The sequence below is a fragment of the Lotus japonicus genome, chromosome 3 (genome assembly GCF_012489685.1).
Source record: "Lotus japonicus ecotype B-129 chromosome 3, LjGifu_v1.2".
Classification (NCBI taxonomy): Eukaryota; Viridiplantae; Streptophyta; class Magnoliopsida; order Fabales; family Fabaceae; genus Lotus; species Lotus japonicus.
Window position 1 is genome coordinate 87,385,786 of NC_080043.1, and position 139,581 is coordinate 87,525,366.

Below are 139,581 nucleotides of genomic sequence, written 5' to 3' on the forward strand. Positions count from 1 at the left end.
TTTAGTTGCCAAAAATACAAAGAGACCTCATTTTAGTTTTGGAATTCTTTCGCCAAAACCTATCTTAGAATTCCCGGAGAATGACGCCGGAAAAATCAGATTCGCGAAACTTTCATTTTCCCGCGAATTTCCATCTTCTATATGTAGCAAACAAGTGAGAAAAAAACACAAAACTCCTCCATTTTCTCTCCTCAAGGCCGCGAGTTCATCCAAGGAAGAAGGAAGAAGAATTTTCTTCATTACTTGCTTGATCGTTGATCCGTTAGTTGCTGCTTCAAGGTTTCGAGGTATAGTCGCTAATCCTTACCTCTGATCGCTTTTTCCATAGCTTTTCTGTAGAGTTTTCTGAGCGGATAGTTTATGGGTTTTTGCAAAACTATTCTGAATCTTTCATTTCTAATTCTAAACCTCTTCCTTATGTGCCCAAGATCACTTCTGCCGGGTTAGATTTTCCGTTATGTCGCCGGAATTCCGCCGGAATCAATTTTAGCCTAAAATACCCATTTTTGGAGTTTTTGGAGTAAAGCTTCAACCTTTAGGCTGAAAACTATCGCCTTAGCTTAGTGCTGGTAGGATTAGTTGTCATAAACGCCGTTGGTGACGTCCCTGCAAAATTTGGTTTTTGGGATTTCAGTTTTGAAATTTCTAAGTTAAAAATCATGACCAAAATACCCCTGCGACAGTTTTTGATCCGATAATTTTTCCGAGTTCAGAATTCCCTTAGTTACGGCTAATGAAAGCATAGGAACCAAGTTTGATCGAAGAAAAATCGAGTCTCCTAATTACCTAAAGTGGCCGAACCTATTAAAGGGGGAGGAGGAAATTTCCTTTTCCGAAAACTTGTCTTTTCGCGCTAGATTATCGTACCTTAGAGTATAGATTACTTCGAGTAACCTTAGTAAGTATCGATAGCTTAGTTTTCGATAGATTCTGATAGTATTTCTGTGGTTTTGCTCTAAAGGTGATTTTGAGGAATTCCCAGAGGAGCAAGCCTTTGATTGTGAACAAGTGTTAGGAGATCGTCCTGGAGAATCTACAGGTGAGGGCTTCTCACTGAATCTCTAGTTAATGCCTAGGGTCGATGTTTCGACATTGTTTACTGTTTATGCACTGGATTGTGTGTGATTGGAAAATGTTTTCTGAGGCTTCGGCTGACAATGTAGATGATTCATCTACTGAATGTTTTTGAGATTGACTTACATGCTATGTGCTAAGTGGGTAATCTAGGATGTGTGGTGCATGCTTTATATGCTAAGTGCTAAGTGTTTATGATGAGATTCTTCGATATATGACATGTTGTTGATTGTGATGATTTAAATATGCTCTGCACTGGAATCTGAGATTCTGAATGGTGAGAATAGCGGGCAGGTCATGCCGATTTTATTTTGAGAGTTTTGAGAAAGTTTGATAGGACGAACGAGGTTCGGGCCTTAATTTTGTTTAGTGGATCGAGACATCCTCTGGAAGCGACTTGGGATTGGGAGATCCTGAAAATGTATAAGACTTGCGATAAGACAAAATGGAATCTATTTTATAAAGAAAACTCATAAGACCTTAAATAACCTCTAAATCTTTAAGTAATGGTATAAATCTCGAAAGGAGGCTTTCGATGCAAATCATAGTTTTGGAAAAACGAGGAGTGTCGTCGGATCCAAGTGTTGAGTTTGTCGTGGTTGTGCTGTTGGAGCAGCGTTTGTTGTCGTGCTGTTGGAGCAGCGTTTGTTGTTGTGATGTTGGAGCAGCGTTTGTTGTTGTGCTATTGGAGCAGCTATGTGTTGTTGTGAAGTGTGTCTTTTGTCGCAGAATCGACTTTACCTTAGGGTAAGCTTTTAGAGACATTAATTTAGCTAGAACACGTGGCGACGTGTCGAGTGAGATCGGAGACGTTGATTGACTAATCATCTTGCATTCATGCAACATTAATGAGGTATTAACACATGACGTACTCTGGACCTCGTCGGTTTCCAAAATGGTCATAAGACCCGGAATGCCGTGGAAGAGCGTTTGTAGACGTCTCTTGTAGCAGACCGAAATGGCAGACCTACGGGTTTACTGCTGATCTGGCTACCTTTGTGTGGTGTAAGAGGCACGCGGGCCGAAATGGTTCCACCGTGGCTGGTGTTAGGGCTGATCCGTTTGATGTCCATCCCTTTCCGGAATGCATGTGGTTAACTGGGTTAACCTGCATATCATTTCATGCAACATGCATACTGACTTAGTGATGAGTGTGTTTGATACTTGTTAATTCTATTTGAGGCATGTTAACTGTGATTTATCGTCGTTTATATTCATCATGAGATATGCAACCCTAGGATGTTATCCCTAGCTAAAAGCCTAAGTGGCTATCCTATTATCTGTATCTATCCTTGCTATTATTTACATAATTCTTTGGAGTTGACCCTCGCGTCTTCTGTGTGTGCTTTGGCGAACAAACGCCCTTTGTCAGATGTCTTTGGCGGACTAGTTCACGACGGTTCACCCTTCAGGGGAAACTAGAGTTGGGATGCTGGAACAGGAGCGCATCGCGATAGCGAGCGGAGGACGGAGGATGTACCTAGACTTAGTCGTTCTGGATTCAGATTCGGACGACGATCACGCTAGCATGTAGGATTGAGTGTTAGTGTGAGCTCCTCGAGATGGGATTAGTGTAGGAGTAGAGTCTTAGCTCTGAACATCATTTGTTTCATTCGGGACAGGGTAATTTCCCACCTATAGCTTTTTGTGTGGTTTCGTTACGGGAATCACAGAGAGTTGGTTGGACTTAGGAAGTCTTGTTTCAGGCCGATGGGCCAGCTTATTCTCATTTTGAGGGATAGTGTTGCGGACACTTAACCTTTTCTTTTGGTTTGTACTTTTGCCTACGGGCGCTACTCTTCTATTACCCGTCACTGGAGGTTCACTCGTGACGAGGTTGCTACTTACAGCGGGGGCTGTTTATATATTGTATATTAGTTTTATTACTTTTCGCACTTGGGTTTTATTTATTTCAGTCTTGTCTTAGTTATAATCGGAAAAAAAAAATATATTCACGTTTTTCCGCATTAAGTTTACTTTTGGTTACTAAAGTGACGCCACCGAAATCGGGCTGTTACATAGAGCATATTCTGGAAATTTTTCGTCAAGAAATGGAATATTCCACAAATTTATTCTATATATATTTTGTTCGCAATCAATTAGGATTATTCTCATGTGATTATTTTGTCAGTTTTATCTTGTTTTTATGTTTTGCAATATATTCATTTTCTCCTATTCACGTTTTCAACATTCTTTTTTCTCATAATATGAAGAAAAAAAATTCTCTTTCTCACTCATTTTTGCCTCATCAACATCCAATGATCAAATGTTTGTTCTTTCTATTCCTACATCTTGACAATTAAGATTTTAATTTCTTTTTTATTTCTACTGCGCAGTTCTGTATCTTATTTTGTTTCAACAATCTTCTTCAAAAATATCTTTAGTTCAAATGTTTTGTTATTTCTAATCATATACCACATGCAATGGTACAGTTAGGGTTGTTTTGTTATATTCATTGTCAATGTTTTTTTCTTTTACAATCGTATAATATGCCTATTTAAAAATTTCTATTGTATATCCAGACTCACTTTGCTAATGTGTTGTTATTTGTTTTTTTTTCTACGTGCAGATAAGACACAATTTATACCTCTCAAAATTTACGGGAAGTGTGTTGCTATGTTATGTTCTTCGACTTTGCTTTGTTTTTTCTTATTCAACGCTATCATGTGTGAATCACTAGATTTGACCATATCATTACCAATGATCTTATTTTGGGTTTATTTTTCCCTAATCTTTTTTGAATTCGAATTCAATTTAACCATTATTACTATTTAATGAAAAAATTAAAAATTAATTAAAATTCAATTTTGAATTCAATTTTTTCAACCTGTAATATCAACCATTATCTGTCATACCATTAATTCGAACTAATTAATTTCTTATTTTTTTTAATCAAAACCACTTATATCATCAGATTTAATTTTTTTAAATATCGCGTTTCCCCAATCAATATTAACCGTTATTTTTAACATTTTTGTTTATTGGGCAAGTACAAACATCATTGTTGATGAATAATTCAAGCTAGGTTGGTTCTGTCCCCCAATTGATCAGATGGATTTTAGTCATAAATTACACGGGTTTTCTCGGTCTCCAATCAACCTCTTGCCATTGATGATAGAACTTGGATATTCGCCTCCTCTTTACAGAATCATCTTCTTCCTTCTACAGATTGGGATTTGGATATAGACGCATTAGGTTACTCCTCCACAATCTCTTCTCTAATTGATTGGAAAAGCTCTTCCTCAAATTGGTATTGGGCTATGGGCGCAATTGTTACATCATCCATAATCTCTTCCCTATAAATTTAATCTTTTTAAAAGATCACTATTTTAAAAAAATGGAAATAGATTATTTAGAAAAACTACTTTAGAGTGTGTTTGTTTCAACTTATTTTTTAAAAAATCACTATTTAAAAATGTTAAGATGTTTGTTTCAGCTTTTTGAAATTTTAATTATTTGAAAAATACTCAAAACTAATTATTTGGAAAAGCTAATTTAATTAGTTTATCATGAAAATCTATTTTGATAGATAAGAGAGAAGATAAGAAAAATAAATTTTACTTGATATAGGCAAACAAAAATCAGATTACACAAAAACATCCAATAAGTAAGTCACCCAGAAGGTTTTTTTTTTTTGATAAGCAAGTCACCCAAAAGGTGTAAAATCTTTTATTTGGCTGGCATCTCGAGTTACTAGCCTAATGTAGTTTTGACAAACTACTATGATTCAAATTATACTAATTTATTTCTTAATAATTAGCAATCAATCAAAGTGATTTCTAACTTTTCTAAGGTTTTAACATAATGAATCATATTGGTTGGCTCTCAAATTGGGGGAGAGATTCTCAAATTTAAATTCCAATGCAAAACATATAATTTGGAACTAGAGAAATCTCAACAATCATGAATCTTCAATTTTATATGTGTTTTGAAATACAAATTCATTCCTTTTCAACACTGACTCATTATATAGATAAAGACTTTCACGTCCTTTTCTACTACACACACTTTTTTCTCCTCATCTTCTCATTTTCTATGGAAAAATAACACTCAATCCTTATCATTTTCTTTTTCAATTTCACTAGGTGCATTGTACACTTCTTTTAATCTCTTTACCCATGAGATAATGTATTATATCATCTAAAGTTATTTTTTTCCCCATGTCTTCTACTTCCCCAAAGAAAGCAAACATTTGTACAAGTGCTTTGTGTTATTCTTCTCTTCTCTTTTCCCTACTATAATTAATTGTGCTATCTTTGTCCCCGTAGGATAGTTCAAGTGGTAGGAGCTGATGGACATATGGGTTGGGTACGAAGAGGTCAAGGGATCGATTCCTTGCGGGTGCAATTTATCTTTCCGATGTACCAAAAAAATTTTGTGCTATCTTTTTTCCTTGATTTCATCTAATCTTCCCCTGATTTTTTTCCTCCAAGGATTCTAATTCTCCAGAGAAATTCATCATTTGCATAGGCATGTATGCACTTCTTCTCTTCACTTTTCCATGATATACCGTGTGCTATCTTTTTCTTCATGATTTCTTTTTCCCATCTTTCTTATATTTTTAACCAGCCATGCATGATTTTGTCAACAATAATTTCCATAAAATTGTGCATGATTTGCTAATTCTCTTCTACTTTATGTGGAATTCTTTTCTTCTATCTTCTATAATTTCACTTTGCTTTGGTATTTTCATCAGTCATTTGGGAGGCAAGGGAATGAGTATACGGGACACTACTCAGTCAAATGTTGCCAGATTTTGAGGACGGGCAGGTAGTGAGGCCAGTTCAAGGGAAGACATAAGGATGTCTTATTTCAATAAAGGAGCGATGAGTTAGGCAAATTACAAACATATGAAGGAAAAATATGCTTGAGAGTTCTAGAATAGAAAGACACATGCAAGATGAATATGAAACGTGATCAAAATTTGTGTGAATTAAAATAAATTTTGATTTTTTATTTTTCACATAAAGGTTTTGTTTTAAACCATAATTTTACATGCTTGAAAATCCTTTGAAAAATTTAATCATTTTCTTTTTACGAGAAAGAAGATGAAATAAGTCAGATAGTCATCTTCTTTGTTTGCTCAAAGTATTAACCTAGAGTTTTATTTTAAAGTAAAATATAATATATATATATATATATATATAGAGAAATGATTTTTTAAATTAAAAGTTGGAAACGAAATTACATAAGTACCATTCAATGAAAGTTGACTTTAATAAGAGAGTGTTAGGTTTTTTGTCCAACTAAAAAGGTGTTGGGTGCTAACTTACTCCTTCAGAAAATCAAGTAGGAGTACGTTAGCATTCTCTATATATACATATATAAAGTTGAGAAACAACCTCTCTCAACAAGGACACTGTAACCGACTTTGTCAACATAAAGCTGACAAAAACCAACAACTACAACAAAAACCTCCAAAAATCGAGAAGCAAAACCCCAAATGTGAAAAATGTCTTCTAAGTTTTATTTATGTTGTTTAATGTTTACTCTTTCAAATCACGAAATCTGCTTTAATGCACAATTTTGATTCTTCTCTTTTTATGCGGAATGTGTGAGATAATAACTTAATAAAAGTAAAATATGTAGCGGCGTTGCATTTAGAAGAAAAATTATTTTTAGATTATTCTTACATAATTTAATATCATTATTTCAATAATTTTATGGGTAAATATATTTAAAAATCTTAACGTGATACAATCATCTACTTAAATGAAATTTGAAGTTTTAAACATACTAATGATCTTAATATAAATATTAAATAAATTTTGTATAATTTGTTTGCCTCATTATATAAGAGTACTTCAAAACCATTGATGTCACATTTTTTATTATGATTTTTAATTGAAAAATCTTATGTTAAATTATCATCCAAAAGATTTTTCTCAATTGACATTAACATCTATTAATGGTTTAGAAAACATTAATATATAAAATTTATTCAATAATCAACTATATATATATATATTATAACAAGCACTTATATATTTATGTAATACAAAATTATACAAAATTGCATAAATATAATATTATACAAATTTTAGATATTACTATATAGTAAAGTTACCCGTGCATTGCACGGGTAATTCCGCTAGTATTGCTTGTAAAGTTGTGTTGGAAAAGGGACACAAGTGAGACTCTACTGATGGAATCTACACATGTTTACTAAAATATGGTATTCACGGAAAGAAGTCATTACAGACGATGACTTTGGCAAAATATGAAATAAAGACTTTGAAAAGAAGTCATTACGGGTGATGACTTCGGTTATGTGCCCACTTTGACTCTTTACTTGCTATATATTTGGTCAAGACCCTCCATCCAGGTATGGAGGCAATACTTACCTCAGAATGGAATACCAGAGTCTAATTGAATAGGCATTGTGAGGTGAGTCTGGTGCATACCATGCGAGAAGAAAATGAGCGCGCGAGCCACTTGGCAAAAGTGTGAGCGCGTCAATCTTCGAGTTTCCTTCTTGTTCAAGATCCCCTCTTGAATTGTCACCTTTGCTCTTAGAGAATGCGATAAGGACTAGTTTTGAGAAGGAAGGCTTGTTTTTTTTTTTTTCTATTCCAAAAAAAAAAAGGTTAAAAAGATATAGCTTCCATTTTCAAATGGGTGAATAGTCACTTTGGTCCCTAAAGTTACACCAGTCGGGCAAATTCGTCCCTATTCTTCCAAAATGGCTCCCATCGTCCCTGAAGTTTGAAAACGTCGGTCACGTTGGTCCCTACCTCAGCTACCGTTAATGAACGTTAACAGAGATGATGAGTTGGCACGTTAAGTGCTCTGATGGCCAAGTCAGTCCTCAATGTTTCTTACAACAGGCAATTCAGTCCATCAAATCTAAACAATGAATTGCATTATCAAATACCATTACACAACTAAATAAAACTAAACAATGCAAACAAGTAAACACATTACCTTCTGCATGTCTGATATGAAAGTCCAGTTATGCTCATTGTGGTCTCCCAAGTCCTTAGTTGTTAGAGCAGCAGCGTCGGACTCGGATGAATCCGCTAACAAGATTGCTCCTCTTCAGCTCGAGTCCCCGATTGGACAGTTCCTTTCTCAAATTTTGATCAATCACCCGCATCTCGTGCCTGCTGCGGTTGACCAACAGCTTCAACAGCTCCAAACTGACCGTGATTCTGAATCTGATCCCAATAAACAAAATCAAGATCCTTCTTCTTCCTCCACTGATTTAGTTTTGTACAGGTAGGTTTGTTGCATCTTTTCTCATTTCTCTCTAATTTCTAAATCTTATGCGCCCTGCCCTGCCCTGCAAATGCAATTTTGATTTTATTATCAAGTATAATAGAATTTGTTTGATTCATGTCAAGTATTTTTTATGTTTGAACTGGATATGTCTAGTGTAGTGCTTTCACGGTATATGAGAATTTCACTTTTTATGGTTTAACCCGAGGTGATATGCCATTGCTGATTGCTGTCTCTTCTCATGTGAAAAACTGATTAAATCAATGAATATGACTTCAATTCTCAGCAATCAAATCTGTTTGCTTCAAGGATATTAGCTGTGTGCCATTTCATGATGTGGATTTGACTGTGCTCAATTTCAATCCTGCTTAAAATACAAACTCAGTATGCATGAATAGCTTAATGTGCTAGGGAGATGGTTTGTAACGCTGACTTCTTAATCTTCTTTCTCTTTCTGCTTTTTTCTAAATCTGATAGTTTTATTGTCAAGCAAGTCAGTTGTTGACCATTGTGCTGGATTGCAAACTTTTTTAGGAGGATTGCTGAGGTGAAGGCTAATGAAAGGAGGAAAGCACTGGAAGAGATTTTGTATGCACTGGTGGTGCAAAAGTTCATGGCTGCTAACATTTCCCTCATACCCTCCATAACCCCAGACCCAACCGGTAGAGTTGATTCATGGCCAAATGATGATGAGAAGCTTAAGCAGCTTCACTCATACGAAGCATATGAGATGCAACACAAACAAAGAGGTTCAATCAATGACAGTGTCACAAAAATAGAAACCCTCATCAGCGATTACAATGTCACCATTTGCAACATACACAAACAATCTTAATCTTGAATCAATTAAGTGCAATTGTTTGCATTGTTTGCATTGTTTAGTTTTATTTAGTTGTATAATGGTATTTGATAATGCAATTCATTGTTTAGATTTGATGGACTGAATTGCCTGTTGTAAGAAACATTGAGGACTGACTTGGCCATCAGAGCACTTAACGTGCCAACTCATCATCTCTGTTAACGTTTATTAACGGTAGCTGAGGTAGGGACCAACGTGACCGACGTTTTCAAACTTCAGGGACGACGGGAGCCATTTTGGAAGAATAGGGACGAATTTACCCGACTGATGTAACTTTAGGGACCAAAGTGACTATTCACCCATTTTCAAATGGGTGAGAAATCACACCTTATTACACATCTACTACTACACAATATGTAGGTTAGTCCCTCCTAGTAGCTGCAGCTGAATTTGTTTATACTTCATCACACACTGCTTCTGCAATGCCAATTCCACTCTAAATCCAAGATTGAAACCCATAGCTATAGCCATGTCCACCACAACCCTACCCCTCTTATCTCCCAACCTCTCTTTCAAACCCTCATTTCATCTCCGGCGCCAACCATTCCCATCGACGACCAGAGTCCAATCCTTCAGTCCTCAATTCATACGCAGCCTCATTGGGTTTTCACCCAAAGCACCCAGATTCTCTTTGGTGAAGCGCTTCGCCACAAACGACGATGAGAGCGGAGCGGGTGCTGCCGTTGGGGTGGATGAAGCTGAGAAAGAGGCTCGAGGGCAGGGCACCATGCCGGAGCGGTTTCGGTACCTCACTAAAGAAGCTCCCGATCCTCCTGTTAGGTGGCCATGGCTTGTGGGTCAGTCAGTTCCTTCTTTCTTCTCTGTTTGTGCATTTGGTTATCCAGAAAGTAGGGGAAAAGTGGAAGTAAAACAATTTAAATAAAATGGAAAGGAAATTTTTTTAACTTGATTTATCTTTGTTTTTATGTGCCTTTGGTCCAATTTAGCTAGATGAGATTGTTTCCTCATGTTAAAATTCAGTTCCAAATTTTGATATTCTTGTTGGTGGTTTAAGTTTTGGTGGAATGTTGGTTCTGAACTCTTTAGACATGTTCATTTAGTTTAGTTAAAGAGCTTAATTAAGCATTTATATCAATGAACACTTACCACATAAGTGATTTTATATTTGAAAAGCTTATTGAAATGGTTTGAAAGAGTTTATTGGTAGGGATAAACTAATCTGCGAAGCTTATATCAAAAAACTTGTCAGAAGATGTTTTCATAAGTTTACCAAATACCTGCTCCAGTACTTATGTTTCAGATAAAATCAAATAAACTCTTCCGTTATTTTTTCCTGGGTATGTTTCATCTCCATTTGGTCATACAAGGACAAAGTTATCATTGTTGAGGCATGATTAATATGAAGAAATTCTTTGATTAGAATAGAGTAATTATGGTTGCTCCATAACCTTGTAGTCCTGATATCTGGGGATGGCTGAGTATTTAGGTTACTCCTTTGTCTATTATTGGTGCTGTGTGCAAAGATGAACTTAAAAATTATATGCCCCCAGTTCCCATTATAACTTTTTTGTGCAACTGTTCTATTTTCTTAATGACTTGACTCATGTAACGATTTGATTCTATTTCCATGTACAGTACTGGTTTTTCTCATCTATGCTTGGAGGGCTGTTCTATTTGAACTTTCAAATTGGAGGAATGCTGCCTTTGCAATTGTTCGTTTTATAGGATACGTCCTGAAATATGCTTTGGCAGTGGTCTATCGTTTCATAGGAAATCCAATCACTTTTTCAATTAGATCGTTTGAGGATTCACTTTACGCCATTCGCGCTTTTTACTCTTGGATAATCAACTGCGCCCCTGTACCAGACCTGACCATCATCATTGTTCTTGCATCACTTGTTTTAGCTATTGCTGAAGCTGTTGTACCAAACTGTATCAGCAACCAACCTTATGTTCTGACTGTATCCGGTCTCATCGGCTATGCTGCTGTTAGAGGCTATGTTTCTGAACCTTTGTTCTGGACCCTTCTGCTTGGGATATACGGTTTTTCAAAATTTATCAAGAGGAGAGATGATGTTTCATCCGCAATGCCTGCTGCAGCCGTCCTCGCTGCTGTTGGAGAGCCTTGGGTTAGAGTTTTGGTGATTATCTCGTTCACGGCCTTGGCTATTTTTCAGTATTCCAAAACCCTTTCAGAAGGGAAAGAAGTTGAAGAAGTTGGAACGCAGGAGAGGAGGCTTCCAATTCCACTTCTTCTTGTTGCTTTAGCTATTGGCTTACGAGTTGGTGCTAAATGGGCTGGGTATAGGCACTTGACATGGATGATCGTATGACCACAAAAACCTGATATATCTGAGTTTGAAGAAGAATGGAAGAATGGTGGTCTATAGAGTTGAGGTAGGTTTTGATATAGATAGAAAGGGTTGTTATTCTGTTCTCCTTGTTGCAATTGTTGTAGTGTTTTTTCAATGGTTTTAAAAGGGAGCAAAGGATCACAAGGCTGTGCTTGTGCATATAAGCTTGTAATTTGACTGTTCCAGTAAATGCATTTGCAATTTTGATTTATTAAAGGAAGCATAATTAAGTGCCTCTTAGGTTAACTGTTAGCAAATGGCTGCACAGATCCGAATGCGTAAAATGTGAAAGCAACAGGCCATAAGTCAACTAGATAGAGCTTGTTTGAGATGTGTAAACAAACAGGTCATAAGTCACCTAGATAGAGCTTGTTTGATTTATATCCACAGTTAAATCACCTACAGTCACTCTTTTCCTTATAAAAATTCTTCCTATCAGCTTCTACCAAAACCACTTTTCCCATCAAAGTCAGTTCCTCCCTCAGACTTTGTATGTTTAATTTTGTGCTATAAAAAAGTCATAAGACAATTTCTGTCATGTTGAACAGATATTGAAGTAAGTGCACAGTAAAATGCATGACAATTAGGAGGAAAGTGGACTAACTTTGAACAAGGATAAAACCTTTTTTTAGCTGGATGTGCATCATCAAGGTTTCCATTTGGTCTCAAGTGTTTGCTTATTGGACCGGTCTTGCCTTATCAGAGCGACTCGACCTCTATCCAGGGGACTTAGCGACCTTGGCGCGTCGACTCTGGAAAGCTTAGGCTGAAAACTAGCGAGTTGGGCTTGTAGCGAATAAAGGCCCACGATGCTTAGATGAAGCCCAAATGTAATAAATTTAGATTTAGGGTTTAACCCCACTATAAAAAGTTAGATCATTTGACCAATAAAAAAAGAAGCTAGATCCTTCATTGGATAAACAAATTCTCTTTTACTCTTAAAGTTGGGTGGTAAATCTAACCAATGGGGTTCCAAATCCAATCCCCTATTAAAAACCTACCCATATCATGTGGTTTAATCCATTCGGGTCGGGTAAACATTCCCCACTAAACAAACGATCAAGGCCCGGTCCACAAAGAAAATTACTAGGGTTTTGGCGTGCCTCTACCACTATTAGCCTATAAAACCTTCCTTCCCCTTCTCTCATTCTCACACTCACAGAGATTAGGGTTTAGCCTCCGCGATTCAAAACCTTCACCATTCTCTCAAAATCACTCTTCTGCATTCACCTTCCCTTCTTTCTTTTTCTTCAAATTCTCCGCACGTTGCACACCCCGGGCTTCTCCGAGATCTCAATGACGTGAAAGCCCCGATGCAGGTGCCAAATCGCCGCCGTTCGTGTTGCAGTTCAGCCCAATTTCCACGGCTGATCTGTGTCAAAGTAACGGCAAAATCTCAAAATTATTCTTCTACATTCATGTTCCCTTCAATTGTTTTCTATTGAATTTGCCTCGTTAAACCTTCAGTTTTTTATTCGAACACTGTGTGTTCTGTGAATTTCAAGCTAGTCCTAGAGGCACAAATTAAAACGCGGTCGTTTTCGATTTTGGATACTTGCATCTCTCGGCTTGTTCCTCCGGAAACAACCGTCACAAAATCAATTTTTATAAAATTTAATTGTTTGATTTTGTTGATTTGTTGGCTGTGATTACACGTTATCCGCGCTTCTGAGAATTTTCAATGAAGCACAATGGATTAATTATGGTTGAATTTCTTGATATGAGCCTACTGTAATCTTCATATTTTTTGTTTTATATGGAATGTTTTGATTATTTTGAATGTGTTTCAGTGTGATAGGTGGCCATGATGATTTCTAATCAGCTTTTATGCCAGTTCTGCTTCTGAAATATAATGATCGATAGAGCTGTTATATTCTCTGAGCCTCTTAATCATGTGTATGGAACTGTTTTTTTTTTTGTTGTTGTTGAGACTGTTTTTCACTCCAAATTGCTGTGTTTTTTAAATTGATTTGTTTGTTTTGTTCTTGTTCATAAGAGGTTGTCAATGATGATATAATCCATGTTGTTGAGGTGTAGTGGAACCAAGATCCTGTTTACAGGTGAACCTACTTGGTGAAGCTACATTCATATGATGTTATTGGATTTCACTGAGGTTATGCTATGTGAAACTCTGTTATAAATTTTTGCTCTTGTGCTTCTGATCTACTTTGTTTTAGTTGTGAGTTTTTCTGTTACAGTCCATGATTATCCTGTGTTTTAAATGTTATTGCTATTGCTTTTTGACCCTTCTTAGTGTTGCTATATTCCCATGTTAGTTTTGCTTGATTTGAGCTTCATATTTTAATGAGTTTCACTATACCCGGCTCCTTTATAGTGGTTCTGGGTCTGAATAGCTCAGAGATTTTTGTGTTGTCTATCAGCTTCATCTCTTGTAAAATCCACGAGAATGGAGTTAAATAACAGCACTAAATTTGTTTTTACAATTCATTTGTATTTTGTGCGATGGTGTCACTGTCTTTGTTCGAGTCAGCTTTCATCTGTAATTCAATATTGTACACTTCTTAGTTGTTTCAGTTGCAGGTTAAGATTCTGGTTTTAGGAAGCTGTTGTGCTCACTACTTGTTGAGTTGGAACAATCGTGACGTTGGTCTTGCTTGGATGATATAGTCTAGGGCTTCTTATGCTGAATTGTAAATTATCAAAGATGTAATTCTTATTTATTGTAGGTTATGTTTAATTATTAAGTTTGGTTTGGTTTTGAGGATGGTATGTATGTAGTATAATCCAGTTTAATTATTTGCATAGATGTGAATGTGATGGAGAAGTTGAGAAATAGAAGTTTGGTTTTTTCTCTTATACTTATTTTTTTTGTTAAGTATGATAATGTTCAAAATGAAATATTAATCTGATAACACTTGAGCAACGTTGCTTAACTTTGGGCTGTTAGCAACGCTACCTCAGCAAGCTCCAGTGGGGGAGAAAAATAAGGAACGCACCTTAACTTAAGGAACTAGGTTAAGCAACCCCATTGGAGTTGCTCTAATCACTGACCTTTATCTCTACGTTAAATTTTTTGTTGAACCTCTGTCTATTCAAAACATTAAAGAAACGTACAATTCTCGATCCGAAATAAAAGTTAATTAAAGCTGATCTCCTCCTATGTAACCATGGCAGGCAGGACAGGGAAAATGTAATGTTGTTTTCCATTCTTCGGAATTATGTTATGTTTTGACTCTTGTAATTAATGATATTAATTTTTAGCATATTGTTTCCTGAATTGTCGACAATCAAGGGTCTTTGGGCTGGATTCCTTAAGCTACTATTGTTTTTATCATGTAGGTCACTCCCCAGTATGCACAAGTAGGGTGCTGGTAACATTCGTCTCTCTATGAGATGAGGATTATACTCTGCTGAAGAACTTTGATAAGATAATAAAGAAAAAATGAAAATTATGAAAATTTAGTGTGGATTTAACATCAATTACATGTTTAAAAAAAAAACATCAATTACGAATTAGAATGAGAATTAACACAAATTATTCCTATACACTTTACAAATGGACAAAACATTGCTTCTCTTCTAAGGCTGTTTTTTTGTGTGTTGGCCAATAAAAGCCTTCAATCAGAGCCAAACGAATAGTAAGGGAAATGTCACTGATAGCCCTCCCCAAAGGGACTCCATCTTAATGAATAAGTCTTTTCTCTCTCAAACTATTTCCATCATGTCATGTAATATCATCAAAGGGTGACCACATCTTGTTGATAATCCTCTCCTAAGTGTATCTTTAAAATAATTTTTTTTTACTTTATCTATCAAATGGTTCCCTTTCCATTTAGATCATATTGGGACGAATGCATCTTATTGAAAGCTCTCTTCATTCCATCCAAGATAATCCTCTCCATCTAGAATCACATAACTAAATGCACCTAGATTATTACCAATCTCATATTTCTATCAGAGTACATCTACAAAACAAGTTCTTCAACTTTTATCAAAGTACATCTACGTAATATCAATCTCATATTGCTATCCACTTTCAAAAAAATATCTCATATTGCTATCAAACTAATTACTTACATGTTTGTTTTTAATAAACGTAATTGTCATAACAAGATATTATAATTAGGGACAAAGGAAATAGTATTGAATTTAAAAGTACACGCTTCTCTCCACTTTAATTGAATAAACAACTTCTAACTATTGCAACATAATTAAAAAAAGCTTAATTGCCTTTTCAGTCTCATCATCGATTCTTGGTTCCTCATTCATGGCAGCTTCTTCCTTCTTCAACAGAGTCTCCAAGGCTCTCAACTCTTCACCTTCCTCCTACAAACTCGTGCTTCTCTGCACTCTCACTCTCAGGTGCGTTCTTTTCTACTGTTGCATTCATGCGCTTTCTTTCACAATTCTCCTAAATCTCGCAATTAAATTGAACTGGATTCAATCATCTTGGATCTTGAAAATTGCAGTGGTGGAGGTGTGGTGGCATACTCAGAATCACAATCAGAACCTCACCGAAAAAAGAAAGTGGTTGTTCTTGGAACAGGATGGGCTGCTACCAGTTTCCTGAAGGATTTGGATGTTTCTATATACGATGTCCAGGTTGTTTCGCCTCGTAACTACTTTGCATTTACTCCCTTGTTACCCAGTGTCACTTGTGGGACAGTTGAAGCACGCAGCATCGTCGAGCCAGTCCGAAACATCATAAAAAAGGTGGAGGAACCAAAACTAGAATTCTAAGCATAGCAATTGTATGTAACTTTTTTAATTATGGTGTTTAGAAGAGCTTTTTTGAGTTTACCTTATAGCATAAGCACTTACCAGGTGTTTGGTTAAGCTTGTGAATATGACTTATTACCTGTCTTTTTTGGTGTATTTAATTACTTTCGCAATTTCGAGCCGGGTAGGATCACTATGGGCGACAAAGCTCTCCCTAGCTAGTATTTAAGTTCTTTTGAGCTTATTTCGATAAGCATTTTAAATAAGTTCATGAATAAACGTTTATGTGATAAGTGCTCAATGAAGCTGTGTATCCAAATGCACCCCTAAACGTGAAGTCAAGCATTCTTTGATGTTGTTACTGAGCTTATAAAACAGGATTTTTTAGAGGCATGGCTTTGTTTTGTGTCTTGAGGTTGTTGTTATCATCTTGTGGTTGCATTGTGGATTTTTTTCCCTTTTTTTTTTTTATTGTTTTTCAAGGTTATTTTTACCATTTAATTAATGAAGGAGTTCATTTTATTAATTACCCATTGCAGCGAAAAGGAGAAATAAAATTTTGGGAGGCAGAATGTGTCAAGATTGATGCTGCAAACAAAAAGGTTTCCTGTCGGTCCAATATTGACAACTTAGTGGGTAGTGGTGAATTTTCTCTCGACTATGACTTATTGGTCGTAGCCGTAGGAGCACAAGTAAATACTTTCAACACTCCTGGTGTCAAGGAGAACTGTCATTTTCTGAAGGTAACTTTATTTGTTTTGTGTAGTTTAATTTTGTTTGTTTGTTTATAGTTGTTAGTGTATCAGGAGATTTGTTAAATGTACTATATCATCACTCACAGGATGTTGAGGATGCTCAGAAGATCAGGCTGTCTGTGATAGATTGCTTTGAGAAGGCTGTTCTTCCTAGCCAATCTGAAGAGGACCAAAGGTCAAATCTTCACTTTGTAGTTGTTGGAGGAGGTCCAACTGGTGTTGAGTTTGCTGCAGAGCTGCATGATTATGTCCAAGAAGATTTAATCCAGTTATATCCCACCGTTAAAGATTTAGTGAAGATAACTTTGATCCAATCAGGAGATCACATTTTGAATATGTAAGGGACCTATTATCTGATTTTTCTCTCTAATTAATTTATTTATTCTTTTACATATGCTGGCTATAGAACTTGCATGTGGTATGGTCTCTGCTGCTAGAGCTCTTTTAACTGTAACAATCTTCAGCTATACATGTTATTTTACTATCATGAAATGAGCTCGTAGCGGACTGGCAACGTTGACAATGGTTAATGTTACCAGAAAAGACAAATTAGATTGCTAGCTTTTGAGTCATAAATATGGTGAGCTGTGAATATTGTAGATAAAATGTAATTTAATAAGGTGTGTCAGATTTGAAATCTATTAAATTAAGGGATTTTGCTTAGGATGTTATTCCTAACTACATGTAGAAAACTGGGGATTTCATAGCCTTCAAATCTCTAAGACTTGAAGGCAATAACTACCTCAATGAAGCATTCAAATCTCTTGATCATCTATTGAATCAGAGTTCAGATCTATTGCTCAAGGAGCATGTGAACTGCTATGGTTAAAAATTATTCTAGATGGTTTGAGAGTTATTCGAGATTATATTTGATGTATAACTGTAGGTCCTTACTTTTTCTTCCCAACAATTTAAGCCTTCTAACTTTTATGCATTCTGCCACGATCAGTTTTTTCTTGGGTTTCTGGTATAGCTAAGCTCATTAAAGAAAACCAGTCAATGAGCAAGTCTGACTAGCTTTTTAAATCTTCCACATTCTCAACTCTTCAATCTTACAGGTTTGATGAAAGAATAAGTTCATTTGCTGAGAAGAAGTTTACCAGAGATGGTATAGAAGTTCAAACAGGATGCCGAGTTGTCAATGTTAATGACAAGGAAATTACAATGAAGGTGAAATCAACAGGAGAGGTTTGCTCTGTGCCCCATGGATTGATTGTCTGGTCCACTGGCATTTCAACTATTCCGGTTATAAGAGACTTTATGGAAGAAATTGGTCAGGTGCTACTTAATTCCATAATTTCTGAAGCATAGTTTCCCCAACCTTTGGTCTTAGCTTTATGTGTGTGCGTGCATGTGGTGGGGAATATAATTCTGAATTTTTATTATAATATGTCGGAACTAATATGCACGTTAAGGGTTTGAATCCTAGAGTCAGCACTTCGGGGAGGGCTTTATCTAATCACTTCCCTCAGCCAGAACGGTTAATCCCTTAACTATGTTTATAGGGATTCCATGTCAAAGACCAATATATATATACGGGATCCACTTACTCTAGGAGTAATTCCGCAAGGGTTACTCTGCTTAATTGCTTTCTTATATGATGTGTTTAACAAATCTATCAATTGAATCATGTGATATTACCATGATGATTATGTTCATTTAAATCAGTAATTTATAGGTATGTAATCCTATAGTCGATATTTACTTGTATTTTAAGAAGTGTATTATCCATGAAGTTGAAGTTATCTGGTGAAGGATCTAAATATTTTAATATTTTATGAAATTTGTATACATGATCTATTCATTTAAAAGTTGTAGTTCAATGGTTTGATTTGCCAAATTCATACTTGATCCTCCTCATATTATATATACAAATCACAATTAACTCTTATATCTGAAAAAACTTCAATTACTGTGTTCAGACTAAAAGGCATGTGCTAGCAACTGATGAATGGTTGCGAGTGAAGGGATGCGAAGCTGTGTACGCCGTTGGTGATTGTTCTACAATAGTTCAACGTAAAATCATGGTATCTCTTAAGCCATTAACAGGCCTTTTTTAGGCTTATATACTCATTTAATATATCATTGTTCTGCATCCTAATTCAACTTAATATAGACTTGACCAACCTCGGCTGGCATCGGATATATTCTGTTAAATTCCACATAGCTATGAATGTACTCGATTGTTGTTATTTTCATCTTGAAGTGAAAATGGATGAAATTATGAGACCTTTAGACAGTTATGTTAATCAAGATTGAATTTATCTGTTACAATTAATTCATTACCTTTTTCTAGGATGATGTCTTGGCCATATTTGAGACTGCGGACAAAGATAACTCCGGTACCTTAACTGTTGAAGAATTCCAGGATGTTATGGATGACATTCTCTTAAGATACCCTCAAGTAGAACACTATCTAAAGAAGCAACATATATATGACTTTACCATGCTTTGGAAAGATTCACAAGGAAATGAAAGAAAAGAAATAGACATAGAAGGGTTTAAGCTGGCCCTTTCTCAAGCAGATTCACAGATGAAGACTCTGCCAGCAACTGCACAGGTATGCATCATTTCATCAGTAATTGAATGCTTTCTTATGCCGACTGTTTTGGCAGTCAAATATATTACATGCAGCAAGTTTTATGTGTACCACTATATCCTCTATCTAGGTTGCTGCCCAACAAGGTACATATCTAGCTAGATGTTTTAACAGCATGGATCATTGTGAACAACATCCTGAAGGTCCTCGACGCTTTACAGGATCTGGACATCATAGGTTTCTTCCTTTCCGGTAACACCTTGTACTTCAAAGTGATTACAAAGTTATGACTGTTTTCTGTATTGCCTGTCTTAGAAGTGGAAATTGCAAAGTAGTCTGCTGTATTCTAATATGATACCCCGGAAGTCCAGTATAAGTGTTAAATTGGTCTCTGATCCTATTATGTAGTGATTGCTTCAAATTTCAAAGCTGAAGTTGATAATAAGAACTTGGAAACACTAGTAGCACACACGTCAGTGTGTGAACAAAAAATGTTGAGAAGTCCCATATTGATTAGAAATATGGCCAAAATAGTCCTTACAAAAGGGTAGAACAACCTTCACCCCCTAAGCTAACTTTTGGGGTAGAGTTAGGCCTAACCCAAATTCTAATATGGTATCAGAACCTATCCTAGATCCCCCTTTATTGGAGAACACCCATATATGGGCTAATGTTCATTCCTGCAAATTCTACACTCCATATGTCCAGCCCGGGGCATGACGGGGGTGTTGAGAAGTCTCACAACATTAACTAGAGATAATGACCAATTTAGTCCTTATAAAGAGTAGAGCAACCCTTACCTTAAAGGCTTAAACTACCTTTTTGGTATGGAGTTAGGTTTTACTCAAATTCTAATAAAACTGTCCATTTAGGTGAAGTGTGCACTCTACGATTTAGGTCCACTATGGAATAAATGCTTTTCAAACCAAATCTTTAGTGGCTTCCATGGAAACTGATAACAAAGAATTGTTTCGGGTTGAAGGTTTTATATCTTATCATCCCTACGCAGGATATTTTTCAGTTCATGAGGTGAAGCATTTTATTTTAACTTGAAACCATGTTCCCATGGTGAGTTTTACTTTAAGATCTATCACATACCCGACCTATTATTAAAGCAGGATATGGCAAATGTGTTCTTATGTTCAACATCTATGAAAACTTGTAAGATTTAACCAATTCAGAGGTCATAAGTGGCATGCACCTTGGTTTTGTTTCATGAGGTATGAAGAGGGCATCTAACCAAAACATAGGACATACACATATTCACATAATGGATATGATTCAAAAATAAAAGCTGATTGGGTTTTGAGAACCCTTTTTGATTAGCTTTCTAAGTAATCAAAGATACAATGGGTAGTTTTGTTTTTTATGCGCTTTTCTTGCTTTATCCCTGACTTGTCAGTAAGAGGCTTGTTGCTTATTATCAAAAGGTACAAACATTTTGGGCAATTTGCTCCACTGGGTGGGGAGCAGGCAGCTGCAGAACTTCCTGGAGACTGGGTTTCCATTGGTCACAGTACTCAATGGCTTTGGTATTCTGTATATGCAAGGTAATTATCTATGATGCAAAGCACACTTGTTTGAAATATAGCACATAACTTGTCTTGCGTTGTAACTTCTCTGTTTCACATTCAGCAAGCAAGTGAGTTGGCGCACAAGGTATTTGGTCGTGTCTGATTGGGCGAGAAGATTCGTATTTGGGAGGGATTCAAGCCGAGTTTAATTTGTGAACTGGCGCACAATGTATGAATTATTTTGTTGCACATTCTTTCTCTCTGTTAATTCTTGGACCTGATGTACAGTGATATTTTTTTATGGAACATTTTGTTCCACCTTTGAGAACTGCCATCATCAATTGGATGGCAGTGTTTGTGTTTACAGCTTTCGTTTTGCATCAGTATTCTTGTGGTTGGTATACAAAAGCAAGTTTTTTAGTCGTTGCATAAATAATGGTAATTTTACTATGTTTCTATGACTTTAGCTCTTGTAACATGGAAAAATGATCATCAGAGAATCTAACACTGCATTGCTGTCATACTATGTTTGGAGTCAATTTGGAAAATGCCATACTCAAATTTTCTTTTTGACCTGTAAAACTCATAGCCCAGTTGAAAAGAGTGAATTTGATATACTGGATTTAAAAACTTTCACAATTCTACCAGATTTTAGTTAGTTTACACAATAAAAATCAAATTAATTTATGTTTTATAACTTTTCAAAAAGATGATTTAAGTTAAAAATAAAGTTAATCACTTATAATGTTATAACTATCTAAATGACATACGTTATAAAAATTAGGAAATTACTACCTTCACACCTAGTGAAAGATAGAAATAGAAGAGAGAAAAAAGAGAGAGAAAAGTGAGAGATATGATAGGAAAGTAAGTCTTATGAAAAGAAAATTGAGGTGAAAATGAGATGAAAAAAAAGAAAGTGATTGTGAATGTGTTAAAACTTAAAAACCCTAAGAATTCTTCATCAATTTTCGTAGTTGCACTCAGATTGAATTATTTTCTTTTTAATACAGTTTAATTAAAAAAAACTAAGCTTCTTCTATTGGACAAAGAATACTAATAAGGTGTTGGTTTAATTGTAAGCAAACTAGATCTCGTAAGGATGAGAACACAAGTTTAACTTTGAAAAGTCATTTGTTGAAGTGGAACCACTAAAGTTTTCCAAATGGGTAAAAACATCTCGGTTAAAAGAAAAAATACATTGGAAATATATTGAAATTAAAACACTAGGCAACTGTTAACGTTTCTTAACTGATGTTCATGATTCATTACATAATGATCCGAGAATTAAGTCCCTGATTTCTGTGGTCAGACATTAACCGCAGCACTAGCAAATTTATCCGTGACCCTATTGTTAGTGTTCTTCTTAAGCCAAATTTCCAACATCTTTTCTTTCTAGCCATGCATTTTTCAACTTGTTCAAACTCCGAATGCACTGCAGATCAAAAGGCAAGTGTAATATTTTTCTTGATTTAACAAGTCAATGTAAGAACACTATTCTAAACAAAGAAAGTGCATCACATACTACGTGGCTATAACAGCTTTGACCAAGCGTTGCAGAGTTTAAAACCTTAACTAAAAAAAATCTTTTACTCCTCTATTTTTGCATGCAAAGAAAGCAGAAAGAGTGAAAAAAGTGGGAAAAAGTAACATAAAAAAGCACTAAGGAAGATAAACTAGCTAGCTTGGGATTTCACAATGCGTTGGTCTTCCTTCTATAACACAACCTCAAGGATTTTTCATGAGTATCCATCATGGTCCAAGTCTGTTGTTATATGCACTGTCATCAGGTATTGACATATTCTCACACTTTACGTTCTTGCTGCAGTTGTTATGATAAATATTTGATGTTTTATTCATTTGAGAGGAGAAAGCACTACATTTGTGTTTGAATATCTGGCAAGTTTTCACGTTTGAGATAGAAATGATTTTGGATGAAGCTTACTCAGTGCATGTGAAAATCATTCTACAATTGAGTTTAAACCAAAATCAATTATGGGGAGAAACTTCTGTTAGTAGCTTTTGAATGTCATAATATTGATTATGAGAAAGAGCAGTTGACTGAGAACAGTAAAAGTGCATCTAAACATGCAAGTAACCCCTTTTCTCTGGAAATTGGAATTCAAATTTTTCTTCATATTATCTCTCTTTTTTGGGTTGCAGTGGTGGAGGTGTGGTGGCATATGCTGATGCCAAACCAGCACAAAGTGACAATGTTGGTCACAACCGGAAAAAGAAAGTGGTGGTTCTGGGAACTGGCTGGGCTGGAACCAGTTTTGTGAAAAACATGAAAAGCTCCTCCTATGATATTCATGTGGTTTCACCACGTAACTATTTTGCATTCACTCCTCTGCTACCAAGCGTCACTTGTGGCACAGTGGAGGCTCGCAGCGTTGTCGAACCGATTCGCAGCATCTCCCGGAAGGTATTCTCTTTCCCTTATATCATAGTCATTTTCAAATCTTCATCTTTACTTGTGCAATTTGAATAATTTGAGTATGCAATGTACATCTTATCATGCCATCAAACCTAAGTAACTCATCACTTAGAATGTTCTTCATGCCATGGCATTAAATTGGGGTAGCAGTTGTGTCGCAATCCTTGAAATTGAGAGTAAATGTGACCAGGGTTTCAAATTGTGGTTTGCAACTGCAATTGTGGTCGTAATGTAACGGGATTTTGGTGGAGTCCCTGCATCGCCACCTCGACCGCATTTGAATTCAAAGATATTAAGAAACATTATGTTTGATAAATTATGCATAGTGTTTCAGCTTCAAAGATGTTTGATTAAACTATATCATAGTATACTTATAAGTGAATTCGGTTCATGCCCTGCATCAGAGTGGTCTAGATATTCAATTCAGTGAAGCTGAATGCTACAAGATCGATCCCAAGAACAACAAAGTTTACTGCCGTTCTGGTCAAGACAAAAAGCTAGGTGGCCCTGAAGAATTTTCCCTTGATTATGATTACTTGGTAATAGCAATGGGAGCACGTTCTAATACCTTCAACACACCTGGTGTTCAGGAGCATGCTCACTTCTTGAAGGTACACATATATATATTTTCATTTCACTCTCTTAGGGAAAAAAACATCTCTGAGGAAAAAGAAACTTTTGTTTAGCTGAACTACTCTTGAATCTTTCTGAAGGAAGTGGAAGACGCTCAAAGAATCCGCCAAACAGTGATTAACCTTTTTGAAAGGGCAAGCCTCCCTTCTTTATCTGAGGAAGAGAAGAGAAAGCTTCTCAGTTTTGTAATTGTTGGTGGTGGTCCAACTGGGGTAGAGTTTGCTGCAGAGCTTCATGACTTTGTACATGAGGATCTATCTATATTGTACCCTTCTCTTAAAGACTATGTGAAGATTACTCTTCTGGAAGCAGGCGATCATATCTTAAACATGTAATATTTTTTTAATTCTATTCGGATATAAAGGCTATTGCTTAACTGAAGTAAAAAATGAGCATGTGAAAATTCACAATATTTGGATGTATAGTGTTTAAGAGTGAATTGTCAATTTGGTCCCGGAAAGATTTTGGCATTGGTAATTTAGCTGTTAGAAGAACGAAATGTGTTTGAAAGTTCCTAAATGTGTAAAACACCGGTCTAGTTAGCCCTTCAGGACATATTTGGTAAGCTAAAATGTCGGTCAAAGACTAACTTGACTGACAATTTACACGTTCAGGGACTTTCAATATATTTCAGCCTTCTCGAGACTAACTTGATAGCGACAAAATCTTTAAGGGATCAAGTTGACCATTCACTTAGTGTGTAAATAGGGTGCTAACTTGCACACTTTTCACTCTATTTCAGCATTCTCTTTTGCCATTTGCAACTTCAACTCTTTTTTTGTTTTCTTTCTATTTGATTTTTCAAATGTGCATTGGTGATATAGTTTATTGGTTTAATGCAGGTTTGACAAGAGAATTACGGAATTTGCTGAAGAAAAGTTTTCCAGAGATGGAACTGATGTAAGGTTGGGATCTATGGTTGTCAAAGTTAGTGCAAATGAAATCTCTGCCAAAGAAAGAAGCACTGGTGAAGTTGTTTCTATACCTCATGGAATGGTAGTTTGGTCAACTGGTATTGGTCCTCGCCCTGAAATACTTGAGTTCATGAAGCAGCTTGGCCAGGTTTGTTTCTTTTTGTTTCCTTCTCTCAATCTAAAGGCTCGGTTTGGAAGTAAGTCACACAATTTTTGCTTGCTTTGAATTCTCTGTGAGACAGATTAACAGACGTGCAATTGTTACTGATGAATGGCTAAGGGTAGAAGGATGTGACAACATCTATGCTCTAGGTGATTGCGCCACTATAAATCAGCGTAGAGTTATGGTATGTGACTCTGTGCAATCTATAAATTGGATATGTCTATCAGTCTACCCTCCTACTAGTCCTGAAATATTACTTTCTTTTTCATTCATGAGTTAAAAATAACTTGCAGCCTTTGAACATGTTTGGATCAGTTTGTTTTTCTTCTCACAATCAATTTTGGCATTCATAAGCTACTCATAAAAAGTTCTCTCCAGAATTGATTTTGGCTTTAAAATAAATTGGATAACATGTCTGTATCGACCTCTCTTACCTCCGAATCAATACTAACAATTAAAAACTACTAACATAAACTCCTCAGACTACTTTCTTTTTCATTCACGAGTGATTAATAACATGCAGCCTTTTAGCATGTTTGGATTAGTTATTTTCGTCAGAATCAATTTTGGCACTAACAAGCTACTCATACAAGCTTCTCTGCATAATTGCTTTTGGTTTTAGAATCAATTGTATATGTATGAATCAGCTTTTCTTATCTCATAATCAATTTTGACACCCTGATTCTTCTCCCAAAATTGTTTTTGCCTTTTAGAATCAATTGGAGAAGAATTTCCAAACAAGCAATTTATCTTTATGGATCTATATCAATCACCTTCTTTCTGTTGTAACCGATGATCTTTCATTTAGCCTATAATATGATTTTGGAATGAAAACAGTAGTAGCCACTCCACCCAATTATAGTTCCTGTTGATAAATGACATGTTATTTTTATAAGAAACCATTAGCATTTTAGCAACACAATTTGGGCAGCAATTCTCTGCTGAATTTCAGTATGACATTTTGAAGTTTTGAAGTGTTCTCCTTTTGTTTGCCATGGTTTTACCAGGAAGATATAGCTGTCATATTTAGCAAGGCAGACAAAGACAATTCTAGGACATTGGATATTAAAGAATTTCAAGACGTTGTTGGTGACATTATTGAGAGGTACCCACAAGTGGGGATTTATTTAAAGAAGAATCAAATGAAAGATATGGCTACCTTGCTAAACAAATCTCAGGAAAGCTCTCTTACAGTAGACATTGAGTACTTCAAAGAAGCACTTTCCAAAGTAGATTCCCAGATGAAAAATCTTCCTGCAACAGCTCAGGTACGTGCACATTATGTGCTATGTACTTTTCAATTATGCTTGATAAATTATCTACTTAGGAAATGTCCATTTTCATGTGACCTTGACATGGTTTTTCATATCGATCCCTGCACTTAAGAAATATGAATTGAAGTCTTAGAGCTATATTTGAGGGCTAGCGTGACTACAAAAAGATAGATTGAGGATTAAGTTGACTTAAAGAAGCTCAGGTGAGGACCTTTGTTCATGTTTTTTTCAGTGTAAGGGCTAATATAAAAAATCGTGTCATGGTCGGCCATGAAAATGACATGCACTCATTTACTATTATGGTGCATGTTTGGATAACAGTTTAATAACGTGAACTAACTTTCATTTCAATCCTAAGAAGAGTTTCATTCTTCTTTTTTTTTTTCCCTCGAAGTGAGTTCTAACTTCTTCAGTGACAACATATATCCAAACATAGCCTATAAAAGTTTGTCATATTACTTATGCTTTGGTGGTGGGTTCCAACTTTGAATCATTCTAGGTAGCTTCTCAACAAGGCATATATCTTGCTGACTGTTTCAATCGCATGGAGTTGTGTGAGAAGTATCCTGAAGGCCCTCTTAGGTTCAGGGGTACAGGACGCCATCGGTTTCATCCCTTTAGGTATGTGCAACTTGCAACTTCAACAAAAAGTGTCTCAAGATGTGTTAATTTCCTGTTTTCATACTTTCCAAAGCGTATTCAATCGAGCTCATAATAACATCCAATGATTCAAGTTTCTCATTGCCTAATGTTTTTTTAATTAATGAAAGGTACAAGCATTTTGGGCAATTTGCTCCTCTAGGAGGAGAACAAACTGCAGCTCAGCTTCCAGGAGATTGGATTTCAATTGGCCATAGTAGCCAATGGCTCTGGTATTCAGTATACACAAGGTATTATTCTATTTCATATAAACTGCATTTTAAGAGGTTTAATGGTAGTGTATTTTCATCCTCTAACTATTCCCAAACATACAACAGCAAGCAAGTCAGCTGGAGAACAAGAGCTTTGGTGGTATCTGACTGGACAAGGCGATTCATATTTGGCAGGGACTCAAGCCGAATCTGAAGATCCACTTCAAAGCTTGCACTACACTTTAAGGTCTACTTCATATAGAATTCTTGGCAAGACAAGACCTCAAAGGGCACACAAAAGGAAAAGGAAAAAGAATACTATGTTTAATTTTCTCATTCAAACGGATTTTCTGTTATATATTCATTTTAGAGATCATGTAATAATCTGATCAATTAAATACTTAGTACAAAGAGCTTTACAGCTCGTAGTAGTCTCATTCAACTCAAACATGATTGTCTTAGCGGAGAATACCATAATCTAAACCGAAGTAATTTTCCTCATCAGTAAATGAATGCTTAAATTTGATTTTGGTTGCTAAACACAAAAAAAGGCCATGCTTACAAGCTTGACATCATCTAGTTTGCAAAATTGCAATATTCAATTTGGACTTTACATGAGTTTCTTTGCTTCCAATCTCCCATATAAAATTCCATTCCATAATTTGAAATCATAAATGTCTGGTTACCATTAACAACTATTAAGCCCATTATAGGGGGTTTTCTGGACCAGGAAATTCAGATTTCAGACCAAATGCTGCCCAAGGAGAATGAAGAGATTGTCCTTTGGTTTTGTATGCTAGATTTTGGAATGAAAAGCATGCACAATTTACAAAAACAAACAAAATTTACTCTGTAAAATGGGAAATTTCATTTTCTTCTATACATCTTCAATTTACAGTTTACCATTTACAACAGCAACCTGAAACAGCATCATTCATTCTCTTCCCCCCAACACAAGTTACAAACACAAACTCAACTCAACAATGGTCAGAGTGAGCTAGACCTGACCCCAGCAGTTGAAGTACATAACTTTCCGGAGAGAATCATCAGCCTGGACATCACAGTTCTTCATCAGCTCCGGTGAGTCCCCGGCGGAGAACAACCTTGTCCGGTTGTGGCGTTTTGCGGCTGCCACGGTGGTGGCCATCCAAATGCGGATCAACATGTAACTCATATTTTTGTGTGAATAACAATACTGCTAAGGAAGGCTAATGCTGGTTTTCCAGGGTGGGGCCTTATCTTTATCAAAATATAAAATAAGTTATTGATTGGCTTAGAGCCAGACATTTATGGATAAGGATTAGAGTCAATTTAGATAAACTTTGTTTTTCCCTTTTCATAAAAAATACAAAATAACTGTGTTACTAAGTAGGCATCTTACTTTCAAAAAAAAAAGTAGGCATCTTAACACTTGGTATTTCGTTTAGGTATTGTAAAATGTAAAATCCTTCAAATTTTACCAAAGTTTTAGTGCACTTTTAGAAAACTGCTTACTTTTAAACTCAATAAATCCAATCCCTTTATGATGCTAATATATGTTGGCTCAGTTGGTAAGAATAAACTACTTCTCAACAAAAGATTGTGTGTTCGATTTTTGTCGTCGATATAAGGACGTGTTGATTGGTGATATTAAGTACTTTTATAAGCGATCTATAATCCTAGAGGTTTTCCCTGCACTGTGATGGTGACTAGAGCCGAACCCACCCAAACTTTTTATCAAAAAGAATCTATCCTAAAATTGATTATTGACAACCCAAAAAACGTTTCTCTTGTTTAAAGGATAATAAATTCTCTCTTAGGATAAATGAGAAACCGTTTAAAAGAGTGTTAAACCTTAAAAGTGAGTTTTGATATCATTTATCATTCTCTCTCTAGTTAATTGGGAGTAAGAAAGAAGTAACCAGGAGAAGAAGATTGCTTCTTTTGATTCCATTGTTGGCATAATGACTTTATGCCTGTTTTTTAAATAAAAAATGGATTTTTCTCAAATAAAGCATGCCACCCAAGGTGTTAACTGTTAAGTGACATGCATCTAGCACTAGAGCATGAGCAAAGAAAGTTCCCAACACATTCCTAGATGGAAGTTTAGTTTCTTGCTTCTATAGAAACATTTAAAAAATAATTAGAAGTGCTCTCTACACAACTGTGTGATGAAGAGGAAGGTGAACAAGATTAAAAAAAAAAGGCTACATCAGCTCTGAAGATTAATTTCATTTCAAACAGACAAGCTATGTATCAACAAGTTATAGAAGGTGATGGAAAGGTAAAACATCACCAATCACAGGGTTAATCCAATCACATCTAACACCACAAACATGCTAATGAAATTTAACAAAGGAATGCTTCCACAATATCTACTGAGAGCATTTTGCTAGGTCACTCAACCACATTTGACACAGCACTGGCCAAGGAATTCAATTTCTGAACATAAAATTAGAGAACATTAAGGACACTACCCAGAAAGAAACAAAATAGAAATAAAAGAAATACTTTACATTGATTCAACCCCTTCAACCTGCTGTTTGGCCAGGTACCTTTCTCTTCTCTCTTTCTACAAAGCAAACAAACAAAATAAAATAAACTAAGAATGTCAATGAGATAAAATAAAATAAGACCAGTTCATCTAGACCATATAAGGTGTACTAAAAATGGAAGAAAGATATGAAAAATGTGCCTGACCCATTCATCTATAACAAGTCCTTCCCCAGCTATTCTAGGACCTGTCTCCTCTCTAGGCTTCTTTCTTGCTTCCAGTGTAGCCTCAGACTCAGCCAGTTGCTGTTTAAGCTTATCCATGGCCTTTGAGAAACCATTTTTCATAATAAGATTAAGTATAACATTCCACACAAAATGGTACATGCTGTGAGTAGCTTCTAAGTGTCAATTGATTCTAAGAAAAAATAAACAGATTGAAACATGCTATTAGTCTTACAGGACTAGGGCGTTCAGGGTCCAGAAAAACCACACGCAAAATTTGCTCCACTGCTACTTGATCCCTTTGCTCATCAAACTGCATGAAGGATTATAGGACACAACTATGGTTGGTATTTGAATGCCTTATGGATGAAGAATGAAGATTACCATTTAAAAGACAATTTATACATTACCAGTTCTGGTACATAGTCCATTTCTCCTTTTACTTTTAAGCTCATGATTTTGAACTTAACCCTGCTTTTTTTATCAACTGGTTTCTCATTGTTATCCGGTGGCTCGACAAACTTAAACACTGCCAAATACATGGAACAATTAGTAGTAAAATTCACCAACTTATAAGCATTCAAGCACTTTTGCTCAAAAACTAATCTAGAAATGCAATGATAATTACCAGTTGCAATAATACTTTCACCAGGTGCAAGAATACCTCCTGGAGGGCGCATAAAACAACTCTTGGGCGCAGTTGTTTGAAACTAAAAAGAAAATATTACCATGAGTAGCAACATTGAGAGAGGGTAAATAGAATAAGCAACAACATTGACATAAATGCTTAGTAAAAGCACAACAATAGAAGTGCTCATAAATCATAATCCTAATCCTATAAAATATATGCAGTGAAACTCAAATCTGAAGATGGTCTTGTTCAACATACTACACTTCATATCATCATCTAGTTATAGAAAAAACTCTTAACATTATGAATCCATTTTAGAGAAAACCCCAATGTTGCAAAAATATCCGAATGTTCCACGAGGAGCAAGAATCAATATCCAATTTATATTGTGTTGCATGATAACATAGTTATGATGTGTCAAATAATACCATTTTCTGAAAAATAAGCAGTAGTAGCTATAAATACCAAACCTTGAAGGCCACATGAGACTTGCAAGTGTTTTTAATTGCGACGGCGCTTCGAACTTGCTTACCAGGTTCATCTTCAAAACAAAGTCACATTAAATCAGACAGGACCCAAAGCTAACATTCAATGAAAAATCCTAAACAATTCATGATTTTCTACTCTGCCCATTATAAGAAAACTTGCACAAATTGGACATGTTATTGATAACAAAAGCAGAACTCACAAATGGGTACATTAGTTATCATATTCATAACCATGAACAATCCATTCAATGGCAATTAAAGATTAAATCAAAACAAAACACAAAAACCACACTTTGAATTGGCTAATCTAACAAAAACTCAAACAGAAAATGATCAAAAAAATCCACAAAAAAAAGAGAGAACAAGATATTAAGAGGTATACAGGGAAAGTAGAGCTTGTTGGGAGGATCAAGGCGTAGCCGTTTCCATATAGGAAGAAGAGACTTGGCCAAGGAAGAAACAGTGCTTGAAGGTTGATGATTCGATCTATCAAGAGACTGAACAACTTGATTCTGCTGATGAACACTGTGCATAGAAGAACCTGTAGCAGAAGAAGAAGAAGCACGAGTTGTTTGCCAAAATGGCATGCTACAAAGGCTCCGAACTTTTACATCAGACCCTGTTTTTTCACCGACCACAGCCATTCTTGGCCGGAAAGTGGAAGTTCCGGCAAAAGGGTATCTGAATTGGTGAGAACTTTTTGTTTGTTTGTTTTGTGGTTGAAGATAGATTTGGCAGTGTATCAGATACCCTTGTTGTTGTTGGGTTGTCTCTGTTCTGTTCCTGAAAGCTCTTGAACGTAGTTTGCCTCCACAAAAACGAAAATGGAACGTGACCTTTCGTTGTGTTGTATGTATGTGATTTACAACTTTTTCATGTTTTGTCCAAAATGGTGGTTTGTAGTAGGAGTACCTTTATGATTGAGATTATTTGGTAGCATATGGAATTTGGAGTTAACTTTGATAGCTATCAAACATTGAAACACTAATTGGTTTTTTCTTCAAAGTAATAATGATCATAATCTGAGTGGAAAAGATATGGAATTTACTCCATGTCATCTAATCTTGTACTTTCAATTTAATAATGTCCGGTGAATACTTACTTTTTTTTTTCGTCGGAAAATGTGAATACTCACTTTGAGGATACGCTTAAATAAAAAAGATAGATGAAAAAGAAAATGAAAATCAATGTGATATATGATGCGATGGTAAAAGAGAAATAAAGAGGAAAATGAGGTTCATGAGATGTCCTTAACCGTCAATAAGTTGAGTTGTCTTCAATTTCATCACATTTGTACAAATTTTGGGAAAAAAGTTACAAAAAACTTGTTGATTTCACCGGCTTGAAAGTACTTTTAGACCATAATGTGGATTTGGTTTATAGTTCACATGTATTATGAGACTACTCAACTGAAAAACATATATTCCAATGGAATGAAAAGAAACACCTTACTTCCATTTGCTTAAATGTGTTTTTAAGCTGAATTCAAGTTGAATCCAAACACAACTTATCTCCTGTTTAATTCCATACCTCACCTTGATGAAACCAATGAGTGATGGGAGTTTTCTGTATTTTAATTTGTGTGTGAGGTCACTCTATTTGTGGGTACCTTTGCTTTTACTGTTGGTTTGATTCTATCCTCTCTGCATTCATTTGGTAACTTTTTAAGATTTGGCATCCCACCTTTTCATTTTATTAACTTATTTCTCAATTTGTATCCAAATTTTTGTCATTTGGAAAAAATACATTTTTGGTAAGTCAAGATAGGTAAAATATCTTCATAAATAGTAATATATGAATATTTCTTTTTACTGGATATTTGATAACAATATTTTACAATATGTTTGATCTTAAAATGCCTTTTCACACAATGACATGTTTAGTTTTCAGTTAAAAATTACATTCGGTGCTGATACACTGAAATTTAAGAATGCACATTATGACGTCTCATAACACACAAAATGTGAAAGAAATTTTAATCGGTTAGAGTATAGTTTAGTTCAACTTAAAACCAACCGTGCACGCAACTTCCACATTTTTGGTTTGTTTTATTACTTTCTGTTATATGCTTTGTTAATTGCACACTTAATTAGTGCATGTTTATAAATTCGTTTTAAAATCATGGTGAAATTAAAATTATGCAAACAAAACAAACAATGCATAATTTTAATTTCACTATAATTTTATCACGAGGTAACAAATAAAAAGTTGTTTGATTTACTGTTTGTCTTTACAAGCAAAACGCAATTTAGATAAGAACAAAAGTATCGACAATCGATTTTTGGCTTCGATTCTAAACTAGAAAAGGTGAAGAAATAAGGGAATCTCACTCTTCTTTTCTCATCCTTATATGTGATCGATTCCATTGTGCTTTGAAAAGAATATAGAGGAAAGGTTCTCTTTGCTTTGAGGGTATTTCAAAATGCCATAATAAGCTATGATGTTAGGACATTACAAGTTGGTGGTGTCATTAAGAATGACAATACGGGAAAACAAAACTGGTCCTCCGATGTGGCCCTCCTCCATCTTTATCTCTATTGTGGTAGATATAAAAATCATTAATAAATATGAATTATTTCATTCATGCTCAATCAATAATCTGCTAGGGATTAAAAAGTGGTTGAAGAAAATAAATTTCTCTTCCTAATATTGAACAAAATCTGACATAATAAACATGCACATATGCTTCAATGTTGGGCCGGCTACGTGAAAATATAAAATTATTATTAGGAATGATAAAGGGCTAATTAAATTCTTCACCAAGAAAAATTCACATTATTAGGAATGTAAATTAAAGAACTAAAGTTTCCACCTAAATCTAATAAGTGTCTCACCTATATTGTTTCAGTAACCGTCACAGCTGTCATTATTATCGCACTGAAAACTTATAATAAATCATTAACAAGTCGAAACTAATGGTGGTTAAGGTTGTCAAAAGATAAATTTTAGTTCACACTCTCAAATCATCAATGAAACTATGAAAGTCTGTTTTATAAGGGTTATGACTTATGATATACATCTAATTTTTTTTAATGTTTAGCCATAAACTTCATTAAGAGAAATGAAAAGAAGGTACTTAGAGCAAATAAGTGCAACAAGGCACATAAGATTAGAGTAATAGTTCATTCACACCTCACTTTATTTTTTATCTCATTTGCACTTTTTTTATTTCTTATTTTATCTCTTTGCATTTCCTAACATATATATCATCTATCATACTACTTTTTTTTTCTTCCTATTTGGTCAAGGTGAACGTGAAAATGTATAATTCCATGCAAGAGAGTCCCATGAAAAACGTGAAAAACTATTATTCAGATTCCCATGAAATAGTCTTAATTAATCCAGTAGCTAAAAGCTTCCATGCAAAAGAGTCTATGATAGGATCGGGGAAGCGGATTTCTATCAAGGAAAAACACTAACACTAAGAACTAAGTTAAAATAACCAAAGAAACAAATATAAAGAGGTCAGTGCCAACTTCCTGATTATTCACTCTATATAGGCTTTGGGGAAAATATAATTGCCCCATAAACCTGATGATGTTTTCTTAATTTATATTATGTTTATTTGAATTATTTGAGTTTTTATTTTCTTATTATTACCACTACTTATTTATATTTATATGTACGTGTTTATGTATTTTCCTCATCACACAAATTTTTTGGATTAATTCATGACTGCATGTGGCATCATCCTATTTAATGGATTTCGTTGGAACATGAATACTTAATTACAACTCTAGTAATAACTAGAATTAATAAACTTAATATAAAAGAACATAATATCTGGTCCAATATTATGAGCCCAGAAGAAGAAAAGCAAACTATGCTTCAATGCTGGATTGAATTATACAGCCCCTGCTAGGCTGCTACCAATCTACCACAACATTACACTGTACTTTATAAACCAAACTTAACTTGGTCTCATAATCCAGTTCAAGAATTGGATTAAGATTATGAGTTTGTTTCCTGAACTTATTGTAGTTATGTTAGTTTTCTGTTCATGTTTTGGTTCTAGTTGGGATTATGTTAGATTTCTGTTTATGTTTGGGTTTACCGATCTGATTTAAGGGAAGTTGATCATGTATATATAACGTATATTTATTGTGCTATGCTGTAAGTGGGAATAAAGAAACCAAAAATATGAATAGGAAAATGACCTATAGGGACCTGAATTAATGCAGAGGAACACAACGGAGGTTAGTGGATCAATTACATGATGGGCACCTCATTGCTAATAATTGGTTTGCCATCTCCTCCCTTATTATATTCCTGAAGACCATTCAAGTGGATGAAGAGACTTAATTGGTACCATTTGGCGTTAAATTTCAACATATCCTCATATATAGGCTTACCCTAAACCTTGATTAAATTGATCTTACTTCGATTTAGTACTAGCCTTTGGTTTTTAAAATTGATGAACATAAAATGAAAATAGGTGCTTTTGAAATCAAAGAAGTTTCCATTATATACAATTTGGCTCCAGAGATCTCATCCCTCACAACATTCCATTGAATTGAAAGGAATGGTACATGATCTAATTAATTGGGACCCCAGCAGTTAAGGTACATAACTGTCTTTAAGGACTCTTCTGGCTGCTTTGCCTCCTCATCTTTTAGCCTTCTGGAGATCATAGAAGAAGAAGAGGAAGAAAGCTGCATTGTCTGAGGGAAGGACCTGACATGATTTTTAAGATGCTGTTGAGCTGATTTAATTGCATAATTCCACCTGCATATGCCAAGCTGGTCCTTTAATGCCTCCACAACTCCAACACTGGCTGCAATACTCCAAGCTCTCATCCCTGATGAATTCATCTTCTAATTCTTCTTATACAGTACTGAAGATTGAAACAGCTGAATCTGATGATGGTTCTTTGCTTTAGAGGGATATATATATACTGAATAACTCGAGTGAAGTGGTTTGTAAGTGAAGTGAATGAGTAGATGGAAGGAAAGTGGTTTCTTATATATAGGAAAGTAGAATTGCAAAGGTTTGGGGAAAACCAGGGGAAGGAAGGTAGTGGTTTTAGGAAACACAATGGGCTGAGTCATGATGAAATTACATGTATCATCAACACGTGTGTATGTATTTGCTACCGAGATGTGTGCTTAGCTGTTGCTTGCTAAACAAAAGACAAAAACTTCCATCAATTTCTTGTTTGTTGTTATTTTTTAATAATTTATTCCCAAAAGTCGGCATATATGATTAGATTGGATGTACCTCTACAAGGCGCACGTAGTATGGGATGAGACCATGTTCTAGCTTTCCATTCACTTCAAGTTTTGCAATCCTTTCATTTTAATTTTTAACACATGTGTTTACATGTATCTTCAGAAGGTATGTAAAGTAGATTTTATAAGATGTGTTTTACTAGCATAACAGCAGATACACATTAGTTAACTTACACTCATCTCAGTCAACACTCTTCCAAGTGATTTATTAGTTAACTACACTCTTTTCACCCAAACACGTGTTTCATTCAATCAAAACACACCAATTGGTTATTTCACATATAACTTTAAAACTTGTGAATATGTCATCACCTCATTGATAATGAATTCTATATTTACAATTTCTTTTCGATGGTGTTTGATTTCTATTTATTTGGCCTTAGAATGCAAAATTGGATTCCTTAAAAGATTGATCCAATTTGAACTTTGCCTTTTGAAATTCTACATCATCTTGATTAAATTGATCTTACTCCGATTTAGTAGGAGCCTTTGGTTCTTAAAATTGCTGAACATAAAAAGGAAATAGTCTCCTTTATATATCTTCTGAAGTCAAAGAAGTCTAAGCTCCAAACTGAAGTACCTTAAGTTATAAAAGGTTCCAACTAATTCTGCTGTTATTGTATTACATAGGCTAGCCTTTTCATAGAGTCAGAGGAGCACAACACAGACATTAGTGGATCAATTACATGATGGTTTGAGGATATTCCTAATGCCTATACGTTTATGGAGAGAGGGATGATATTCGTTACAGGACAAATTCAACTAAATGCAAGAATGAAGAGTTTGTTTTCAATGAAGTTTTGAGTATACAAACTGATGTTTTTACCCTGAGAGGAAGCATTAGGAGTATGACTGTATGAGAGCAGAAAACAGGACTAAAGAACACAAACAAATTTTGGCAATGCTCAATTCTACCATTGATCAAAGTCTACATCAATATTTGTCACAATGGACTGGCAATCTTTCAATTATATACAATATGGCCCCAGAGATCTCAGACTCACATTCCATTGTGGCAAGGCTTGCCCTCTAATTAAAAGGGACAACATCTTTTGTTTTTGCTCTAATTATGCTACATCTAATTGGGACCCCAGCAGCTAAGGTACATGACTGTCCTTAAGGACTCTTCTGGCTGCTTTGCCTCCTCATCTTTTAGCTTTCTGGAGATCATAGAAGAGGAGGAGGAAGAAAGTTTCTTTGTCTGAGGAAAAGACCTCACATGATTTTTAAGATGCTGTTGAGCTGATTTGATAGCATAATTCCACCTGCATATGCCAAGCTGGTCCTTCAATGCCTCCACAACTCCAACACTAGCTGCCACACTCCAAGCTCTCATTCCTGATGAATTCATCTTGTAACAACTGAGGCTGATGATGGTTCTTTGCTTTAGAGAGATATTGAATTGAATCAACACAATTTGAGTAAATGGAAGGAAAGTGGTTTCTTATATATAGGATATCATTTCGGTAGAGATTATTAATGCTTTGGAAAAACCAGGGGCAGGAAGCAAGTGGTTTAACAAAGCCAGTGGGCTATGATTCAGAATCAAGTTACATGCATCATCATCAGTTAAAACAACACGTGTACTTGCTACGGATTGATGCATCCCCCTTTGTAGTAGGATCACATGTCTCTGTCACTTCACCAATGTGCCACCTAGTAGCATAGTAAGACGAATAGACTGTGGTTTCCCTCGAAGACAACACGGGGCACACGGTTTGCATCTCAATATCTCATATATATACGACAGTAAAACCAATAATTAGCATAGACTTCAACGCTAATTAGTGTGGGTTAGTGCCGGTTAAGCTTACTCAAATTGTCAAAATTTAAATTTATGTCACTTCATAGTACGTTCTTACTAACATTAATTAGAATCCGTTCATCATCCACAATTGACCATTTTTTAGTGACGGAGAAATCCGTGACAAAGTTCTAGTATACAATATAAAAGAAATTAGTGACGTAATGTTGAGAGCTAAGTTATCCGTCACAAACTTATTCCGTCGCTAAAGTTTAAAGTTCCGTCACCAATTTATTTTTCATTATTCACAAAGATTTTGTGACGGATAGTAACTTCGTCGCAAAGAATATCCTGTCGCTAGTTACTTTACGAGGGAAAATTTCTCTCTCCACAATCTGTCATTAATGCTTTTATAGGATTTTGTGACGGATTAATTCTGATGAATTGATGATATTGAGTCCACATGAATCATGATAATTCCTCCACTAATGGAGCCACAAACTCGTTTTTCATCACAATTGTAACCTTCTTTCACAGCTAGAAAAAAACATTCACTCACATGCAAACTATGACTTCAGTTGAAAATACAGGAAAAACACACACATAATTTCTGCATCTTACACTGTGAACACTTTAGAAAATATTCAACGAAGCGTGAGAGAAAAGCCTTTGATAGAATAGTAGTTGCCAAAATTTTAAGAAATCGAAGGTATGAGAAGAAGCCCATGGTTTTCTGGTGGGGAAAGCATATGAAACATTGATATCGTGTCCTCATGAACCACGATGAATCCCACATACTTCTTTTTCATCACAATTTCAATCTCCTTTCATAGCTGGAATACAACCCACCCATGCACAAACTCAGGCTTTAGTTTGAAAATGTAGACAAAACATGCACACATGATTTTCACATCTTACAACGTGAATAATCTGCTTTTTTTTTCCCTTAAATTCTTTCTAAGACATTAAAATATTCATTTATTTGCTTTTTAGGTATATACATTATACATATCCAAATCCTAAAAAAGTAATAATATTTGACGTTGATATTTGTGTGGAATGACCTATAACATAAAACCATCAATATTTTATTTAAAAAGGGATAAAAATAGCACTCTTTTTGGTATGAAATAAAACCATATGTTGATGCTTCCGATATGAAGAAAACGTGTTATACAAGGGTATTTTGGTCATTAAATTGAAGTGTCTTCATAAGTATAAGACTAGTATAAAAGGCACACTGGGGTGCTGCAAATAAATCAATCACACTTTACCATCTTTAAATTCCTTCAAAGCCTATATTTAGAATAATGTTTAGGTGACAAATCAATTCTACATTCATCTTATGAGATAAGGTAGAAATGAGAGCATTTAACATTCGCAGCCAACCATACTGTTGGGCACATTACCTACCTTTGTTCTTTCTTTTTCTGTCTTTGCAATGGATTTGTGAGATTTTCAAAAAGGAAACAAGTTCTTCTTTTGTTAAGGAGCTACTTAGTTATAAGATTCATCTCATGTACACTTCTTTTTAAAACTTTTGTCTTTTGGATTTTATTTTTGAATTAATTTTGTTCAATATAGCAACTTAATCGGTCGAGGTGTTGTGGAATTTGTGAAGAAGGTTTTCATGTACTAATTTTTATTTCACTACAAAACTCTTATATTAAGTTTTTGGATCTTATCAAATTCAGTCTTCACAAAATTCCACAACACCTCCGCAAATTAAATTGCATTGTTAAATAAGATTAATTCAGAAATCAAGTTTAAAAGCGAGAAGTTTTACAATGAAGTAAATGGAGACGAGTTTTGTAATTAACTAACTGTTTAACAAATCAAAATGTGTTTACTTTCTTTGAAACATCACAAAACCTTGCAAAGAAAAAACATGAAAAGAATGAAGATAGATAGATCATATGCCCAACAGTATATAAATAAATCTTTTCAGTAAAACAAGAACAATGTCAAAATCCAGGTGAGTTTGTTCTTGCTAAAATCTTTTCATATTTATCTTTTACTATACAAATTAATTTAGTTTCCAAGATGTTTTCAAATTTTTTGTTATACATGTGTAATCTTGTTCGAGTCAGAAACAAGACTCAAGCTCGAGACCAGGTTAGATGAAATCAAATATGTACAAATTAAACCAACCAGACTAATATTGTTAATATCTATTTATTTTTTTATTGATGTATAAGTCCAATTAATTATATATTTAAACTAATTAATCGATTAATAAGTTGAATATATCTATGTGTCATTATACCATTGGTTCCTTGAAAAAATCCACTAAAAGTTTCACTATCAAATTGGATAAGATTTTTGTTTTTCTTTCTTGTAATTCACAGACACCTTACCTTCACTTTCCTTTTCCTACACAATGGACACGCTATTCTGATTTCTGAAAGCAATGCACAAGATGCAACTCTGAACACTCTTCTTTTGCTATGCCGGAAAGTTTCTGATTCCGGCCACCACCCTCCGCCGCCGCTGTCTCATTCTCTCTTTCTTCCGATGGCTACTGTTACTTCTTCTTTCTCTTTCTCGGCACTCACTCAATCTTCGCAGAGGAAGCATACCCTCTCTTCTACTTGCGTCCTTGGTTCCAATTCAGATGGCATTCGATTCCGGAAGAGTTTCTTGTGCCAGCAAGTGGGTGTTCAAGCTTCCAATTCTGCTTCCAAATTGGTCGTTCGGTGCTCCTCTTCTGTGTCAGGTTTGTTCGGTTCTTGAGAAAGTGTGTGTGAAAAGAGGGGATAAGGGACAATTTTCTACGAGTTTAGGACTCGTTTCGATTTTCTGGGAACTGGGTAGTCCTTTGTTTTTTGTGAAGGTTTGATCCTTGTGGAAAGTTGATATTTTGATTTGAAGTGTGTTTGGATGTGAAAATTTTATGTCTGATTTTGAATTTTGGTTTGTGGGATTTGGAAATTTAGAGTAAAGGGGTTTGCTTTTAGTATGATTTAGTATTTAGTGTTGCAACTGACATATAGCTCTTTTATGAGAATAATGTGTTGATTACCTAGAGTTAGGCAATTGTAAGTTAAAGATAGAAATGAGAGAAAAAAGAGATTTGAGAAAAAAATCACATGCAAGAATCCACTATATTTGCATTTTAAAGGGAGTTGCTATTTATAGGGCTGGAACTCCTTCTGTTTGCTGCATTTTGACATTGTCAACTTGTGTCCTCGGGGTAAAGTTGTAAAAAAATGTATTGACCATAAATGCACCAGCATACCTCTATTGCAAGTGTGAATGCATAGCCTGTCTCTGTAGTAGCTTGAGCAACATTTGGTTTTGTAGCTGTATTGATCATTGCATGTTTAATGCTTCCAATCGCTAATGCATACAACACGAAGTGGGGTAAAGATTAGATTGTAGTCTTGCGTATTGTTTGAGATAGCCAAATCTTCCTTTCTTCTATATCGTGGTGAATTTGCATCCGTTAAATCTTGTTTACTGTCTGAAGCCCTTCATATCAATTTCTAAGGAATTGTCTAACAGTATCATCTTACATTTTTAGTTTAATATAACCAACTCCAAATTCTATGACATGATCATTTTCCATAAACATAAATCCTTTTGAGATAGGCTGATAAGTGCAAAAACCCAAATTTGGTGTGGGGTCATGTGTCAAGTTGCACTCGCTTCCATTGTCCTTACATCATTTAGTTGTATTCTGCCTTTAGGACCAATTTCTTCTTTGCTATACAAGATTTCCCGTCATTTGAGGTGTCTTGTAGAAGTGGCACATCCTTGAGAGGCTGTTCCATTAGTAGGCTTTTTTGTATTCTTGTGGTGCCGACAATCTTTCTTCAAGTGATCTTTTATACCACAGTGGTAGCATTCCGTTGATCTACCTCTTGTTATCAATAAAAGTTCTACTTGACTTGAAATTTCTGACCTATCTTCCTTATTATATCATCTAGTTTTGTTTTTTCAGATCAAAGGATAGTTGACGATATTATTATTTGTTATGTTGGTTATGAGTTTACCTATGAATTTGGTAAAGTTTAAAGTAGGAATGCAGAATGGGAGAAATTTCACAACCAATTCCACCTTGTGGTATCCCTGGAATTTTTTTGTGTAAATATTAATCTGAATTTCTTTGTAGCTCTTTCTTTCATTACTGAATGCGGTTGAAATATATCCAGCATGTGGTATGGTTTCAAAAATGAATGCCTTCTTAGAACTACATATTAAAGGATTCATTCTGTTAAAGCATCTCCTCTTATACATCTGGATACATGAGGCATGATCATAATGTGTCAAATGGTGTGAATATTTCCACATTAGGTTCCTTCATCATTCAAAGACACATACGCCAAAAAGGCAATAGATAAAAGCAGAGAATAAAACTTGTTATCATCAGTTAGTTATGTGTTGTCTGAATATTTGATTTGCAGACCCTCCACCTGTTTCTGAGACAAAGTTAAATTTTCTCAAGGAATATAAACGACCAATTCCTAGTATCTACAACACGGTTCTGCAGGAGCTCATAGTCCAGCAACATTTGATGAGATTCAAGAGGTCGTACCGCTATGACCCTGTATTTGCTCTTGGCTTCGTCACTGTATATGAGCAACTCATGGAAGGGTATCCTAGTGATGAGGACCGCGATGCCATCTTTCAAGCATACATCAAGGCATTGAAGGAAGACCCAGGGCAATACAGGTTAGAAGCATGAATGTGTGTGTGTGTTTTCCTTCTGTGTTTTCTATTCCAATACTTTCAACTCAATGACCGAAAAGTGAAAACTAATGGCTGTAGTGTGAGCCACCATAGACTGTGTTAAATCAGCTTACCATGAATCTAATGGTGTGTTTAGGACACATTTGGGATCCCGGACAAGATTTTGGCACTCGAAATCACATTCAAGCAGAAGCTACGAAATGTAGATTCTGCCTGCAGCATGATTTCGTGATTTGTGAGTCACATTTTGTTTGCTGTACTACCCAGTGGATACTCATATTAGTTGCATAAATTATTTCTGAAGAGAAGGATGGTATAATCGAATGACTCCCTGCATGAATAGTCAATTCTAATAGATATTCTTTTACATTTTGTGAATTTATTGTCAGGTATAGTATAACCGACCATCCAAGCATCTTTTATGTCCTTGATGATTGTTGTCACATTTTGTTTGCTGTACTACCCAGTGGATACTCATATTAGTTGCATAAATTATTTCTGAAGAGAAGGATGGTATAATCGAATGACTCCCTGCATGAATAGTCAATTCTAATAGATATTCTTTTACATTTTGTGAATTTATTGTCAGGTATAGTATAACCGACCATCCAAGCATCTTTTATGTCCTTGATGATTGTTGTTAATTAATAAAAAGTAGAAATTATTAATTTTAATCTGCATGTGTGTAAACTGTGGAGTGAATACTTAATTTAGTTGCATCTCAGGAATGCATTTGAAGGAAAATATCCTTTCACATCCACTGGATTTAAATAAATTGCACTTATGTATTCTTTATCTTACTTCAAATAATCTTTTATATTGCCTTCTACAGAGAAGATGCACAAAAGTTGGAAGAATGGGCCCGGACACAAAGCTCAACATCACTGATTGAATTTTCATCGAGAGAAGGAGAAGTTGAGGGGGCATTAAAGGATATTGCAGAAAGAGCAGGAGGAAAGGGGGATTTCAGTTATAGTCGTTTCTTCGCAATAGGCCTTTTTCGTCTTCTTGAACTGGGAAATGCAATGGAACCAGCAATTTTGGAAAAGGTTACCTAGTTCATTTAGTCATCATGATATATTGATTGCAACTTATCAAATGCTTTTTTTTTTTGAAAGACCAAATGCTTATTTGATTATATTTCTTTTTGCAATTTTATGTTTAAACTACCAAATCTGGTTCTCATTTATACCAGTTCTAGAAAACCGGACATTCAAGACAGACTCACTTATCTAGATGTTCTCCTGTGGCTTGCCGACCAGTTTGGATTAGCTGAAGTGAATTAAATGACCTTGACATCCTGATCTCTCTTCCACCTAGTTCTGGCCTCATTGGTGGCGTGAATCCCTTCATTTCCTTTATCTATATAGGAATAGATTTGCTTCTACTGAAATGATTTCATTGTTCTATGACTTATGAAGGAGAATGCCCCATTCTTTTGTAATAATGTTGACGACGTTAACATTACAGGCATCAAAATAACAGAGAAAACTAAAAATATTTAGCATCTGAGATTATATGACACTGGTATAGCGGAGGATGCTCCGAATGTCAAGTTGTAAACGTATCTATTTTCTACTACTAAATAACTTTTTGTTATGATTATTTATAAATTAATATCTGGTATCTATTCAACAGCTTTGTGCGGCTTTGAATGTCGACAAAAGAAGTGTGGATCGGGACTTGGACGTGTACCGTAATCTGCTTTCTAAGTTGGTTCAAGCTAAAGAGCTGCTAAAGGAATATGTTGACAGGTAAACATCAGACCTTACAATTTTTGAGTTGTTCTCACTTGTTCTGGGTTTTCCTCTATGATATAATCCGTGACTGTATTTTTTTTTTTCCATCCACTGCCTTTAGTCTGCAGTTGTAAATTATCTAGAAATTCTTTAGCTCATCAGGTTCTTTATTCTAAATGTCCATTTTGTGGAATAAAAATGAGATCACAAACTTCCTGATAACTTGCTAAAAACATTAACTTATAATTGAAATTGGAGGTAGATACATGGCCTGTGTACTATTTCTTCAGTTTTATGACAGATTCAACGTTATACTCTAAATATCCTTAAATATTTTCTAGTAGATGTTATGGTTATATTTTCTCCGCAAGGTTTTGATTTCTTTGAAAAATAACATTTTGCTTCAGGGAGAAGAAGAAGCAAGAAGAAAGGGCTGAGCCGCAAAAGGCTAATGAGGCCATTACAAAATGTTTGGGGCAAGAGCAATTTTCTGAATTGTAGGCATGTATTCTTTCTCAAATGCATGCCTGAAGTCATATATTCAGATAACTGAAGTTGTTAACATTTCAGTATATCTCACATTTTTCTGGGGTACATGTTCGGTTCCTATCTCAAAAATTTACCTTTTGCAGAAAGTTGTGCAATTTGCATCTATGAATTGGATATACTCATGTACAGAGTGTAGTTTAGCTTCTAAACTGAAATTATAGTGTGCAAATTATACATTTCAGAGTGGTCGATAAGACTTGAGTTCCTTCCAAAATCCAAATGACTGAATCTGTATCTGTTTACACTTGAACTAAAAATTATGGCGAACATGGCATCAGATAGTCATCTAACATATCATTATCACGACGTGCAGAAAGGTTTATTTGACTTTTGAAAGCCAATATTACAATGTAACAAATAAATACTAACGCTTAAGCTTTGGAGCCTATCACCCCTAAAGCAGAATGCAAAGGTCGTGGGAGTTACTTGAAATCTATGTATTTCAACGGCAAAATATGTTGAGGATGAATCAGTTATTGTATCTCAAAGGAGTTATCATATTTTCAGCCACAATGCTGCTAGTGCTAGAATTGAGCTAACTGGTTGTTACATCAATTGAAGTAATAACAAATTTTGGGAAGGGGTTAACTAGTTTAGTAATTGTCAACCACATAACACTGAAGAATGGCTTAATAGTGAAGGACCTAACTAAGTTGAGAAAGATCAACCTCATCTGGGATTTTAAATGTATCTGCTGCACCAAACTTCCGAAATTCCTCAGCTAAAGAATCTTCTTCATCTTCACTGTCATCTTCCTCATCATCATGATGTGGAGATGACGGGTCATACACACTTTTAGACTTGCAAATATGAGTGGCAAGCATGTTAACCTGGCCATGGTGAGAAATCTCTACCACAACAGTATCATCATCAACTGGAAGAGGTTGCTTCCATGGTTCTCCATCGATCCTCATGAATGTATGATCTGCCGCACCTTTGCGAAACTCAAACCGGATTCTGTGTGCCTAATGGATCAAGGGAAAATTAACAACTAAATCCTACTATATGTTTAGCTATTTTATAAAGATGATACAAACTTTTAAGCCATTTTTGCACAAATCTGCAGTCTGAGAATGACACCATCGAATCAAACGTGTGCCCAACATTTTATGCATACCTGAGCAAGACGAGTTCCATGACCATTTGGAGCAAGCATAACAAGCCCGTGCCACGCATTTCTAAAACCAACAATCTCTAGAAGCCCATCATCCACATATGGTGGTGTCAAATCTCTCTGTTTTCAATCAAGAAACCTTAGTTGTAGGGAAAAAAAAAGTAAAATAACTTGCAGAAAACTACTGGATGTTTGTTTACTAGTGGTCTAGTACTGAACCTCAAAAGTAACAAGAAAACATATTTTGTAAAATAAATAATTATTTCAGAATTAGCATATGAAATTTACGTCACGCTGCTTTTTCCTGTTCGGTGTGCCCCATGGATTTAATCCACCAGAAAAGCTGGGCAAGTTAAGACATACAATTGACCGGATGCTGTATATACAATAGAAGGAGTCATATTAGGTGTTATTCAAGAAGTAAACAAAGCAAGGAGACAGGAGAGTATCAGAATAAAAATGTAAGAGTTTAATAACTATGGACGGAGAGTGTAAAAAAGTTTGATACATACATCCAATCATATTTACTATTTTCCCATATCATAAATAAAATAAAATAAAAAAGAAACATGCCAAAATATGATTGAATTGAATGTCTATGTAAAACTCTTTACACGGTCAGTTCATCCAAATAGTAAATTGATTTGTAATTATATGGCTGTTTTTATAAATATCTATTCATAAGTTGCCACTGCGAAAGACATCAATAACTGAGTGGCCAACAAGAGTGACTCTTAAAATTCAGACTAGACCTAACTCTATCCAAAAAGCAATCTTAGGGATTGAGATTGTTGTACCCTTTATAAGAACTTTTTTAGTCATATATCTGGTCAATGTGATTATGTAAGACCTTCTTATCCCATGGCCAAGCATCTAGAGCGCGAAATTTGCAAGACTGAGTATTTGTGAGTGATCTAATAAACGGATCTATGAGGCTCTGATATAATCTTAGAACTAAACCTAACTCTACCAAAAAACTAGCTCAAGGATAAATACTGCTCTGCCCTTTAACTGAGAAAGCCATTAAAGCAATGTTCAGAGAAATAGTTCTCGCCTAATATGATCTTTGGCTAGTTTAAAATGCAGGACTTGTTCCACTAAAAATTCACTTTTGTATGTTTCGCAAAAGATATAGATAGTACATAAAATGATTTACCTGGGAGGAATGTCCAAGTCTTCCCATTGACCATGTCTTTTCATGAATTTTACTTTTGTAAGTTGTCCTGTGTTCCTGCATTAGAAAATCAAGTTATATTTATTCAAGCAGACAAATGACAAATTATGTTTTGTGTAGTAATGCATGCTTATCAATTCTAGCATCCAAATATACATAGCATTTCAAATTGCTAAGCCTGCCTCAGTTTCCTATACCAAGCAGGCAAGCACTGTTTACAACCCTTCATATTTTTTTAATTTTACAATTTATACAGAAAAGGAAAAAAGAACCCTAATTATTACTTCGGATGAAAATATGATTCCTGCATTGTTGTCCACATTCCATTTTGATCAATGGAATAAGTTAACCGAATATACTAGAAAATCATTTAGTTTTCCTTTTAATAATCTTATTGGCTATTACCAATTAAAGTTGGTCTTTTAAAATAATACAGAGAATAATCCTATCCTGATACAATCAATAATTGTAATGCTTCATTAGTTCTAATAACCGGCCAATGTGACCTGTGTAACCAAAGCCTATAACAAATAACTACGTTAAACAGGTTAGGAGGCTGCCTGGTATGTGGTCGGTAATACTTATAAATGAGCTCAATTTGAGCTGGAGACACCTTTTTCTTTTGGTTTTTCTTCCAGCATCATATGGGAAGTTGATATGAGGACTAAATTAGGGAGCCTATGTTTTTGAGATTGAATTTCTGCTATCTGTCAAGACTTTGAAATTTCCAAATGTTAATAACATTTTTCTCAGAAGTCATGAAAATAACTTGAATAAATCATATTTCATTTGATCATCTTAAATTGTCTAAGCAATTCATAACATGTTAAAAACAACAAAAACAATAACAACAAAGTCTTTTCTCACTAGGTTAGGTCAACTACATGGATCATTCACGCCATACTTCTCTATTATGTATCAAGTTGAAAGATAGACTATTTACCTCTAACTTGATCTAACTATTGAACTATTCTCCATCAAGTCAACCCTCTTTACCGATGCTTCTACATATCGCCTCTATGGCTCAAAGTCTCAAACCACTTAAGATACAAATAACCATCTTTTCTATCTATTAATCGCACTGATCAATGTCTTGTAAAACCACTCATCCATAGCAATATTCACAACTTTTCAATATTGAGTTTACTTCCATTTCATTTATCCTGTTTAGATCCTATGATTTACATCTGCCTCTATCTCCCCATCATTTTATATGATGGATCAGAGGTAATATGAGACTTATGGTAAAATTATATTTTCCAATTTTCACCTTTGATGTATGTCTCTTACTAACAATGCATAATTTTTCTCTCCTGCTAAATTGTCTAAGCAATGCACTAATAAATCATCAAATCATACTCATTTGGAAAGAGACTCAGTAACAGAGAAAACTAAGCTTACCCAAGATATACATGTTAACTTCATAAAAATTAAAATAAAATAATAAATCAAGATAGCCTAATATATAAAGTCAGAGTACCATTTGTATGGTGTCAAGTCAACTATAAGTAACTGGATTTCAAATATATAATTCTAGTAGTGAATGTCTCAGGTGTGAATTTGTATGCATTTAAATTTCATGAAAATTGAGGGGGTGAAAACAACCAAAAGATAAAGCACAATATGCAAGTCCATTTTCCATTCAATGAGAGATCTTAATGAACTGACCTGGAAGCAGGTTGGGATAGAGAAGCAAAAAACCATCCTTGAGTGCATCCAAGCTTAAGATAAGTACTCTAAAATGAAGATTGAAATCAGGAAATATTTGTTTTCTTTTAAAAATAAGAGAAAAAAGAGGATGAGAATGCAAAGTTATCTATGCTTTCCATTAAAGAGTTTCCGCCTTAGTATAATAAGTGAAGAAACAACTCATACCTGATTAGTCAACTGGTTTTTGAATTTTTCAGGATTCATCTTTCGTTCAGAATGAAATGCGTAAGACACTTGAGCATCCATTCCTGAGGTCAACCGTTAATTAAACAAATATTGGAGTAAGGTGGACAGAAAATAAAAAATCCCCTGATATAGTGTAAATATCCAAAACATTAATGAATTTCAAACTGATAAAGAGAAACAGTAATTGAAAATTGATTCTGATGAGAGAAAAGTTGACCCAAACATGCTATAAATCAATTAATCCTTAAGTGGAAAATTGATTTATATAGATATAATCTACATTCCACAACATAAAAGTTCAGGAACAAAAGAACCCAGGAAGAAGTGTTCTCACCCATGCTAAAGTAATTCCAAAATCCCCCACGAAAAGTGTGGCAGCCTTCCTGAGAAGCAGTTAGAAACAGAGAAAAGAGGAAGCATGTCAAACAGTAAAGAAAACAACCTTCTAATGATTCAAAATTAAAACAAAACATCTTAGAAAAGAACTTTTATCACCCCTTTAATTTCCGTAAATGCACTATGAAAACCAAGTAGAAAGTGCATAAAATCTGCAGAAAATTTGTTCTAGTTGTTTGCACTGTCCCATGATTAGGTAGGTAAGTAGGTTCATGTCATTGATAGTGAAAAACAAATATTCATCTGGTTAATCTTCAAAAAAGTTAACAACCAATTGATGCTATGCCAAAATATATATCGCCTATGAAACTGAAGGTATCATGGAAAAAAGATCCAGCAAAAGAAACTAAGTAGTCATGTTAATTGTGTCTTACCATGTTAAGCTCATCGGCTTCAGATACACGATGGAAGGCATGCAAAGAATGTGGGAGCTCAAGTGGTGGAATCGGATCACAGGTACCTTCTTTTGGAGCTCTCATCCTCATGAGAATATGCCAGCTTAAGGGTTAGAAAGACAAACAAAAATTATCAGCAAAACAGCCTTTTGTAGAAGAAATATATGCAGAAACTGAATACAGAACATGAACAGATAGCAGTTCTTAAAACCATTCATATATATTTTCTTTGGACTAAGGGGCATTAAGGACTGGAATTAGGAAGTATAAGGCGCAAATTCCAAACTTCAGAGTTCAAACAGTAAACAAAGCCCTGCAAGTAGCCCAAGAACCAAAGCTCAGGTGGCACTGAGTCCCCACTGAGTCCCTTTGGGGACTGCTTGATACTGTGATTGAATCCTACCAAGCCACTTTGCTTGCACTTTGGGTTACCATTTCCCTCCCCACACTAAGACCACCTTTTGTAACCCTAGGAAATAAAGTAGACAGTAAAATAATGCTGCCACTAAAGAAGCCCCATAAACAGAACAATGAACAAAAAAATTATTTGAACATGTCATAAAAGAAGATTTCTGTAGTGTCAACAAGATGGAAATAAAAAAGGAAATCATTAATTTTCATTTTGGATTTAAATGAAAAATCAACATGTCTACACTAACCGGTAATGCAGCTATCTGATAACAATACTGTTATTTAGCCTCTCCCCAAAATCAAATCAGGGCTAAAATCATGAACTAGTCAATTTTAGATTGATTTTACTCAATTATAAAGACACCAGAACTTCTTTCTCAAAGGTACAAAGCACAAGGCATCATAATAGACGAAATGTAAGTCATATTGGCAAAAAAATAAGAAAATAATCCCAATTATAAGATCAATGAATAGGCCCAAAACTCATTACTTGTCTATCTTCATTTCCTTAGCTTTCAAGACTTGACCTAAGAATGCTTCAACCGAGCTTCGATCTGTCCCTGGGTTCCTCTTACCCTGTAAAGCAGCAAAAATGTCCCTCACTCTTTAATCATTGTTTTCTTTTCTACTTTTCTGATATATTCTTTATCATCAAGTGCACAGGTTCAACCAAAAATTTCCACAGCTTCCAGTACAGGAACCACAAATCTTAGATATACAAGTTAAAGTAGGTGGTTATTTGCAATGTAGTAAATGGTAAACATGCAATAAGTTCAATAATAAACTAGCACAATTATATGTTCCCTCTTAAAGTGAATCCAGGCAAACAAGGAAAACTGTAGGTCATTAATCTTATACTACCAAGACAGTGGCTATTGAAATAAACTGCAATTCCTTACCCAACCAAACGCGAAAGGTAGGTTATTCCCCGTGCCCAATGGAACAGTAGCTATCGGTGGCGGATGAGATAATTTGAGATCACAAACAACTCCAAGCAGCCAACCTGCTGTTCCATCTCCTCCTGCAACCTAAAAGGCAAGGACAACAAGCTACACATCAGAAACTCAAAACAAAGACCATACCAACAACACAAACATGGAAACAAACACCAACCCATCAAAGATTTATATAACTCACAATTAACTTCAACCTCTCCATGATCTTTACAGCAAACTCATCGCCTCGGATCTTAAGTCTTTCCAAATTAGCATAGATTGTCCTCAGCACCTTATCAGGAGCATGTTCCCCCAAATCAAAAACCTGAAATTTTAAATGCTCCATTTAGCCCACTTTAACAAAATTTGATAAACCCACATTTCCAATAACTTCAGACAGTTCATGAACTTGAAGATTTTGAAAACTGAAACACCTCAAACATACGAGAATTATGAGTGTGCTACATACCTGTTTTTGATTAAGAACCGTACGGCATGTTTGTAAAAGGTCCCCTCCGAGCTGACCACCACTCTTGGAGTTGACAAAAACCAGCACCGGACATTGAGGTACATGTCCACCATCGTTGTCAACCTTGGACTCAGGTACAAAAATGTAATCAGGAATCTTAAAGTTGTTCAAGAAGTCAGAAGCCATTGCTGCAAAACTGATTAACAAATCCAAACAGGGATTAACAAATAATTACAAAACTAATTTTGCAGTAAAAAAAATAATGAAAATAATTAATTGTGTTTGGAAGTAAAATAAATTGAATAAATAAATGAATGTGTGGTTTTGAAAAATGTATGTGACAACTGAAATTTTTCTGGTTTTGGATTTAATTTTTTACTGAGGTCGTAAAATTAGTTTTGGAAAGTTAAAATCTGAGCTAAACGAGATTGGTTAATGTAATCCAGTTTTAGAAACTTGATGAATGTGAATTTGGATGCATAGGAAGAGAGGGTTGTGATTGAGAAATAGGGGAAAATGGTTGAAATTGGATTTGAAATGGAGATAGATGGATGAATGTACCTGGAGAGGTTGATGCAGAAACGATGTGGATTGAAGAAGATAAAGCGCACAAGTTGACTTTGGAATTTGGATCTGCAATTGATTAATTAAGGGGAGGTATCTTCTATTCGCTTTGGGATCTGTGTGGGGACCCAATGTGGAATAATGTTTGAGTGTGAATCTGTGATTGTGAATGCTGTGGGCCTAGGGATCAATTTTGATTATGGTGAAGTAGATTATAGTACTAATTTAGATGTTTCAAAGTTATTTAAGATAATTATAGCATACCAACATGTCTAGCACTTTCGGTAGATAGTTGGATTCTTTACGAATCTAGTCTACAGTTTGATTATAAGTTGTGCGTATGAAAAATGATTTATTAAAAATATTTATTTACTTAGTTTTATGATTGTCGAATATGATAATGCTTTTTTTTTTTTGGTCAATGGATTCTGTATTAAAACAAAGGAACAAAACTGTTACATGAGTAACCAAAACACAAGACTCATTAAGAGTCCAAAAAATGGGCGTAGAAGCCCAAAAACGAACACCCAATATAGCATAGCTCACATAGAATGTAACATAAAGCCAACGAGCTAGCTTGGGTGGTAATTCTAAACTGTAGAGGAATAGGGGGGCCTATACAAAACAAAAAAAAACACAAGCCAAAAGAAAGCAGTTTCAGTCCCAGCTCGCGTAGGACACCTGCCACCATCACAACGAAAAGGACTTCAAAACAATTAATGCAGTGGGTGAACAACAACTACCAAGCAGCTTAGCAATAATTGAGGGGTAGTTGTGACAAAAAAGCAAGATAGAGGAGGCTTTAGATCTAGCTCAGCCTCATATCCTTCTGTAGAGCATTGAAGATTGCAAGAGGGGGGGCACCAAGTTCAATTCCGATGGAGATTACCTTGAAGGCAGCTTTTGGCAGCAAGATGAGCAACAGAGTTACCTTCTCTCGGTGTCCAGGTGAAGGTGCAGGACTGGAATTGCTTTCTGATTTCCATAATGTCCTCAATGATTCCTTTTACTATTCCAATACAGGTTTCACCATTGCAGGCTTTAACCAGATCCTTGCAGTCCGATTCAATTATAACACTCGAATACCCTGTATTCGCCAAAAAAGAAATGGCTTCTCTGAAAGCAATTGGTTCACCCATGATCGCAGAGTTTGCATAAATTCGACTAGCTATGCCTGTGATGAGGAAGCCAGTGTCATCTCGGATGATTACGCCCGTGTCTCCATGTGGGGTAGAAGGGGAGAGAGCAGCATCGATGTTACATTTGACTAGAGCTGGGTATGCGGTTAGACCGCCCCGCGTAGGACCGCCCCGCATAGGCCCGCATTTAAACGGGCCTCTATTACGCTGGTCCGCCCCCGCCCCACGGATAAGCGGGCTGGCCCGCGGGCCATAAGCCAAATTAAAAAATAATAAAAATACAATTTAAAACTAAATTAAAAATATTTTTTTCATTAAAAACCTTATAAATGACTAAATTAAAAAATAAATGGATTTTTTTTCCAAAGTTGTCAAACTTTTTTTTTTTCTGTTGGGCCAGTTCTTCAATTCAAGACTTTTTTTTCTTTTGTAATGCGGTCCAGCCCGCAAAACCGCGGTTCAACCCGCCTGAACTCGCGGGTTGAGCGGGCCAGACCGCGTAGGCCCGCTTTTAAACGGGCAACCAATCACCGGGCCACAGCCCGCGCGGGCTGCGGGTTAAGCGGGCCGGCCCGCGGGCGCGGGCCAATTCGCCCAGCTCTACATTTGACCCAGTCCAGAGGAGGCTTCTTTCAGTGTTTGGGTTGTGTATTACCATGGTTCCTCGTCTCTCGTGGTCCTGCATGAGCAGCAGAGGTAGGCGAGGTACTATCGCACTTGGTAGTATCCGCAAGGAGGCGTAGAGTGTCCTCGATAACCCTTCTGGGGTCAGGGTATCGATTCTGGAAGCAAGCATTATTCCTTGCTTTCCATATTTGCCACAGGAGAATTTCAATTTGACTGATCTGCAGGAGTATTGCTTCCTGATCTGTTCCCTGAGCAATTATGAGCACAAGGTCTTGAAACCACCCTCCAAAGGCTGTGTTTGGATCAAGTGTTGGGATAATTTGTAAAGGAGACCCAAACCAAGTAGCCCGAGTCCAGCTACATTCAAGAAAGGCATGGGTGACCGTCTCCTCACCAAGTTTGCAAACTGGACACAAAGAGTCTTGTCCTAGATGACGCTTGAAGAGGTTGCCTTTTACCGCCACAGCATTATGCAGAAGTTTCCAGCAGAAGACTTTGATCTTTGAGGGTACATTAGTGCTCCAAAGTAGGTGCCAGGTTTTGGAGGTGATGGGATCTGAGGATGAGGGGATCTGATTGTTGTTTGTAGTAATGGAATGAGCTTGTTTATACCCTGACTTCACATTATAGCTGCCATTCTTAACCTTTGGCCAGATTAGAGAATCTCTATTTTTAGTCCACGAAATTGGAGTTTGCAGCACTTTAACAATCTTGTTTTGGGGGATAAGAGAGTGAACTTGGTCCATCTTCCAAGTCTTGGTGGTGTGGTCTATCAAGGAGCTAACTTCTCTATCTCCCCTGATTAGTAAATCCTCCATAGTGTCACTGCTGCTCAACCACCTATCTCTCCACACATTAATCTCATTGCCACTGCCCACAACCCACTGGCTGTTGCTGATAATGTGTTGTCTACCCTGTAGCATGCTTAGCCATGCCCATGAAGCATTCCTTCCTTTCTTGGCTTTGAGAATGCTCTAAAAAAAGTCAATTTGATCTAAAATTCCAAAATTTCATTTGTGATTGAGAATATTGTGTATTAAAACTAAAACAGCCCATGTCACTTAGCCCCTTAACTCATCCACGAGGGTCAAGGCAAAAAAAAGGCTCACACAAAAAAAGCTCATCGGGCTAAAAACCCACAAATGCCATGTAATTGAACATGTTGATCTATCTTACCCTATGGGTTAGCCCATCCTCGTGTGCTGGTTAGCCCACTTGACAAAACCCAAATATCACTCATTGAACCGCATAATTCATTAAAGTGACTTGGATAATACGGATAAGACATCATAGATAAATTCCAATTCATTTTAATAAATCTTCCTAGTCACATATGTCAATAATAGTGGTAAAAAATGGTTTTATTTAACGTAGTTTCACCTTCATCCTTACAAGTTTGATTGAGTCACTTTAATCGTATGGAATTTCCACTAGAATTTTACTCACACAAAAAATGAGATAAAATAAATGAGCAATATAATAAAGGGCATCCTCACAATAAGTGATGTAATAGCAAATACATAAAGAGATAAAATTCAAATATGAGCTTAGATTATCTATTCAATCAACAATTCTATTAAATTAAAATAATATTGTGAACGAGCTCTCATATATTCCCTTCTAAACTTCATAACTTATTGTACCCAGGGGCGGATGCAGAAATTTTATAAGGGGGTGACGAAGATTTAAAGAAATGTAATTTATGAGAAAATTTTAATTTTTCTCACAAAGCATGTGCAAAAAAATCATATATATCTAGCAATTTTTTATAAGCATGAGAAATATATAATTAGTTTGAGTACAAGAGATACTAACCAGCTCATAAGGATTTTGACAAGAACAAAAAATGAGACTTGACAAAAAGACATTAGTTGGGTATACCCTCTCAAAAGGTAGTAGAAAAAGTAGCCCACAGTAAGTTCATAGCAGAAAATCGCAGAGAAAGAAGCTATTTCAAAGAATATTTTTTTCTCATTATCATGTAGAAAGTCATAGTTCAGTTTTAGTATATTTAGCACCACATTACTTCAATTTCTTTTGAGTACATCAGAGTGGAGAAGGCACAAGCAGTACCTAAACACTAAAACACACCAATTAATCGATCACCACATTAACTGCAATTTATAAGTGTGACTAGCAAAAGTGATTGGACTATAAATTTAGAACTTATCAATCATGCATCAGCCATCAGGAATTTATGCCATGGAAAGGTATTCTCTACTTCACCTATTGGATAAACTGAGGGGTGCAAAAAAATATTTTTTCACTAAGTACTAGTTAGAAAATTTTCCAACTTGGGGGTGACTGGAGCATGAGGCAGTCACCCCACTCCCTCCGTCCCTGATTGTACCAACAAATTGTGTTTTCTGCAAAATGCTTAAAACTTATTGAAATATCCACTTTAGACTAAGAGCAAATAACACAGGTGAATTAGATACCACATTTTTCACAAAAACCTTAAAACATTAGATTTATCAGCATTCTCACTTATATCTTTCTAAACATACTCATTATCATCCAAATCAAGACATATTACTCACACTTATTATACCAACAAATTAAGTGAAAATCTCTTTAATTTCTAAAAGAAGAAACAAAAGGGTAGTTTGCCCACCGTAAAACTACTATTATTTAAAATAGAAAAAGGGAGAGTGAAAGAGGTTGAGAGGAATAATTATTCTTTCACACCTAAAAAATGAGGTGAGAAGAGGTGGATAGGGAGAGGGATAGGAAGAAAATAAAAAGTAAGAGAAAGAAAATATAAGATGTGATAGATGATAAGATGAGAAAGAGAGAGATAAATAAAAATATGGAAATGAAGTCGAGAAAAAATGCGGTGTGAGTATATCATTACTACTGGGAGACATAAAAGTGTTTTGATCCTTTTGGATTACATAAAAATGAAATGATAAAGTCATTATTACTTTGATTAAAAAGTTAACTTCAAAGTGGTGAACAGGTGGATTTGCACGTACTACCATTTCTTTGATTTTTTTTTTGTTAAATATAAAGATCGACCGAGTTCTGCTAATTAAGCAATCGACCATCAAGTTTCAACTCATTGATGGTGATTTTGTGTTGTGCTAGTGGGCTAAAAAGCCTTACAATATTGAACTGACAAGCTTTTTCTCATTTGATTGAGGTTTGGAATTTGGATGAACAAAACACAATTGGAATATTGCATTTACACGTGCACATGAGTGTGTGAGCAAGAAAAGCCATAACAAAATCATATCCATGCATCATTGGCTTTACTGCGCAATTGGGCTCAACCAAAACCCAGCATTTCTATGAATTGGAAGGTGAATCTGGGCCCTGATGAAACCTCAAATTTGTAAATTGGCAATACCATGATTGCACCTTTTTTCATTCTACTTTTGAGGCTCAATTACCAATAATGTAGCTAACCATATTCCCTTTAGTACCTAATCCCATAGTATAATGCATTCTTTTTTATTAGCTATATCATATTAGCTAATATGCATTGGATATGTAGTACCTAACAAAAGCATGATTTGAACTAGGAGACCCTACCCGAGACGCAAAGGGACCACAGTATTGGGGGCAGAGAAAAGAGTTAGAAACTTTTCCCAAAGGTACTACTTTTTGTGGGAACAATTTTCTTTTGGTTGACGTTTTGTGTTTGTCCTTTAAACTAATAATACTGGGAACAGGATGGATTACCACATATTTGAAAAAAGAAATTCTATAATTGACTCCAAAATTACAGAATAAATTTTTGGGAGATGTTTATGTGGGTAAATTCTGAATGTTAGAATCAATTATGATTTATGAGAGAAAAAAAGCTGGTTCATACATGCTATTAGACAACTTGTTTGTTATCAGTTTCAATCTTCTAATCTGTAGTCTCCTAATTAATCTCAAGACTCAAACACTGCCCTGTGGTGGAACCTACTACTTGACAATATAATGCATGCCACTTTGTCTTCTAGTGTAAACGGAATATGTATAGAGAGGAAACAGATGCATGTCACGGGTCCTAGCTGGTTCTGCACTGTTATTATGCATTGCAATTAATAAAATTTGTTTCCATGGTTAAAAGTGGCTACAAAACAATGCTGATTAGTGTATCAGTAAGTTGAAAGAAAGAAAAAAAAAAGTATGAATATGGGGCTGAGCATTCACATGTGACATGGAAGATTTCTGCTTGTCCTTATTAGGGCTCACCAATTTTGTATCTTCAAATAATGTTATCTTCGTTCCACTAAAAATATAATGTTATCTTCGGGAAAACAATGCATATGGTATGGCATTAGTTGGATGTCACGCATGATTCCACCAAGGAACAGGTAAAACAAAAGTAACTGAAAATCACAACAAGCACTATTTGTATGCTGAGCTGATGAATAGATGCATGTTTTTTACTATAAAAAAAAAAGGCTTAATTGCACTTTTACTCCCTGATCTTTCACCTTTGTGCGATTTACCTCCCTCATCTTTAAAATGAGCGAATTCCCTCCCTCTTCTATTAGTATGTGCGATTTAGGCCCTTCCGTTAGTTAGCCGTCCAATTACTAACGGCGGTTGCTATTTTCACCCTCCCTTTTACTAACCACACCCCCATATCAGAAATAAAAAAAAAATAAAATAAAAAAATGGAGGTAAATCGCACAAAGGTGAAAGATCAGGGGGCAAAAGTGCAATTAAGCCAAAAAAATAAAAAAATAAAAGAAATAAATTAAATACAATTAATAGAAAATAAAAAAAACTGAAAAAAATATTTTTATAAAAATCAAAGAAAAAATAATAAAATAAATGAAATAAGTTAAATACAAATAATAGAAAATGAAAAAACATTTTTATAAAATAAAAAAAAACTGAATTTTTTTTTTAAATCAAAGAAAAAAATGTTTTTATAAAATCAAAGAAAATAAAATATTTTTTTTAATTGAAGATAGAAATTTAAAAATAAAATAAAAGAATAATTATTTTTAATTTAGTGTATGTGGTGCAAATAGAAACAAATTCTTCTTTTATTTTATTTTTAAATTTCTATCTTCAATTAAAAAAAATATGTTATTTTCTTTGATTTTATAAAAACATTTTTTTCTTTGATTTTTATAAAAAAAAATTTCAGTTTTTTCTTTGATTTTATAAAAATATTTTTTCATTTTCTATTAATTGTATTTAACTTATTTCATTTATTTTATTATTTTTTCTTTGATTTTTATAAAAATATTTTTTCGGTTTTTTTTAATTTATAATTTTTTTTATTTTCTATTAATTTTATTTAATTTATTTCGTTTATTTTTTATTTTTTTATTTTTATTTCTGATAAGGGGGTGTGGTTAGTAAAAGGGGGGGTGAAAATAGCAACCATCGTTAGCAATTGGACGGCTAACTAACGGAAGGGCTTAAATCACACATATTAATAGAAGAGGGAGGGAATTCGCTCATTTTAAAGATGAGGGAGGTAAATCGCACAAAGGTGAAAGATCAGGGAGCAAAAGTGCAATTAAGCCAAAAAAAAATCTCAATATTAACTTTTCTTCTTTCGTTTTTCAATGTATCTCACCCACAATTATGAGACAAATCTAATAATGGCTTGAAAATTACATTAAGCGAGTAGATCTCTATTAATAATTCCTCTTCATACGTATTGTCTAGAAATTGAATCCTAAACTAAATACTTAAAAAACATAATTATCTATCAGTTGTGTCAAACCTTGACATTAATTTTGACATTCATAAATTACTCGACGAAGCTAACGAAGCTGCTTGCCGAAATAATTTTGACTTAAAATCAATTGAAGTGATGCACTAAGAGCATATCTAACTTTATTTGGGGAACTATAAAATCAAGGTTTTAGCAAAATCAATAACTTAGGGTATTTTCCAAAATCATGATTTTTTCAAGATGTTTAGAGGCTTCAATCTTAAAATCAAACACACTATAGGCAATTCTACTTTAGATTAGACACAGTTAATCAAAGATTATACCTTCAATTTGGATTTTGCACATTGATTATTCATTTACACATAATTTTTTTTTTTGTTTTGAAAATAACATATGATGGGAAAAACAAGGGTTGAACACTGCAACCCACAAAAGCCTTTTCAATTGCCCCACGCTTTGTCAAAAACAAAATACAACTGAAAAAAAGGTGAGAAGGAAAAAGTTAAATAAATTAAAGAGAGTAAAACTGACAAAATGAAAAGCACACAACACAAGCTGACAAGTTCTCAAACAGACTTTTTCCTTTTTTTCATATCAAGCTGCTTCGTCCTACTCTTCCTCTATGCTTGTGCAAATCACTCTCTATTTCTCGTCCAGATCCTGTTGCTCGTTAGCTTTTAGCAGCTGCATCTAGATGAAAAATTCAGAAACTGTAAAGCTCAGATGATTCTTTGAGGTTGGCTAAGTTTTTTATTTAATTTTAAAAGAAATATATAAATACTCTACACATTTGTAAGTACATTAATAAATTTTAAATAATTCTTTCTTCTCATGTATTTCTTTTAATTTTAAGGGCATGTTTGGTTTAAAGTGAAAGCACCATCATTTTGCTTTAATTTGGAGGGCTGGAGTTGAACGTGATTGAATGTTAAAACAAATATGCCCTAGAAAAATGATAATTTACCAAACTCTCTTTAGATTTTCGTTAGGTGAATATAAAAACATTCATTTGAATGAATATGCATTGAAAATCGTGATTTAATTCATAAGATACCAAATGTTATTTTAAATAGAAAATCAAACTTATGTATTTATATATTTACATTCAACTTAATTATCTAAAATCACATTCATTCAATTAACACGAAGTAAATTGTTAAAAAACACATTTAAAAAACACATTTAGATTTTAGATTATGCATCCATAGAAATAGAAAACACTCACATAAGAAACTGAAAAAAGTATAACTTTTCAGGTTAACATGTTTTAAAACAGTATGTTTTAAACTGTGGTTACAGTTAATAAAAATGTTAACAATCCTTAACAAACCAATTTTTTTCTAAAGTATCTCATAGTTGAGGTCATCAGTATCAGTATCAGTATCAGTATCAGTATATATTAGAAAAGAAGAACTCATATCAGGCTGATTTAGTGACGTGTCATTCTCACGTTAATTCTTCGTGACGTGTCATTCTCACGTTAATTCTCATAAAAAAAATTCACGTGTCATTCTCAGGTTAATTCTTATAAAAATATACATTTTTAAATTTTAGATTTGATTAGGATTTAGGTTTTTTATTTCTTGATTTTATCTTAATTTATTTTTGATTCATTTTTAGAGTATTAATTAATTTTTATGGTATTTTTATTGAATTTTCGGATTTTTAATTAATTCAGGATTTTATGGATTTTTATTGTTATTTGCTAGATTTTTGTAGTTTTTATCTATATTTATTTAGTGCCTTTTTAAATTTTAGATTTGATTAGGATTTAAATCTGAGAAACTTTTTCATAAAATATTAAAATTTTAAAATATTTGCTCTAATTATCTAAGATTTACCTAGATTAAATAAAAAACTAAAAATTCAATAAAAATACCATAAAAATAATTAATAAAAACTCATAAAATCCTTAATTAAATAAAAATCCTAAAATTCATTAAAAATAACATAAAATTTAATTAAATTAAATTCATTAAAAATAACATAAAATTTAATTTAATTAATACTGCAAAAATAAACTTTTTCTTCACCTAAAATTTATTTCCATAACAAATCTTGAAACCGATTATTTAAAGGTAATTTTAAATCTATGAAATTTTTTCATAAAATATTATAATTTTAATAGATTTGTCTTAATTATCTAAGATTTACCTAGATTACTAATACTACATCAGCCATTTCCTCCCCTACATGCCTCCCCAGTTGGCATGGAGGAAAAATGAGGAAGATCACTCAAGTATGCAACTTGCTTCATGCTGTGCTATAATTGTGTAAGTGTTTGACATAAATGTTGTTGAGTAATTAGACTATTTTCATCATCCTCTTTTGATATATTTGTTAGAGTGTTTTTCTATTCTTATAGCTATGGCTAAGAAAAATATATCTCTAACTTTTTTTAAAAAAGAGTGAGTTTGAAAGCTATAGCTTAAGTTAATTTGTTAATATATTACCAAAAATAATAATAATAATAATAATAATAATAATAATAATAATAATAATAATAACATATGTGTGCCGGTACGAGGCCGGTTGGGTACTATAGTGCCCTTACTCGCACTCATACCCACTACTTTTTGCGAGTAATTACCTATACCCGACATCATACCCATTTAGCGGTTGTTTACCCTATCCATAGTGAGAATTTTTTGCGGGTACCCTATGGGTCCGAGACCCATTGCCATCCATAGATTTATATTTTGGCAAAGATGGAGAGCTTCCTGTAATGACGTTGAATTGTTTAAAGGTGGAGAGCTTCGAGTTGCTACTCACGCGAGTATGGGGATAGGTACAGGTAATTTTTGAAAACGCGGGTATGGGGATGGTACTATAGTACCCTACCCATTGTCATCCCTACTTAGTTGGAATAAACACAATAATGTCATACTTTATGATTTATCTTACACAATCTTGATCTGTGCTACTATCACATTCATTTTTTTTTTAAGATTATATATGATAATAATTCCTTATATCTATATGATTTGTGCTATTGTCTTCATATTCACGAAGAATGTGAAGCGAGTTCATGTTGATCTCAATCAGGTTTAGAAGAGAAGTCTTTATGTCCACTTTGCTTAGTATTTCTGACTCTTCTATTTCATCTGTTCTTTAATATTTTTAATAATCAAAGTATTAATTGACGTATCAAATACAATAGATGTATTCCCCGTACAACGTGCGGGTAAAAAAACACGAGTAAAACTAATTTTCACAAGTTTGAAAAAACACAAAGTGAATAGTAATTTCCCCACAAATTATTCTACCTCAGAATTGAAACTGGGTTAAATATTTAAAGAGTTTAATCACCTTCCAATTATGCTAGACGTTATTGCTTTTAAAACAAATCCTTTGAAAGTGAAATGAAAGTACCTTTGAATTGTTTATTATTAAATATATATTGGTATAAAAATTTGAAAAAAGAGCACACTACAAAACATTATTAAATTAATGAGAAACCCACTTTGTTTCGTGAAAATGGAGCGTCAGCACACCGCATGATTCCAGAGAATCTCTGACCGTACCTCCTTTTTGTCATGTGGATCGTGATACCAATATTTATATCCAAACAATTATTAAACCTTCCCAATAATGAATAAATACTCATTTAACTTTTACTAACTCGAGATTAATTATTATAAATAGTCCTTAAGCCACTTGTTTTCTTCTATACTTAACACAAATCACTGAGAAAGCAATCTTACCAGTTACCAAGCCAGTCCCTCAGTCTGTTGATTACTTGATATAAGCACCATGCCATGGTCTGCAGTCAAATCAAAGGGAGGGTCTATGAAACGTAACCAGGAACCAAAAACCACCTCCTTCAATCTTCTTCTACTTTAATTTTGAATATCTCTCGAATACCCTCACACACTACCTTTTCCTTCTATAATTCCCAAGAAACCTAAACTCACTTTCTCCTATAATCATAAACAAACAAAACCCTCTTCCTTTTTCAACCCCATCCCCATCTCTTTCTCCACCACCCAAATCATTTCATTTCATTTCACCCTTTTTCTCTTCTCTCACACAACCCTTCACCTTTCCCTTGACCCTTTATTTCTTCTAAACATAAAAATGCAATCATTCACTTCCATTCTCACTTTCTTCTCTTCACCACTTCTCTTCCTCCTGCTACTCCTGCTCCTACCACCACCACACTTTTCACATGCCGGTTTACTCTCCCAACCGGTCGAACCAGGCGACTACCCTTCCCCCAACACAGTCCCCGCATTCCCGGTCCAAACCCAAGCTCAAACCTGCCGCCTCGACCTCTCCGACGAGCTCTTCGGCGGCGTCAAAGCCGCCTGCGGGAAGAATCTCGACCGAAGCCGCTGCTGCCCCGTCCTCGCAGCATGGCTGTTCGCCGCACACGCACGCTCAGCTCTAGAAATCACCGCCGACGCTCCAGCGCCGGCGGCCTCCGGCGACCTCCCGATGATGCCAGACGACTCACAGAAATGCGTTAACTCGCTGCAAGACTCGCTTCTCAGCCGCAACATCCGGATCCCTCAGCCCAACGCTACATGCGACGCGATTCTCTGCTTCTGCGGCATCCGGCTCCACCAGATTAGCTCGCTATCTTGCCCTGCCGCGTTTAACGTTTCCACCACCCACCGGAACGCCACCCCAACCGCCGCCGTTCACAACCTGGAAAAAAACTGTCGTAATGCTTCCTACGCTGGTTGCACCAAATGCCTCAGTGCCCTACAAAAGGTTCAAATTAAACTCACACATTTCAAAAATATTTCAAAATTTCACTATCATCATTATCATCATGATTTTCATTTGGTTTCTATATTTGAGTTAGGGTTCATGTTCATAAATGTGAATCGGATCTTTTTGCCGTTTTTACTCAAAACGACCAATTCAATTCAGGTTGACCTTCGAAAACGACTTCCCATGCGCATTTGCTAATTATTGCTATTTAATTCGCTCAAACCTTGTGTTTGTTTAAATGAGGAAGTGACCTTTCATATAGATTCAGCCTTTATCGCTTTGATTCGTATTTTAATTAATTTGTTTTTTTTTTTTTGGGCAGGTGAAGGGTTTTAAGAATGAGACTAGGGTGAAAGGAGGGAGTGATAGAGCGAAGAAGATGTTCAGCCGTGATTGCCAGCTGATGGGTCTGACGTGGTTGCTAGCGAAGAACAAAACGGCGTACATACCCACCGTTTCGGCGGTGCTGCGTGCAATGATGTACAGTGCGCACCCGCATGAGTCCAAGTGTAGTCCTGACCAAGAGAACATGCCGCTAGCCGTTGATTCTCTTCAGTTCGAGAGTGGCATTGCGACATCGTGGCCGTCCAATTTTTGGGTTACGCTTTTGCCCTTAATCATTCTGCTATCTCTTGTTTGAAAAAGGGTCCGGTTCAGTTGAATTGGTAGCTTCCCACTCTCTCTCTGTATCTTTTTCTTCTCAGTGTCCTTTTTCTTGGACGTTTTTGTCACGGGAAGTTAAGCTACCAGACAAAATCAGCAATCGGGGATAGGATATGCATATGCATATGTTTCTAAATTCTAACCCTTTTAGTTTTTATTTTTTGGTGATGTAAATTTCAGATCATGAATTAAACTATTAATCTCTATTTACTCTCATTTTACATAGAAGGAAAAAAAGCATTTTCCGAGTTTCTAACATGCTTGTTGGTTGTTGCTAGTTTCAGACCTATAGTGAATGATTTGTAGTAATATTTTGTAAGAATCTTGTAGGTCCGTGACTAATCCTAGCTCCTAAACCAATGTTGTATTGTAATGATAAACTATTGTATCAGCTTTGGTGGCCACAATGTTGGACCACTCAAGTAGGAGCAGCTCCCTATGACTGAGTATGTTGGTCGATTTAGCTAAATTTAGACTCAAAACACTAGTTTACAATTTTCAATGGGGGTGCAGTCTGAATTGAAATCCGAGTTTTTATTATATTAACAAAATATATTATAATTTTGTCTAAACTACAAATTCATGGCATAGGTTCGATTCAATTGCGGAGAATATTTGGTTGAATGTTTGTCATTTCCTACTCCAAGGCAACATATTTGATTCTGTATTTTTAATTTGCTTCAATATATTTTTATCTATTTATATTACAAAAATAGATGATTTTGTTCTTTAAATATTTTTAGATTCCCTAATTTTTAGAAATTACTATAATTTAATCTGTTTTTAAAGAGAGAGATTGTCTAAATCATTAACTTAATCTCATCTTAGTGGAATAGTGGATAAATATGTTTATGTTATAATAAGCGATTACCTCTTACCAGAGTAAAGATGTATGACTATGGTAAAGGATTTACTTCCTTGGAATGACTCTTGTCTTTCTCGTATTCTAGCGACCATATGAGCACTGAATATTGTGGGTATTTGCAAGACAATCTAATAATGACTGGGGTTAGAAGGTAGTGTGCACTTGGAGAGTGTCTCATATTATGTATTTATATATATATATATATTTAGAGTATACAAAACCTTGAAGGAATCATTCATGATATAATAGAGATATATCAAGATATAGAACACACTACCCGTTATAATAAGATAGGAGAAAACTTATGTAAAGTCTTATGTGTGCAGTTTTTAGTGTTGTGCAATAAATTATATGGCACACGGACACACATGGTTTGAAAAAATGTATGTAGTTTAGGGAATTATCACAACTACGTTAGTAGTTTTTATTGGTTAACATCATAAGCAACCCCCAAAAAAAATTGCATCTAAGTTTTTATCATATAAGATATCACCTTGATTTAAAAATTTAAAAGTGTTTATACTCATATGTGCGGGATATTGTCAATATAGAGCCAAAGTACATGGGCATTCATTTGCTCTGTAATATTGACCTCTACTCAAAGTATACGAGGCATGAGGATGATAAGAGTACCCATATTTGAGATAGTCTTTGGTCTAGAATAATGAGATGCTTGGCCAACCGCATGTGGCATACTCGTTATCCGAGACGAGTTTAAGAGCTTCAAGGGACGTGTCTAGGATATGCGAGTCGAATTCATAAAGCCATGAGGTTTTACCTTTCGTATCAACACCTTGTCCAAGGTCCTCTGGAATGGGAAGAGAAGTGTCTCATCACGGTTTGACATTGACTGAGCAATTGAACGCACGCAACTTCTAAATTTGCGAGGATTGATTCGTTGTGATTCTCTATGCCCACGTTTGAGAGGTGAAATTTGCTTTTCTCTCGGTTGGTTGCCTTTAAATTGAGAACTTAAGCCCATTTCACATTCTTCCTATTTCTGTCATCTTACCAAGCTTCTATCTTTAAAGACCTCGAATCCAAAACATGTGAATCACTTCTTATTGAATCCACAGCTCTCTACTGATTTGGTAAGTTCTTCACTTTTCTCGTTGTTAGCTCTTCTATTTTTTAACCTCCCTTGTATATGACTTTTGGACATGTGGGTTAGAACTTGTAACTTTTGGTGTCCAAAGGGTTTTCTTTTTGCGTTAAAAAATGCGAGGAACATAATCGTAGATTGGAATATTAGGTAGAAGTTTTAAAAATATATTTCTAATATTTTATTAATATGTATTAAATCTAGTTTCCTATATATCAAAACATAACAATTTTAAAGCCGCAAACAAAAGCTGTTGATTAAGGCCCCGTTTGGATAAACAGCTTAAATAAGCGCTTATGACATAAGCGCTTATTCATAAGTTATTTTTAAAAATTTATTGAAATAAATTAAAAATAAGCTGTGTATAAGCATAAGCTGTTTTTCATAAGCTATCCTGAGTAGCTTATGAAAATAAGCTGAAAATAGCTTATGGCAGACCATAAGCTGTTTGCATAAGCTCTCCCAAACACTGGCATAAGAGCTTATGCTGTCAGATAAGCTCAAATAAGCTCTTCCAAACTGGGCCTAAGTCTTTTAATCGATTGGGCCTTATTTAATTTCTTTTGGGCTTAGGTCCATGAGCTAGGCACGGCTACCCGAAAGAGGGCATTAGAGAGTGTTTAGTTATTGACAAAAAAAAAGAAAAAAAAAGAGGGCTTTAGCCCAGTTTGGTGGCCATGATAGGACAACATGATATGATAATGTAACTATATCATGCTATAAAGTTTGTTTCGTCACCAGGATATGATAACACAATTATGTCTCTTATCATTTTTTTGAGATGATTTTTTTAAAGGGGATGCAACACGAGGACTTCCCAGGAGGCCACTCATCCTAATACTACTCTCGCCCAAGCACACTTAACTGCGGAGTTCTGATGGGTTCCGGTGCATTAGTGCTGGTATGATCGCATCCAAAAATTATATCATCCGGTGCTCTTATCATATCCTATACATTATATGTAAAACTTATCATAAGCGGGGGTTGAGTTAAAAATTATCCTGATAGGATTAAGATAACTCATTTCAGTTACATTTTCACCTCATTCCAAATTAAAATTATTTCAATATCTATGAATATATTAATTATATTATCTATCAATTGTTAGTTGATATTGTTAAGTTAAAGTTTGAACTCTCTTTTAGCATAAACATTCCTTATGATATAGGCAACATGCCCTAATAGGTCGTTTGCAGATTAAGGCGGTTGAGAGTCATTCCAAGTATCTTGGGCATCCAAGTTTTGTGGGGAGATCGAAGCAACAAGTGTTTATATTTGTTCATGACAGGGTATGGAAGAAATTTAAGGGGTGGAAGGAGAAATTTTTATCTACTACTGCTAGAGAGGTTCGAATCAAATCTGTAGCTCAACTATTCCCACATACATTACTGGGTGCTTTCCTTTCATGTAGGCCTTTGCAATCATATTGAAAGCATGATTACTAGATTATGGTGGGGAAGAAAGTAGGGAGGAGAAAGATCTATTGGGTTAATTGGAATGTCTTATGTTCACTAAAGAAGGAAAGAAGAATGGGGTTTAGAAGCGTCAAGGTTTTCAATAACGCTCTTTTGGCGAAGGAAGGTTGGCGTCTTACACATTGCACATATTCTCTCCTTTCATACATACAAGCCTAAAAATGAATTTATCTAGCTACACTTGTTGGAGTATTCAACAAGCGGGTTGAATTGTTAAGAAGGAAAGTTATTTGAGGATTAGTATGGGCTGTGAGGTTCGGATATGAGAGGATAATTGGTTGTCTTGTCCGTGTGGATTCAAGATATGGTCACCGAGACCAACTGATTGTGAGGCTACCTACCTTTTTGATCTTATAGATAGAGAGGGACTATGGCTTGGAATCACTCTTTGGTTCACTATTACTTTCTCCTCTTTGAGGTTGCGCAAATTTTACAAATTCTTTGTTGAATATCTCGGGTGATGACACTCTGGTGTGAGCTGCGAATAGTGATGGTAATTTCTCGGTTAAATCAGCATACCATTGTATTAAGGAGTGGGAGGGATCTTAAACCTCAAGGACCTCGATTGTTGCGCCTACTATGATATGGGATCGCCTCTGGAAGTTGAAAATCCTACCCTGGGAGGCTTATTTCTTATAGCGAGTGTTGAGAAACGTAGTTCCAACTAGAAAATGACTTTGAAATAATGGTGTAAACTGCCTGTTATGGTGCCCCCAATGTTATGGTAAAGAGAAAATCTTGGGTCATTCTTTTATGAACTATCCTTGGAGCAAAAGTGTTTGGTTTGTGTCGTCTTGGGCCTTAACTAGGATGCTATGCCACCTCAACCCTTTTTGCAGTGGGTGTCTAACATCATCCTCCATGCACCTCAATAGAATGCAAAATTAGTGTGTGTTATTGGTTATCATATTCGGCGTGCGAGAAACGTGCTTTACTTTAAAGAAAAACACATAGATGTTGATTCAGTTGTGTCCTTGGTTGTGCGCTAGGTTCACGTATTTCAAGGTATTTGTGAAAATCATGTTGGATCCGCTCCTCGTCTCTCTTGCACCGAGGACTCGGAGGGCTCCAATTTTTGGTTTTTTGAAATTAAACATAAGGCGTTTGGACTCGAAGGTGGACTGGGGTTGGGGATAAGGTGTTATTATTAGGGATCGTCTTGGTGAGGTATTTGTTGTTGTTTCACAAGATATAACTCACTTTTTTTTTGGTAAGCAAGATATAACTCACTTGAGAGTTGATTATACGGAGGTTGTGTCTGTGAGAAAAGGCCTAAGGTTGACTATTGACTAGTTGTGGAGTCTGGTTGTGTTCGGGTGATTCATGCAATTAATGGGATGAACAAACACAATTCATATATGAGATTAAGACCTTAGTAGCTTATTTTTCTACTGTTTCTTTTAGCATGTTTATAGGGAGCTGATTCTCTAGCTCATAGTTTATCTAAGTTTGCGGTCTCTCATCCAAACATTGTGTGGTGCGATGATCTTCCAGTTTTTTTCATGTGTAATTCGCTCAAACTTTTTACTTTCTAATTCTGAATGAAATTCAATTTTTCCATAAAAAAGTTAAAATTAATTACTCATATAAATTTAATTGAAAATTTAATAATTTATAAATGGTGAAAATATTAATTTTACTAGTATAAAAATAGAATTTTTTTTCTTTATCACTTGCTAATACACAATTAACGCTATTCTGCTACTTATATCGTAATGATGATAAAAAAAACTTAATTATGCACTAACAATAGACTAAACACATATAAATAGTAACTTAATAATATTAAATACAAACTAACTTTCTCATATTGTTGCTACTTCTCAATTTTTTTATTAAGTTGCTTTCGTAATTTCAACTCAGGTGTGGTAAAGACTAAAGATTTTATGTACAAAAAAAAAGACTAACGATCTTTCCAAAAATCCGACTCTTAAGGCGATCGAACACTCGACCTAAGGGTTCAAAGAACCATTTTTTGTCACTGTGAGCGGGGGTTTGCTATTACTTACTTAACACTGTTTATCAGCAAATATATAATTTTTTATAATTTAAATATATACTAATTTTAAAAAATAATAATATTTTTTTGAAACTAAAATATAATTTGAAACTAAAAATATAATATTTTTTAATTAATTTATTTATTATTTACAATCACTTGCAACTATTAATCGAAATCAATTTTTTTTGTGCATCGGAAAGATAAATTGCACCCGCCAGAAATCAATCCCTAAACCTCCCTCCCAACTTATATGTCCTCCAGCTCCTACCACTTGAGCTATCCTACGGGGACGTCGAAATCAATTGATAACCTACATAATTTTAACTTAAACAAAATATTTAATAAAATATAATATAAATTTTATTAATTTTAAAAAGATAAAAGTTAATTTAAATTTATTTTATGTCTTTAAAATTAATTTTAAAAACATAAAATCATATATAAAAATGAAAAAATAATTTTAATAGATGAATTAAATTTTAAATTTTAAAAATTAAAAGTTTAAAAATTAAAAGTTAAAAATTTAAAATTTAAAATTTAAAATTTCATGAATTTCTTATTCTTTATATCATATCATGTCATTATTAAGTCCACGTCAAACTCAGGATAAGATAAGAGTGCATTATGTTCTTATCATATCCTACATTTATCTAGCTCTTAGTAATATCCTATTGATATTATATTTCTAGTCTTTTAATAATTTAATGCGTCATTTAATGTTGCTTTAAAATAGTGGCACTTAATATAATTTGTAATTTAGGAAAGACAAATTAATGTATAGAAAATATCATTAAGAAGGTCAAACGCAATTAATATTACTTTTTCAAAGAACAATTAATACTGTAAAAAAAGGGACAATTAATATATTTTTTTTGGACCATTTCAAAACAAATCTTATCAGCTAAGCATAATGGTCATAATGAAATTTAAATTCTTTTAAACAACATATCATATTAAAGATTCTGATTTTAGGAAAGTAAATATCTTATTAAAGACCAAATCTTCAAACTAGGAAAATCAATGAATCCTGAATATGATAATAAAATATAATAAAATATTATATTTTATTCTTAAAATCCCAACCGTTGCTTCTTCTCAGATCATTTATTTACACGTATATATAATACACACAAGTGAGTGCATTTTCCATCAACCAGAACAACACACAAGAGTACGTGAATTCACAGATATCTCACCCAGCTTCTGCAATGGCTCCCCTCACTTTGCCCTATCTGATCCTTCCCTCCGATTTCGTTGAAGCTGAAGATGGCACATACACAACTGATCGTATCATATTCAACGTGTCGGAGAACAAGCTCTTCAAGTGGACCAACATGTTCAAGGAACATGAAGCTGGTGCCTGGTGTGCCGGTTCCTCTCATGGATGGCTGTTCATGTTGGACACCAGAGGTTGTCCTTTTCTTCTGAACCCATCTTCCTCCAAATGCTTTTATTTGGCACCATTTTCTAAGGCATTCATGGAAAGTTCTGCTGGAATCACACACTCTTGCTTCGTCGAAAACTCGCTCAAAACATTCGTGACTAAAGTAGCACTGATGTGCTCTCCCTCTCCATCGCAGCATACAGTCGCGATATTGTTCAGTTACCCAGGCAAGCTGGCCTTCTGTATCAAACCTTCAACATGGGTTGAACTCACTGGTGGTAAGGGCAGTTACCTTGACATTGTGTTTCAGGACACCTATCTTTATGCCCTGACTGAAGATGGAACGGTTGAAATCTGGAATTTTCTTCAACAAGTTCCAACAATGGTTGCAGATTTCAAACCGACCATGGATAGCAATGATGAAGAAGAGGGAGAGTTTTTGGGAGACGGGTTTTCATGGAAAATGTATTTGGTGATATCGGAAGGAGAGCTGTTGCTGGTGAAAAGGTTTCTTGGAGATTTTGTCAACGCCGCTGGTGAAGTCGTGTATGAAGGGTACCAGTCACCAGATGGCGGTGATGAAATCTGCCCATATAAAACCAAGGACTTTGTGGTGTATAAGCTTGACCCACTTTCTGAAAACAAGTGGGAGAAGAAGGGTTCTTTGGGTGATCGAGTTCTGTTTCTTGGTACTAATGAGTCTGTGTCGAGGTCTGCCAATGAGCTTCAAGGATGTGAAGCCAACTCGATTTACTTCACAGATGACAGGTGGGAAGAGATGAATGGGGACTACTCATATGGTGGGCATGATTGGGGTGTTTTCAGCCTTCAAGATAAAATTTTCAAGACCCTTGCTGAGTGCCCAAATAAGTTGGATCCTCCACCTGTTTGGATTGTTTAACTATCTGAATTGCATGTATCAAATTGATGGGATGCTGGATTGTCGCCTTCTTTTGTTTTTCTTATTGTCATCCCATTGCCATTGTAAGGGGTAATCATTTACCTGATGTATCTGCGCTTGAAATTGATTTTGTGTACTAGATTGAGATACAAATTGGCTAAATAAAATTGTCTTGTGGTTTTTAATTAATGTTGATTCATGTCTCTTGTTTTTCCGTTGATTGTTAGTATACATGTTCATACAACAAACATCTGGCAGCTTTATTTTGATGTAGGTTTGTTAGATGTTTGAGGTGTTGTTTTGTAAGTGGAGTTGAGGTGTTTTCTACCTCATCTTTATTCCATCTTTTTTGATACATCGGAAAAATAAATTATATCGTTCAGGAATGGATTTCTGGACATTCTCTTCCTCAACTCGTATATATGTCACCCAACTCTTAGCCAATTAAAGAGATTGGATCAATTGCTTGAGTGATTTTCATTGTTTACCATCTTATGATTGGGGCTAAATATATCTGTTCACAATAGTCTTGATGCTTAGCCAATTATGCTTTTACTGGGATTATGTTGTGATTTGAGTGTTGACATTCTGTTTAAAGTAGTCTTCAAGTTTTCTTGATTTACTTTTTAGATGTTCAAGAATTTTGGGTATGGGTGAAATATGAGTTGTTAATATTATTGTGGGTGCTGGTAGTTGCTCTATTAACAATGGGCATGTGATAAATACACGTGCTCAGCCTAGACAATAAAAGAGAGAACAAGTAGTTTCAACAATGTGACAGTGTTTTCTTCAGTATCTCCATTATGTTCAGAAATATCAGGACAAAAGGTTTGGTTAGAAGCCCTATTAGAAGAAAGTAATTCAGAAAACTTGTTTGGAAGTATACTCACCACCTAGATCACATCTAAAAAACTTAACAACAACATTATGTACAGTTTTAACCAAAGCACAAAACATGTGATGGAGACTTCAAATATCAAAATGGTGTTTCATAAGATAAATCCAACAATAACAAGTGCATTCATTAAAGAAAGAAACATTATATCACAAACCACCTTTAGTACATCAGAATGAATTAAGTCAAAAAAGGTGCAATTGAAATGGAGACACTTTTACAAAAAGACAAAGCATAAAAACTAGCAAGTTTTCAACCACAGCGGTCAGAACTCAGAACTACAACTAGTTTGCAACTTTCCTAAAACTCCAGCACAAGCTAAGTATTTCAAATGGGAAGAAGAAACACAACCAAGATGAGAGTTCCATAAAAAATACTAGAAGCGGAAGTCAAACGAAAAAGACGAAATGCCAGCACTAGCAGCTGCAACATCTCGAACTCTCAGCTCATCCAAAACATAAAGTCCCCCTTGTCCATGCACTGTCCCAATCAGCCTCTGAGGTTGCAGTTCCTGCACATAACAAGAGGTGGAAGAAAATGAAACTGAGTAACCAGAATAACATTACTAACTAACAGGCCCAGTGCGCTACAAGCAGATGCGTTGCATCATCAATTATGATTGGTACAAATAAAACATGATATAAGGACACAAATTAATTTAAATCAGATGATGTATGATGCCATGCTCCAGAATCAATGTAACATAAGGATGGAAATATACTTAAGGAGCTAGAGGAGGACAAACCTATACGAGTTTGGGCAGACATAGCAGACATGGCAGATGATTGTGTGGCAACCGACAAGTAACCTCTAGAATTTCTCAGCAAGATCAACTACTAAAGAACTAGAAAATGATGTGTTCTCATCAGACATAAGAAAATAACTGTAACAATATTGTAGGACTGAATACTTTCTGGATCACCGGAGCAACTGCAAATAGGTCACTGAAATTTTGCAACAAAACTTCCATGACAAGATACAAGTTCTCACAACACGTTTTCTTTGGGGCGTATGAGTAATGTTTTTGTCTGGGGTAGTATATGTGGGGAAAAAGCCTCCTAAAGAGTAACATTTTTTCTTTCTTTTTTTTTGCTTCATCAGAAGATAACATTTTCTCTTTCGAATTTACTATGCTTTAAATCAATATAACAAAATCATTTTAATCTTTCAGATACATATACGAAAACATAAAATACACATTTTTCGAATTAATTTCCAAATCAATTATTTAAAACTATTTAATATCAATTTTTTTATGGCATATTTGATATGAGTTTGAAGTTTGAAGGTAAGATATTACATTCAATTTTTTTATTTTGTCATATGAAAAATAACCATAGTGAATAAAAAAAGGCTTTGTCAGCATACATCTTAATGGTAAAAACATCATAATTAAATTTTATTAATTATTCTAATTTCATTAAAAAACACTAAATGTCAAATTAATACAGTAGTTATTTTCATAAAAACTCACAATTAACTTTTGTTAATTATTCTAATGTGATTGATAACTATTAAATAAAATATTAATACATTAATTATTTTCAAAATATGAAATTATTTAACATTAAAATTACTTAAAAATAAAAAAATATAAATATATATGACATCATCTACCTACTAATTATAGTATTATAGTATGAGAGAGAAAACTTATAGAGAAAAACATAGAATTAAGTAATTAAGTAATTATAGAATTAATAATGAGTATTAAACTTTTGTTATGACTTATTCGTATTGTAAAAAATGACTGGGTGTTACTGATTCTGCTTAGTCATTTTTTCTTTGAGGGTTTGCTTAGTCATTAACTGTTTTTTTTAAAGGTGCTTAGTCGTTAGTTACTGCAATTAAAAGTTAGCTTTAAAATTAACGGTAATTTGAGGTAATTAAATCCTTAGCAGATAAGTACGGATATACTCCTACTTAAGCTTTTTGAAACTAAATTTAAATATTTTATTTTAGGAAAGATATTATCATATAAAAATTCAAATCTTTTAAAATAAGGAAATTAATCAATACTAAATATCATATTAAAGATTTTATTTTAGGAAAGATATTATCATATAAAAATTCAAATCTTTTAAAATAAGGAAATTAATCAATACTAATTACTAAATATCATATTAAAGATTTTATTTTAGGAAAGATATTATCATATCAAAATTCAAATCTTTTAAAATAAGGAAATTAATCAATACTAAATATCATATAATAAAAAATATGTAGGTGCATCATCTATCTCAATTATATATGACTCACACAAGGGTGTGCTAACGTATACACCTCCTAGCCTTAAAAAAGAAAAAGAAACGTATACACCCACCCCCCTAGTTTCAATGGCTGCCATCCTTGCTCCCTATGCGATACTTCCTTCCATCAATGAACCAGACAATGATGTTCATCGTAGCATCTTCAATGTGTTTGGGAACAGCTGCTATGAGAGGAGGAACATGTTCCAAGACAATGTTGGTGCTTGGTGTGTTGGCTCTTCCCATGATTGGCTCATTCTCTTAGACACCGAAGGTTGTCCTTTTCTTCTCAATCCCGCTTCGTCCATCTCCATTGACTTACCACCTTTTTCTGACTCAATGATGCCCCATGCAAGAGTCAATCACTCATATTATGTTGAGTCCCTGCTGAAATCCTTTGTGTTCAAAGCAGTGTTAGTGGGCTCTCCCTCCCCTTTGGAATACACCCTTGTGATAATGTATAGTTATCCGTGCAAACTCGCCTTTTGTACTAATAAATCTTCAACATGGGTCGAATTCTCTGACTCTGAGCACTATTATTCCGACATTGTCTCGTACATCAATTATCTCTTTGCTCTCACAAAAGATGGGTCGATTCAGGGATGGAATTTCAATGGCCAAATTCCGTCGAAGGTCTTCAAGAGTAAACCGGATGGGGATAATATAGATGAAGAGGAAGAAGAAAGAGAATTCCCTAGGGAAAAGTTCTCGTCGCAAACATATTTGGTGATATCAGCAAGAGAGTTTTTGCTGGTCAAAAGATTTGTCGGAAATTTTGTCAATGCTGATGGTCAAGTGGTGTACGAAGGATATGATGATGATGGTGGTGAAATTTGCCCTTACCAGACTAAGTGCTTTTTTGTGTATACACTCGACTTTCAAGAGAATAAGTGGGTGAAGAAGGGTTGTTTGGGTGATCGGGCTTTGTTTGTTGGTGCCAATGAGTCTACTATTGTGGCTGCGCGAGCAGGATGTGAAGCAAACTCAATTTACTTCACGGATGATAGGTGGGAAGAGATGAGTTTGGACTACTCATATGGTGGGCATGATTGGGGTGTTTTCAGCCTTCAAGATAGAAGTGTTAGGCTCCTTGCTCCGCGCACAAATAAGATGGATCCACCACCTGTTTGGATGGTTCCAACTCCACTTCGTTTATCGTGAATTGCCTTGCTTGTATTTGCTTGATCATATGTTGAGTTGGATTATCGCCTTCTTTTTGTTTTTTTTTTGTCATTTTTTTTGTAAGGGTTTATCATTTGACATGATGTATCTGCAGCTTGAAACTGAAATAAGATTACCTCTTGTCTGAAGCACAATATCACATGATTCGCATCATCTAAGTATTCTTGCTTTGAGAAAACTTTGACAGAAACATCGTGCAGAGAAGATGAAATTCACTTCTTAATATAGAATCACTCAATGAAGTAAAATCAATAAGCACCAAATACCTGAGAGGGTAAGGGGTGAAAAATCTTAAGCAGACATGACAATCGAATTTGAATATCCCAAATCAATTTTTAGGTTTGTTGATTGTGTAATGAACGAACTTTTAATCTAAAGTCTAAACACAAACCACTAACCATGGACAAAAAACCCTATCATATATCCGGTTAATTAAGAAACCACCATCTTCAGAAAGTAAAGGAAGAAGGTACTTTAATGATTTCTCCAATCTATTATCTTTTCATATTCTCCTTCTATCAACTTACAGTGTCTCTGGTGTTTTGAGCACCTTGACATATACATGCCCTTTTAGAAAAAAAAATGGAGACCAGAGTGAATAAATTATTTTGCAATTTTAAATAAATATTCAGTAAACATAACTTTCAACATTTCAAGAAAATGCTTAAAAAAAACAGATATTTTGGAAGGAGTGGACACCTTGGGTAAGTATGAAAATCATTAGTTGAGACCACCATGAAAAAATGACACTCTTGGAGAGCCAAGGCCATCACAGGCATAAAAGAACTTGCACTTTGAAGCTGCAAATAGTTAAAGAAACTAAGTTTATAATTATCATGTAATATTATATTGGACCAAGTGGTTACAGGTTAGGACAAGTTCCAAAACCCCAAGACATAGAAGGGTACCTTACAAAACGACAAGTGTTGAGAAATTTTGGCTAGGTGTAATGCAACAGACATGTCACTTCTCAGCAACTCATTAATTGATTTGTGAAGGTTTTGGATATGTGTGTGCATTGCCATTTCAAATGAATGCAAAGCTATTGCTAATTTGCTATCACCCAACTTGTAAAATAAATTACATGATTGATGTATATGTAATCCCCCCTAAAATAAAACAAAAGGTATTTCAAGAGATGAGTGAGAATGAGCAATTTACAGGTTAAAGATGCGGCTGTGAGAGTTAGGATGTCTGCACTTGTGCCACTCATGGCTGAGCCAATTACACTCCCAAGCTGCTCTTTCTTTGCCCCGTTGCTTCAGCTGCTTTTTGCACACAGGGCAGCTGCAGAGGCTACGACTGCATCTCTGTCTTCATTAGACTCCTTTTTAGAATTTTCAGCCGCAATAACAGCAAAAGCAACTGCTACCCCAGAAACCGATATTGCTTCATACACCTCTGCTCTTTGCAATCTTTGTTCTTCTTTCCACCTCAGTTTTATCACCTTAAACCATTTCTTTAGAGACACTTTTCAGTGGTATGATCTGCTTCCATGGCACCTACATAATAACCACAAAAGAAAAAAAATACTAATGCCAACTGAAGTAGCATGCATATAGCTGTCAACCTGAGATGAGAGAAAAGAATACATACCCATTTCTTCCTGAAACAGCTGTTGCAATTCAACTAATGATACACGGCTTGTTGCATCCATATCCACAACTGATAAAAAGCAGAAGACAACAAGTAAACTAGTTATAAAAAGAACTACAAAATACAACTAGGCCTCTTCACGGTGACCAGCTTATCAGTGATTTTTGGTCCACAATCTGGGTCATACTCATAATACAGCTGTGACCTCCTGCAATGTTGGCTGCCACCTTCAGGAGATGGTGATATAGCACCCACTTCATTATATCTTTGCTCTCACCGAAGGTTGAGTCATTGGGCGGCTCTTGCCGGTTACCAGTTCCATTCCATCAGCACCACACCAAAACTACAGCCTACAGACATCAATCTTCTCTCAGACACTTTCAGTGTAAAAGAATATTTAGCAATTGGACTAATTATGTAGATATTATTAATTAGCAATAAACTTTTCCAAAACATGTAGTAGATGTTATATACTCTTGTTTATTCGTTGATAAGCGAAAACTAGATAGATGTCTTTAATGATGGTCATTCCTTTCTTGGATAACAAACATAACATCACCTAACATTACCACAAAATTTGTGTACCATGTAACAATTACTCAGTTTCCTAGCTAGCTTTTATCAATTATCAGAATCTCTAAATGCAGATGCTAAATAATAAATACTGAAGACAACAACAATTAAAATTGAAACCCCAACCTAAGTACTAGCAAAGCAATTGAATCCAAAGGTTCTAAGGCAGGGATTGAAAACATAGAACTAAAAACAAGCAGTGTGTGAACAATCGAAATCTACTACCTTACAAAGGAAGGATTGAATTCACTGTTCATGCACCATCTTTTTTTTTTTGGAACGGGAGAGAAAATTTGGGCTGGACCTATTGAATGATGAGGTGACCCCTTTCATTGCTATTCATTCTATTAGGTAATAGACAATTCAGAGTATGCTACCCCAATTGTACTTGTCTGCCCTCTTCCCGGTAGGTGTATAGCAAGCAGCAAGCTATCCAAGAAATCAGGCTATGACTTAGGGAAACAGGGAGAATAGCATGGTGTCATTGGAGTAGCATATTATGTGTCATTGCGGGCTGGATTCTCGACCACCACTGGCGCCGCCTCACCGTTCGTCCACGTCCGGCGCCAGCATCCAGCGCCCCCCGTCGGAGAGATCTGTCGAAGGTGAGGAGGAAGATAATGCGAGGCGTCATCTTGAATGTTAGTTATTAAGAGCATGTACATGTTTTCATTTTCTTCATAGTGAAAGTATGCTGGTAACTCATTAAAACTAAGGGTGTGTTTGGTTCTAGGGGGGGGGGGATTTTAGTGGAGGGGATGGATTTTATATGTTATCATGTTTGGTTAAGAGAAGGGGAAGGGAGAGGAATTAATCCATTTTTTATTTGGTTCCAAAGGGGAGGGGAGGAATTTTAAAACATATTTACATTTAACCCCATATGGTGTCATCTTCCTACCACTGGCATTGAATACCACTGGTGTCGTGTCCTTCAAAATTGGGCATCACAATTACTACTAGCAAAGCAAAGAACCCTATCAAATGGTGAATTTAAACTTGCAGAAGACATGTATATATATATATATATTTTTTTTTCTTTGTATAAATGACATAGAAAGAAAGGGAAGACTAATCAGATGATCACATTTTCATCCTACATTTGCATAAATTAGGACTTAGGAGAATGGTTTATAATTTTGAGGCAACACATTTTGAACCATAACCATGTTTTGGAATACTTCAATCACTTTTCTTTAGTAACTAAACACCACAAGGTGGGTTGGTGAAGGAGCTAGAATGCCTTCTAAGCCACCAGCTGGTATCTTTTGGGCTTTAAATTTTAGTCAAGATTGTTCCTAGATTTTGTATTTCAATTTAATCAATATAATGAAAGAGGTTATCACTTAGAAACATCATGGTACCTTCTACATAGAGTTGCGATTTGAAGGCTATCGAGGTACCTTCTACTTCACAAAGCCAGCTATTAGTTATGCTTTACAGGTTGTGTCTATATTGTATAGCAGCCTCCTAACTCATCCTATCAGACATGTATGGTTATAAATTGAACAACTTAGTGTGAGGATCTTCATCTGTTCCTTCATAATCGATTTATCCATTTTCTTCTGCACTATCCCTCTTTGTTCTCCACTATTCAGTGAATCATTGTGATGGCAGAATCAGGTGGACATACGAATCCTATAAAGAGTCTTTGTCTGGGAAAAATACTTTGAGAACCAGGCTTAGAGTTCTTCGGATGTGGGAAATTCGTCCAGTGAGTGAACCACTGAGTCCATATTCCCTGCACATTGTTCTATTTTATGCTGAGGGTTTGAATGAAAAATCAATCTTTATCCATCTCACATCATTCCTTAATCAGTATTCCTTATAGCTTTTCGATAGATGTGTGTAGCTTTGTGTGGATTTGTATCTATTTGCATTTACTTGTGTTTACCTCTTAGTTGTTGCCAACAGCAACTAAAATTTTCCACTGATGTTCTCCTTGGTGGGGATTCAAATGCAGTTGGGGAGTTATCCAGTAACCCAAAGTTTGACAGTGTCAGCCGTTAAAGAACACTCTAATCAGTTGTTGAATCATCATTCTTAGAGATTGGATCCAATAGACTGGCTTACGTAAGTTTCTCATTCTTCTAGGCAAAGTTTTTCGTTTTTTTGTTTCTTTGATATAATAGTATGTAGAAGGAATATAGGGAGTACAATCCATGATGGCTTATGGAATAATTGCACCTGCAACTAAGTGAGTAATTGTAGAAGAAAATAAAGCAGAAAGGAATAATGATCTCTAAAGCAAGTAAAACTTCCAAAGAACACAAGTTAAATGGATTGGTCTGAGAAATGTGGTCTCAAGGCTGTGCGCTATCCTGAATTTTGAAGATGCCATGATTTATTCCAAGCTACAAACATAATATAATGCTTGCACATGCAGTAGCAGGTCAAACATTTGGCCTGGATATTTTGCAATCAGGAACATTGAAATATTACAATGATTCTTTTTCTTTTTAAAATCATGTTTAGAGAAACTTTATAGTGTGTGTTTCTTGCCTTTGGCCTGGTGGTGGTGATAATTTGTTGATCATATAATGACATTCATGTACCATGGATTATATTAGATATGATTGGCTTAGTGAGTAAACAACATATCCATCCATCTCACGAATTTAACTATGCAAGATCTTTGTGTCATGTCCTCAATTCTTTATTCTTTTTTTGGATTTTACAATCTTTAATCATGTAGAATCTTCTCAACTATTCGATATCATGTTCATATTTCATATCCTTAGCTAACTCTTAATATTTTTTCATATCTCTGAAATATATAATCAACTCTCTTTTCTCTAGCTACTAATGGATCTAATTAAGTTATGTAATTATGTGTGACATATATATGCCTCTTCCCTAGCTGTGAAATCTTATTAATTATCACCAGCTGCTTCCATTTTCTCTCAAATTATCATCAAACTCTGCATGACTACTTTTTTCTCTGGGTATTTTATTGTTCATATATTTTGTTCTAGCGATTTGTGACGTGTTTACTTGTGATATGTAAATATCAACTTAATTCGTAGTAGGCTTTCGCCTGGCAATCTTCATACACTTTGCAAACAGTAGTTATGTAGCTTTTATCTTATTTTGGTTAAACAGAGGAGTCAAGATAGAAAGGGCGAGGAGCTAGGCCTTGAATTAGCTTAGATTGATTCCATCATGGATACAAAAGCCATCCGAGATATATATGGTTTGGTTGTCTTTCATTCAATTGATTTTGTTTTAGATTTGAAATCAAACTAATTTGATTCCAACCAGTTTAAGTTATATCTTAATAGTTTTTAACATAACTAATAGGGGTTGTGTTTCCTACATCTGTTTCTGTTGATGGTATAATTTTTTTCTTTGGTGGTCTTCCTTGATCATATGAGCAGATGATGGTTTTGAAGTCACTTTCAAAGCTTTTGCTGAGTTCTTTCATGGCCATGTCTTTGTTAACGAAAAATGTAAACTTTTTTGTCTCATTCCATGAATTTCTTGCTACAATGTTTTAGATATTTAAATGTTTTTCCAGAACCTCAATAGATTTTGACACGAAGGTAAATGTGAAGCAGCATCATGCGATTCTTTTGTTTTTGTTATTTATTTCAGGCATTAGACTATAGTTCCCTGTTGAAAGAAAATGGGCTTTTGGCCTTCACGTACAGTGGATGGGAAAAAGTAGGAATTAATCAAGGTATATCTCCTCGCTCGGGCCGCTCTAATTAGAGATTGCTAAACGGTTGGGTAAAAAATAGAGAAGTAGACAGATTTCCATTGTTCTATTAGTAAATGATCAACGGTTTTTTCCACGCTCTAGAGAAGTAGACAGATTTCCATTAGAGATTGCACTTAAGTTACTTAATGCATGTATATAATGTATTTTAATTTATTGTTTTTCTTTTGATAGTTTTGCATCCTGATGATTGATTATAATGTACTAGGAAGTAGGAACATTGTTTTTATCTTCGTCCAATTTCTCAGTACAACTTCTGGCTTCTTGAATTGCCAGAACCTATTGTAACTTTCTTTGTCCGGTAAAAACCATTTTTAGTTTTGGAAATATTCTATTCAGGTGATAAACAAGCTTAATGGCCTCAATAAGCTCTTTCGTGAGGAGATTTTGGATATTGGTATTCTCTGATGATGTCACTGTTATTCATACAGACACACTAGGGACTTTAACTGGAATTCAGATCCTTTTTATTGCTTTTGTGAAGTGATTCTGCATTGTCCTATCTTTCTAAGTCAAGTTGGGTGATATTTATGGTTTTATGTGTTGTGAAGTTTGATTAGTTCTCTATAAATAGCGATTTTTTATGGTTGCATGTTGTGAATTTTGAAAAGATCTTTCAACTTGGTGTGGTTTTATTGTTTTGAATTTGTTGTTTGAGTTATAGCAATGACTGAATTGTATGGACCTGAAAATCCTATTAGGAGCTTGTGTTATGGGAGAGATACATGGAATGTTAGTTAGTATGATTGGATGTGGCATATGTGTCCAGTAGGTGAACCATCTAGGCCATTTGCAATTCAGCTGGTTCTCATTGATGCTGGGGTTTTTATCTTTTATCACTTGAATGACTACCTATTTTTGCAAACTTTTGAAGTTATTGTTTACTCCCAAGTTTATTATTGTTTGCAGGGTCAGAAGATTGAAGCAAGCATTAGGCAAACAATGGCTCACCACCTGCTTTCTTCTTCTTTTTCCAGATTCTTAAAGAGAGCTTGCTCGGAGTTGGAAAGTGGTGGCCATGGCTTTCAGGCAGGAGGAGGCATATTCTTCACCGCTGTGAGGAAAGTGATTTTCGCACTACATTTGTGCTGCTTGCAACGATTGCATTTGCAGAACTTTTCTGATGAGGTAACTTTCACCGTCTGCCCTTAATTTTTTATTTTAAAAAAAAATCATTCTATGATTGCTGAGAGTATGGCCACCCCAGATTTTGTGCACCTAACCAAAAATTTTAAGTTTCTACATCTTGCTGTTTTAATCTAGACGTATTGTTTCTGCATAAGTTAATTTATTATTATGAAATGCATGAGATATAGCCATGTTTAGATGTTTATCCATCCCTTTTGTGTTTTAGTCATTGGTTGTCTTCACTGGCCATGTTTCATTTTATTTCAAACTTAGTGATGTTCTAACTAAATTTTATGTTTGCTCTAGACTCTAGAGTGCTCATGTTTTGAAGCTTAAAACATGTTCGTTCTTTGTTATCTTTGATACACAATCTCTTATGTAGAAGAAAACGCTTTATATAGTCTCCCAAGGTGAGATGTTTTCCTTTGAATCAATTGTAGACTCGAGTTTAGTATTGTGATTGTCTCATATAATCATTCTGATTGTTTTTGTTAACTTGTAGCTATGTGATTTCGGATTAGCTACATGGACATCTGCAACTTTAGTTATTTTCCTTTGCACAACTATCAAAGGAAATTTTGGGTATGAACTTGAGCCCTCCACTTTGATTCTGCAAAAAATTGTTCTGTTTCGCTTATTTCTTTTCATATTGTAATATCTGAAATCAAATCTTTTTATAACTTTGCTTTCCGAATGGTTAATTTCTCTTTTATAGGCCTTTGTTTTATGAATTTAAGACTTAGCAGCTTTTGGGAAAACCACTTCTTATCAATAATTCATGATTTATACACATATTATTTAGTCAATGTTTTCATGAAAATGTTTCTGCTACATCGGCACAAATGCACTTATTTGATGCACTTATTTGATTTCTGCCACTCTTCTTCTAGCTTCTATTATTTTCTTTGATTGCTCTTAGTTATTCTGAGGACTATTCAATGTCATTATGATTTTGTTTTTTACTTTCCTGTTGGCCAGTAAGTGAAATAGAGGTGTTGAGGTTTTAACTTCTCATCTTCTATACTCTGTCAAAGATCTTTCTTTTTTATCTTGACTTCCCATATGATTATATTTAGGGGCTCAGCCACACAAAAGGAACTAAGAGAGTTCTGCAATGCAAAAGGAATAGTTTTGACTGCTGTCTCGCCTCTTAGGAAAGGTGCCGGCAGGGGACCGAATGAAGTTATGGAGAATGATATGCTCAAAGAGATTGTTGAGGCTCATGGAAAGTCTATAGCTCAGGTCAGTCTAAGATGGTTGTATGAACAAGGAGTCACTTTTGTGGCAAAGAGCTATGATAAGGACATAATGAACCAAAATCTGCAAATCTTTGATTGGGCACTCACAAAGGAGGATCTTGAGAAAATAGATCAAATCGAGTAGAACCGTTTAATTCCTGGACCAACCAAGCCCCAGCTCAATGATCTCTTTGATGACCAAGCATAATTTATTGAAGTTTGTGTGGGAATGAATTCTTTTAATTTTAATACATGATTCTTAGAATGTAGAGCTGTGAATTGAGCTCAGCCATTCTCTTTTGGGTTCTGTTTCGGGTTTAAATAATTGATGTCGCATCCTATTTTATACAAATTTGTTCTGAATAACAATATTCATTATTATTTTTCAAGAAACACTTGAATTTCATACTTTATATTGCCTTTCCTCCAATTTGGAACCATGATAAGAAACCACAGAATGTATCAGTTCCCCATAATTCAGGGTCCAGTTTTCTCTTTTGCAATCAGGAGATCCGAGTTTCTATAAGATAGAAAAGGAAAGAGTACACTGACAATGAGTAAACTACCATGGAATTAAACCAAATGGAAATATGGATTAACTTTCTCTCGGTCTTTTTGGTCCACTAGCTAACAGCCCTGGTGCAGTACAATAAGTGATGATGCACCACTAGGACCGGCAAAGAATGTTACATAATTTGTGCCTGTTTGGTTTCATGTTTGTGTTGATGCCAAAGGGAAAACACATCCAAACTAAAGCAGGAGCAATATTTTGACATGTTGACACAAGGGAAAACAAACATCCCAACTCAGGGAGAAGTACAATTTTGACATGTTAACTCAAACGTGAATCGTCATTGAGTTCAACGAAAATTCCAGGATACACTTTAGTGTTTCATGATTAAGTTTGGTAAACAAGCAAAATGAATGAATATTTTTTTTTGAAATGAATGAATACGTTATATTTAGGAACATCTCAGATTTATCATGGAAGACCACTAAAAAAACACATTCTATGGATCACACATATCAAAATCCTGCCTTGCACACACAGTGGAGTAGTATTTTGATTTTACTTAAACACATTGAAGACAACTATAAATGGCAAATTGTGGAATTACGTAGAGAAATCTCTGACAAACACATCATCCTGCAAGTAACCAGAGCGTAGGTCTTCTGGAATAGGAGCATTGAAAGCAATGTCAAAACAGTCAAACTGCTCATCACGGGTTAGCACCCTCCCAGTATGAAGTGTTCCAGAGTTATCTGAAATAAAGTTTACAAATATTGAAGATGTTGACCCTATCTATGAATGTACACACGGATAGTTGCTATAAATTTTGGTTAGGCAAAAACTAAAAAAAAAAAACTACAGATGAAGCCTCCCGTGCATCGCACGGGTACCATCCTAGTGAATCAACCAAACAAAATCAACAGTTGTACCTTTTCTCTAATCGTGTTGGTCCCGTTACTCTTTGACAGAGAGAGAGAGAGAGGAGAATGCAGAGAGTGGAGAAATGGGCAGAGACTATTTGGACCATCCCTCTTTGCTATCCACACCATCCCCTTTTTTATAATTCCAAAAATACCCCCCACATAGAAAACATACAAAGCAGTAAAAAAAAAATACTCTCACAATCTCACCTTCTTCTTCCTTCTTCCTCTTCCACTCTCACCTTCCCCCATCCCTATTTCATCTTCTAAATCAATATATCACACACCTTGAAGCTCCAAATCAGTGTAGAAGATAAGTGGGTGACATCAAGAAAATATTAGAAGCTCAAAATAGGTGAGATTTTGGGATTTTTACGGGTTTTTCGCGTAAATCTGGGTTGAATATGTGGGTTCTGTTTCGTTCCGCTACTTAAAATGCGGACGTTTAATTGCTACCGCTATTTTAGTAGCGGTAACTTCCGCTATTTTAGTAGCGGTAACTTCCGCTATCTTAGTAGCGGTAACTACCGCTATCTTGATTGCGGAAGGTTTTGAATTTAACAGACGTCGATTTCCTTCTAAAGCTCACGTTTGTTGTATCCGCTATCTTGATAGCGGTAATTACCGCTATCTTGATAGCGGAAGTTACAGCTATCAAGATAGCGGAAGTTACCGTTATCTTGACTGCGGTAGTTACCGCTACCTTGATTGCGGAAGGTTTTGAATTTAACAGACGTCGATTTCCCTTATATTCTGTCTAATGCACACGTTTGTTGTATCCGCTATCTTGACAGCGGTAACTACTGCTATCTTGATAGAGGTAACTACCGCTATCTTGATAGCGGAAGTTACAGCTAGCTTGATAGCGGAAGTTACAACTAGCTTGATGGAGGCTGGGATTTTGGTGGGGAAACCGTGAGAGAAGGAGATGAGGGCCACCGTCAGAATGAGAGAAGGAGATGAGGAGGAGGAGATGCGGCCGAGAATGAGAGAGAGGGAGATGGTGGGATTAGGGTTTTTTTTTTAATTGGAGCAGTTATTTTTTAAAATATTTGGGGGTATAAATGTATTTTTGCACTTAAGGGGATGGTGTGGATAGTAAAGAGGGATGGTCCAAATAGTCTCTGCCGGAGAAATGTAGGTGAACCATCGACGAAGCAACGAAGGGACTAGGGGCAAAGAGAGATTTTCGCATTGTGTTTTTGGTTCGACATGTTTCATGAAAAAAAAGAGTTTGATAGAACTGAATTTTTTATTTTATTTTTTTACATTGGAAAGATTGATGAACTATTATAATTTCCATACAACAACAACATATTAATATTTTTTAAAATTGTTAAAATTGATTTTTTTTATGTTTATTTTAATATACAAAATTTAACATAAAAGGTGTTTCTCATTGTTAAAATTGTCTTAATTTAATTTGAGTTGAATGATTTTAACCTAGTTTTCAAATGGTCATGTAGTGTTATAAGTTCTTACTATTCCCCAATTATAATCAAACATACGTGTATCCTTTGAATTTGGTGATCCTAAACCCGACTCCCCCTAGGCATTAAAAGAAGAGTTATGCGCAAGCGCAAACCATAACCCCTCTTTCAATAATGGGGGCGGTTGTAAGTGCAACCATCCTCTCACCTAAATCTGCTGAGGAAGGTTTTTTTCAAGTTCCTTCAAATGGTGAAATAACGACTATTCCTCCGGCTGGACGAAAAATGCTTGCTTCAAGATCGAACAACGAATCTCGATCGAATCTCATAACCAGGTTCCGAAGGTCGAACAACTTCTTCTATTGAATCGGCATCGGGTTCTTGGTCCCAAGCCCTAACAGCCTGTTGATCAGGAAAGGGGAAGTTCCAATGAAAGCTTTTCAAAGGTTATACATTAGTTAATGGTGTTGTTCTATTTAATAAATCAATCATGATACTTAAATAACACCACCAATGTGCCTTATTTTAACCCAACACCTAAGGTATCTTCATTCACTACAAATTCTAGATTCCATGACTAGGTATTTCGATGTCCTTCAGCCTATCTTTGGAATTTGGAGAAAACAACAAGGATTACTATTCCACGTCAAATGTTGGAAAAGAGAGTCAAAAGTTGAAAATTTGAAATTCATAATTGTAATTACAATGAGGCAAACATGAAAGAGAGTCTGAGGCCTCATTGGCGTTACATTAGGTATTTAGGTTGAATATAAAATCAAACAGATAAATTTCTCATTTAGCTCGGTTAACATCTCACCACCCTTTACCAATTAACCACAACCAATCAAGTGCTACCCCTGCCAAAATACCACCAACAAGAAACAATACCAACAAGTTTCCCAAGGCATTTTGTTCTGGTCCCTACAAAAGTAACTTTGCAAAAAAAAAAACAGGAAAAAACAATATTAATGAACCAAATATTTGAATAGCTTTAAGCAACAGAAAGTTCTGATTGCTTAACACTTTAACATGACCAACCTTGTAACCTTTGGGAGCAGAAGTGAGAACACAGACAGTGAGGTAACCATTGGATATCCCCAAGAAACATGTCAACATTATCATCCACCCTTGGGAACCATACTTAGCAGTGAAATAAAATGCTGGTACAAGTAAAAAACGACAAATGGTTGTTGCTGTGATCAGCTTTCGAGACTCCAACTTGAGGGTTTTCAAGAGTGGAATATATCTTCCTATCAGATCACACACATTATACATAGTAATTAAAACAAGAGCATACCTGAAACAACAGGGAAAATATATACCAACTGTTATATTAGCAGACATACTGACACCAAAAACATAGATATTTAACATTCTTTGTTTCTTGTTCTGGTCATGAAGGAAAAGACAATGGGTGAAGAAGTTTGTGTGGAAAGAAACATAAGCAAATGAAGTAAAGAAATCATATATGTTTTGGTTTAGTGTTGGGAGAAATCAAACATGTTGGTTTCTTTCCAAAAGCGATTATTAGAGAAGATTAGAAGTGCTGGTATGGATGAGCAAAATGAAATCAAACATATACTAGGTGTATAATGAACAGAACATACCAAGTGCCTAAACTGTGTGATCCAGTGTCTTCTGATAAGAATCCAGGGAATATAGACAGTGTTAGCACATGTGTTAGGAATAAATCAAGTGCATAATCAAAGTTTTCCTGTAACAACTGCATCTTTCCTTTGCGCTCAAGCTGTGTTCCATCTTCTATATCCTGGAAAATAAAACACTAGTCTTATAAATTGAGTCTCAAAACAATTAGAAATTTTCAAGACACACTAATTGAAAAAAGAAAAGAAACAGTACTCCTCTAGGTGAGGTCAGGATGCCACCTGCTGCCAGGTCGGCTGAGACAGTTTTGGATCCTTCAGATGCTGCTTTTGAACGGTAGTACTTCACAATTGGTAGTTTAGGAAACACAAACGCATAGAGCATTACACAAAGCAGCTCAAAGAATGTTGATATGACAAAGAACATAACTGCAGGGGCAGTATAAATGGATCAGTAACTAAACTTTATGTGACTTGAGTGACAATAGTCTGAATTGTTTTTAGTTCTATGAACAGCAGATAAGAATGGAACAATCATGAAAAAATCTAATCCATTAAAAGAAATTGTGAACTGTTGTCTGAATAACCATTTTTCAAAATTGATCATGAGAGAAGAGAAGTTAATCCAAACACCTCTAACCTATTAATTGCAAAATCTTACGACTCAATGTATTAACATGATCTTATAAGAAAGCGAGAAGATTGAGAACATAAATAGAGGCTAATTATAACCATGTGCAGCTAAAAATATTTCCATGTTAACCAATAATCATCAATGCAGCTAGACTCAGAATAATTAAATGTTACAATGCTAAGCAACTTACTGGCTCCTTTGCGGAGTCCACCCTTGGAATTCTCAAATGCTGCTTTTGTGATTAACCTTAAAACAGAAGTTAAGGCTCCTGAAGCTGCAGCACCAGCAAGGAAAGACTGGAGCAACAAAAGCATAAGAAAAAAATATGCAAATCTTGAAGTGATTATTTGAAATTCATAGTAAGAATGGATACCTATTAGAAAGTATGAAAACGAGAAATAACACGTCTCGAGGTACTTTAGTTAGAAGTAAGAACTTGTTATTTCGACAAAAAGTGTATCAAGGTGTGTTATTTTCCCATTTTCATACTTTCAAACGGGTATCTAAAGAGCCTCTAGTTCCATTGGCAGTTATCTGACCTGAATGAATTCTGGAAGCATGTAGCACAAATCTCCCACCATTCCCCCTTGAGCATAAGCATCTGCTATTCCAAATGCAGCACTGATTATGCATATGCCAATGAAAGTCCCAAACCCTCCTTTACCAGATGTTGCCAAATCCAACTATGCCAGATTTATATGAAAAGAAAAATCAACAGGAAAACTCCATTTTAACTGAATCAAAGTTTACAGACAAGTGAACAGGACTTACAATTAACACTGACAGAGTGCCTATGAAAAAGAGAGTAAATCCAAATAGGTTCCTTATCCTTGTATTGATTTTTGCCTCTTTGTAAGCAAGTATTGCTAGTGTTCCGAATGCGAATGGCTGGTATACAAGAGTAAGCACCCTAGAGGGATGGTACTTCTGCAAAGTGACTTGTACTATATGAGATAACAATAACAGTATCTGAGAACCACAATACACATTGATTGAAGAAAAGAAACTAACATAGCTAGAATATGAGTCTGCTTGGATGCGGAACAAAGCACTAATTGGAGCTTATCCAATGTTTTTTTCTAGTGGATAAGCTCTAATAAGTGTTTGTTTTACTCCGTATCCAACTGGGTCCTAGAATGTAAGAAGATTTTATCAATATAAATTAGTATATCTTTTGGATTAGATAACAAATCTATGACTGATGATTGCAGAGATTCATTTATGTACCACTCAACCTTTAGTGTTGAATTGGATATCTGAACTGCAAACTTTAACTGAAAATCAAACTACTGTGAGCTCTATTGTTTATTCTTTGTTGCCAATATAACATGATCTGGAAGGTTAGTTAACTCTACTATTTTGATCTATATTCATTTGACAGAAACAAGAAAGTTGAAGAAGTGGTCGAAATTGGGATTGTGCCTCATTTCAAAATTTAAAAACTTCTCTTTAAGTAATGCTACTACACCAGAGGAATGAGCTGCAAGATCAACTGAAAAATGCATCAATTACCGGAAACAAGTCAGTATAGTAATCTACTATGGTCAGCATGCTGTTCCACGCGAAAAGACACCCATTGCCAAGAAGCCAGCACACAACTATTGCAGCATATTTTCCCTGTGAATGCCAAAGAATTGAAATTAAGAAACAAAGCATGTTTGTGTTTTTCAGATGATAAAGTAATAAACTAGTAATAAATCACCTCAATACGTTCAGGAGGGTCACTATTGACCATTGCAGCCTTATATGCTTCTCTTTAATCAAGCTCTGCAAAAAGGTGGTAACAAAACCATAGTCAAGGTGATAGAACAGCATCTATGGCTTTAGTTTGTATATTACCACTTGACATAGCAGGTAACACTACTTAAATATTTGGATCACCTTCATTTTCCTCTGACTCTATTCTGACAGGCAGAAGCTACTTTCAGAAGTTTCTTTCCATTACTGATTTTTGATTTAGGGTCAAATTTAGAAGGATTCTCAAACATGCAGTAACTATAGTTTCACAATCACGTGCCATGCTAATTAATTCACACCACACATGTAAAGGAAAGAAATTAACATGAACAAAAGGAAAAAAAAATACTAACCAAAAGAAGAAAATAAATGACGGCTATACATTCAGCAGGGTAGCATAAGTAAAACCATGAATTTCTCCTGTGATAATTATGATCACAACCTATCAATAAAAACTTAAACCATATGCATAGTACTAGTTCACCACTATAATAATAAATTTCTGCACGGCTCAGGTGACAGAAACTTGCAATAAATCATCCAACGATACATACACCCTAGGAAGTGATGTTGTGACTGCACAAAAATCTTAACTTCTGATAAGCAAATGGCCTTTTAATTGAAATACCATTAAGAAGAATTCGAATATCAATTGTAGAAAAGAAACAAAAAAAGATGAGATTGTTGGAAAGATAGTAAGAAATAGAAAGTGCTTACTCTACCAAAGCAAGATAAAGTCACACACACATGATTTAAATTTACTTGGAGATGAATTTTCCTAAATTTACTGCACTTTGAAGTTTGAACTCCATAACTGAGATTAAGATCATAGATGATTGTACTTTAGAAATTGAACTTTTAAATTTGAGTCGCTAAATTTAATTAAACGGAAATAGAACCGTGACATGATTGCAGTGAATTCAAGAAAATCTGACCGTAAGCAAGCTAGGTCCCACAAATACACACAGAGAGAGATTTTAGGAGGACCTTTTAGGGGCAGGTGGGGGGAATCAGAATCAAAATATGTGATCCCATGGCTATGTAACCCAAAAGGCAGTTTTCAATCCTGCCATAGTCACTGCCTGCTATTGTTCAGCTTAAAAGTTTAAAACCTTGAAGGCTTTAGCTCTCAAATATTATGTGCCCTTCTTTTCTGTAACATCTCAAAATGACTAATGAAATGTTTGGCCACATAGATTACTCGGTTCAAGTTCAATCTTTGACATTTAATTAGTGGATTAAAAAGGGTAAGCAACCGATCTAACCGTTTTCAAGCTTGTTTTGCGCCCATGCATTCAATCAAATCGTTATTTGTTGCACACTTGTTTATTGCAAAAGTGTATACACATTGTTTATTTTTATTATTATTAAGATTTTGTGTGCTTGAATTCATTTTATTCTTTTTTTACGTTGTTTCATTTTAATCTAACTAGAATAACTGAATTTTTTTGTATTTTATTACTTCTTCTTATTATTATTATTATTATTATTATTATTATTACACGTCAAACCAAGTGGGTTAACATAGTGGTTGTAACTTAAAAAAAAACATAGTGGTTGTAAGCGTTTGAGAGTTCATTTTTTGGTCAAGTGTTTGAGAGTTATATTTCCAACTCTTGCGAATAGGAAAAAAAACTCAGAAATGCCTTGGTCAAATCGGAGAAAAAATTGATAGAAAAAATGAAAAAGCAAACTCCCCTGTATTGTTGACTAGGGTGACCCAACTATTATTTTTGTCCAATTGGCCCAACATTTCAAATTGACATTGTTATGTTGCAAGCCTGCACGAGTTTTTCCAATAAACACATTGCAGGCCAAGCCCGTAAATTTTTGACAAAAAACAAAGGCTACATACACCAATATACTCAGGGAGTCAGAGGACATCTAAATACCCCCACCCAACCCAATGACACCATCCACTTTTCTTCAATATTCCTAAAATACCCCTCACACTCACAATCCCTTCAACCCTTCCACCATCCCTTCACACCATTCCTCACAAGCATTTTCCACCACGCTCCTCACCATCATCAACCCTAACATTTTCCTCAATCCTCTCTCACCACTTTCTTCAATATTTTCCCCAACACCATAAATAGCTAATAAACATGTATACAAATGGGCTTGCAAAGGTTCCACCCTAATTTGGTGAGAATCATAAATATAAACAAATTAAAGAATAATTTAAAAAATTGTAATAAAATTTCCAAAACACATAATTTATATATGGATTGCTATAATTTGTCTGACCCAAAATTTAAATTAGTAAAAGAATGTGTTGAAAAAAAAAATTGAAGTGTACTAAAGAGTGTGTTTTTAACCATTTTTTATTTAACATCTATCTATAAGAGACAAGGGAGGGAGGGAGAGAGGGGCATATAATGCAACAAACACTATTAAAGAGAGTGGCAACTAGCAGGCACTCAAGCAACAACAAAAGAAAACTATCAAAGTTGTTGAAGAACTGAAGGGACTGCACATTGTTCATTAGAAGAAAGTTGAAAACTCCCTCTGCAGCTTTACCTATCACTTTGCCTCTTCTCATCAATGCCTGTCCTTGTCTTTTATCACAGATGAGTGACTCATCCACATACAAATCATCCATGGAGTTTGACCTTGAAAACCCTTTAGAAAACCTCCAAGACCTCCACTCTGATGCTCTCTCCTCCCTCTTCCTTATTGAATCTGACCACATCCCACAACAAAGCTTCTTTCAGATTCTCAAAGCAAGAGATCTTGACATATCTTCTAGAACAGAAGCCATCTCTTTAATCTCACAGGTAAGTGTCAATCCCAATTCAGGTCCTTCTCTGAGAAATAGTACATTGATTATTATTTGAAAAAAGAACAAAAAATTAAATGTCTTCACATAATCTTAATGTGGGTTATTTTTTTCTTTTTTCAGTTATCCTGCACTTGGGATCCAATTTTGTCTTACCTTGCCATCAATTATTTCGACCGGTTCCTGGTCAATCAAGGGATATTGGTAAAGAAAGCAATTGCACTATTTGTTTCTAGATCATTTATTTCTTTTGTTCATTGTTCTTCTCAATCAAAATAATTGCATAGGCCTTCTTTGTAATTTATAAATGTATCAACTCATGTTCTTATTTGTCATTATGAACAAATGTAGAATAGTATAAGGTGGACTCTACTCTAATAAGATCTTACTCATGTTTTGTATGTAACAGCAACCAAAGCAATGGGTCCTCAGGCTTATTTCAATCTCATGCTTTTCTTTAGCTGCCAAGATGATGAAAACAGAGTACTCTGCTTCTGATTCCCAGGTAAAAACTCTAGTCACCACCATAAATATCATGTGTTAGAAAAATGCTTAGGCTTTATAATCATTCATTGAAGCTCATGTTAACAGGCCCTTATGTCACAATGTGATGGTGGCATGATATTTGAGAAGCAAGCAATACAGAAAATGGAAGCACTCGTTTTGGGAGCTCTAAAATGGAGAATGCGCTCGATCACCCCCTTCTCTTTTCTGGCTTTCTTCATTACACTGTTTAAGCTCAAAGACCCATCCATGGAAACTGTCCTGAAAAACCGAGCAGCTCAAATCATTTTCAAGTGCCAAAGAGGTTTTATATGATTAAACTACATAACGGGTTGATTAGATTAATAATAAAGATTCATTTTCAATGATCATTGTCCTTTTTCATTGCAGAAATAAGGTTCTGGGAATTCAAGCCATCTAATGTTGCTGCATCAGCACTTCTAAGCGCTTCTCATGAGTTGTTTCCTCTTCAATATCCATGCTTCTTAGCAGCATTATCTGAATGTTCATACGTGAATAAAGTACAAGTTCTTCCTTTAAACTTAGTGCTTGCTTAAAAACTCTTTGAAAATTGCACTTGAAAAGCCAAAATTACGGTGAATATAAGCAACATTCTTTAGTTTTTGCCACTTCTCACCATCATTTTGACTTTATTGTGATTTTTGAACGAGTTTACAAACAATAATTGGTTTGTGTTAGTTGTTATGTTTTTTTATTAATGAATTGATTAATAAATGGTGCCGTAATTTTGCTGCAGGAAAGCGTGCTGCAGTGCTATAGTGTGATACAAGATATGGCTACAGGTGAGGAGAATGGGTATGTTTTCAATGCGGTTCCAAGTTCAGACACACCAGTTAATGTGTTGGACCATCATTTTCTGAGTTCAGAGAGTGAAAAAACCACCGAAATCTCCATTGCTGTTTTTCCTCAGAGAGGGAAAATCACTGCATCTAGTAACGATTCAATGAGTCAGAACACTCAGATTAAACAATGCTGAAAGTAGGGATTATGTAATAGGATCTTGATCTAGTTAACAAGAAAAATTGAAAAATGGGACAAGGAAAGAAAATGATGGATATCTTTCTGGGACAAAATGGTTGTAATAGGATCTTGGCACGACCCTCCCTCGTTACATTAAAGGGACTGACATGGGAAGATAAAATGCTTGGATTTATGTTTTCTTAAAGACCAAACAAAATGACAAAAGATGACTTTGAATTATTAATTTCTTTTTGTTGAATTTCGTGTTTGTTTTTTTGTGGTTCATCAAGTGAGATTGTGCCTCTTAATTGTGACACCGTAACAATGAAGCAAAAGACTTTCTTGGGAAATAAAATTTAGGACTTTAAATGTGTAGGTACAATATATATATATATATATATATATATAGATATATGATTTTGGTTCCTTATTTCCCAAGTGATATCAGGTAAGCGCAGAGTGAAATCTTGCTATATGATTACTTTTTGTTATATGGAGATGGAAATGCATATTTTGTCTTGGATTCGCTACCAACATGTTGAGGGCTAAAAGGGTTAACCATTGATTCGGACAGCGAAGAAGAGTGTCTCCCATCCCCATCTCATCTCTATTCGCGTGTCTTCCTTACTCTTTGGTTTGATATTTATTTGTCTTTCATCTTGTGTTCATTTTTTTAAGTCCTTGTGTTTTTAATGCACTAGGTACTATTTGCTTCTCACTTTTCACTAGTTAACCTGAGGCAATTCTCCACTTCTCCAGATTTGAATCAAGCTCACTATGCATATGTTTGTTTTGGCATTGGAGTCAATGCAAACCTGATTTCCCATATTTCAAGATATCAATTGATAAACACTTGTTCGCTCATCTAGTGCATGCAACTAACGTTCTCTACTACGGTTTATAAAGTTGGTTGTGCCTTCGCGTCCCTTGGGGGCTTCTCCCCCTTAGTGGGGGTTCTCCAGCTCCATTGAGGAGGCTATCCTTCTTATTTAGGTGTTCTCCCACATTAGGTGGTTTATTACCCAAATAAGTGGGTTGCTTTCACTTTCCTCTTCCCTTTTGCCATCCCTGGCATCCTCCCTCCGCTTGGATATCACCGCCCACAAGGCATTATAAGGATTGGATACAAGCATCTGGGCTAGTATTTGGTGACGAAAATTCTTCAACGATCTCCCCCGATTTTTCATCGGCGGTGTGGCAAATTTTTGTTCTACCTCGGCGTAGAGCTGTGCGGCGTCGAAATGGCAAACCCTTGCGTTGAAATCATGCTAGGTGACAGAGATGGTCCTGCTCTTGATGTGATTGTGGACGAAATCGATGCTCACCTTATGAAGGAAAACCCTAAGATTTGAAGAAATAATTCTAGCAGAATTTGGTCACGAGATCTCGTCGACGGTGGACAATGGAGCTCCGATGACATTCAATTGCGGTGAGTGGCGAAGCTCCTGCTACGTTGATGAGGGAGAGAAGGGGGCAGAGTGGGAAAGAGAGCTAGGGAAGATGTTTAATTTTTTATCCTTTTATTGTTAAATCAATCTTAACCACACATTTAAAGAATATTCATAAATTTCAAGATTCAATGGTGTTTTATGATGATTCACTGGTGGACCAATTTTAAAAATGTTCACCTAGTCTTCATTGTGTATTCCATATCGTTTCCTTCTGGTTGAGTCTCAGTCCCCATAGCCATAACTTACAGTAAATCAAGTTGGCATGATAATTCAAAGCAAAATAAATGACAGAAATGTAGATAGACAAGAAAAAAATGTGTGGAAATAAGATGGAAGAGTAGTGATGTGTGTATGAATCATTACTCGTTAGTCAGTACTACTAGAGAGTTTCAAAAAAAAGTACCACTAGAGAAAAAAAATTAATTAAGAAGTGAAAACGAGATAGAAAATAAAACAGTACAAAGTTTAAATTAGCTTAGATTTGGATACCAAAAATAAGTACTTATTACAGCTTATTTAAAATACCACTTATTTAAAGCTTCTCCTTCTTGGATACGTAGTTGACTGGATGGTTCAAGTCAACATGGACCAAGTAACGTCCTCTTCTCCCACGCCCCCAGCCAACCCCAACGCATCCCACACGGCTTGGGACCCATCCACAATGTTATTACGGCAAGGTGGTAGACCTGCGTGCTCCTCATCGCACCCATTCACCGAGTCACACTCGTCCACCACTTTCGCCGTCGTGCTCTTACCGTTGCTGGCGGTGATCATAATCGTCCTCCTGCACCTCGACCCTCCGTCGTACCACCCTGTGGACAGCGCCACCACTTGCTCCGAGTTGTCGTGGAACTGCTCGTCGCACTTGGACGCTGCTCCTCCGTCGCCGCCTTCCCTGAAATCATTCAACGTGAGAAGGGCTTGAGTTGATGACAGTACTGGCGGAGAGCATGTGTATTGAGGGATTAGGTGTATCGAAGTTTCACCTACTGGCGGAGAGCACGTGTATTGAGGCATTAGGTGTATGAGTCAAACGACCCTCCATATAGCCGTTTGACTCAAGAGCAAGTTTGGGTTAAATAACTTATCATGCAATTACATTGGAGATAAGTGAGTTGGAAATAAATTAATAAATAAAATATAGAAATTTCAATTCACTTATCTTCAATGTGATTGAATGATGAGTTATTTAACCTAAACTTTTTTTAGGTCATTTAGATAACCCTCAATCAATATAATAACAAAGCAATAGTAATATAAGGGGTAATGTTTCATCCACACCTCTCTTTTGAGGTGGAGAGGTGGAATGATGAGAGAGATAGGAATAAAATAAAAAGTAAGAGAGAGAAAATATGAGATGTGATAGATGATAAGATGAGAGAGATAGAAATAAAAAAAGGTGAAAATGAAGTGTTTAAAAAATGAGGTGTGTATATATCATTACTCGTAATATTAGTGTATATGTATGCCTCAACGCGACTTCTTTATGAAAGATGGTAGAGTATGGTATATGGATATATGAGGCAATGAAACCTGAAGATCCCTTTGCTGAGCAAGAAGCTTCATTTTAACCAACCTGTACTCTGCAACAAATTAAAATATGCCCGGTTCATCATTCACACAAAAAATTATGCATAAAAGTTAAAACTTCAATTTTGCTTACCCATTTTGAGAGGTACATTGAAAGTGCAGGGTGTGACCAATTTTTAGGCAATATTGGTGGTTTAGGCTTTTATGGAGAACATGACATTAATTATTAATTACTTGTTTATAAAATGAACCAAATACAATCAATAGTACTGTTGTACATAGATTTCATAGTTTTGCATAGTTTGCTACATTTTACATTCTTTTACATAGCTTCCAAATTCTTACATCTGCTAGTGACATTCTGACATCAACGTGCTTACTCACTCTTTTACATATTGCTTCTCTTCTTTTTGTTGCTCATGGTTTATAAACGATTCCGATTTGTGAAATAAAAAAAGACCTCGTGGAACACATGGGGTGTCTGTTATGACGTATGAGTGAATAGGACCGGCCCAAGGGTAAAGCCACCCAAGCAAGGGCTTTAGGCCTCCAATTTTTTTTTGTTTTTTCTTAAGTAAAAAAGGCCTCCGATTTTTTTCCTTAAGTAAAAAAGGCCCCCAAAATTAAAATTAACAAAATTTTATATTAGATCAAACATGTTTCAAGACCCCCAAAATTAAAATACGCTTTAAGCCTCATTTGGTGTTGGACCGGCCTTGTGAGTGAACCATTGGGGGGTTTGTTATGACGTATGAGTGAACCAGTATGGAAATAATTTATTTAGTAGAAGAATTATTATGTAATTTAAAATAAATAATATAATTAAATGAGGAAGAAATATGTTAAAATCTTATTACACCACCTACATCACTAACTTAACCCAATTTTCACAGCATTATTCCATTTCCCTTTTGCCCCGAAATTTCAGACGGCGGATATGATCCGTTGATTCGATTTAATCCAATATTAAATAATTAAAGTCATGCATTATTGGATTATATTATTATTTGTAACAACTTTTGGAAGTTGCGGTTCATCGGATTATTTTTATTTTCACACCACAGATGAAACAAAGCATAAAGCTTTTTCCACGTAGGTCAATTTGAAGGTAAACGGATGATGAATCACGTGTCAGTGGCCAGTTGGGAAGTTTTCTGGCACGTTCCCTCCTGTTTTGGAAAGAAGCCAGGGCCTAGTTCTTTACATAGTAGGCCAGCCAATTGCCCAGAAACTAACTGGATGGATAATTTTCATACTTTACATAAAGATTAATCAATGAATTTATAAGCAAATTTGCTTTTACTCCTTCTTATGAGAATAAATGATGTTTAGGGGTGGTTGGTCAAAAACTGTTAGTAACTGTGAAATTGACCGTCATTAAACGTCATTTTTTCTTTTAGGGACTAAAATCAAACTCACTTATAAGCTCATGGTCAAACTCATTGACTAATTTGACCATTAACCATTGGTTACATATATCATGGATTAAAATTAAATCTTGCATATTTTACAAAGATCAAAACATAGTCAGAATAGAGAGAAAGGATCAACCCTCGTTTTGGTAAGAGGGAAACAGGTGGGTCCCACCATCTTTTTTATGTCTCTCCACATTGAGGAAAATGAGTGGGGTGTTTCTTTTTTCATTTCTAACACTGACCCATAGAAATATGAGGTGCCCACTAGGGTGGGGAAGTTTCAAAATGGTCCACCGGTGGACCAAGGGTCATAGTAGTAATTTACAAAATAAATAAATAAAAAGTTAAAATGTAAAAGAAAAAACCCTCTCTCCTCAGTCCTCACTCACCTCAAACACCACCGCACCACCTCTAGGACAAGTTCAGGCTGTTCAACAGTTAACACCAAGCACATAAACAATGAAACACCAAGACAATACTGATTCATATTCCCCATCATGGCACCAACACAAGTCAAAACCCAAACCCCAAAATCCAAATTTCCCTGGTTTGCTTGCAATTTCAAACACTTCTTAGTTCTTATACAGGGTTGGCAATCAAACACACCCTGAATTGGAAAACAAAAAAAAGATCTTAACTTTGATGAAAATATCTGATTTTTAAAGTACCTAGATCAGAAACAGAAAGTGGGGTTATCTGGGTGGTGATGATCAACTTGGACCCAATTTTTTTCAAAATTAGCAAAATCAAACCACGAAACAAAATCGATGAGCTAGATTTAGAGCTTTTTTTAAGAAACAAGAAAATATTATTGAATGATAAAGGTATAATGAGAAAAACTCATGAGGAATTACAAACACAGCACAAGGGGCAAGACAACAAGGTCTGTACCACCAGGGCCAAGGAACAAAAAGGACCGAAATAGATTGAGAAAAACAATAGGCACAAACGCCAACCTGAACCAAAATTCCCCAAAAATCTGTCCTATAAAGCCAGTTCAGCACCATTAAACAAAGCTCATGCACCAGGCAGAGGGAGGCCAGCACTGGGACTAAAGTAGAGGAACCATCACGAATTAACCAGCAATCAAAGCCCCTCACAGCAGGTTGATGAGCCCACCATCTCAACAGCTCTGTTTCCCCAAAGGCTACGGCGGCTACTCCGTACATCTCAGCTTCGGAACACGATCGTGGCGTCCGTTTCTCCAAAAGCTTTCTCTTTTTCCCGGAAAACCCAGTTGCAGGGCGGCGGGCTCGCCGGAAATCGCCTCCGGCGGCGGCTCACGGCGGAGGGTGGCGGAACGGAAAATTGGTTGATGGGTTTTGTTGCGGACGATGAGGGGAGTGCAATGGTGGTGTTGGTTTCTCTAAACGATGAGTGATTCGCCGGAGATCGAGGGTTGAAGGTGGCGGTGGTTAGGGTTCTGTCTTCTCTGTTTTACATCGTCCATGGGAGGTGGTGGTGGTGCAGCGGTACTCGCTGGTACCAGGGTGCAGAGACCACGGTGGTTGCTGCCTCGTGTTCGCCGGAAACGGAAGAAGGAGGGGGAAGCCAGAGAAGAGAAGAGAAATAGGATGGACGTAGGAGGGAAGCCACAACTGAAGAAGAGGGGATTTTACAAAATTGGGGGTTTAGGGTTTTCCAGTGGAAGGAAGTTCTGGTCCTGCTGTCGGAGATGTGTTCAGATCGAGCAACTGCGTTTAGGATTTCATCGCCGGCCACCATAGTGCCTTCCAGAAGCTTTGTGAGAGAGGGGTTGGGTGTTGGACTTGGATCAGATTGAATTGTCATTTACGTTTATGCCCTTTTTACTTCTATTTCATCTCCACCGTTAATTTAAGGAATATTCTAAGAATCTTTGATCTAATGGTGTTTGATCACTGGTCCATGGGTGGACCACTTTGAAACTTCCCCACCCTAGTGGGCACCGAAATATGATTAATAGTTTGAAATTTTCTTAAAAAAACTGATTAATTGAGGGAGTTTGATCGCTTAAATTTTAAGACAATTTTTCTAGTACCCATTTAAAAATAAGGGTTTCATATTTTCTGCTTTGATTTGTTATGTTTTATTCTGTTGACAATTCAAGTGTGAGTTCGAGTCACACATTGGTTAAGTATGAGTGAGGAAAAAACTTTATAAGAGATGTGACTCATAATCATAATGCCTTAAGGTCTTGGGTTAAGATGTAGCGTTGATATCTCTTGGTGTCTTGCTCCTTGGCCCATGGGCTCCCCTGTCTCCTCCAACAAGTGGTATCAGAGCTGATGATTCGTGGGATCATGGTAACGACTTTTTCTGTCGAAAGTCTTCCTAGCAGTGTGGTTAGCGGCAGGTTCTGTTGAGCAGCAAACGACAGTACGAGGGTGGATAAGCTTCCGCTGAGGAGGGTCATGATAATGTGGTGGTGACTCGCACTTGAGGGGAGATTATTGAGAATTCAAGTGTGAGTTGGAGTCTCACATTGGTTAAGTATGGGTGAGGCGAAGACTTTATAAGAGATGTGACCTATAAACCTAATGCCTAAGATTTTGGGTTAAGATGTGGCGTCGATATCTCTTAGTGTCTTGTTCCTCGGCCCATGAGCTCCCCCTGTCTCCCCCAACATCTTCTATAAAAAACTTTTATATTTTGCAATCGAGTCATTTATATTTTAAATAATGAGCTCAAGGATTCCAGACTCTTCATATTTCGAGGTAACAGAGCAACACCATAGTATAAATTATAGTGAAATCTCTCCTTAGAAAAGTTCGCCAACACAACACATCCATCAGCCCTTTTTTATCCGATCCGCTAATTTGTTTTTGGCAAATTCTGTGGTGCCTCCCTATTTTTAAGGGTGTGGTGCCTCCAACCCTTTTAGCAAATAATATGCTGCCATGTGTATTAGTATTTTCAAATTTTCTTTTTCTGTTCAAATTTGAATTGTTTTTTAGAAAATCAAAAATGTTTTATATTTTATTTTCAGAGGGGCCTTTTAGCAATTGTTTGAAAGTTGTATATTATCTTTTAACCATCATTGAGAATTTTTACCAAGCTTATTTGTATTCTGAGTTCAACCCATTTTCTTCTTCTTCTTCCTTGAACCCTAAATAGTATCAGCTTCTTCACCTTCCAGCTTCTTCACCTTCCAGCTTCTTCATCGTTCGTTTTTCGCAGACGACTACCATTGTCGTCATCAGCTTCTTCATTGTCGTTCGAGCTTCTTCACGTTCCAGCTTCTTCATCAAATAGCACGGTCCGTTTCTGAATCTGGGTTTAGTGTGTTTTGGTTCTAAATTCGCATTTTCCTAATCTATTATTCGTTGTTGTTGTTTGATTTCAAATTAAGGGATTCTTATATTTGTGGGTTTTGAATCTGGGTTTATGGTTTAAATCGCATTTTGGGTATTGTGCTTTTGGGTTTAGGCTTTTGAATCGGTGGGTTTAGGGTTTAAAAAATCTGAATGAAATTTTTTTCGTTTAAGGTTTACAAAATTGATTTCGTTGTTTTCGAAAATCAGGTTTTGTTTACTTAAAATCTTTGTGTTGTACTTATTTATTGGTTTCGTTGCATAGGTTTGCTGCCATGGCAGATGTGAATGAATATTTCTCTATTGACTTGTCTAATGATGGAGGTATGAGTGAGGATGATGATTCTGTGGCAGTGGCTGATGATGGCAATGGCAATAATGAGAATTCTAATCCAGATCGTTGCAAATTAATCCCTGACTTGACAGCTGATGAGATAAGGGAGCTGGTGTTTTGTTCTGAGAAGGATGCTGTTGAATTTTACCAACACTATGCCCATTTCAAAGGTTTTGGTGCAAGGAAAGATGATGTCCGTCGTGATCGAAAGGGTAATATTATTAGTCGTCAACTGGTGTGTAATAGGGAAGGTGAGAGACATGAGAAGCATTTGAATAAGGTTAGCCGAGTCAAAGAAGCAAAGCCTATTACCAGAGTGGCTTGCTCAGCAAAGTTCCGTGTCCGTTTTCATGCAGACTCAAGCAAGTGGAAGGTTGTGCTATTTGAACCAGAACACAATCATGGGTTGAGACCTGCATCCCACGTTCATTTGATGCCCTCATTCAGGGGATTGACTGATGGTGACAAGGCTCAAGTAGACAGTCTAAAGCTGTATGGGGTGAGAAGTTGCAACATAATGGGGCTTTTGATGGGTCAGAAAGGTGGGCATGAATCGGTGGGTTTTCTGAAAAAGGACTTATATAATCATGTTGATAAGAAGAAAAGGATAAGTTTAGGTGCTGGAGATGCAGCCAGTGCATTGAGTGGATAAGCAAATAAAAAAATAATTAAAAACTGATTATAGGAGTATTCGAACCTAGGACATGTGGGAAATATAGGATGCTACTAACCACTAAGCTAGAAGTAACTATTGAAATGAAACTGTAAACATAAATATTTAATTGAGTTAATGTGAGTATTTAATTGAGTTAAGATTAATAAACTTAAACTTAAGGTCGTGCGAAGCTTCATATTAATAAACTTAGACTCTTATTGCTCCGCCGCTCTCCATATTAGGTCAAACTTAAAGCTTAAGTAAGACCGAAGCTTCATATTAGGCCTTTATCCTTCTTAAGCTCTGCCGAGACTCTTGTTGCTCCGCCGCTCTCCGTATTAGGTCAAACTTAAAGCTTAAGTAAGACCGAAGCTTCATATTAGGCCTTTATCCTTCTTAAGCTCTGCCGAGACTCTTGTTGCTCCGCCGCTCTCCGTATTAGGTCAAACTTAAAGCTTAAGTAAGACCGAAGCTTCATATTAGGCCTTTATCCTTCTTAAGCTCTGCCGAGACTCTTGTTGCTCCGCCGCTCTCCGTATTAGGTCAAACTTAAAGCTTAAGTAAGACCGAAGCTTCATATTATGCCTTTATCCTTCTTAAGCTCTGTCGAGACTCTTGTTGCTCCGCCGCTCTCCGTATTAGGTCAAACTTAAAGCTTAAGTAAGACCGAAGCTTCATATTAGGCCTTTATCCTTCTTAAGCTCTGCCGAGACTCTTGTTGCTCCGCCGCTCTCCGTATTAGGTCAAACTTAAAGCTTAAGTAAGACCGAAGCTTCATATTATGCCTTTATCCTTCTTAAGCTCCGCCAAGACTCTTGTTGCTCCGCCGCTCTCCGTATTAGGTCAAACTTAAAGCTTAAGTAAGACCGAAGCTTCATATTATGCCTTTATCCTTCTTAAGCTCTGCCGAGACTCTTGTTGCTCCGCCGCTCTCCGTATTAGGTCAAACTTAAAGCTTAAGTAAGACCGAAGCTTCATATTATGCCTTTATCCTTCTTAAGCTTTGCCGAGACTCTTGTTGCTCCGCCGCTCTCCGTATTAGGTCAAACTTAAAGCTTAAGTAAGACCGAAGCTTCATATTAGGCCTTTATCCTTCTTAAGCTCTGCCGAGACTCTTGTTGCTCCGCCGCTCTCCGTATTAGGTCAAACTTAAAGCTTAAGTAAGACCGAAGCTTCATATTAGGCCTTTATCCTTCTTAAGCTCTGCCGAGACTCTTGTTGCTCCGCCGCTCTCCGTATTAGGTCAAACTTAAAGCTTGTACCATTAAATATTATTTATATAGTATTTATTAATAAATAATGTTAATAAATAATTTTTATACCTATTTATAAATATTATTTCTAAAATAAGTTTAATATAAAAAATTAAAAAACATTTAACTTCCTAACCATGGTGCCATAAAGCTTCGAAAATGGAAGGTGAGGAGATGGTGAAGTTAAGCACTTTCGGTGGCTCCAAAATTGGAATATGGAGAGGCCGCATGCTTGATAGGGTTATGAGAGGGGGAGTAATGAGGAAAATTGATTTCAGCTTTGTTGTTTGATCTTCCAGCTTCAAAACTCGTGAAGGGGTTTAGGGTTTCAATCAATTCCCCCTAGTACTATAAAATTGCTTCAATTATGAATGGGATTCAGAGTCTAACAAGGAGTGGAAGATTTACGGTCCAAAATCATCTGATTGATGTCTACCATGAAAACGAAAGGAGCCCCAGTTGTTCGACGAAGCCACCGGAAGCGAAATCGTCGAGAAGTGGATTACATCTCCGTCAATTCGCCGGACTTGGATTTCACCGTCCCAAATCAGAACGCTAACCCTTCTTTGGTACTCATATCTTCGAGGTAATCAGTGTTACTCATCTAAAACTCTGTTTCTGTTCTGTCGTGTTTATGTATTAGGTTTCGTAGGTTTTTGACATTCATATCTTATTTGCAGTAATCAAGATTCTGGGCTGCAACTGAACATGAATCTTCCATATTATGGTGATCAACAAGAAGATGACAAGAAAAAAAAGGTATGTTTTGAAGTAAAATGAATTACTTTTCACTTAAATAGCTTAAATTGCTTCAGTTGAATTTTCCGTATCTTATTCCCTTGCTTACCATAGTAGTATGCCAAATTAAACTTCATATAATGGATTCAAATTAGGAAACCTTGAATCCCTGCTTAAATTACAGCTGTGAAACCTATAGCCAAGGTCTAATTTTTTTTTTTTTTATATTTTACAATGCAGGGAGTGGTTAATGAAGAGAAATTTAATACGTTGGAGGCAAACATGGAAGCTATTATGGCTAGTATTGGGTGGTTGACACAGACAATGATAAAGTCCAAATGTGTCCAGATTCTTCCCACAGAAGGAACACAGTTAGATCCATCTTCATCAGTTGAACCAATACCTGAAGCGATAGAGAAAATCATGCAAAAGTTTGTTGCACCAACGGTTGAACTCCCAACACCTATTGCTGACCTACCAACACCAAATACTGAAATCCAAACTGAAACCGTTGAGATCGCACCAACATCTACAGAAAATCACAGTTCACTTGTTAGGAAGCTTTTCAGCCCACCTCTTACGTCACAGGACACAAATCCAGGAAACCAAATTACCAATGCTGACTTTCAATCCCCCAAAAACCTGAAAATAGTTACCCCTCATTATGTTCCACCGGTAAGTTATGTTTTTTTAAAATTTTGACACATTAATTAAGAACTTTACTTGTTAAATTGACTGTCATACATGTGTATCTTGTAGTTCCTGAACAAGATATTCAAGAATGAGAACACATTCCAACTATCTTATGCTGAGACGGCTGTGGCATCTTATATCTTTAAGAAGGCCAATAAAGATGACATGGCTTGGTAAAATGTCTGAGTTTTTATTTACGTAGTTAAATTATTTTTTGATACTCAGTAGAAGAGCTAATTTAATATGCATGTTATGTTCATGGCAGGAAAGAGGCCTTGGTGAAGCCTGAAATCCCTTTCTCGGATGGAACCCGTGGTGTGCTGCAGTGCCTGAAACCAAAAGGAGAGTTGGTGACGGATTTGCTTAACTTGCTCACTTGCTTGTTGACCAAGAAGGAGAGGTCTTTTAATCAAAATCCACCCATATGGTTTTTCCCAACAAATGTTTCGGTAATATCATCTGCTCATTCTTAATGGCAAGTTCTGTTTAATAGAAATGAAATATAAAGTTCACTGAAGTTGTTCTTTTCCACTGTAGCAAGCTATATTGTCATGGACTACAAACCCTAATTCTATGAAGATTTTAATTAAGGCAAATTTCATGGGGAAAGTAGACCTTCTTGAAAAGGTAACTCAATAATTGTGTAACATATCATTTCATTCAAAATGTAGCTTGTTTGAGCTTTATCTACATGGTTGCTTTCTGCCAGATATTTGTTCCTGTTAACGACGACAATAAGCACTGGTACCTTATAGTCCTGGACTTTAAGAATGAGCAAGTAGTGTATCTCGACAGCTATCCGGAAGAAGGCAGGATGCTTGCCAGAATTAGGCGTACCAAACTACTGGTATAACCTTATAATGAATTTACTTTTTTGATTACATGATTTGTGTTATTAATTTTGTTACTAAGAGAAAACTTGTTGCTCGTAGTGTATTTATTTGGAAGAACTTCTGCAAGACCAGTCATTTTATCTCATCGATGATAGCCCTAAGCCTATTGTGTCTGAATTCAAAATGGTTATCCCAGAAGGGCTTATGGTTCAAAAGAAAGATTCGTAAGTTACATATAACAATTTAATTCTTTTATACTTTTGAAACCATGTAACTTACTGATTGAAAATTGTTTTCTGTCATGCAGAAACGATTGTGGAGTTTTTGTTGCAACTTGGATGAACCAGATGGGGATAAATGGATACAAGATAGAGGTTGATAACTTCACAAGATTGAAACTTGCTGTGGACCTTGTTCTCCATTCACATAATTTGCTTCAAGGAGTTATGCTATCAAAATCATTGGTGTACTACAACAGGATATCAGAAGCTGGAAACAAGAAGAAAGGGGTGCCAAAGACTTGCTGATTTTGTAATCTTGGTTATTGTTAGACACAATCTATGTTTTTTATTCCGTGCTTTATCTTTGTGTATGCGCAAGCGTGGACGCATTGAATCCTTTTTCAGGGCACTTGTAGTTGCCAAATTTTGTTCATCAGGTTAAGGCACTAGTTGCCAAATTTTGCTTGTTAAGGCACTAGTTGCCAAAAAACCCTTTTATAAATTTTTATGCGTTGGTTGTCTTATATCATGTTTATTAGATCATGTTTTCTTCAAATGCAATAATAGCTATAGCTTAAACAAGAACAAAGAGCGCAACTTAGTTATATATTTGGACCATTTTCTATTGAAAATAGAAACATGATTCATAGCAATAGAAAGATCAACCTAACTTAGACAAGAGCAACCTTATTTGGACCCATTTTCACTTAAAAACAGTTGAAAACATGTTTGATAGCGATAGTAACATCTTTTGACATAGTAAATCATAGTCAAGTTTGACAAGAGCACTACTTACTCACTATTTTATTTGGACCAGTTTTCACTTAATATAGCAAATGTTCTTGGTTCTTTTGTATGCTCTTTTGTCATAGTTTTATCATAGTCATTTTTGGAGGTTTCTCATCATCTACTTACATAGTTTTATCATATCTTGGGAGGTTTCTCATCATCTACTTACACAGTTTCATTAAATTATTATGTAGACTAAAAAATGTAAATTTAGATAAGTTTAAAAAGAGGACTCATGTGAGCACTTCTCATAAAAGAGTTAATAATTCAAAAAGAGTACACATACATGTGACCACTTCTCAAAAACAGTTTTACATATCCAAAGCTTGTGTAAATCACTTAAACAAAATAAGTAGCACAGCAACTACCAAAGAGACAACAACAACAATGAAATACATTTGTTCCCTTCTCTTGTAGTCAGAGATCAAAGCTTCTGCCCTCTTTAATCCTTCAAAGCAATCATCAACTTGACCAGGAGTCACAGCAGCAGTCATGGGGGATTGAACAACTTGACCAGGAGTCACAGCAGCAGTCATGGGGGCTTCAACAACTTGCCCATGCACAGGGGGATCAAGCCAATCATAATACCCACAAGCCTGCGTATATTTAAGTTCATAAGTTATATATTCCTTGTTGTCAACTGAATACATAACAAAAACTCCCTGTTTACCTTCAAATGACATTGAAAATATCTTCGTCCATAATTACTACTGGACCATGAAGTCTTTAGGGCTGGGGTAAGGCCGCAAGTACAGAGCCTTCCATCAGCAATCCCATTTCTTCTTTGTGTCGAAGAGAATGATTGAGATGCCATATATTATACACTACAGAAATATACTAATAAGTAAATAATTGAAACCTTAATAACATATAAAGTCATTGATTAACTAATATCCATAAAACACCAAGTTGCACAAAACATATCCAAAAAGGTCTAACAAGCCAGGGGCATCAAGCCAGTCCAAAAGTTGCACAAAACAAAGGCAAAACATACAAGGTCCAAACTGAAAACATTAATAGGAAATCAACAAAACATCAAACTCACTACGGCTGCCCACGGGTAATGGTAACATTAACCAAATTGTTGTGAGTGCTAACTGGCCTAAAGTGCACAACATCCCTATACTTCAACTCATGATCCTTCACATATTGATACCAATCCTTTGCAATGTGGATTGGAGTATCAATCTTCCTTGGATTCCTTCTTTTCAGCAGACAACTATAAGTTCTACCCCTAGGGGTTTGTAGAACGATATTCTCCCAGTTTGCCCTAATATGATTCACCACATACAACTTAGGCAATGCCTGAAAATAAAAAAATAAACATTGTATTAGATATCACATACAGCAAACGAAATTTTAAAAACAAGTAGCACTACAATTTAAAAACAAGAACTTACCATTGTCTGGCCTCCACCAGAATCAGAGCTGCTAATGACCTGAGGATTGATCTCATGCACATGCTTTGTTTTTCAACTTTTATCACATGAGCTATTGTTCGAAGATTAAAATTGAAGGGTTTTACATCCTCCAATTTTATAAGGTACAGGAACAACACACATCTATCAACCTTTTTTCTTTTAATTTATTTTCGTTTTTTATATGTTCACTCTGATATTTTAGTTTTCCATCTAAATACAACCTCAAGTCTCGCAACTGGGCTAGATCGGAAGCTTATGTTAACATTTTATCTCTTAACATTTTGCAAATTTTAGGATCATTTTGCAAAACCATACATGGCGCACTACCATATGACAAATGTATCCTCTGCCTCGTAGCATGAATTTGGAAAGTAATTCTGATTGAATGCGTTTTCTGTAATAAATGGTTCTGTCCAAAAACTGCTGTTCAATCCATCCAATGTTCCCCATGAAGCAATGTCATCTTCTTCCCTGGTAAAGCTCACGTTTGATTCGGTGTGAACAGAGGAAAAAGAAGCAGGGGAGTTGTTTTCAGTGTAGCAGGGCATTTCAGAGGACATGGAAATTGTACTTTCCAAAATGTGGTGGGAATCAGCACTAGCAGCATCAGATGATGTGGTCTCATTGCGCTTTAACAATTTCTTCACGTGACTGTGCCAGTAGTTCTTTATCTCGTTGTCTGTTCTTCCGGGTAGTTTTTCAGCAATCAAAGACCATCTGTTGCAACATTTTATACAAGAAACATTACATCTAAAGTGTGAAAATATATTAAAGTTTAAAGAAAAAACATTAGACCCATTCTGCTGATAATTAGTTGATCCTGTAACAGAGTAAGAAGTTCGTACTTGTTTCCATATTTTTTGTGTAAATCCATGATTGTTTGCTCTTCCTTTTGAGTGTAGCTCCCTCGTTTCAGATTTGGCCGCAGGTAATTCATCCAACGGAGCCTGCAACTCTTTCCACATCTTGCCAAGCCTGTAACAGAGTATTTATTTGCAATCAAGTAAAGAGTAATGACCATGATTATTCCAATTAACTCGTGTTTGGTTAACCAAAGTGAATCAATAGGAGAATATTAGCCAATTAGCAAATATTTGTAGCAGATTTGCTAGAAATTTCATACCTGCGTACTTTGGGAGTTGACGCCAATTTGGGTTGCCGCATCTCTCAACGTAAGCCGAGAGTATCTTATCCTCTTCCTCACTCCATGCACCTTTCTTTACTCCATTTGCATCAAAATAAGGAGCTCTAACCATGTTATTTGCAGGAGTTTTTCTTTCTTTATCTGAGATTAAAGTTAAGTAGCTAGGTGGATATCGATCACCTCAAAGCAAAAGCAGAGAATTAATTTCTCAGTATTAATAGTGTGCTCAGTCTTGAAACGAGGATCATGTGTTCGGACACTTCCAATCATGATTCAATCTTTTTATATTAAAATAAAGGACCCCACTAGAATTTTATAAGAATATATTTTGTTTCACACTAGAAAGCTCTCTACACATTACTTTGTTTTTTGCTTCAATAATACTCGAGTGAATCACCATTTTGGTCCCTGAGATTGTAAGCGTCGGTCATAGTAGTTCCTGGGTTTCATTAATGGTGAAAAAAATCCCTGAGTTTGTCTCCGTCGGTCATAGTAGTCCCTAACCACGTTGGGTCGTTAGTCCCTGGGATGGAACCAACGTTAAGTGACACATAGACTCAGCCACGTAGGACAAAGTTATAAGGAGATTAAATCGATCATTTTAGTCCCTTCGAATTGGGTTTAAAATTCCCAAATCAGTGAACCCTAGAACCATATCCAAATCCCCAATTCCTCTGAATCTCCAAAATTCCTTCTCGATTTCTCTCCAAACTGCAATTCCTGTGCTCTTTATTGTTGAATCGAACATGACAACGGGTGAGGGTTTCAAAGGCCGCGTTCAACAGAGGTCAAGCACGAAGGGAAATGGTGGCGGTAGCTCATCTGTTAACGGCGGAAACCCTCGATGCAAATGCGGTGAAGAGGCAAAGGTGAGGGTGTCGAGGACAGACGCGAACCCAGGGAAAGCTTTTTATTGTTGCTATCTACCCAAGGTATGGTCTTCTTCCTCATTTTCATCATCCTCTGTTCTCATCCTTCTTTTTCTGAAGTTCACATGTCACAGGGTCATGAGTCAAACTGCAATTTTTTTCGATGGGTAGATGATGTAGCGGACACAGATGAATCCAGTGGTCTGGGTATGAAGGCTGAAGACTCTATGCTATTGAAGGAGCTTGTGGTCAAGAATGATGCTATGCTTGAGGAACTCTCAATGATGAAGGAAGTTATGCTGAAAAATGAATGTCTGATTGAGGAGTTGAGAACGATAAAGGGGGTTCTGGAGAAGAATGTTGCCTTGGTTGAGGAGCAGAACAAGTTTAAGAATGTAGAACTTAGGATGCTTAGAGGTCTTGTTTGTGTATTGGTTATGTTTATGGTGATTAGCATGTCTTTTGTTGTTATAAGGGGGATATAAGGGACATGGTTATGTTTGTATTGGTTGAAATATGTTTGTAAGCTGACCTGATGCAATCAATCAATATATGGACATGAAAATTTAAGTAATGCACTATCATAGTTTTGTGGTCTATTCAAGCAAATGATAATACTAAATAAGAAATCAATTTAAGTAATGCACTATCATAGTTTTGTCATTGATAATAAAGATATCACATGATCATAAAATTGTAGATTGCACATCCATTCTGTTCAAAATTACAATCCCATCATACTATGGATAGGGATATCAAAAAATATGCAATGAAGGAACCATGGATAGATGTCAAACTGAATCAAGTAATGCCCTGAGATCATCAAAGATATCATACTCATCAAAATACATCATATGTCTAATTAAGTTACCTACTGGATAGCAAATAAATAAAAGGACATAATTTATGTTCCCATCAACAATTTAAAGCACCACTATTCCAGAAAAGTTACAGTCCCATCATACTATGGATAGGGATATCAAAAAAAATCTTTCCATGCTGCAATTCTTCACTTGTTCTGATCACCTTGCATTGGCCTTGTCCTAGGAGTTGGTATGAAGGTCATTGTAGGCATACGGGGCTCATTTGATACTGGTCCAGGTGTGGGTGAACTCCTGATCTGCAAACCTGGTTGGACTGCAAGGGGAGCTGGGGCTGACCATGGCCTGTTTGCAAAACGAGGGGCCCTGAATGCAGAGGCTCTAATTGGAGGTGCCCTGACCCCAGCCTGAACAAAAGGTCCACCAATCTGAACAAGAGGCCCAGGCTGAGGCACAGGAGGCATAGGCTGAGGCATAGAAGGCCTAGGATGAGGCACAGAAGGCCCAGGCACATGCATAGAAGGCCCAGGCTGAGGCACAGAAGGCCCAGGCATATGCATAGAAGGCCCAGCCATATGCACAGGAGGCCCAGCCACATGCACAGAAGCCCTAGGCTGCCTAGGCTTCCTTGGTGGCCTAGTTTGATTGTTTGGAACTTGGGCTTGGGAATTAGGTGCCTACAAACAAGATATAATATGCATGAGTATAATATGCATGATAATATGCAGTTTGTGAGAGTATAATATGCATGATTATACCTGTGCTATAGGCTGAGACAATGGTTCTTCATTTGGAGCAGTTTCTGAGAGGTCAATCTCAGTTTGGTGACCTTGATCATTGCCTTCATTTTCCTCAGGGTGTGGTGGAGCCCAATTCCTAGGCATCAGTGCAACACCCTGATGATGACAAGTTCTGGTGTTATGACCATATAACCCACACCTTGAACATCTAGTTTCACCAAGAGCTCTCCTAATCCTAGTCCTTCTCCCACCTGCCTGAGCATTCCCAGCTTGAGTAGATCTTGTTGCCCCACTAGGTGCTGTCCCACTTGGAGCTGCCTCAGTGCTATCTCTTCTCCTATTCTTCTTTGGTCTCCCTGCTTTTCTCTTCAGCTTAGGTGGGATTGGCCTCAGATAAGGAGTTTCTTCCCAGTAATTTGGACCATTTGTTGGCTGAATTGCAAACTCATAGGTGCTTCTGTAAGCTCCCATTGTCAACCAAGCATGACAATGGTCCTCTGGCCTCATATTCTTCCAACCAATAGCTGCACATGCATGCTTACATGGCATGCCACTCAATTGCCAGAATCTACAAGTACATGTCTGGGCCAATAAATCCACACCAACTCTAGTATCCCAAATAGCTACCTCATATTTTTCACCATCAGTTGTCCATGTTGTAGTCCACTTCCTACTCTCTTCTTTCTCAATGTCAAGCCTCCTTTGTTGCATTGGTGGTAGAGTACCCAAATGTCCATTCAGCTTCATCTTGTTGTTTGCAATAGTCCTCATAATATAGCACCTCACCTCCTCTAGTAGTGTCAGTATTGGCTTCCCTCTATACCTCAAAATCTTGGCATTGAACACTTCACATGCATTGATGTTGTCACATTTAGTGAACTCAGTGAAATAAGCCTTGGTCCATGAATTCTTTGGCCACTTATTCAGATAAGTCCAGGCAGCCAGGTTCTTCCTCTTCACCCTATCCATCTTCTTATTGAATTCCACAACAGTGGTAGCTCTTGAACACGCCCACACAGCATTTTTTAACTCCTTATCCTTCCATTGCTTGGTAAAATTTCTCCAAAGATGCATTACACAGTACCTGTGTTGAGCACCAGGCATGACCTCTTGCAGTGCTGGAATCAAGCCCTGTAACAATAATATAAGATTCAATGTTAGTCCCTAAACTAGTCATATAAAGGGCATATTAGTCCCTCATCTTTTCGAGCAAATAGAAAAAATAATTGACTTAAATTTACCTTTTGCATATCAGACATGAAATGCCAGCCATGTTGCCTATAATCCCCCAAATCCCCATGCAAAAGCTCAAGGAACCACTTCCAGTTGTCTTTATTCTCAACATCAACCACTGCATAAGCTACCACATAAATTTGGTTGTTTGCATCCTGTGCAACAGCTGACAGGAGCTGGCCTCCAAAATATCCCTTCAAGAAGCATCCATCAAGCCCAATTACAGGTCTACATCCTGCTCTGAAGCCCCTCTTACATGCATCCAGGCAAATGTAGATCCTTTGGAATTGGGGTGGAGAATCAGTGATTGGAATGCAATCCATCTTCACTGTGGAACCGGGGTTGCTCCTCATTAGTTCATGGCAGTAGTCCGATAACCTGCCATACTGCTCTGCTTCACTTCCTTCCACTGCCTTCCTTGCCTGCTTTATTGCCCTGAAGATTTTGGTGTCATCCAAAACAACTCCATATTCAATCTTCATTACATCAAATGCCTCAGAGTGAGTAAGGTTTGGTTGTGTTCTAATTCTGTCCACAAGCTTTCCAGCCACCCACTTTGTATTTGCTTGCTTGTTCTTGAAGCCTCTGCAGCAAGTGTGTATGTCATCAAAAGTTTTAATTTGGAAGCTTTTTGTTGCATTGCTCCATGCACAGAATATCACCCAAGGACACTTTTCCACCCTGCATCCAGCCCTGCACCTCACACTATCATTTTTCAACCACCTCATTTGTCTCCCTGCTTGTATGGTGTAGTCTCTCACAGCTTGTTTAAATGTGCCCAGATCAGCAAATTCCATTCCAAGCTCCAAGTGAACTTGCCCAAAGCCTGAACCTTCTTTGAATTGAGGGAAAACTCCCTTTCTTCTTGAGTTGCCTTCATCATCAGTACTTACAGGGCTGTTTAGCTCTTCACTATGGTAGTTCTCACTATGTTCTTCACATGACCACTCCTGCTCTTCCACATGTGTTGGCTCATATGCACTGTCTTCATCATCAGAACTCTCAGAACCACTTCCATAATAGGATTGTGTTTCACTGGTATCAGTCTCTGAATTACACCTTTTCTTTCCCACCATTGGTTTCTTCCCCTTCAAGTCTTTCTCCTTTGTGACTGGCTTCTTCCCCTTGCTTGGCTTCTTCCCCTTTTCATCTCTGCTTGCCTTCTTCCCTTTCTCCTTTGTGCTTCCCTTCTTCCCCTTCCCATTAGCAGTATCATCCCTTTCCATAAATCTGTCAACACATGCATCTATATCAGCCAACATTTGTTCACTCATCATCAGCTCAACATTGTCCTCATTGTCTTCATTACTGTCCACATGCATGCTTTGATCATTTTCAGCATTTGGTATGATCTCCACATCATCATCATCATCACTAGCCACCACTGGATCAGGAACTCTGCTTGCAATATCAGCTACTTTGCTTCCCTCTGGTTCTACAACATTTTCAGCATTTGGTATGATCTCCACATCATCATCATCATCTTCACTAGGCACCACTGCATCAGGAGGTCCATGCACAATAAATTCCTCATGATTCATAATATGCTCAAAGTAGACTTCTATCTCCCAGTTGTTCTTCCTAGCAACTATGAACATGTCTCTTATAGAATCATCCCCTTCAACCTTAATGAGATCCATTATCCCTTCTTCAGCTCCATGATTCCGAAACCATATTTTGCTAAAGCTGTGGTAGTAGTGTTCTTTGGCTAATGCTTCCAGCGTAAATACATTGAATGTATCCACATCAATGTCTTCCCACACACACATTTCACCTCCATCATACAACACACCAACACCATCAGGCTCAGCATTTGTCACTAGATTTCCACCATGGTGCAAAATTAGAGTCATCCTGCGATTAATCATCTGCATTGCATGACACACAAAATTAGAAATAATATCATGAATTTTTTTTTGGTTTTCTCAGTACAAAATTTGGGGTTTTTCACATAACATCAAAACGTTCAAAACCACCACAAATCAACTCAACAAAGCACGCCGGGTTAGAACACAAATAGAAAAAACAAAACTTTTCTTCATTTTCCCATAATAGCATGTATCATCATAAACCCCAACCCCAAATAAAATCCAACAACCAGACCCAAAATCTCACTACACAAACACCAACCTAACATCCATTCGAACACTAACACAAATAAAACCATGAAATAGAAGACGAAAATAACGATGAAACTTAAAGCAAAAACATACCTTTACGTCGTGAAGAACGATGAAGACACACCGTGGAACTCGTCACCGTCGGTCGTCGTCCTTCACCAGACAACAACAACGAAAACACCCAACTTCACCGCCGCTCGGGAACCAGTGTTTTTCAACCTAATCCTCTCAAAGGTTGAAGCTTTTCTCTCAGCAATGGGTAAGGAAGAAGATGGTCTGACACTCGCTCTCTCTACTCTACAACGTATTATGATCATAGGTTGGCAGGGACTAATTTGCCCACATATTGGTCCAATGGGGAGGTGCCACGTCATCAGGGATCATTGTGAAATAAAGATTTTTGGGGGGAAAGTAACTTATGACACGTGGCACGACACGGGGGCAAGCCAAGGTGTCAATTAAAGTGACATGTCACTTTTCCGTCCCAGGGACTAACGGCCCAACGTGGTTAGGGACTACTATGACCGACGGAGACAAACTCAGGGATTTTTTTCACCATTAATGAAACCCAGGGACTACTATGACCGACGCTTACAATCTCAGGGACCAAAATGGTGATTCACTCATAATACTCCTAGTGAGTTTGGAATAGAAGAAGAAAAAAGATATGGGGAAAATATGATCAATTGCCTTTGATTTTTATTTTTCTTTTAAATAAGTTATGTACATAGATGACTATTCAACTCCTATAATAAGATGAGATTAATTTCTATGCACCGACGGTGTAAAAAGTTTTACACCATTATTCAATCACAACCTTTTATTTTCTATTTTAGATATTATTAAATTCAAATTTAATTATGAGATAACAAAATGGAGGAATGTGAACGAGAGAGCTCGCCTGGCTGCATGGAAGCCACCTCCAACAGGGGTGGTGAAGGTGAACATAGATGTCTCTCTTTCAGGATCTGGTGAGTGTGGTATGGGACTCGTTGCTAGAGATTCTCGAGGTCGGGTGCTTGCTTCAGCTGCTGCTCGACAATTTCATTCTCTCACTATTGCTGTGGCTGAAGGTATCGCTGTCAAATGGGCAATTAGGTTGGCTTTGGATTTGGGCTTTAAGGATGTGGTCTTTGAAACTGATAACATGCAAGTTGTTGGTGCATGGTCTACGTTTTCCTCTAATTTTTCGTATTTAGCGTCGGTAGTGTCGGATTGCGTAGCTTTGTCATCTAGTTTTAGTTCTTTTAGTTTGAGTCATGTTTGTCGCGGTGCGAATAAGGCCGCTGATTTTATGGCAAAATATGCCTTGTCTGGTCAATGTTTTGTTTGGATAGGTGATGCTCCTTATGCTTTAGAGGGCATTCTATCCATGGATGCTGCTGCTATTTCTTCTTAATGAATTTGACCGTTTATCAAAAAAAAAAAAAAAACTTATTTACACCGTCGGTGCATAGAAATTAATCTCTAATAAGATTCAACTTATTTATTTTTTAAAAATAAATAGCTTCTATAATACAATGAAAATATTGAGACCAATATAGTTTTTTTTGAAGGTGAGACCAATATAGTTAAAAGTATAGGAAATGAAAATCTACAAGACTTGCCATATACTTTGTCACATCGGGAGATGTGCTGTTGAAAGTATAGTGAAGAACCTAAAACCAGTATATTTCAACATTATTATCTCTTATATCTTAAACATAAATTCAACCATCGAACCATATTGAGTATGATATATATATATATATATATATATATATATATATATTCATACATTTTCACTCCTTTTCCACATTTATTTTCATCTATTCTTCTTTTCTCTATCAATTAAATCACATATCACATCTTTTCTTTCTCTTTTGTTTCTTCCTATCTCTCTTCCTCCACTTCTACACACATCAAAAATAAAGCGTGAAGAGATTATTATTCAATCAAATCAAACCCGATTTCCTTTGACTGAACTTAACACATTTTTTTCAAGATCGGATAAACAAAAGTTGATTTATTTTAATATGATAGTGGTAAATACAAAAGGTGACTGCAAAATGTTGTTATTTACCTTCATCAAGAATTTATGATGATGAACCACGGACTGCGTAAGCAAATTACGTCATTGGGTATTATGTCACCGCGTATCAATTAAATTAAATACACTAAAACACATGATAAAAAAGGAGCCAATCAACCAGCTCTTACTTTACAGACGAACCAGAAGAACAACAATATTTAATTAATTAATATGTGATGACATAATATATAAGAGCATCTCCAATCAGGCCCGCCCTGAGCATGTGCAAGCAGGTCCACAGCCTAGGGCCTCCAAAAAGAGGTGCCAAAAAAAATATATTTTCCAAAGGCTACGATTTCTAAACTGTTGCCTAAAATCTTTAGACAATAGTTTAGAAACCGTAGCTTTTTATGAGATATGGGTTCTACCGCACTAAGACAGAACCGTTGCCTTTTCAGATTTCTGGCCACAGTTTTTTGACTGGGGCACCGCGCCCGTGGCCTTTTCTCCAAAAACTACCCCACTTTGCTAAATAATTTTTTTCGCACCCCTTTTCGCTAAATAAATATTTTTTTTTACATTATTCAGAAAAAAAAAATCTTAAGCTTTCTAAAAAAAAAAAGTTGTTGCATTTAAGACCAGTTATGTACTTCTCTATTGAAGGTGTTCACAATTAATAAGAGAGAATTGCAGATATAAGTAACTTGATATTTGTTGGTCATATTTAACAGCTTAATTAGCATTGGAACGTGAAGGTTTCCTTGAGATCTTCTACCTAATTCACTAGATAAGTGGATATGGCGTTTTGCTTATGTTAGTCACATTTTTGAAGTTGTTGATGATATTTACAATTTAAATAGATAATGTTCTTTAAAAAAATATTGTTAGGGGTCTATTTTTATTATTTGTCCAGAGCCTCCAAAATGTCGGGACCGGCCCTGTCTCCAATTGGTTGCTTAAATCCAGTTGGCAACTTAAGCAACGTTGCTTATTTTGGAGCACCACTGGAGCAACATGACGTGGTAGTTGGGTTGCTCATTTAAGCAACGGTTGCTTATTTTCTCTCTCCTTACTTTTTGACTAAAAAATCATATTTTTCTCTTTCATTCAAGTACTTGTATAGTGTCATTACCTTGAAATAATATAAATATAAGAGGTATAATGGGACGTCCCAATTAAAAGTAAACTAAGCAACCGTGGTTGGAGTGAATTCTGCTTGGGTTGCTTAAATCCTATGTGTCAGTCTGGACCTTCCGAAATAGTTTTTAAGCAACCCAACTAGCAACTATGCATTAGAGATGCTCTAAGAGGCTGATTGGTAACCGGAGGTATGAAGAACAATAAAAACACCAATCCATAGGAAGATAATTCCAGGTTGAACATTAGCAAATTTAAGAACAAAATAAAATGAGGTAATTGCCATTTTTTTGATTCCCTCGTTAATGAGAAGAAGATATATAATTATATACTAACAACTCTTTTCCTCCTGTGACCAATATATATATATATATATATATATATATATATATATATATTAATTACAATATAAAATATCTAAATTTTTTTGTAAATAAAAAAAACTAATTAAAGTGTATTTTGATCCCATTGGGCCTCATGACGAGGGAACTGGCCCAAAATATCCAGTTGCTAGCTAGCCTGCTACCAAGTTTAAAATAAAAACACTTGGGAAAATGAAACAGAAAAAAATGCAACATCTTCAAGATTAATCTATATCTACAACAAATATGCACCGTCGTAGAAGTTTGGAATCGATAAGGCTATGCCTTCATCACTACATATCACATTACTGCTATATGAATCTTCTACAACGAAGGGTTGAGTCCAAAAATCGCCACCGAAATCTTCAATTACCCATGGAGCAGCAACACTAGTATCTTTTGGTCTGGGCAAGTTCATTGCAGAACAGGAGGTAGAGGAATAGTTGTCTCCTTCTAAGGTTTCTGTAGACACAGGCAATGAACTTTCTAAAACAAGATTTATGCCATCACAAACATTTGACTCTGGGCTTTCAGATCTCACATTTCCTTCAAAATTATCACCTTCCTTTGACTTTGACTGATCATATGTTGTTGTGTTCTCTTCGCTCTTTAAGAGCTTTTTTAGATGGCTATGCCAATAATTCTTTATCTCATTGTCTGTTCTTCCCGGAAGTTTTTCAGCAATCTTGGACCACCTGGGAAAGTCACAAACACTTAAGCTCATATACTTCTTTAGATAGGCTCAAAGATGACATGTGTGTGCTTAGAAACATATTAGTGGCATGTTTGAATTAGCTTTGATTAGTTAGAATCAATTATGACATCTAGAAACTATTGAGTGCATGTTTAATTGGAAACATGTTTATTTTGGAGACTCAAAATATGTATGTTATTGTTATAAATGAAATTAATTTATACCTTTTTCCAAATTGTTGGTGTAATTTGATGATTATTTCTTCTTCCTCTCGGGTGTAGTCTCCATGTTTAAGATTTGGCCTTAAGTAATTCAACCAACGCAGTCTGCAACTTTTCCCACACCTAGCTAAACCTGAAACAAAACAGTATACTTTCATGGATATAGTGTATGTTTGGAAATTGTTTTACAATTAATTCTAGGAATAAGTTTGTATGAGTAACTTCTGAGTGTCAGTATAAAATCGGAAGAAAAAAAAAGCTATCATCATGCTAATAAGATCAACAATGAATACCTGCAAACTTGGGGAGTTGACGCCAATTAGAATGACCATGGCTCTGAATATAAGCTCTTAGCCTCTCATCCTCCTCTTGACTCCATGCACCTTTCTTCAGTCCATTTTTATCATAGAAAGGAGCTCTTACCATCTCTAATTAGACTTTTTGTTTTATCCGAAAGAAGTGAGCATAAAACTCATAGCACTGGATTTACAAGTTCTTAGCATTTTATACGATTCATTTAGGAATTATAAAATAAAAGCATTGAATCCCAGAAGAAGAGGAAACAACAACCCAAAATTGTTAAAAGTATTTTACAGCTACAAAATCCAAAAGTTTTTTTTTTTTGAAATCAACAAAATCCAAAAGTTAAACAACATAAGAATGCAATTGTTAAAGTTTAAAGGTATGTTATTTTTTGTTCATCGGAAAGATAAATTGCACCCGCTAGGAATCGATCATGGACCTCCTCCAACCCAACTTATATGTCTTCAGGTCCTACCACTTGAGTTATCATACGGGGACGTTTAAAGATATGTTTTATTGCAGTTTTTGAAAATTGTTTTTAAAAAATTATTTTTCAATAAAAAATTGGTTGAATTAGATTTTTTCGAACATTAAAAAATTTGTAATCTTTAACTAAAAAGTGAAATAAAAATATTTTTAAGTATTTTAGTTTTAAAAGCTGAAATTGAAAACTGTCATTGAATATAGTTTTTTAAAACAAACAAAATTTTAAAATTTTCAGTTTTTAAAAATAAAAATAGTTTTCAACAACTGTAATCAAATAGTCCCTAAAACTGCCACAAATTTCACTAATGTATTTATATGCAAAATTTATGAGACAAATATATGTTATGTTTTTTTCAATGTTTGAGTTTATGATGGTTAAAAACTACTACTAGAAAACCAGTGTGTCTTCCATATTTTGCACTATGCTAGAGTTTAATATTCTTTAAGTTGAAAATTTACTAACTTACCTATAAACTCTAACATATATGATAGATATATAGTTGAGATTTTAAGCATGTTATCAGTGGTCCGAACATTGATCATATATGTGGAAAAATGATTTGTTGTGGAAGATAAAACTCACTTTAGTGATTTTTATATGTCTTGAAAAAGATTAGTCTCTGCTATTTGATAGGGCATCATAGGTGAAAAATAATTTCTAATTTATCAATTAATCATCAAAATTTGATAGGGGCACCATAGGTGAAAAATAATTTCTAATTTATCAAATTAATCATCAAAAGAAAAAAGAAAAAAAAAAGAGCTTTCGCGGCCTAATTCCTAGTGTGAGTGAGAATTATATAATGATAAACTTAATATGAATGACAAATCTGAAAGGTGTATAAAAGTCAATTAATCAATTGATTTTAGTCGTAGATGTGATGGTGTTGCGTGTTTGTAATTTTTTTTTAAATGTATTTTGTAATATTGGTAAAATATTATGTTTCATTGTCTCTAAAGAATAATTCAACTGATAAGAGATGTGAACATATGAGTTCAGTAGGAGAATGTCCAAACAATGGCGGAGAGCCGGAGACAGACTTTTAGAATGAGGGGAGTAATTTTAAAACAAGAGCCATGCCACACTAAATAAGTCGGTTAAATGATAACACCCCATATCAATTACAATACACATAATTAACCAACTAGAATACATGAACCAATCTTTAACAATTAAGTTTTAAAATGGATATATATTATCAAAGCGAATTGTGCAACTTTCCAAAGCAAGTTTAATTTTCAACACTATATAAAATTCTTCCAAAAGATTTGTAAAATTTTGGGCGGTGCCATGGTATATGTAGGCACCCCCTGCTTTCGCCACTGGATCAGAGATCAATTTTTAACAGAGGAATTTTAATGCTTTCTAATATACAAAAAAGAAATTATATTTCATTCACACTTTAACTTCATTTATATTTTCGCTTTCTATCTAGATTTATCATTTATTGTAATCTTATCATTCATCACATTTTTTACTTTCTCTATTCATATACAGTATCTTTTTTCTCTCCGATCCACCTCATTCACAGTTAAATAAACTGAATTCTATTGATAACTTCATGTGATTTTCTCTTCAAATACGAAAAAATAATGCGTTCCCAGACATTATCGGTTTGATGAAGTTCAAAGTCTGAATGTAAACACATAGATGCATAAAATAGCTTAAATGTTAGTACCTGGTATCGCATTTAAAATTGTTGATGCTCAACGACAAAAGAAAGAAAAAAACAAAGACAAACGTTACCCCCTACTGCCTAATCACCACAAAACCCATTGAGTCAGCCATAAGCAATCCCTCCATCGCAATTAAAATTAAGAGAGAGTTGACTGTATGGCTTTAATTATTAATGAGTTTTTCTAGACTAGATAATGCAAAGTCATATAACATGAGCCTAGTTTAAACACATTGAATTTATCACTTTCTTGGTCTTTGATTTAATCTTATCATCACTTGATCAAATTGGACAATTAGTACCGACCTTCATCATAAGGAAAATATTGTTTTCACATTTCTCCACTTTTAGAGAGATATAAAAATAAAGAAGAGATAAATAAGTGATATATTAAATGATATGATAGAATAAATGAGAGATAAGAATAAAAAATAAGTAAAAATGATATGTAAGAAAGTAATTAAGAGTGTAAATATATAAAGTTGCTCTCGCAATCATCATATAACTTGTTCTAGAAATTAATCAAATGTAAGAGGACACACTATTTTCTTTTGGCACCATCGACAAGAAGAGAATCTTATAGCTGGCTGATTCCGACAGTGACTCAATTGAGGCCCAAGGTGTCTAAACAGAGACCCAAACAGTTGAAATGACTTCATTTAAATGGGCTGATTATTTTGACAAAAAAAAGGGCTAATTGTTGACCAAAAAAGGACTAAATGAATTTTACTAACCTATTAGCTTACTTATTTTACTATTCAAGTCCTTGATTGGAGATCTTGCCACAAGCTGAACATCCAATTTTAGGAAGATAGTTTTTAGAATAAAAGTGTAATGCTTATCTAATGGGATGGAAATTTGATTTTTCTCTCATCTTTTACTTGCTTTTTCCTCTCTTTCTCTTATTAGTGATAGTAAGTTTTGATAACCCTAAGCTAGTTTCATTCGACCAAACTAAATTGGTGTTTTTATTTGATATCCATGCTTGCTCCTGCGGATAACATTGTCCCTTATGAGCTTTTGGCATCGACCAATGCCAACCTAGCTGCTCTTGTCAAGCGCCAGGATGATTTTCAGTCTAATATCTCAATTTGTTCATTATTGGACTCATGGACATGATTCAATAGCTTTCTATTTAGTCGCCTCCTGTACATCTTCACCCACCTCCACCACTTTTTACATCTTCCTTTTATTTACGCCCTCCTAGTTTTTCCTCACCTACAAATACTAATCACAAATACAGTTTCGACCATCGCTGCCAACTTGCAATTTTTGTTACTTTTGATTGATGATCTAAATGAGGTTTCCAGTGATGATTGTGACTTCAGAAAAAAACTTGTTCCCAATTATGTAGCACTGAGTTAGCTCGGGTTCTTTAGATCTTTAATCCCAAACTTGATACCCGAATGATGGTACTCGAGATTAGGGAAAAAAATTAAACTGATTCAATAACCAACCTACCAAAATGTGCATGTTTGGTTGGGTTCGCGAGTTGGGTTGTATCCGCTTACACCCCGACCGATGAGGATGCTATAAGTTATAAGTTGTCTTTCTTTTTTTGTCATCAAATTGTCATTTTTAACATTATGCACAATGTATTCTATCTTTTTTTTTTTGGTCGAAGGTTCAAGATTCATTCAATAAAGAGTTGCCTGAAGGCACATACAACAGATGTTCATACATCGAATGAAAGAAATTTGGGCCTTAGCCCAAACCAACTTACAAGATAGTTCAATAACATTTAAGCCCATGACTACTTAGAAACATCTAAACAAAGTTCGAACTAAGTGAGATTTCAGCAAAACTACTTGCAAGACACCAAAGGAAGAGGCCCAAAAACACAAGCCCATCAGGACATGGGTCAGCCAAACCTAAACCTTTGGGTTCTCCGAACCCTAGCCAACCTCAGGAACTGGGCGGCAGAACGGAGGCGAGGGGGAACGCCGGCGGCTCCAAAGCAAAGCTTCAAAGGACCTGGTCAGTAGCATACAAAAGCAAAAAAGATCTTGCAATTTTAAATAACGCTTCTTCTTAACCTTGGCGGCTCTGCCGGCTGCAGAATCACTAATCTACTTCAAGGTTTTCAACAACAGGGGTGCAAAAGCACCAAAGCAGGAGCAAGGGAGAAAGCTGAGACTTTGGAGGAAACGTCGTAGTTGGTGGCCCAACCAACCTGTAATGCCGTCACAAGGAGGAGCAGGAGAGGTTGAGACTTGGGTTGCGGAGGCACATCACAGAGGACATACGGGTCTTCACCTGAGTCATCATTTCTTCTGGATCTAACGGTTCAAAACCGGATCTGAAGTTGGGCTCGTGGTTGCAGATGGTGGCGCCGGAAGTTAGGGGTGTACAAGGGACAGGTTGGGACGGGTTTTGGTTAACCCTAACCCGGCCCTAAATATTGATCGGGTCAATTCATAGACCCTAACCTGTCCCTAGACCCGAAGCAACCCGACATTATGCGGGTCCAATTTAGGACGGATCTATGTAGGACGGGACCGGGTTGGCCCGAGGGATAATAAGTTTAAGACTATTTGATACTAATTGTAAGATTTAAAGATAATAACATACTAAAAGAGTTATAAGTTAGAACTATTTTTTAGAAGAAATAACTTGAAATGATCAAATTCTTTCATAATCTATTGCACTTGAGAGGTTTACATTTTATTTGATCATTTCTTCACTTGTCTCACATATGCATAATACACACACATGATTTTCTCTTGTTAGAGCATGAAAGTGTCCATAGTTTGACCAACGTTTATTTAATTCATAAGGTAAATGTTAAACATTTTAATTTCATCTACATGGTAAGATAAATTTGAGCATCATGTTTCACATTTTAATCATTATAACAAATTAAAATTTTATAAAATATATATGTGGGACGGGCCGGGTGACCCGAGTGTCAACCCGAACCCGACCCTACCCGAAGTAGGATAACTCAAAGATCAACCCGAACCCGATCTCTTTTAATGATTGGACCGGATTGAACCCGGCCCTAAAGGCTTGGGCCGGGACGGGTTGGCGGGTAGGGCCGGGTCTTGTACACCACTACCGGAAGTGGCCGAGATGGAGGTAAGGGCGGAAGGGGAGGAGGGTGGAGGCAGAGGCCAAGGAAGGGAAACGGAACCAGAACTAAAACAAGAAAAAACCCACTTAGGCTAAATAAACCACATAAAGTGGTACAAAACTCACCTAATGTGAGAGAAACCCAACTAATGTGGGAAGTATACTATCTTTAAGCACCCAAAAAATGAATTATATCTGTCATGGGCCACGTGGGCCAAAACCCATTGCTAACCATTTACTTCTTTCTTTTTTTTGTACATCAAAAAATACCATTTATTTCTTTCTGTTCTGTAAGTAAAATTAACATTTGAAAAAAATATAAACAAGGTAGGAAACGTCAAAAAATACAAATAAAGGGTAGGAACTGAATACAAAAATAAAGCCTCTAACCCATAATATTATATATTTTATACGGAACAAAAATATGATTTTCTAATAAATTGAAATAGTAAGATTTTGGTGTAATATTAAATAGTTAAATTTGATAATTATTTTTGTACCTATTTTTTCATACATGTTTTTTAAATACTAATAATTTACTATACACACACACACATATATATATTAATAATTTGTTTATTTATCATAGAGAGTAATATCTACGTACCGACAATGTAAGAAAATATTACACAATCAACCAATTAGATTTTAAAGATGTAAAAAGTTAGGTTTTTTATTTAATTTGATTAATTTATGTAACACGTCTTTAAAACCTGATTGATTATGACTTATCACTATCTATGCATGTACATTTTTCTTTACTATATTAATATTTAAATTATAATAGTCTGGCTTTCCCTTTGCCAAGTCCCGTGTAGCTTGTATATAGGAGTGGAAATATGCTAGATTAGATAGCCTTTGTGCGGTTCAAGCTGAACTTTCATACTAATTCCGCGACTCAAGTATGGTTGTGGTTTGTCATACGTCAAATTTAAAGGTTTGATCTGGACTTTTAGACAATCTAACCTGACATACTAGTCTATTTAAAAGAAAATACTCTCTTAAAGAGATCAGTAGACTTACTAGCTAATAAACATCAAACTAATAACTCAGTGGGATAATAAGATTAAACATGCTTTTAAGTTACTTTTAAGTAAAAGTTGGGCCAAACACAATTTTTAATAAGATCTTAAAAATTAACTTACTTATTTTTTTACAAAGAAATATAAAAAAAGTAACTTTTAAGGAAAAAGTTAAAAAAGGGATCTTTTTTCTAATAAGTTGTTGAGAGTGTAAGAGTGTTAACCCTATTCTACCTTGCAAGTTGCAACACGTTCTCGTTAGCCTCCATCATTCTCATCGTCCCTCTTGAGCTCCTCTGGTATGTTTCTCTTTTTTTTCCCTCTCTTCGTTGCTCTCTTTGTTTTCTGTTGTGTACGTGGCTCTACCATGCTGGTGTGTTGGGGCGTTTTTTTGTGTGTTGCGAGCTGTGTTCGTCCTTATTTTTCTTGTTAGTGGGGCTGTTTTTCTTGGCTCTTGATTTTTCATTGTTGGTGGTACGGGCTGTGTTCGTTGATTTTCCATTGTTGGTTGCAAGTTGTGTTCGTCCTAGTTCTTAATTAATTGTTTTTTTCTTTCTTTTCATTGTTGGTGGTACGGGCTGTGTTCGTTGATTTTCCATATTTGGGGTGTTTTGTGTTTTCTTCCATATAATACTACTCCAATCATAGTTGCTTCATGTATTTGAGTTTTGGTCTTTCAAGGACCAATAACTTAGCAATAGAAAATATAAAAATCAGTCATTCATATAGTACGCAGATCTCTTCCCTAAATGCACATGTAGTAGTTTACGGTTAGTAGCTTAATTTGAAAGTTGGATGACTAGTGATTTCAAATACATTGCAGCCTATGGATACCACTTTGAAAGAGGGTGTGAGTAATTCTGAATCAAGTCGGAAAAATGCAAAGTGGATACCATACATTACCAAAGTTTTACTTTTGATCTCTGTATGGATGAGATTCGTAAGTGTGGAAAACCGGAAATATCATTTAAAAGTAAGAAATGGGAATAAATACGTGACGAATTTGAAAAACGCATCACTAATAGCTATGCTCAAAAGCAATTGAGGAATATGATGGATAATTTTAGGCTTGATTGGCTTACTTGGAAATAACTACGGTAAAGAAACTGGCTTGGGTTGGAATAATCAGACAGAAACTATTGATGCTGATCTTTCAAAAATATTTTACCAAACAGCTTTTAACTTAAAAGTAGCTTTTAAGCTATTAATAAATGAAAACTGACAAACAACTTTTGTCTTTTTTTTTTAAAGATCTTATTTTGAGCTTAAACTTAAAAGTATCTTAAAAGCTGCAAAAAAGTTGGGCCAAACGCTTAGTTAATTTTTTAGAAAATCAAACTTTTTTAAATACCTAAACCTACTATTTTTTATTAAATGGGTTAAACCAGACTATTTTTTTTTTTGAAAGGCAAAAAAGAATATATTAAGATGAAGTACAAGGGGTACTTCAACCCAATACAAAGAGAGAGACAAAAGAAAAGAGGAATAATCGATGACTAACAGTATAGTAGACAAAGATCCATCTACTACTAAGATACCCCCACCTCTCCTTGAAGAAAAATCTTAGAGAACAAGCCTCATAAAAACCTTACTAGGACAAAACCCCCTTGGGAAAACCTAGTAAGGAAAAAGAGTACAAGTTCTCTAAGATTAAAATGAAATCTTCAAGTAGAGCCCAATACAATATATGCCCAAAACCCAATGAATTCTCCATAATTTCCAATCTGCCAGCAATCATCAGGATACTAGTAATACTTCAAATTATCTCCCTTTATCACACATCCAATGTCTCCCCTTCCTTTGAATTCAGAGTAGGATAAATATAAATCTAGACCTGAATTGCATCCCCTGACTAAATTTCCAACGGTTATACTCTGGATGTCCAGTAATTTCCAAAACCAACAATAATAAAGCATGTTAATTTAAGCATCCTCCACCCAAGCATTCTTTAGGACAGTTGCTCCATTCATAGAAGGAAAAGATGAATTCTTTGGTCTTGTATCTCAACCAATTCCAGGATCTAAACTTTATAGCCTCCACAAGCTTAACCAAATCAGGTTCTGCATTTTTGAAAATAATCTCATTTCTAAGCAACCATATGGACCAAATACTTGTGCACCAAACCAGCAGCCAACCCTCTTTATTTCTACAATTAATCAGATGAAGGTGTTGCTCAAAATGTCCTCTGCAATCGTTCGGATTCACCGATTGGATACCCCACCAATGGTAGCATGATGTCCAGACTCTCCATGCAAATTTACAAGAAAACAGCAGATGATTCGAACATTCCTCTGCTTCATTACAGAAGATGCAAATGCTCTCCCGACCTGCAGGGATTATATTCCTCTTCACAAGATTCTCTCTTGTCTGAATTTTGCCAAGAAGCGCTTTCCACCCAAAAGCTAACACATTCGATGGGCCAGGAATTTTCCACAGCAACTTGAATATCCAATTTTCCTCTGCACTATCACCATCATTCAGAATGTGAAATGCTGAGTTTACTGAAAATACACCATTCGTTGTATCTATCCATTTCCAAGTATCCTGCACATTAACACACGGATTAAAAAGATTAATTTTTGACAGTATGTTGTGAATCATCTCTTCATCCCTAGAGCGTAACTCCCTTCTCCATGTAAGTTTCCAGTCCCAACGACCCTCCCTCCAAATCCCAACATCAGCCACCTTATTCTTCTGCTGTAAAGATATGTTATACAACCTAGGAAACTGCTACATCAAACTCAGGCCTTCTCCTAACCACTCGTCCTCCCAAAACAGTGTACTCTTCCCATCCCCTACAGTTCGACAGGTATGATTTTTAAACCACTCTCCATATGTCCCATTACTACCCCACACATCCTTCCACCAACTTGAGGTACTCCCTCCCCATATCCTATCCTCACCCCCCCTCACTTCCCCATACTTAGAAGACAACACCCTACACCAGAGACTTTCCCTTTCAGTGAGAATCCTCCACCTCCATTTTGCCAATAGTGCCTTATTAAAGAGTTCTATATCTCTTATTCCTAATCCACCTTGCTCCTTGGATCTACATACCTTCTCCCAGCCAACCCACGCCACCTTTCTTTCTCCCTTACCTCCCCCCCAAAGAAAATCCCTTTGAATTTGTTTACATTCATGTGCAACACCCTTCGGTATTTTAAAGAATGATAAATAGAACAGAGGTAGTGAAGATAAGACGCTCCTAATCAAACAGATTCTGCCACCGAATGATAGGGACTTATATTTCCAATTTGCCAATCTCTTTCTGAATTTCGAGACCACCGGTTCCCATGTAGTCTTACGTCTCGGATTTGCACCGATAGGGATACCCAAGTAAATGAAGGGAAGGTTCATCACTTTGCAATTAAGGACTGCTGCAAATCGTAGAACTTCGTTCTGCTCCAATCCTATCCCGGCAATCATACTTTTATAGAAATTAACTTTGAGTCCAGACATAAGTTCGAAACAACGCAGAATGCTCTTCATAACCAGAATGTTTCGAAAGGAGGCTTCTCCAAAAAATAATGTGTCGTCTGCGAATTGAGATAGAGCCACTTCCACACCTCCATTACCGACTTTATAACCCGAAAACAGATTCAAATTCAAGGCCTGCCTCATCATTCCGCTTAGACCCTCTCCAACCAGCAAAAAAAGGAAGGGGGCAAGGGGATCCCCTTGCCTCAATCCTCTTTCAATTTTAAATTCCCCCGTTGGACTCCCGTTGATCAGCACTGATACCGAGGCTGATTGGATACATCCTCTAATCCATGAAATCCATTTTTGGCAGAATCCCAACCTACCCAACATGTAATACAGAAAGTCCCAACATACAGAGTCGTATGCCTTCTCGAAATCGACTTTGAACACAACACACTTTTTCCTCTTTCTCTTTGCTTCCTCCACGATCTCATTAGCGACAACAACACTATCAAGCATAGATCTTCCACCTATAAATGCTGTCTGTCTTTCATCAATTACTTTTGGCAACACAGCTTTCAACCTTTTAAAGAGGACCTTGGATACTATCTTATAAAGACAACCCACTAATGAAATGGGTCTAAATTCTGACAAAGATGCCGGACAATCAGATTTAGGGACAAGTGTAATGAATGTTGCATTCCCACCCCTAGGCCATACACCATTATTGTAGAAATCATCCATCAACCGCATCACATCCTCTTTAATTAAGTCCCAGAATTTCTTGAGGAATCTAAAGTTAAACCCGTCCGGGCCCGGGCTTTTGTCACTTCCGCATTCCCACACAGCTTCTTTAACTTCCATTAATTCAAATCTCGCTACTAAGTTACGGTTGTCCTCATCATTTATTTTGTCAAATGGGACTCCCTCCAAACGCATCCCCTTCCAGGCCTTATCTCTAAATCTTTCCTCAAAGAAGTTCTTCACATAGCCTTTAACTACCCCCGGGTCTTCCTCCCACCTCCCATCAATATTCAGCCCCCTTATCGCGTTAATTCTACGCCTCCAATTTACCACACCGTGGAAGAACTTGGTGTTAGCATCGCCTTCCTTGACCCACTTTTCTCTGGATTTTTGATACAGCAGGGTCTCATTCATGTTAGCCACCTGCCAGAATTCAGTTAACAATCTCCTTCTCTGCTCTATCTCATCTTGCACCAGCCCCTCAATCTCCTCTTTTAGATCCAGAGCATTTATTTTTAGCACTATTTCTTGACTTTTCTTTTGCAGATCACCTACCTTTTCTTTATCCCACTTTCTTAATTCAACCTTCAGTTTCTTCAGTTTTTCTTTTAGAACGAATGCCCCCCAACCTTGAACTTCCATTCCAGACCACAGTTCTGATACCAATTTAGGAAATTCCTGCATAGTCAACCAGCAATTTTTACATCGAAACGGCTTGGGCCCCCAATCAATATTTGACTCTTTCAAAATCAATGGGCAATGGTCGGACACATCTCGGTTTAACACGAATTGTGCACTATTTTGCCAGTGAGACCACCATTCTTGTGAAACTAAGAACCTGTCCAACCTGCTTCTCGATTGTCCGTTCGGTCTATACCATGTATATTTTCTTCCAACAATAGGGACGTCCTCCACTTCCATTCTTTCTATAAATCTGTTAAATTCCTTCATTTCACTCTGCCCCACTCTACTGCCTGAGTGTACCCCTTTCCTCTCATTTGCTTCTCTGATTGCGTTGAAGTCTCCCATAATACACCATACACTGACCCCACTTCTAACTTTCATATCAATCAGTTCTTCCCAAGACCTCTTCTTCTCTTCTATATTACATGAAAAATATACATTTACAAGTACACACTCAACCCCTTTCCATTTACCCTTTAATCCCATAAATCCATACCCAAAAAAACAATCTTCTAAACAGAAAATACTCCTTCTCCAGATACATAACAGACCCCCAGCATTGTTTACTGCAGGCAACATTCTCCAATCCAAATCACAATCACTCCATAAATTAGCACAGAAGCCATTACTAACCTCAGAACATTTTGTTTCCTGGATGCTTAAGAATTCCACCTCCTCTGAAATTACAATATTCCTGATAGCCCGCCTCTTTAGTCTGCCTCCGAGGCCCCTGATATTATAGCTAAGAATTCTCATCTGGCTCCTACTTCACCCCTGCTACCGTTTCTCTTATTTGAGTTTCTGGCTTCCTCCATGTCCCTTTTCTCCATAGCCACCAGCCTTTGAATGACCACATCCTGGTTACCATTAATGTTCACACCAATCTGTCTTCCAACCTCAATTATCTGTTTTGCTTCATCTTCATGTCTTCTCAGCCAAAAGAATTTATTACGGCTTAGGATACCTGAATCAGTCACTGAGTTGCTTAGAGAATTCACCTTTCCGATCTCCTTACGCCTCGTCCTAGTCGAGCTGCAGGGAACACCACCACCAGATATGTCGGCGGGTAGTGAGCTGCCTAAGCCTCCATGGAGGTTGATTGGAGCCCTTAAAACACCTTTCAAACCCGCCGACGAAGGAGATAATTCTTTATCTGTGCAGCAATTGTTTACACTTGATTCCTCTAATTCTTGCTCTGACTCCAAATCCTCTTCGCTCGACCTCTCGATTAGATTAAGTGCAGAAGGGTAAGGATATGTGAGACGTCGATTAGTTTCCTCATGTTGACTATCCTCCACCCTCTCTTCTTCCGCTGCTCTATCTCTTTCAGTCTCACCTCTGCTCCTCTCAACCACATGTATCCTAATGTCTTCAGAAGCATTCGTACAGGGCCTCCTTTCCCTGCTCTCCAAAATAGGCCCACATTTCACATTAGAATTCAAGAACTGGCCCAATCCAGATTCTGCTCCAATGTCTATCTCCTTATTGGTAATTTTACTATAGTTTGGATAGCCCAAGCCCAACATGTCGCTGCTCCCACCAGATTCATTGTTTGAATTACTTTTATCTCCCTCTTGTTCTGAAGCCCTTTCATCTCCCCATGTTTCATGCCTTTGTGACCCCACAATATCTAAGGCCAAGGTACTGTTCCCATTAAACACACTTTTGCCGTTGCCAGCGGCGTAATCATAATCTCCCTCGGGCTGACATATATTCTCAGCATTGGTAACGCCATCACATTGAAATTGCCCCTCAACATTTAATGCACTTCCACCATGGCCCACCTCTTCGCCGTTCGACTGTCCCTCTTCTCCTTTCTTGCCGGAGTCCCCCAATTCTTCCCCGTCAGTCTCGTCACGTTCAGACTCAGCAGCAAAACTATCATACTCATCTCCTCCAATCTCCGAACACGACCCTCCTTCATCGGAACTAACCTCCCTCTCCTCATTTGGCCAACTACACACACAACAAGGACTACTAAGTTCCTCCATGAATCTCACCCCAACAAGAACATTGTTGATCATAACCTTTCTGTAATACATCAGAGGCTCCATTCTTGTTGTTCTAACCTTTAATCTCGCAAAATTAATTCTTGAAAAAGAAGTTGTTTTTTCGTCCATCGAGAGCACTTTTCCAATTGGGAGAAACACCTGCTCAAAACATTCTGCTGACCATAGATTAATCGGAATGCCTTCGCATCTCACCCACGTGCATCTGTATCCGGAGAGGTGGTTTGGAGACCAAGGATGTAACGATTCAAAAATATCAAAGATCCATTCCCCTGCATCCTTCAGACTCTGAACCAGATCCATATCTTCTGGCCCCGTTAAGAGCACAAGGTTATCGCCCATGTATCTAATTTGCACCAATGCATGGTCCCTCAAGATGAAACTATCTTGCAGCTTTTGTATATTCATGACATCTTTGACTATTCCAATAAGGCTTCTTTTCATCCAGTCTTCTTCCGCTTCTTTAACCTTGATCCTGGCCCCTTGCCACTCTTCTTCCACCTGATTATTCACGTCCTCAGGGGAGTGCTTTGCTGCTCCATTTTGTATCCCCCCCCCTTTCTTCAGCACCCACGGCTGATGACCCTTTCCATTCACCAATGCTTTCAGATACGGTTTTTCTCCCAGTGCAGGTTAGTACTGGCGGGTTATCATGCCTACTTCCCCAACTTGCAGTGGCGGAGCCAGGATTTGTGTGGAGCCTGGGCAAGGTTAAACCTAAGCCTAATTGTCCACAACTCTTATAAACTAGGGTTTCGAATTGCGGTCGTGTTGCAGGCGTTGCGGTTGCGGGCATTGCGGTGTTGCACCGTGCATAATTTGTTGCAATGACAAATATGTCTCATTCTCAATTAAACACTCAACCCAAACATATAGAGAGTCTCATCACATTAACAAATTATATACTTGGAAAAAGTTGGAACCAATATCACTATTTTACTAATATTAAATCTGATCAAAAGTTAAAAATGTGACAAGAATTGGGCAGGTTAGTAGAAGGCTGACAGAGAAGGCATATAGCCATCAATCGTAGGGTTTTAAATTGCGGTTGTTGTCACAGACTGTGACTCACAGTTGCTGCTACGGTTGCTGCGGATGTGAGTCATGACTGTTGCGGTGTGATTTGTAAAATAAAATACACAAAAAAAGTAAAAAAATTACATATAATTATTATAAACATTTTTATTTATAATAGTAGATTGTTTTTTATATATTATTTCATATAAAAAATGCTTTAATAATAAAAACAATATAATGACCCTTATATTAATTTTAAATAAGACGTTCAAATACAAGGCCCATTTCTTTTGCTCAAGCTTCAGGCTTGTCTTTTGTTTTATCAATTAATAAAGTGTTCCATTAAAAAAGGCCAATGCTCAAAGACTAGATACAAGCAAGGATAAACGGCTGAAGCTACAAGGCACATGAAGTAGTGCTGCCAGCTGTTAGATTAAGTGTCAGTTGTTAGAAGGTAATGCATTGAGTAAAGTAAAGTTTTTTTTTGAGATGAGTAAAGTAAAGTAAACAACAATAATGAATGCATCCCTAGGTATTCGGTAAATTAGCTTTCTTCAACAAGCAAAAGAAACAGATCTGGATATGTCTATCTTCATTCCATTTCCAAACCTGGTAAAGTTTCTATAACCGATTGTTCATGTGTGCACATCCTTCTTCAGTTCTTCTCAATCTCACAACCAAATTGACAAACCGTCCACCCACAGGCCACACAGACCACACTCTCTCTGTCTCTCAAGTCTCTCTCTGCCATAACCTTTCAATTTTGCCCATTTTTTTGACCCAAAAACTGACTTGGTCCAAAGAAAAAAAGAAATTTTTTCCCAAAGCCTGGGCAAAGGCCCAGGCTAGCCGGGGGTAAATCCGCCCCTGCCAACTTGCATGGGTGTACTCATCACATGGCTTAAGATTAATTCCGCTATAATTTATTATTATTGCTATATATGCTGAATTTGGACTTCAAAGCTGGCGCTGTCTAAGATGCAATACGTTTTAAGTATGGCACCGGTGCAACACAAGTTTCAACCGTTGGATGAGACTATGTCGGTGCGATCAGGAACTGGAGACCAACTCATCCTGTCTAAGTGTTTTTTATTTTATTTGAATTTTATTTTTGATATGACACGAAAGCCCCTCAACTTTCTGGCCCCAAACTGGGACACAGAAGATCACATCACCTCTCCTTGACGGTGGGGAGGGAATAGAGACGGTGCCACCACTGCCACCGCGCCGCGCCGCGCCGGAACCACACCTTGGAACTCGGTATCCATGGCTTGAAATTGTCAATGATTTCACGGATCAAAGCGAATCGTTCCATACCTCCCTGATTTGAACCGAATCCTTATTGACGTTTCCAATTCGAAATCGGAATGAAGATTTCAAAACGAACCCCCAGATCTGCAAGCAAAAGACGCTGAAATCATACCACCCACAACAACCCTGTTTTTTTCCCTTTCTGGTTTTGTGCGAAGTCAGATCGTAGAGAGTGTAGTGGCTGGCGTCGGTCGTTTCCGGCGATGGGAAAGAGATGTCGTCGGTAGGGAAGGATACTGACTTCTCATTTTCGCACTGAACCACCAACATCAAGACTTCTCCGAACCTGCGTCAAAATCATCAACACTAGATCTAGATTTGATCTATATCAGGGTCAAAAACACCAGATCTCTGGTGGTTCCCTTCGCCGGTGGTGGCGGCGCTGGTGAGCAGGCATTGAAGGGTGCAATTGCACTCAAGGATTCCGGCAGGAAGAGGCCGGGCTCCGACGGCATGGTGGTATACAAGTCCATGGTGGGGGAGAGAGGTTCAGTGCATGGTGGGGGAGAGAAGGGTAGAGAGGAGAATATTAAAGGATACTTTTGTAAACTTCCTTTTTGTTTTTTTTTTCAATTTTTTTACAATAGGTAGACAAACCTGTTATAGCAAGTAATTTACTCTCTTGTATGATGCAAGACCCAGTCCGTAGTTGCACTAGAGACGCCACCTTCAAAGCTAGTCTTAAAAAAATAGGGTTAAATGTGTTCACCGTCCCTGAACTTTGAGCGAGATCTGGTTTCCGTCCCTCGCCGGAAAATCTTCCTAACCCCATCCTCAGACTCAAGTGTTTGTACGGAAACCGTCCTTGCCGCCGGTATAGCTCCGGCAGCCGTGCACGTGGTCGTGCCACGTCATTTAATGAAATGACATGGCATTTAAATAAAAAAAAAATTCTTTTAAAAATTATAATTAAGCCCTCTGATTTAACCCTAACTAAACTAAATAATCCTAAAACTAATTAACCCTAAAACCTAATTAAACTTTACTCCTTCAAAATCCCCAAATCCAAATTAGGGTTCACCATCTTCTTTCCCTTTCCCTCTTCCCTTCTCCATTGAACTGAGGCTGCACCTGCACCATCGATTTCTTCCCTTCTTCATCTTCTCTGTCGATTTCTTCCTATCTTTCCTTCTTGTCCATCGAATCCTCTTCTCCTTTCACACGATTTCCTGTCTTCTCCGTCGAATCCTCTTCTTCTTTCACGCGATTTCCTGGGTTTTCTGGTTCGTGTCCTTCAACCATGAGAAGACCGTGTTCATCTGGTTCTTGTGCATCCTCGAGCACTTACTCCATGCCTCCAAGCGGAATCTGTGCTTG

At 36.1% G+C, this 139,581-nt stretch overlaps 16 protein-coding genes, 1 long non-coding RNA gene and 6 other non-coding genes across 33 annotated transcripts; 16 read left to right on the plus strand and 7 right to left on the minus strand.

The window, feature by feature from the left end:
* The first annotated feature begins 8,005 nt into the window (after positions 1 to 8,005).
* On the plus strand, positions 8,006 to 9,127 carry LOC130744938 (UV-B-induced protein At3g17800, chloroplastic-like). The gene is made up of 2 exons (XM_057597095.1): positions 8,006 to 8,292; positions 8,827 to 9,127. Exons 1-2 carry the CDS (start codon positions 8,006 to 8,008, stop codon positions 9,125 to 9,127), a joined length of 588 nt encoding a protein of 195 aa, XP_057453078.1.
* Positions 9,128 to 9,502: 375 nt separating this feature from the next.
* LOC130746958 (uncharacterized) lies at positions 9,503 to 11,701 on the plus strand. The gene is made up of 2 exons (XM_057599762.1): positions 9,503 to 9,948; positions 10,748 to 11,701. Exons 1-2 carry the CDS (start codon positions 9,621 to 9,623, stop codon positions 11,443 to 11,445), a joined length of 1,026 nt encoding a protein of 341 aa, XP_057455745.1. The 5' UTR covers positions 9,503 to 9,620; the 3' UTR covers positions 11,446 to 11,701.
* Positions 11,702 to 12,725: 1,024 nt separating this feature from the next.
* LOC130709697 (small nucleolar RNA snoR134) lies at positions 12,726 to 12,863 on the plus strand. The gene has a single exon (XR_009010174.1). It is a non-coding gene; the product is annotated as a small nucleolar RNA snoR134 (small nucleolar RNA).
* A 243-nt stretch (positions 12,864 to 13,106) lies between these two features.
* Positions 13,107 to 13,194, plus strand: LOC130709690 (small nucleolar RNA U36a). Its single transcript, XR_009010167.1, has one exon. It is a non-coding gene; the product is annotated as a small nucleolar RNA U36a (small nucleolar RNA).
* Positions 13,195 to 13,262: 68 nt separating this feature from the next.
* LOC130709655 (small nucleolar RNA Z223) lies at positions 13,263 to 13,354 on the plus strand. The gene has a single exon (XR_009010133.1). It is a non-coding gene; the product is annotated as a small nucleolar RNA Z223 (small nucleolar RNA).
* Positions 13,355 to 13,467: 113 nt separating this feature from the next.
* Positions 13,468 to 13,581, plus strand: LOC130709660 (small nucleolar RNA Z278). Its single transcript, XR_009010137.1, has one exon. It is a non-coding gene; the product is annotated as a small nucleolar RNA Z278 (small nucleolar RNA).
* A 211-nt stretch (positions 13,582 to 13,792) lies between these two features.
* Positions 13,793 to 13,900, plus strand: LOC130709677 (small nucleolar RNA snoR97). Its single transcript, XR_009010154.1, has one exon. It is a non-coding gene; the product is annotated as a small nucleolar RNA snoR97 (small nucleolar RNA).
* Positions 13,901 to 15,612: 1,712 nt separating this feature from the next.
* On the plus strand, positions 15,613 to 21,374 carry LOC130746959 (external alternative NAD(P)H-ubiquinone oxidoreductase B1, mitochondrial). Its single transcript, XM_057599763.1, has 10 exons — positions 15,613 to 15,789; positions 15,897 to 16,140; positions 16,686 to 16,889; positions 16,988 to 17,238; positions 17,960 to 18,179; positions 18,824 to 18,928; positions 19,198 to 19,461; positions 19,571 to 19,692; positions 20,871 to 20,990; positions 21,076 to 21,374. The coding sequence occupies exons 1-10, from the start codon at positions 15,695 to 15,697 to the stop codon at positions 21,161 to 21,163; spliced, it is 1,713 nt and encodes a 570-aa protein (XP_057455746.1). The 5' UTR covers positions 15,613 to 15,694; the 3' UTR covers positions 21,164 to 21,374.
* A 1,175-nt stretch (positions 21,375 to 22,549) lies between these two features.
* On the plus strand, positions 22,550 to 27,953 carry LOC130746960 (external alternative NAD(P)H-ubiquinone oxidoreductase B3, mitochondrial-like). Its single transcript, XM_057599764.1, has 10 exons — positions 22,550 to 22,744; positions 23,118 to 23,379; positions 23,796 to 24,002; positions 24,105 to 24,355; positions 24,867 to 25,086; positions 25,181 to 25,285; positions 26,109 to 26,369; positions 26,875 to 26,996; positions 27,146 to 27,265; positions 27,353 to 27,953. Exons 1-10 carry the CDS (start codon positions 22,653 to 22,655, stop codon positions 27,438 to 27,440), a joined length of 1,728 nt encoding a protein of 575 aa, XP_057455747.1. The 5' UTR covers positions 22,550 to 22,652; the 3' UTR covers positions 27,441 to 27,953.
* Positions 27,954 to 29,385: 1,432 nt separating this feature from the next.
* LOC130746962 (vesicle-associated protein 4-2-like) lies at positions 29,386 to 31,959 on the minus strand. Of its 2 annotated transcripts, none has more exons than XM_057599765.1 (8): positions 31,425 to 31,959; positions 31,025 to 31,095; positions 30,552 to 30,633; positions 30,334 to 30,452; positions 30,159 to 30,236; positions 29,906 to 30,025; positions 29,742 to 29,777; positions 29,386 to 29,647 (listed from the first exon to the last, which is right to left on the minus strand). In XM_057599765.1, exons 1-8 carry the CDS (start codon positions 31,684 to 31,686, stop codon positions 29,603 to 29,605), a joined length of 813 nt encoding a protein of 270 aa, XP_057455748.1. In that variant the 5' UTR covers positions 31,687 to 31,959; the 3' UTR covers positions 29,386 to 29,602. The 2 variants fall into 2 exon arrangements, with proteins under 2 accessions (XP_057455748.1, XP_057455749.1); XM_057599766.1 differs by having other exon boundaries at positions 29,722 to 29,777; positions 31,425 to 31,958.
* An 8,398-nt stretch (positions 31,960 to 40,357) lies between these two features.
* LOC130746964 (protein THYLAKOID FORMATION1, chloroplastic-like) lies at positions 40,358 to 45,214 on the plus strand. The gene is made up of 5 exons (XM_057599768.1): positions 40,358 to 40,730; positions 42,421 to 42,688; positions 43,539 to 43,755; positions 44,345 to 44,460; positions 44,853 to 45,214. The coding sequence occupies exons 1-5, from the start codon at positions 40,529 to 40,531 to the stop codon at positions 44,944 to 44,946; spliced, it is 897 nt and encodes a 298-aa protein (XP_057455751.1). The 5' UTR covers positions 40,358 to 40,528; the 3' UTR covers positions 44,947 to 45,214.
* A 202-nt stretch (positions 45,215 to 45,416) lies between these two features.
* LOC130746963 (diacylglycerol kinase 5) lies at positions 45,417 to 52,501 on the minus strand. Its single transcript, XM_057599767.1, has 13 exons — positions 52,346 to 52,501; positions 51,785 to 51,980; positions 51,518 to 51,640; positions 51,280 to 51,408; positions 50,871 to 50,956; positions 49,949 to 50,072; positions 49,513 to 49,561; positions 49,158 to 49,240; positions 48,951 to 49,018; positions 47,265 to 47,339; positions 46,397 to 46,484; positions 46,112 to 46,228; positions 45,417 to 45,959 (listed from the first exon to the last, which is right to left on the minus strand). The coding sequence occupies exons 2-13, from the start codon at positions 51,968 to 51,970 to the stop codon at positions 45,639 to 45,641; spliced, it is 1,449 nt and encodes a 482-aa protein (XP_057455750.1). The 5' UTR covers positions 51,971 to 51,980; positions 52,346 to 52,501; the 3' UTR covers positions 45,417 to 45,638.
* A 10,921-nt stretch (positions 52,502 to 63,422) lies between these two features.
* LOC130746965 (uncharacterized GPI-anchored protein At4g28100) lies at positions 63,423 to 65,392 on the plus strand. Its single transcript, XM_057599770.1, has 2 exons — positions 63,423 to 64,468; positions 64,794 to 65,392. The coding sequence occupies exons 1-2, from the start codon at positions 63,830 to 63,832 to the stop codon at positions 65,109 to 65,111; spliced, it is 957 nt and encodes a 318-aa protein (XP_057455753.1). The 5' UTR covers positions 63,423 to 63,829; the 3' UTR covers positions 65,112 to 65,392.
* Positions 65,393 to 67,897: 2,505 nt separating this feature from the next.
* On the minus strand, positions 67,898 to 68,016 carry LOC130709567 (5S ribosomal RNA). Its single transcript, XR_009010041.1, has one exon. It is a non-coding gene; the product is annotated as a 5S ribosomal RNA (ribosomal RNA).
* Positions 68,017 to 71,786: 3,770 nt separating this feature from the next.
* On the plus strand, positions 71,787 to 72,863 carry LOC130744939 (putative F-box protein At1g65770). The gene has a single exon (XM_057597096.1). The coding sequence runs from the start codon at positions 71,787 to 71,789 to the stop codon at positions 72,861 to 72,863; it is 1,077 nt and encodes a 358-aa protein (XP_057453079.1).
* Positions 72,864 to 76,094: 3,231 nt separating this feature from the next.
* Positions 76,095 to 77,168, plus strand: LOC130744940 (uncharacterized). The gene has a single exon (XM_057597098.1). The coding sequence runs from the start codon at positions 76,095 to 76,097 to the stop codon at positions 77,166 to 77,168; it is 1,074 nt and encodes a 357-aa protein (XP_057453081.1).
* An 870-nt stretch (positions 77,169 to 78,038) lies between these two features.
* LOC130742936 (uncharacterized) lies at positions 78,039 to 79,991 on the minus strand. Its single transcript, XR_009021304.1, has 3 exons — positions 79,584 to 79,991; positions 78,786 to 79,135; positions 78,039 to 78,691 (listed from the first exon to the last, which is right to left on the minus strand). It is a non-coding gene; the product is annotated as an uncharacterized LOC130742936 (long non-coding RNA).
* A 2,039-nt stretch (positions 79,992 to 82,030) lies between these two features.
* Positions 82,031 to 84,737, plus strand: LOC130746966 (uncharacterized). Of its 4 annotated transcripts, none has more exons than XR_009022268.1 (4): positions 82,031 to 83,034; positions 84,051 to 84,201; positions 84,508 to 84,611; positions 84,704 to 84,718. XR_009022268.1 is itself a non-coding variant. In XM_057599771.1 (3 exons), exons 1-3 carry the CDS (start codon positions 83,824 to 83,826, stop codon positions 84,709 to 84,711), a joined length of 414 nt encoding a protein of 137 aa, XP_057455754.1. In that variant the 5' UTR covers positions 83,565 to 83,823; the 3' UTR covers positions 84,712 to 84,737. The 4 variants fall into 4 exon arrangements, 2 of the variants coding, with proteins under 2 accessions (XP_057455754.1, XP_057455755.1); XR_009022267.1 differs by having other exon boundaries at positions 82,941 to 83,034; positions 83,983 to 84,201; XM_057599771.1 differs by lacking the exon at positions 82,031 to 83,034 and having other exon boundaries at positions 83,565 to 84,201; positions 84,584 to 84,611; positions 84,704 to 84,737.
* A 4,234-nt stretch (positions 84,738 to 88,971) lies between these two features.
* LOC130742937 (equilibrative nucleotide transporter 3-like) lies at positions 88,972 to 93,363 on the minus strand. 7 transcript variants are annotated; one of them, XM_057595045.1, is made up of 10 exons: positions 92,993 to 93,106; positions 92,241 to 92,305; positions 92,051 to 92,155; positions 91,310 to 91,465; positions 91,078 to 91,221; positions 90,729 to 90,834; positions 90,161 to 90,333; positions 89,908 to 90,068; positions 89,339 to 89,597; positions 88,972 to 89,221 (listed from the first exon to the last, which is right to left on the minus strand). In XM_057595045.1, the coding sequence occupies exons 2-10, from the start codon at positions 92,271 to 92,273 to the stop codon at positions 89,114 to 89,116; spliced, it is 1,245 nt and encodes a 414-aa protein (XP_057451028.1). In that variant the 5' UTR covers positions 92,274 to 92,305; positions 92,993 to 93,106; the 3' UTR covers positions 88,972 to 89,113. The 7 variants fall into 7 exon arrangements, with proteins under 7 accessions (XP_057451028.1, XP_057451025.1, XP_057451022.1 ...); XM_057595046.1 differs by having other exon boundaries at positions 89,100 to 89,233; XM_057595042.1 differs by lacking the exon at positions 92,993 to 93,106 and adding an exon at positions 93,263 to 93,363 and having other exon boundaries at positions 88,972 to 89,597.
* Positions 93,364 to 94,661: 1,298 nt separating this feature from the next.
* LOC130742938 (putative cyclin-D6-1) lies at positions 94,662 to 96,765 on the plus strand. Its single transcript, XM_057595047.1, has 6 exons — positions 94,662 to 95,055; positions 95,181 to 95,261; positions 95,467 to 95,562; positions 95,649 to 95,865; positions 95,952 to 96,082; positions 96,319 to 96,765. Exons 1-6 carry the CDS (start codon positions 94,849 to 94,851, stop codon positions 96,556 to 96,558), a joined length of 972 nt encoding a protein of 323 aa, XP_057451030.1. The 5' UTR covers positions 94,662 to 94,848; the 3' UTR covers positions 96,559 to 96,765.
* Positions 96,766 to 109,953: 13,188 nt separating this feature from the next.
* LOC130746969 (transcription factor MYB14-like) lies at positions 109,954 to 112,482 on the minus strand. The gene is made up of 4 exons (XM_057599775.1): positions 112,292 to 112,482; positions 112,014 to 112,143; positions 111,148 to 111,885; positions 109,954 to 111,052 (listed from the first exon to the last, which is right to left on the minus strand). Exons 1-3 carry the CDS (start codon positions 112,422 to 112,424, stop codon positions 111,492 to 111,494), a joined length of 657 nt encoding a protein of 218 aa, XP_057455758.1. The 5' UTR covers positions 112,425 to 112,482; the 3' UTR covers positions 109,954 to 111,052; positions 111,148 to 111,491.
* A 481-nt stretch (positions 112,483 to 112,963) lies between these two features.
* On the plus strand, positions 112,964 to 113,666 carry LOC130744941 (uncharacterized). The gene is made up of 2 exons (XM_057597099.1): positions 112,964 to 113,244; positions 113,316 to 113,666. Exons 1-2 carry the CDS (start codon positions 113,059 to 113,061, stop codon positions 113,664 to 113,666), a joined length of 537 nt encoding a protein of 178 aa, XP_057453082.1. The 5' UTR covers positions 112,964 to 113,058.
* An 8,174-nt stretch (positions 113,667 to 121,840) lies between these two features.
* LOC130744942 (transcription factor MYB58-like) lies at positions 121,841 to 122,946 on the minus strand. Its single transcript, XM_057597100.1, has 3 exons — positions 122,814 to 122,946; positions 122,524 to 122,653; positions 121,841 to 122,300 (listed from the first exon to the last, which is right to left on the minus strand). The coding sequence occupies exons 1-3, from the start codon at positions 122,944 to 122,946 to the stop codon at positions 121,841 to 121,843; spliced, it is 723 nt and encodes a 240-aa protein (XP_057453083.1).
* Between the last annotated feature and the right edge of the window lie 16,635 nt (positions 122,947 to 139,581).

Coding starts and splice junctions, on each gene's coding strand:
- LOC130746959 (XM_057599763.1), top strand. CDS start 15,695: ATGGCAGCTTCTTCCTTCTTCAACAGAGTCTCCAAGGCTCTCAACTCT. Junction 18,180..18,823: donor TTATGGAAGAAATTGGTCAG/GTGCTACTTAAT, acceptor TACTGTGTTCAG/ACTAAAAGGCATGTGCTAGC. Junction 20,991..21,075: donor TGGTATTCTGTATATGCAAG/GTAATTATCTAT, acceptor TTTCACATTCAG/CAAGCAAGTGAGTTGGCGCA.
- LOC130746969 (XM_057599775.1), bottom strand. CDS start 112,424: ATGGTTAGAGCTCCTTATTTTGATGCAAATGGAGTAAAGAAAGGTGCA. Junction 112,144..112,291: donor TCAACTCCCAAAGTACGCAG/GTATGAAATTTC, acceptor ACTCTGTTACAG/GCTTGGCAAGATGTGGAAAG. Junction 111,886..112,013: donor CACAAAAAATATGGAAACAA/GTACGAACTTCT, acceptor ATGTTGCAACAG/ATGGTCTTTGATTGCTGAAA.
- LOC130746958 (XM_057599762.1), top strand. CDS start 9,621: ATGTCCACCACAACCCTACCCCTCTTATCTCCCAACCTCTCTTTCAAA. Junction 9,949..10,747: donor TAGGTGGCCATGGCTTGTGG/GTCAGTCAGTTC, acceptor TTCCATGTACAG/TACTGGTTTTTCTCATCTAT.
- LOC130746964 (XM_057599768.1), top strand. CDS start 40,529: ATGGCTACTGTTACTTCTTCTTTCTCTTTCTCGGCACTCACTCAATCT. Junction 40,731..42,420: donor GTGCTCCTCTTCTGTGTCAG/GTTTGTTCGGTT, acceptor TTTGATTTGCAG/ACCCTCCACCTGTTTCTGAG. Junction 42,689..43,538: donor GAAGACCCAGGGCAATACAG/GTTAGAAGCATG, acceptor TGCCTTCTACAG/AGAAGATGCACAAAAGTTGG.
- LOC130742937 (XM_057595042.1), bottom strand. CDS start 92,273: ATGGTCAATAGTGACCCTCCTGAACGTATTGAG. Junction 92,156..92,240: donor ACCCTCCTGAACGTATTGAG/GTGATTTATTAC, acceptor TGGCATTCACAG/GGAAAATATGCTGCAATAGT. Junction 90,835..91,077: donor TGCTTCCAGAATTCATTCAG/GTCAGATAACTG, acceptor TTGTTGCTCCAG/TCTTTCCTTGCTGGTGCTGC.
- LOC130744942 (XM_057597100.1), bottom strand. CDS start 122,946: ATGGTAAGAGCTCCTTTCTATGATAAAAATGGACTGAAGAAAGGTGCA. Junction 122,654..122,813: donor TCAACTCCCCAAGTTTGCAG/GTATTCATTGTT, acceptor GTTTTGTTTCAG/GTTTAGCTAGGTGTGGGAAA. Junction 122,301..122,523: donor CACCAACAATTTGGAAAAAG/GTATAAATTAAT, acceptor TGACTTTCCCAG/GTGGTCCAAGATTGCTGAAA.
- LOC130746963 (XM_057599767.1), bottom strand. CDS start 51,970: ATGGCTTCTGACTTCTTGAACAACTTTAAGATTCCTGATTACATTTTT. Junction 50,957..51,279: donor TACCTTTCGCGTTTGGTTGG/GTAAGGAATTGC, acceptor GCTGCTTTACAG/GGTAAGAGGAACCCAGGGAC. Junction 49,241..49,512: donor TTGGAATTACTTTAGCATGG/GTGAGAACACTT, acceptor GGTTGACCTCAG/GAATGGATGCTCAAGTGTCT.
- LOC130746962 (XM_057599765.1), bottom strand. CDS start 31,686: ATGGCTGTGGTCGGTGAAAAAACAGGGTCTGATGTAAAAGTTCGGAGC. Junction 30,453..30,551: donor TGAAAGTATTATTGCAACTG/GTAATTATCATT, acceptor TGTATTTGGCAG/TGTTTAAGTTTGTCGAGCCA. Junction 30,026..30,158: donor ACCCTGAACGCCCTAGTCCT/GTAAGACTAATA, acceptor GGTTTCTCAAAG/GCCATGGATAAGCTTAAACA.
- LOC130744941 (XM_057597099.1), top strand. CDS start 113,059: ATGACAACGGGTGAGGGTTTCAAAGGCCGCGTTCAACAGAGGTCAAGC. Junction 113,245..113,315: donor ATTGTTGCTATCTACCCAAG/GTATGGTCTTCT, acceptor CACATGTCACAG/GGTCATGAGTCAAACTGCAA.
- LOC130746966 (XM_057599771.1), top strand. CDS start 83,824: ATGTGGCATATGTGTCCAGTAGGTGAACCATCTAGGCCATTTGCAATT. Junction 84,202..84,583: donor TGCAGAACTTTTCTGATGAG/GTAACTTTCACC, acceptor TCTCTTATGTAG/AAGAAAACGCTTTATATAGT.
- LOC130746960 (XM_057599764.1), top strand. CDS start 22,653: ATGCGTTGGTCTTCCTTCTATAACACAACCTCAAGGATTTTTCATGAG. Junction 24,356..24,866: donor GGCGATCATATCTTAAACAT/GTAATATTTTTT, acceptor GGTTTAATGCAG/GTTTGACAAGAGAATTACGG. Junction 25,087..25,180: donor TCATGAAGCAGCTTGGCCAG/GTTTGTTTCTTT, acceptor TCTGTGAGACAG/ATTAACAGACGTGCAATTGT.
- LOC130744939 (XM_057597096.1), top strand. CDS start 71,787: ATGGCTCCCCTCACTTTGCCCTATCTGATCCTTCCCTCCGATTTCGTT.
- LOC130742938 (XM_057595047.1), top strand. CDS start 94,849: ATGAGTGACTCATCCACATACAAATCATCCATGGAGTTTGACCTTGAA. Junction 95,056..95,180: donor CCATCTCTTTAATCTCACAG/GTAAGTGTCAAT, acceptor TTCTTTTTTCAG/TTATCCTGCACTTGGGATCC. Junction 95,866..95,951: donor CATTTTCAAGTGCCAAAGAG/GTTTTATATGAT, acceptor TTTTCATTGCAG/AAATAAGGTTCTGGGAATTC.
- LOC130744940 (XM_057597098.1), top strand. CDS start 76,095: ATGGCTGCCATCCTTGCTCCCTATGCGATACTTCCTTCCATCAATGAA.
- LOC130746965 (XM_057599770.1), top strand. CDS start 63,830: ATGCAATCATTCACTTCCATTCTCACTTTCTTCTCTTCACCACTTCTC. Junction 64,469..64,793: donor GCCTCAGTGCCCTACAAAAG/GTTCAAATTAAA, acceptor TTTTTTGGGCAG/GTGAAGGGTTTTAAGAATGA.
- LOC130744938 (XM_057597095.1), top strand. CDS start 8,006: ATGTCTGATATGAAAGTCCAGTTATGCTCATTGTGGTCTCCCAAGTCC. Junction 8,293..8,826: donor ACTGATTTAGTTTTGTACAG/GTAGGTTTGTTG, acceptor AAACTTTTTTAG/GAGGATTGCTGAGGTGAAGG.